General features: G+C 40.7%; 4 protein-coding genes, 1 long non-coding RNA gene and 9 other non-coding genes across 24 annotated transcripts; 10 read left to right on the plus strand and 4 right to left on the minus strand.

The window, feature by feature from the left end:
* Positions 1 to 430: 430 nt before the first annotated feature.
* On the minus strand, positions 431 to 14,364 carry MED17 (mediator complex subunit 17). 2 transcript variants are annotated; one of them, XM_064441361.1, is made up of 12 exons: positions 14,091 to 14,364; positions 13,571 to 13,737; positions 13,007 to 13,226; positions 11,069 to 11,205; positions 10,886 to 10,970; positions 8,969 to 9,121; positions 8,044 to 8,174; positions 6,801 to 6,985; positions 6,118 to 6,255; positions 5,020 to 5,137; positions 3,567 to 3,726; positions 431 to 1,099 (listed from the first exon to the last, which is right to left on the minus strand). In XM_064441361.1, exons 1-12 carry the CDS (start codon positions 14,320 to 14,322, stop codon positions 1,080 to 1,082), a joined length of 1,746 nt encoding a protein of 581 aa, XP_064297431.1. In that variant the 5' UTR covers positions 14,323 to 14,364; the 3' UTR covers positions 431 to 1,079. The 2 variants fall into 2 exon arrangements, with proteins under 2 accessions (XP_064297431.1, XP_064297430.1); XM_064441360.1 differs by having other exon boundaries at positions 431 to 1,669.
* A 1,620-nt stretch (positions 14,365 to 15,984) lies between these two features.
* C1H11orf54 (chromosome 1 C11orf54 homolog) lies at positions 15,985 to 27,833 on the minus strand. Of its 4 annotated transcripts, none has more exons than XM_064441371.1 (10): positions 27,751 to 27,833; positions 26,694 to 26,778; positions 24,917 to 25,040; positions 22,368 to 22,466; positions 21,494 to 21,567; positions 20,608 to 20,709; positions 19,487 to 19,663; positions 18,599 to 18,748; positions 17,888 to 18,004; positions 15,985 to 16,378 (listed from the first exon to the last, which is right to left on the minus strand). In XM_064441371.1, exons 3-10 carry the CDS (start codon positions 24,972 to 24,974, stop codon positions 16,205 to 16,207), a joined length of 951 nt encoding a protein of 316 aa, XP_064297441.1. In that variant the 5' UTR covers positions 24,975 to 25,040; positions 26,694 to 26,778; positions 27,751 to 27,833; the 3' UTR covers positions 15,985 to 16,204. The 4 variants fall into 4 exon arrangements, with proteins under 4 accessions (XP_064297441.1, XP_064297443.1, XP_064297444.1 ...); XM_064441373.1 differs by having other exon boundaries at positions 27,755 to 27,831; XM_064441374.1 differs by lacking the exon at positions 27,751 to 27,833 and adding an exon at positions 27,578 to 27,737.
* Positions 27,834 to 27,963: 130 nt separating this feature from the next.
* TAF1D (TATA-box binding protein associated factor, RNA polymerase I subunit D) lies at positions 27,964 to 38,256 on the plus strand. Of its 2 annotated transcripts, XM_064441369.1 has the most exons (9): positions 27,964 to 28,072; positions 28,483 to 28,555; positions 31,730 to 31,974; positions 32,085 to 32,520; positions 32,800 to 32,975; positions 34,529 to 34,586; positions 34,902 to 35,189; positions 36,796 to 36,847; positions 38,126 to 38,256. In XM_064441369.1, exons 3-7 carry the CDS (start codon positions 31,742 to 31,744, stop codon positions 35,055 to 35,057), a joined length of 1,059 nt encoding a protein of 352 aa, XP_064297439.1. In that variant the 5' UTR covers positions 27,964 to 28,072; positions 28,483 to 28,555; positions 31,730 to 31,741; the 3' UTR covers positions 35,058 to 35,189; positions 36,796 to 36,847; positions 38,126 to 38,256. The 2 variants fall into 2 exon arrangements, with proteins under 2 accessions (XP_064297439.1, XP_064297440.1); XM_064441370.1 differs by lacking the exon at positions 28,483 to 28,555 and having other exon boundaries at positions 27,967 to 28,072.
* On the plus strand, positions 36,589 to 36,660 carry LOC135311681 (small nucleolar RNA SNORD5). Its single transcript, XR_010371294.1, has one exon. It is a non-coding gene; the product is annotated as a small nucleolar RNA SNORD5 (small nucleolar RNA).
* Positions 37,879 to 38,006, plus strand: LOC135311676 (small nucleolar RNA SNORA40). The gene has a single exon (XR_010371289.1). It is a non-coding gene; the product is annotated as a small nucleolar RNA SNORA40 (small nucleolar RNA).
* A 95-nt stretch (positions 38,257 to 38,351) lies between the features above and the next one.
* Positions 38,352 to 38,490, plus strand: LOC135311668 (small nucleolar RNA SNORA8). The gene has a single exon (XR_010371281.1). It is a non-coding gene; the product is annotated as a small nucleolar RNA SNORA8 (small nucleolar RNA).
* A 106-nt stretch (positions 38,491 to 38,596) lies between these two features.
* LOC135311567 (uncharacterized) lies at positions 38,597 to 59,839 on the plus strand. 2 transcript variants are annotated; one of them, XR_010371221.1, is made up of 8 exons: positions 38,597 to 38,650; positions 39,521 to 39,558; positions 41,569 to 41,642; positions 42,372 to 42,426; positions 43,438 to 43,512; positions 44,320 to 44,393; positions 45,777 to 46,871; positions 59,425 to 59,839. It is a non-coding gene; the product is annotated as an uncharacterized LOC135311567 (long non-coding RNA). The 2 variants fall into 2 exon arrangements; XR_010371220.1 differs by having other exon boundaries at positions 42,372 to 43,512.
* Positions 38,884 to 39,015, plus strand: LOC135311670 (small nucleolar RNA SNORA1). Its single transcript, XR_010371283.1, has one exon. It is a non-coding gene; the product is annotated as a small nucleolar RNA SNORA1 (small nucleolar RNA).
* On the plus strand, positions 39,729 to 39,797 carry LOC135311666 (small nucleolar RNA Z40). Its single transcript, XR_010371279.1, has one exon. It is a non-coding gene; the product is annotated as a small nucleolar RNA Z40 (small nucleolar RNA).
* On the plus strand, positions 42,186 to 42,317 carry LOC135311672 (small nucleolar RNA SNORA18). The gene has a single exon (XR_010371285.1). It is a non-coding gene; the product is annotated as a small nucleolar RNA SNORA18 (small nucleolar RNA).
* On the plus strand, positions 43,187 to 43,325 carry LOC135311667 (small nucleolar RNA SNORA8). Its single transcript, XR_010371280.1, has one exon. It is a non-coding gene; the product is annotated as a small nucleolar RNA SNORA8 (small nucleolar RNA).
* Positions 44,437 to 44,566, plus strand: LOC135311669 (small nucleolar RNA SNORA25). The gene has a single exon (XR_010371282.1). It is a non-coding gene; the product is annotated as a small nucleolar RNA SNORA25 (small nucleolar RNA).
* Positions 46,880 to 92,073, minus strand: CEP295 (centrosomal protein 295). 5 transcript variants are annotated; one of them, XM_064441368.1, is made up of 29 exons: positions 91,967 to 92,073; positions 90,257 to 90,390; positions 88,709 to 88,909; positions 87,415 to 87,539; positions 86,461 to 86,554; positions 80,452 to 80,565; positions 78,900 to 79,040; positions 77,613 to 77,793; positions 75,676 to 75,843; positions 74,536 to 74,760; positions 73,139 to 73,245; positions 71,409 to 71,621; positions 70,444 to 70,541; positions 69,240 to 70,317; positions 67,763 to 67,934; positions 67,497 to 67,649; positions 65,887 to 66,108; positions 59,834 to 59,940; positions 58,186 to 58,324; positions 57,148 to 57,381; positions 55,630 to 55,784; positions 55,212 to 55,374; positions 52,279 to 52,916; positions 51,331 to 51,504; positions 50,122 to 50,239; positions 49,137 to 49,340; positions 48,480 to 48,588; positions 47,852 to 47,951; positions 46,880 to 47,286 (listed from the first exon to the last, which is right to left on the minus strand). In XM_064441368.1, the coding sequence occupies exons 2-29, from the start codon at positions 90,362 to 90,364 to the stop codon at positions 47,248 to 47,250; spliced, it is 5,580 nt and encodes a 1,859-aa protein (XP_064297438.1). In that variant the 5' UTR covers positions 90,365 to 90,390; positions 91,967 to 92,073; the 3' UTR covers positions 46,880 to 47,247. The 5 variants fall into 5 exon arrangements, with proteins under 5 accessions (XP_064297438.1, XP_064297436.1, XP_064297435.1 ...); XM_064441366.1 differs by having other exon boundaries at positions 90,257 to 90,387; positions 91,967 to 92,030; XM_064441365.1 differs by lacking the exon at positions 91,967 to 92,073 and adding an exon at positions 91,671 to 91,740.
* Positions 58,585 to 58,668, minus strand: LOC135311675 (small nucleolar RNA U2-19). Its single transcript, XR_010371288.1, has one exon. It is a non-coding gene; the product is annotated as a small nucleolar RNA U2-19 (small nucleolar RNA).
* Positions 92,074 to 114,536: the final 22,463 nt, after the last annotated feature.

Consider the following 114,536-nt stretch of genomic DNA (forward strand, 5'->3'; position numbering starts at 1 on the left):
ATCCTTTCTCTTCCATAGTTCAGTTGCACAGAAGCAAGTAGTTCAAGGAACTGAAATAAAATAATGAAATAAAATGTTCTACACTGGCAAACACCAACATAAGTACAATAGCTGCTCTGGATACACAGAGCAGCAGCTTACCACAAGCAGTTGCTTAACATGTATTTCCTACAACTACTCCTTATTGCTCAAGAATACAGCAACATAACAACTGTCACCATACAGGTATGATGTTCAATTCAAACATGTTCTATGTGCAAGAAGTTCTCATATATATACACACACACCCCTCATAACATACTATACAGATGTACGTCTGAACCAGGTCACAGACAGGTTTCAAAAACACCTTTCGCAATTAATCATTGAACAAAAGAAAAGCTTTGTGCAACACTTAGAAGCTTCAAGAAGGCTGCAATTAACAACCAAAAAAGAGGAAAACATTACTTTTTTATTTTAAAAGAACTCAAAAGAGGTGATCTTCAGGAAGATATGATTGCTTCCCTGGATGATAATCAGTGACAGTGTGTGTGTGTGGGAAATCTCAGCACAAGTGTGGAGAGAGAGAGTCTACTGCATGAGTTACCTGCTTCTATCCAGACATGAATTTACACAAGTCACCCACAAACTCAAATTGTCAGCATTTTGCAAGCAGAGTAACACCTTTTCCTCCACATGCTCACAAAAAACAAGGACAGAAAACACAAAGAAACTGACACCATGCAGGGTCATTTATAGGCATCAGAGAGGAAAGACATTTGCCACGAGCTGTGACTTAATGCTCTCAACTTAAACAAATCGCTAAGTAAATATCTCTCTTAAAAAGAAATGGGTCACCCAGAAGACACATCAATATACAGTTAACACAAAACCAACTCAAGAATGTCACGCAGTGAAGACTGTTCCTTGAATCTTAAGTTTTGTTTAGCCTTAATTCTTGACAAGGGAGCTCTGTCTTTCCTCTGTTGTCTCACTTCTAATCAACGTCCATTAGCTTCCACAACAATTGCCATCCCCTGTGGTGTAAGCCACTAAAAGGCTTATCGGTAGCACAATTCAATTCTAATAATTTTCATATTTCAGAAATACTTGCAAAGATCTGTTGAGAAAATACAGGGGCATGAAGGGAAAGGGAATGACTCTGAGCAGACACCTTTCATGCAGCAAAAGAGTACTGCATTCAATTTTATAAAAGAAAAATACATCAATTACTCAGCTATATTACTCTATGTAGAGAAATCTGCAACGATACACCTGCAAGGAACTTTTCCAAGAAGTTGTATTTTACATGTCATTGAAAAACATTTTATTACAAACAGGACAACGGATATATCTGTACAGGAAATAATTCAGTTTTGCTTTCTTATATTGCCTCATAGCTTCCATTTCCCTCTGCTGCACGGGCAGTCATAGTTCGCAGCACAGCGATGACTCAAAGGCCCCTCGGAGAGGCTGACAAATTATTAGCATGGAGTCAGGGCAGCCATGAGGAGTTCCATTTTATAGACAAAGTTACGCCCTTCCATTTTATTCCACTGCACTTCCTTGAACGGCCCCCGAAGGTGATTCCACTTGCTGTCTTGCAGTACATCGCCTTTGGGGAGATCCTTGCACTGACTCCGTGGAAACTGAACCATAACTTTGCTGCCACTTTCTGGACCATTACGTACTGTGATGAACAGAGATTTTTATGAGCATTTTTACACTGTAGGAATTCCTCTCATTAGATATCATTCCTCATGTATACTACACATTACTCCTACTCAATTCCAAACATGCTGAAAGCAAATAAGGGAAGTTACCTTTTTTTTTTAAGTTTTTGAATTTTCTCTCTCTCATCTCCCACTTCTCTATGATTTTGTTACTTTAGCACGGAATGTTCTTGGTTAGAGCAAATCAGAGAAACATTTGACAAAAAAACCCACACGTACACTTTACAAATGCATTTCTTTTCCCCTAATGATGACAGGAAAGGCAAAGGGTTTCCCCCCCCCCCCCCCCCCGATTCTTAACTTAGTTATGTTCCCTATTGTTCTGTTGAAAAACATGATCAAAAAGATACTGTTTCTAGTGGATTTATCTCAGACAGGAATGAAGTCACTCATTGATAGCTGCTGCTTTTAATCACAAAAATCTGCAAGATTGGTGGAGGGGTGGTGGTGTTCTGTTGGCTTGGATGGGTTTTTGTGTTTTGATGTTGGGGGGTGGCAGTGGTTTGTTTGTTTGCTTTTTTTAAATAAGCAGACAGATAAGTTATAAATAAGCAGAGATAAGTTAGCTTTCCCCTCACCTACCAAGCTAGCCTCCTACAAAGAGATGATTATCAGGGCTGACTGAACATAATTTCTTCTTCATAAATCAAGGCTGATTATTCTCCATTACCTTCTCCTTAATGTTTGGAAACTGTTTCTGGGACTGGGTTTTTTTTCCTCATCTTCCCAGTAATTGCAATGAGGCTGACCAGACTGTAGTTCCCCAGATTCTCCTTCTTGAATACAGGATGTGACATCTGCCTTCTCCCAGTCCTCAGGAACCCTTCCTGATCATCATGACCTTTCAAAGATGACCAAGGGTGGCCTTACAATGACATCAGCCAGCTCCCTCAGCACTCATGGATACATCCCACCAGGTCCTGTGAACTTGTGTATGTCCAGTCTGCTCAAAGGTTCTCCTACTCGATCCTCCTCTACTGAGGGTAAGCCTTCTTTGCTCCAATATTTCCCATGGATCTCAGGGTCCTGGGATTCCTGAAGGCCAGTCTAAGCAAAGGCGGCATTGAGTACCTTGGCCTTCTACATGCCCTGTGCCACCAGGTCCTCTCCCCATTTACCAGCAGGCCCACATTTTCCCTATTTTTCCTTTTGCTGCTAACATACCTGTTGAAGCTCTTCTTGTTGCCCTGTACATCCCTCACCACATTCAACTCCAGATGGGCTTTACCTTTCCTATCTCCATCAATACATGCTTGGACAGTCTCTATCCTCCTCCCAGGTCAACTGATCCTGCTTATAATCTTTTGCAGCTTCATTTTTATGTCATGAGTTTAGTCATGAGCTCCAAGTTCATCCACACAGACCTTCTGTGATCTTTGCACAACTTCCTGCACACAGGAATGACCATTCTTGAGCTTGACAGAGGTGATCCTTGAAAAAAAAATAATCAACCTCTTCTCTCCACCCCGTAGGATTCTTCCAAGAAGATCCCCAAAGAGACCAAACTCTGTTCTCATTAAGTCCAAAGCTGTGATCCTGTTGTTTGCCTTGTTCCCTTCTGCTCAGGATCTTGATGGTTTCTGTAATCTATTTTTTCTATGCTAATTCTAAAAAATATTTTCAGGCTTGTGTAAATTAAATCAGGTTTATATTAACTGGCTTACCAGGCAAAGTATTGATTCTATTTAGGTGTCAATTCCAAAAACAAAAGAGATAGTTTCTAGACTTTTATAGAATTACGTCAATTTATAGCAAAATATTCTAGAAACAATCTCAGAAAGAGACTTACAAAACCTGCAGAATTCACTTAAGAATGTTAAGATTTTCCATGTGTTTGCAATAGAAAAACACTACCTGAAATGGCATAGTCTCCATTTGGTGATGCTACAGTTATTGCTGATGCGTTGCCAATACTCTCCACCGGCCCCAGACCAACATGATTACTGAAACTCAGCACATGCCATCCCATAACTTTTGCAAGCTGCTGAACTGCATGTACTTGGTGCTGTGACATCTGAAAGATAACAACAGGTTTGTCTTCTCTTCAATATTTGCACATCACAGAAAGAATTGCTTACTGGTTTTACCAAGCATTTTTTCTTCTGCTGTACAGTAGTTACTTACAGAAGTGATTTTGTCTTCTAAGTTCTCTAGTTCCAGAGGAACTTTTTTTTTAACATATATGCTGTAAGTGCTAGTAGAGCTTTGTGGTGTTTGAATTTAGACTAGTTCCTTTGCAGACAGAGAATACCATTGTATTAAGCACGCTATGCGGTTAGATGAATTCTTCATAGGTATACAGGCCTATGCACTTAAGTATTGCTTTCAATTTACAAAAACCTTTATTTAGATTTCAAGAACTAATTTAAGTGAACCAATTTTTGAAATAATACTTTCTTTGAACGGAAATCAGACCTCTGCTGTAAAAATATATAAAATCTGTTGAGAGTATTATCATAGCAAACTCAGGAAAAAGAAAGTTGACATTCTCAGATACACGATTATCTCCATTAATACTCAAGTGTAAGCATTGAGCTTTAACAGCTTAGAAGTTTAAATGCTAATATTTTTCTGTATCAAGACTTAACACTTATAACAACAAAGTATCTAGCACTGTTCAGCAGTTCTTTGTGAACAAGTCTGAAAGCCTTGACCAAAGGATACGCTCAGCAGAATCTGTTTCAACTTGTTTTCTGTGTGGTGGAGTTTCATGTAACTGCAACAGGCCAACCACTGTTATTAAAGACCTGCATTTTGGCTATTTATAATGCATAGTAGAGAGACTGTCACTTCTCAATAAAACCAGCAGTTTGTTCTAAGCAATTAAGAAAACACAGTTCATTCAAGTATCAGCTGATTTAGTAATGGCTGATGCAAAGTGAACATTAGCAAGACAATGTTGAAACGGCAGTAATTGTGGGCTCATTAAGAGCTCTACTCTAGACACAACTTGGTTACAGTAAGTTTCATATATTGAATACCTTATTGTCTGCTATGGCTCTCACTGACTTGTTCTAAAGTAAGCAAAAATCTTAGTGCTCCCATAATGAGTAGCATAAAGAAATGTATTTTAAATGGGAGGGAAAAAATTGTTACTACTACTGACCTTAGTAAAAACTGGCATTTATTTTAGTAGCAGTTGCTAGTCACCATATACACATACTGAAAAATTCAGTCACCCACCTTCCTATTTTCACTATCTTTATTTGAAAGTTCTAACAATTTCTACATAGATTAAGGTGAGATTTTAAGTTCTTTTGTTTCCTAAACCCTACAAGAAAGGGAAGAATTATGTATATGAGTCTACCTGAGATAAAAGGAAATCCTGCAGTTCTTGCTCTTGATGGGACAACGTAATAACTCTTCCATCTCTATGCACAACTCTGATCTGTTCAACTCCGATGTTCAGCTGTAGTTGAATGGATCTTTGAAGACAAGATGCATATTATTCAAAATGCATTACAACACTTAAGAAAACAAGAAACTAAGAACACAGAATCCCTCCCATTCATTGACAAGAAGTCTAAGATGAGGATGGTGCAAAGCCTATGGAATACAACAGCAACTCCAAACAGTTCAGTTTCATCACTCACCACAACAGCTCCCTCTATACTGCAGGGGACACATTCTGTGGTGTGTTCCCAGACCTGGTCCACTGCTTGTTCAGGTCAAGGAACCTCCTGAGGTGCCTCACAGCTCCCAACCTGCCACTGTGCCCAAGTTTCCTTCCAGAGGTGCAGGGGAGAATGGAGTGTACCCAGGATCTGCTCTATCCTACAGCCAAAACTTGGGCAGCATATGTACTCTGGAACTGAGGCTGCAAATTGCAGCAATGACTGCAGTCTGCTCTGCACTGTGGACACAGCCAGAGAGGACTGCTCAAAATGGAAAAAACAACTGGTTCATCCACAGTCAATGCATCAGTTAATTCACTGCTGGTCAGCATGCAGACATTTATTTCTGGAACATGAAATCTCTTATTTTTATGCCAACGTGCATAAATAATAGCATGAATTACATGAGTTCCCATTTCAGTACCTATGCAACCAAGCTAGGACTAAGCACTGACTAGGACGCCATGACCAGACTGGAAGTTTAGGATCCAGCACATACAAAGATACTTGATATTCAGCTATCTCTATCCAAAGTAAATCCCCCCTTAAACAGCCACTTTCACCTTCAATTCCTTCTTTCAAATGAAACTGTGCTAGTTAATGACTTACTAAGTTTCTTCATTAAAGTGTAAAGTGGGTAAGGAGTTTTCTTAGGGTGGCTGGTCCCCATGTAACTCAAAAACAAACATTCCCACACAAATAATAGGCTCATACTTAAACACAACTCGGATACACTCTGCTATTGCTGCATGCTTCTACAACTAGAAAGATACATGCATTTTCATACTTACTTGCATATCTGTTCGTATCCTTGAGAAGTTATTAGAACTTTAACACTGGATTCATAAACATCATTTATATTGGACCAGTGGGCCTGAATCTGAGGGTCCTCAATACGACTAGCCAGACTGTCAATGGTTCGAGCAGTTCTAGAAGATAAAGACATATTCCACATGCAATAACCTAGACAGTTTATGCTAAAATCTTGTTTAAAGAAAATGAGTATGTTATTAGTTTGTGGGCGTTCTTTTGTGGCATGCACACACACACACACAAAAAAGGCAAATTTTAACAAAAACATATGGATCAAAGTTCTATTTCAGCACCATTCGGGTGCTAATGAAGCACGCTCGTTTACTCAGTAATTTCACAGCAGCATTAAAGCGGTACTGCTCAGCATCAGCTACTGTACAGAAAAGAACACTAAAAAATATTTATGCAGTTTAAGAAAAGTAGGAACAATTATCAGCAGCCCATGTCATAACTGTCACAGAGATCTCAAAGAAATATGATTTTTTTCTTAATAGCTGTGTGTTGTTTGTTCATATTTCTTCGTACGTTATCAGTTCTTAGTACTTAAAGACTATTTAGACAGCGAAGGAAGAAGTAGCTACTTTTAAGAACACTGAAAAAAGATCAATTGTATTCCACATAATGGTACATTTTATTGTAACAAGAATAGCTTGTGACCTACCTGCGTCTCAAAAAGATATGTTTTGCCTGCTTTATTATCTTTTCTAAAAGTCCTTCATTTGACTGTAAAGAACTGATATCATTTTTATCAAAAGCCTGGGGTCCTGCAAGTCTCATTCTCTTATGGCCAAAAGGCGCACTAGCTGGATGTGGCATCACTGCTGAGCTCAGCGTTTGCTTGTGACACTGCAACAAACAACAGATGTTATAAAAGGAAGTGACCAAATAACATATCTGCAAGAAATAAGTGTCTATACTACAATATGCTCCTTCACATCAGGTTTTTAAAGTGTGCGTACTTTTAAAAAGGGCAACTTTTTTACTCTAAAACTTGACAGCACTTTAAAGCCAGCTTTATAGTCATATTTCACCTCCCCTGTTTATGCAGGTCTTTCAAATGTTATGGAAAGTGATTTTAAAAAAAGGTACTAGCTAACAAAAATTTGGTAGTATGGCAGTAGCTCCTACTACTAAGTTTGCCCTGTATACATCTTCGGAGACCGACAGAATGGTCAAACAAAAATAAAGGAAGCATTTTAGAAATTTTAAAAAAATTGAGGTACAAGAAGATTTAGCAACCTATTTAAAGTCAAGAAAGGAAGTTCACAACAGAGCTGGGCACTGAGCCAAAGCTTCACGAAACCTAGTTCAGTGTTTAAAACACTGGACTATTCCACATGACTGTGTGACTTGCAGAGCCATGCTCTAAGGAGATGAGCACTCTCTGAAACGTGGTTTCACAACTGCTTAGACATCTAAAATTGTGCTCCTTTCCTGAACAGACACAACCTCAAACTTCTACCCTAGGTACTTCTGCTAGATTATATGAGAATATAACACACTGAAGCAGAGAAGTGGAGCTCAAAAGAAGTGAAATTATTATGGTAATTGATTTTCCTGTCTTCATCAGAGGATGGTCTGAACAGATGCTCACTTAAAGTACTTGTTCAAGCACTAATTAGACACAAAGAAAAAAGGGAGACTGATGAGCTGTACTGGAAAAACATTGCTTTCTGAAGTGAGCTGCCAGGCCCGAGGTTAAGTAAAGAACTACTAGCATTCTTTATTTAGTAAAGAACTCCCTAACTACACATATAGACTAAAATTGAACGGTAGATTGCCTTACTCAAATGGCTAGAAAGTGACTGACCTCTAGTGGCACTCTGTTGTTACAGCAGTCCTGCACACTAGAATTCTGAACAAAAGCCCAAAACCTTTTCAATACTTGACCATAAATGCATTACCTCTCTGATAAGTTGATGCAAATTATGTTCCAGAACATAGAGATGATCCTCTGGATTCTGTTTTTCAGAAGCAGACTTTTGTGATTTTTTGTCATTGGAGGAGTGACACAGAGAAATAGACAACTGCAAACCTATACAAAGCAGATAAAAAAATAAATGAGGACAGACAATTTTCAAGCAGGCTATTGAGAACTGCTTTTTTCTTCATGTTTTACAGTCAGTAGTTTTACAGAGAACAATCGAAGAATGATGTTGGAGAGCACAACACCAAAGGCAAGTAAAATTTGCTACTCACTGAACTGCTGACAGTCCAACTAATAAATCACTAGGTGCATTTCACGCCAATTTCTATAACTCCATCCTATACAAAAGAAAGAGTTTCCAGAACCCTATTCCTTCCCAAAAGGAGTGATTTACCATCATATACACTTTAAAAAAAATCCAGAAACATGTTCTTCATGTGATATAATCAATTGTGTATTCCTTGTAAGAGCCGAGGATTCATCAGCTGACTCAGCCATCTTCATGCTGTTTAATTATCCTAATTGAAAAATATTAGCTTCTGTTCTTCTGAAGACCCATTCACCCAAGTCTTAAGTTTCACCTCCATGCAATCCAGGAGCAATGACGTGCACAGCTCCGAACTGCAATATGCACATCGCATTACAGTTGACAGGTGTTACTGACAAAAACCCACAATCACAAAGAAAAATAAATCAAAATCCACACAATAAAATAGGAGTAAATCAGAAACTAAAGTGCATTAGTTGGGCTTTCCTAAAATTAGCAAGCAAAATTCAAATTCTGGGAAATTCTGTGTTTTAAAACCTTTGAAAAACAAGGCGATTACTTCCCCCTGCCCAAGAATTTCAGTTCATGTTTAAGCAAATAATCGTAGGTTAGGAAGTCTTAAAAAGTCTCCTACCTGGGAAAGGCTGGGAGATTATCTGATTTTTCACAACAATGTGAGGAATTTGTGATTTAATTTGAACAGCCTCTCGTGACAGCTGGGCAAAAATTTCTTTACATAAAAGAACATTCTGTGCAGTCTCCAACTTCGTCTGCCAGTGTGGAGAACCTGAAAAATGTAAGTCAACACTTAGAGAAGGAAAGAGTAAAAAGAAGCTACAAAGGCAGCTTCAGACACCAGATACTGTGCAGTAGCTATGAGTAATTACTAAGATAGGCAGTCTGTATCTTCTATCCAAACTGAGTACTTTCAGAATTTTATCTCAGTTAAGCAAGCAGTTTATGATAATACTAGTGCCTTTTACTTTGATTTTACATATACATATATTGTGAACTGCACCTCCCTTCTGGAACTGCCTATTACATTCCCCGGCGTTTTGTGAACTCTGCTTATGAAGCCCTGCTTAAGTTGCAATTTACTTTCAATATTTCTAGCTTTAATAAATTCACTCTACAACGAACCACGCACTAACACTAAATTCATTTATGTGCTTTGTGCTGGTTTTGTCTGGGATAGAGTTAATTTTCTTCACTGTAGCTGGTATAGTGTGTTTTGGATTTGGTGTAAGAATAGTGCTGACGGTACACTGATATTTTAGTTATTCTTAAGTAGCGGCTAAGTGTCCCTAAGTAGTGCCTATACTAGTCGAGAGCTTCCCATGCTGTGCCGGGTACACAAGAGGTACACAAGACTGGGTGCACAAGAAGCCCGGAAGGGAGGGGAGGTGACACAGCCGGGACAGCTGATCCCAACTGACCAAAGGGATATTCCATACCACATGATGTCATGCTCAGTATAAAAAGCTTGGAGGAGGAGGAAGGGGGGGACCTTTGGAGTGATAGCATTCGTCTTCCCAAGTAATCGCGATGCATGATGGAGCCCTGCTTTCCTGGAGATGGCTGAACACCTGCCTGCCCATGGGAAGGAGTGAATTCCTTGTTTTGTTTTGGTTGCGCACACAGCTTTTGCTTTTCCTTTTCATTATATTAATATTATTATTACTATTACTGTTTTGCTTTACCTATTAAACTGTCTTTATCTCAACCCTCGAATTTTCTCACTTTTACCCTTCTGATTCTCTCCCCCATCCCACCTGGGGGGAGTCAGCGAGAGGCTGTGTGGTGCTTGGTTGCTGACTGGGGCTAAACCACAACAGCTTCACAGGGTTTATAGGCCCAAAATTCTTGGAAGATTCTGGTCTGAGTAAGTACACAAGCTCCATGCTGTACCCTAAATACCATATGAAACACCTACTTAATACAACATCCTGTCTATGTTCAAGACAGCACAAGCGCCTGTGTCACAGATCACTGTGAAATCAAATCCTGCCACTTCCTTTTAATCCTAAAGAGTTATGGATGATTTTTAAATCCCAAAGGTTTACCCCTTCAGATACTGTCACATCTAAAATCAATCAAGCTACTATATGCCAGGAAAGCTGTTGGTAACTAATGCGCATGCTGCCAGCACACTTTCAGATTCAGAGAAAACTTATGAGCAACAGACACAAATGATGTATTTTGGGCAAAGTTAAGAGTGAACAGACATTTAGTCCGGTTGAGCCAATTTCTTGGTTTGCTTTTGGTTTTGTGCTCAAACTCTTAATGACTAACAAAATGTGCTCCGGAATACCTAAAATACAATCCTAGCAGTTTTATTTCAGAAATTGAGTAAATACATATGAAAAACTGACGGAGTACACTTTGAAAGCATCATCTTTCCAAAGCCCAAGCAGCACCTACACAGAAAATTTCAGTTTAAATATGAATATTCTTGTTCGCTCTTCTTTCAGGCTAGAATTTTCAAACAAACATCAGATGCAGACCGATTTCTTGAGAATGTGCTCAGAAAACAACATACAGCTAGCTATACCTGGTTTTGATTTTGGCATGGGTCTTTTAAAAAGATTGACTGTCCCAAGGTCACCGATGTCTGGGGCTTGTTTCTGAATAGAGACCTAGGCAAAAGAGAACATTATTTGATGTTTGTTCTTTGTTGCAAGCATGCGAATAACAACAAAACCCATGCTATATTACCAAAGTTTCTCTGGCAAACCTTTATGTAGGCTGATCCTTCTAAATCACTTGGAATTTGAACATCCAAAGGACAGTAATCCTCAGGTATCTTTTTATCCAAGTCAATGTCAGTGTTCTTGATCACCTCAAATGTGCCATGATGAAGAAAAAGGGAGCCTAAGAAAGGAAAGGCAAAGACACGCATACTATAAAGCATCTTCTGCAAATAACGAAGCTTCCTTTTGGAAGAATACTTATTTCTAGGTTTCCAAACCTCCACAGTTGTACTTGACTCGAATTTCTTAATGAATTCTTAAAAAAAACAGGTAAATTAGAAAGCTCATTTCAGCACAACAGCATCTCAGTCCTTCAGTGTTTGATGTGTAATATTTTACACTAAGTTAGCAAGTAGCATTTCACAGTTATGGGAGAAAGCCAACAGTGTTTCAAAATGGTGTCAGCAGAAGTAGGCAAGGAGAAAAAAAGGTATGTGTTAAAACAAGACAAAAAAAATTATCTGCCCAAGTTTTGCAAGCAAGTAGCTTAAGGTGCAACACCCCTACTGATTTACAGGAATGCTGCTGATGTTTGCCTTGCAGTCTTCAAACTACGACAGTGTTCAGTCTGTAAAGACCAGCCATGCAGCCAGTCATTTGGGTGGGACTGATAAAGGCAGATGCCCACATCTTTCCTAGTTGCATTCCTTTTACATCCAGTGCAAGGTTCATCTAGTTTAGGATAAATCATCTAAAAAGAGACATATCCTGGGCTATTGTGCTGGTTTTGGCTGGGATAGAGTTAATTTTCTTCACTGTAGCTGGTATGGGGCTCTGTTTTGGATTTGTGCTGGCAATAGTGGTGATAATGCGGAGATGTTTTAGTTGTTGCTAAGTAGCGCTTACACTAGTCAAGGACTTTTCCAGCTCCCCGTGCTCTGCCAGGGGCACAAGAAACTGGGAGGGGACACAGCCAGGACAGCTGATCCCAACTGACCAAAGGGATATTCCACACCATATGACAACATGCTCAGTGTATAAAGCTGGGGGAAGAAGGAAGGGGGGGGACGTTTGGAGTGATGGCATTTGTCTTCCCAAGTAACCATTATGTGTGATGGAGCCCTGCTTTCCTGGGGATGGCTGAGCACCTGCCTGCCCATGGGAAGGAGTGAATGAATTCCTTGTTTTGCTTTGCTTGCGTGTGCAGCTTTTGCTTTACCTATTAAACTGTCTTTATCTCAACCCCTGTGTTTTCTCACTTTTACTCTTCTGATTCTCTCCCCCAGACCATCAGGGGGGAGCAAGCAAGCAGCTGTGTGGGGTTTAGTTGCTGGCTGGGGTTAAACCATGACAGTCACATCTACAAAATTAATAAACCTAAATTTGACAATATTGACAACTGGAGCCCAACATAACCAGTTCAGATGCCTGCTTTGTATCTACATCGTACGTTTGGTGAGATTCCATATTCACTCCTTCACTCCATAACTGGCACTAGAACTCTAGGCTGGTTACCTTGCCTCACTGTGATCCATGAAAAAAATAGATATTCTCAGTATCATTTCTCACAAGCATAGGAATAATAGGTATAATAAATCTGTCTTCACTCAGAGAAAAATACAAGATGATCCTCAATCTTTTAAAAATGCTTTACAGACCAAATGTAGATAAAAACCAAAGATTTACAAGGTCTACCTGACAACTGATCAACTACACTGTCAGTACAGAATTGCTTCTGTAGAGGAATATTTACTATAACCCTACACAGTCAGCTTTTAAAACCACTTTTTAATCTGAGGATGGCAGGATATTTTCCCTGAAAATAAAACAAGTTTCCTCTTTTGATAATTGTCTCATAACTATAGTAATATTTTATCTGATATTGTTATTTAAAATATTCCATCTGCCTTTCCAGTTATAAAGAATTTTCTGTAAAATATAAATACCCATTCTTGAGAAGAACAGAAGACCCTACTGTTTACCTGCACTTCTGTAGCTCAGGTCACCAAGAATTTTGTCTCCCACTTTTCTCAGCTTCCAATGTTGTCTCAGTCTTAGCAGTTCAGAGTTGAAGTCTCTTTGTCGCTTATTCTCCTGGTTTTCTGCAACCGATTTGGATAATCTTTCTGCACCTTTCAACAGGATTTGAGCTGCTCCAGCTAATGACTTCTTTTTTGAAATCAGCTGTAGAAACTGAGGATTCTAGTAATAAATAAAGGAAAAAAACCCTTCTATATCTTCTCAAAAAATTATTATTAGTGGAGCTAATTGATAGCGACTAATAACTTAGTTTTGCTGGATATTCAGCAACTTATTTAGAGTAACTTTCATGACAATATTATATAGCTGCAAGTAGCATTGTGACTTGCAGGTTGGTTCAGCACAGAGGCCTTCGAGATCAGCCTTCCCCTGACCCACAAAGCACCGTACCAGCACATCACATGGAATGATTTACTAAATCTTGTATGTATCATACATGAAAAATTCCTGTGAAATAAAATCGTTCGTATCAAGCCATAAAACCCACACAACTAGGTACAAGATACCTGTTTTGGAGGAAGGGGATCCTGCACAACTGGATCTAGAGTCATGAACTTCTTATCCTTGACAATACTAAGAACATCATACAACACACACATCTCAGTCAAAGCACTTCTTAAGTTGTTCCTCACTGAATCCCAAGGCCAGAGGGACGGCTGAAACTTCACCAGCCCTAAAACGAAACCAAAGAAGGACAAACAAAAGCTTGTAAACAGGTACGGTGCAAGGCTTATTCTTAAACCACAGACAGGCCACAACGGCACGAAATACAGCATAACGGCGCGACGTCTGTATCTGTCTTTTCCCACTGTAGGGCTGTAACTTGCCAAGATTCGACCACGCTCGTCCTGTCCCGACCCGCGGCCACCCGCGGGAACCCCCGGGGAAGCACCCACGCGGGGAGGCACCGGGCACCGCCCCAGCTCGGCAGCCCTCCTCCGCCCGCCGCAGCCCGGCGACAAAGCTCGGGCGCCGGGCCCAGCCGCGGGCAGGCCGGCAGGGAACCGCGGGCCCGCCGCCCCTCACCTTCCTCATCCTCCGCCTCGCCGGGCTCGGCCCAGGCGCGGCCCGCCGAGCCCGGCTCGTCCTCCTCGGAGCCGGAGCCCTGGCTGAAGTCGATGCGCTGCGCCAGGCGCGCCAGGTTCTGGGACATGGAGAGCGGCTGGAGGTAGGTCTCGCTGCCATCCAGCCCCACCTCCTGCACTTGCTTCTCGCACGCCGACTCGATGCTGATGCGCACCACCGGCACGCCCGCCATCTTGCCGCGGCCCCCGGCCGCGCTTGACGGCCGTGCGCACCACCCCCGCGCCGACTACGGGAGCCGAGAAGGGCGGGGCCGGCGCTGGGCGGGGCCGGCTGCCTCGGGAGGGGTGGGGCCGTCTCGTCCCGCGAGCGCGGCCGCCGCGAGACGATGTCGTGCCTGTGGGGACGGCGGGAAGGGCGGGAAATCGGTGGTGGCTGCGGCCACTCTCCTTCTCCCTCCCTCATCTCGAGTACTGTGTGCAGTTGTAGACACCACAGTAGATTAAGGATATAAAGCTACTAGAAAGCGTCCAGAAAAAAGGCCACGAAGTTGTTGATTTAGTTGTTGGTTTAGAGAGGAAAAACCATATGAGGAACGGCTAAAAGTTACTTGGTTTGTTCAGCCTAGAGGAGACTGAGGGGAGACCTCATCGAGGTCTACAGCTTCCTCACAAGGGGAGGAGGAGGGGCAGACACGGATCTCTTCTCTCTGGTGACCAATGATAGGACCCAAGGGAATGGCAGAAAGATGTGCCAGGGGAGGTTTAGGTTGGATATTAGATAAAGGTTCTTCCCCCAGAGGGTGGTGGAGCACTGGAACAGGCTCCCCAGGGAGGTAGTCATGGCACCAAGCCTAATGCTATTCAAGCAGCACTTGGACATTGCCCTCAGAGACATGGTGTGAATTTGGGGTTGTCCTGTGCAGGGACAGGAACTGAACTTGAAGATGCTTGTGGGTCTCTTCCCACTCAGGACATTCTATGATTCCCATGTCGCAGGCAGGCCCCGGCCTGGTTTGCTCCTCAGAGTTGCCAACGTAGTGCTGAGCTGTTAGTTTTCTTTTACAGCATTGTTTTTGACCAGAATCACAAAAAGTTAGAAGTTGGAAGGGACCCCTGGAAATTACCTTGTCCAACCCCCCTGCTTGAGCAGGCACACCCAGAGCAGGGGGCACAGGAACATGTCCAGGTGGGTTTTGAATGTCTCCAGGGAAGGAGACTCCACAGCCTCCCTGGGCAGCCTGTGCCAGTGCTCTGTCACTCTCCAGGTAAAGAATTTTTTCCTTATATTCAGGTTGAACTTCCTCTGCTCCAACTTGTGCCCGTTGCCCCTTGTCCTGTCATTGGGCACCACTGAAAAAAGTCCAGCCCCAGCCTCTTGACACCCACCCTTTAGATATTTATAAGCATTGATAAGGTCCCCCCTCAGTCTTCTCCAGGCTAAACAAACCCAGGTCTCTCAGCCGTTCCTCATAAGAGAGGTGCTCCAGTCTCCTGATCATCTTGGTAGCTGTCCCCTGGACTCTCTCCAGTAGTTTCCTGTCTTTCTTGAACTGGGGGGCCCAGAATTGGACACAGCACTCCAAATGTGGTCTCACTAGGGCAGAGTAGAGGGGGAGGATAACCTCCCTCAACCTGCTGGCCACACTCCTTTTAATGCACCCCAGGATATTGTTGGCCTTCTTGGCCACAAGGGCACAGTGCTCGCTCAGGGTCACCTTGCCGTCCACCAGCACTCCCAGATCCTTCTCAGCAGAGCTGCTTTCCTCTTTCCTTCCAACTTCCTTTTAGAAGTTGGTCTAATTCCCTATTCTAAACATAAATTCACTTCTGTTTCCCCATCACCTGCTACAGCCACACAGGAAGCTCAACCAAATAGCAAAAAAGTACACAATTAGTAATACTGCAATGAAATTATCATTGGAATTCATTCATAACAATTTCAATGACATACACACTCTGAATTTCTTACTGTAACAAAATTAAGAAGTCGGCAGTTTACTGCTCTTGTATATATTCTTGACTCTGGTACGTGTGCATAATTAAAAGTGTTACAAAAATCAGCATTTGCATGTTAGAAAGATGTAGTTGCTGCGCCTTGACCAGAGCCTCCCCACCTCAGTCCCTCCCGATGAGGTGGGTCTCCTGGGGCCTGTCGATGCGGAAGAGCAGCTCAGCGGGCAGGAGGTACCCCAGGTACTGCACGCTGTCAGGGCTGGTGTCCTGATGGTAGTGCCCTCCTTCCCCGTGGTGGCTGAAACAGTGAGTGTGCTCCACACGCAGATCAAAGCCCTGCCACCAAAGAAAGGCCCGTGAACACGCGTTCATGTCAACTGTGGTTAAAAGTCCTGGGATAGTCTCCTTTACACTGTGTATTTCCATGCATCTCAGAGCCTACTCCAAGCATTAAGCAGTAAAAACTTGCAAGATGCTTGTGTAGTAAGACGAAACAAGAGGAGCTGTGCAAGGGTTTCCCGTCAAAGAGAAAAGAATTTGGAAACCCTGACAGCCCCCAACTTTTGGTGCCAATCTCCCAGAGATTTCCTTAGTTTTGGTGGGGTTTTTTTGTTGTTGTGTTTTTTTTTTTTCCCTTTCCTTCCATTGGGATTAAATAAAGCAGTCACACCAAGGCACCCCTACTGGAAATCAGAATCCCTTTGCACTGAATGCCACAGACTCATGCGATAAAGGGACAATCTCTACTCCAAATCTGAGCCAGCTTAGATGAAAATGAGAAGAACAGTGAGTAAAATAACAACTGGCATACTAAACTGTGAGATCACCCCCTGCCAGTTTTATATATCACAGAGAGTCATAGAATCATGGAACAGTTCAGGTTGGAAGGGACCTTTGAAGGCCATCTAGTCCAACCCCCTTGCCATGGGCAGGGGCATCTCCAACCAGATCAGGCTGCTCAGAGCCCCATCCAGCCTGGCCTTTGCACTTCCAATGATGGGGCATCCGCCTCCCCTACACAAGTTGCATTGGTTCTGAATGGAGCAGCTGTTGATGGCTGTTTACGAAGTACTCATCAGTTGATTCTGGGAAGATGAACGCAATTTAGCTGTAGGCCAAAGGCTGCCACACAATAACACAATAAAGTCACACCCCTGAACATATCCAAGCCTTCAGCATGTCACATTTAACTCTGCAAAAACTCTTTTTTAATATTACTTATGAATGGCGTTGTTATAAAATAGTCATTTTCATCTACCTTTTCCTGGTTACTTTTAAATGAATAGTCTTCTTAATGGTGAACATCGTAATGGCTTTTGAAACCAGGTTGTTTTTTATCCTGAATTGTTTGCTGTTGAATTTAGTGCTTGTGAAAGATGCCAGATAACTATCTACACAAGGTTTTGCAGACTTTAGTTTGCATTGGCAGTTATGAGACACATGCTTCACATATTTCAACACAGCATTAGGAGAGACAGTTCTTACGAAAGCAAACTACATGAACACACGGCTGAACAAGCTTCCACACTCTTGGTGTTTCTCCTGGTGTGGCCAGCAGTGAATGCAAACTATGCTGTTGGCTATGGGATGCAAACATTGTGCACTTGCAATTGGAACTTAACCATTAAGTTCAATCCACTACGAACAGCCACTAGGTTTCAGAATAGATTGACCTAGCCTCAATTCAAACCCGTGACAGAAATGAGTAGCTGCTATCACAGTACACCACCTCTGGAAGAGTTTAACACAATATATACAAACTCCTGTTCTTAAAAGGAAGATCACATCCAAGACAAAATTCATTGCAAGTCTTATTTTACGCTTAGAAATGAGAAAGAGACTCACTGGATCTCTGGAAACTATTACTGGCTGACAAATCAGCGGAGCCTTCATTTCAAAGAATTTGAGCCAGTTATTCACATCCTCATCTGTATTCAGAGGACAGGCAGAAAATTCTGGAGGCTACAGCAAAACAAAAAGCGTTATAAGTGAAAGGAAGACACTTATATCAAGATTATTTTTCTCTAGCAGCTTTCCTTCACTTTTCCCTTCCCTACTACTCTGTTCACATCCCTTCTTGCCTAAAAGAAGCCCACCAGTGCACACCACTGTGTTTCTGCCAGAAACAGAAGTGACCAGAATATTGCTTCTTCCATTGCACAGGCAGTGAGACAATGACTGAAGTGAGGATTCTCCTCCTGGTCCATTTTAGAAGCTCAGTATTAAAAAAAAAAAAAGTCTACTGCTTCTTATTAGCATCATCTCAGTTCATTTATTTCCTTTCAATTCATTTTACAATAGTTCTACGGTTCTTTAGCTGCCCACAGATTTCAAAAGAAAAGGTGACAGTATTAAGGTCAAGTAACACAGCATCACTAGTTTTGCAACCTCAGTTTTGTAATGTCAGCTCCTTACTTCAATACACTGCTTATCCTAACAGTTTATGAAGACATTTAAAAATACAAAACAAAGCCAAGGCAATAAGATGTTACATCCTGATTTATACTTCTGTTTCCAGAAGGACTAAGAAAGCTATATGAACTGAGAACAACTTACCATAACGTGAATCTTTGCTTTCCCCTTCTGAATGATAAATGTACCACCCATCCCAACTGGCTTTTCTCCATAGTGTTTCTCCAAAATTTGTCTCAGACAAGACACAAAGTTAAGTTCCCCAGTTCTTCCATTGGCTTTCACTTCAATGACCTAGAGAATAAAGCAGATTTGTCACTGCTGTCTCCTGCTGCTGCAGTCTGCAAAGGTCTGCGGAAGCCAGTCTGAAATTCTCCCAGGCTAATAACCCATAATTACTTTTTGAAAATGTGAGTTTCCCTGCAAGTGCTGCTTCACTTGCATCCTTCCAGCACCTGACCAACTCTTTCCTGACCTTCTGTTCAACCCTAGCTTTGCCTGTGAAGGGTGCTGGGCAGCAAGTCATTTCCTCATACATGAGACAATCATGTAAGCAACGCCTTTCTGTCCACCAGCTGGCCTCCACTTTGTTATAAAGAACTCTTGGAAACAGAGAAGACTGCTCAGTTTCCATGCAGCAGTCAGGTTTTTGACTGCTCTGCTAACACCTCTTTGCACTAGCTGCACTGGTGGAAGCACTTCTACAAACAACTAGACAAGTGTCCAGACCTGATTTACACAAGTCCATTGTACAATGTTTACCTTAAATCACTGCTACTTTGGACTGGGGTTGGATGGATGATTTATGGTGGAACAGTTTTAGTAAACTAATACTTATCCCTCAAAAATTCAAATGCCTCTCTGTCTCCACCAATTCGTCCTCTCGTTCACCGGCATCAGTTCCTTGTGTTTCTTTCATGGAACTACTACTTCACTATTATCACAGAAAACTGACAGGATAACACGGAAGCATGAGTTTCCCTTCAGCCACAAAGCTCTACAAGCAAAGTCACCTTTGATCAAAGTACATACCTTACCAGGTTGGCCCTCACTGGCATAAAGGTTGGCCAACAGCCCAAACTCACAGTCAGTATATTTACTGCTGTACTTCTCAAGCAGGCACCCTTTGTCTGCAGGATTTATCTGAGCAATGTAGCTCCCATTTACAGCAGGCGCTTTTTCACTCTTAGTTTGAACAATAGGGATAAGCTGAGAAAAAAACCACATCAGAGTAAGTCAAGTAGGTCAGTAAGAACATGTAAGAGTCAGTCAAATGAACAGAACTCACATAAGCGCAATTCAAGCTTTGGACCACGATCCCAAGAAATAATGCCCTTCGTCACACAGCTCTGTCTCTCAGGGTGAGGTCTGTACTGGTAAGAAGAATGTACTAATATTGTATGTAATTGAAAACTCCAGAAAACAGTTTTACTTTTTCTGGACAGTTAAATTTAATATTATGTGAAGATGAATGCCACTGTTGAAAAAAAAAGTCTAACTGTTGAGGGCTGAGGCCTGCATGCAAGTATTGGAATTCTAGGTAACACTTTCTCAGCGTAGTTACAGCTACCGTTATAGTGGCCCAAATTTAATGCTGAGATGGACTAGCTCATCTGCCAATAAATGCATCAAAAGGTGGCAAGACCAGAGGTTTACGCTTGAGAAGTCTCTGACTAACCAAAACTTTTACAGGCAGCAGTTTTTGCCTCCCACCTCTCCTGCAGGTGATCACTGTGTATGTAGCATCTTTAAAATTTATGATGGTAGAACAAAGCCATCCAAGAGGGCAAAAGACAGGGAGTATTTCAAAGGCATTTACCAGTAACTTTGACAAACATTTCTAAATCTTGTCATTAAACCCTCTGGTCAGGTCTTTGTCAATCAGTTTCAAAAAAACATGTTTCTTGCAAGCTTCAAAGCAATCATATGCTTCCTGGAGAATTACAAGTTAAAAATTAATCTTTATTATGTCAATGGTATGCACCTCAAGGGAGTGCCCTCATCTCAATTCTTTCCGATATGTTTTACGTGTTTTTGGCATGGATGGTGTTTATTAAATATTTTGCTGTAAATGAGAAATCCCAGCATGATACTGCTCTACTGTTATGAATCTTCCATGAATTCACTGAGAACCATCACACTTATTTACTGACCTCAGCATTTATTCCAAGAACCTTAGATGAAGCAGCTCCAGCTCCAAGAATGAAAGCTCCAGGCAGCTCTATGTCTTTTGCAACTGTATTAAGATCGTAAACCTGCAAAAGAAAAAAAGTCTTTGATTTTGGTGGGGTGCTCCAGTTTGGAATTATCATTCTGTTCACTGTGACCTCTGGATGCATTTAATTCACAAGATCCTTGTTAGTATTTTGGATACTTAGGTTGAACAGTTTCTGAACAACACATTTGGTAGTAACAAGTTGTGTTCATGTGCGTTTGTTATCTGAAAGGTAGAGTTGCCTGTATGTTTCCCTGCCATTTTACCCCAAAACCGAATTATTGTTCTTATTAAAATTTATATTTGTGTAAAATACAAAATAGAAGGGAGTATTATATAGAGACAGATGGGGTGAGGTGTCAGAAAGGAGGCATGATATTCCTGGAAAAGCAGAGTAATGTGAACGTAGTGTTTGCCTGAAAATGCAAATACAGCCATTTTTTACAAAGAAGGGTGGCTGCGACTTGAAATCACAGGCATGCAGCAAGCCATACATAAACGTGCAGACAACTCCTTTGTTCAGTGGTTCCTTCCATGGCTCCTGTCACAGATGGTATGTTTCCAAAACTATCTTATATTTGAGGGCAGGAAAAGATGGGCCATCAACTGCAATATCCTTTTTTTGCTACAATGTGTAAGATTTCCTGATGTAGTCTATGTTTAACACACGTCAGAACCAATCTCATAAAACACTAAAAAGTAAGTCTCTTTCACAAGTGGAATCTTATCGTACCTGTTAGTCCTTAGTTTTGTTTATATTTCAACAAGATATTGCCTTTCTTTGGACAAACATATTAAACCCCACAGCTACAGGAAGAACTCACTTTTTCTTTCTGTACAACAGGTATGAGGTAAGGAACACCTCCCACATCTGCTATTCTAGGCTTTCCGCAGATTCCTGGAAGAAAACAGCCAGGTAGCTTGGTAAAATATTTTTTCCTAGTAATGTTAAATGAGCATGCAGTCCAACCCATTAAAGAACTGGTTCCTCAAACTTCTAAAACCCTTTGAGAACACTGTTTTCCTAGCATGTTTATCTAAAGTGCTGCACTATTAAGAAGTTAAAGGACAGTAAGCCCTAAAATGATTCACAACAGTATTTAATGCTAGGCAGCCTGTTGTAAAATTAACATTCTCTAAATGCAAAAAATATTACAGTGGGGAACAACTGCCATTTGCCAGTTCTGCAGTAAGATGCCCTCACCACACAGTGCATACCCCCACGGGGACTCCACTTGAAAAATTTCAGCAATGCTGGATGCCCGAGTCTCAGGACAGTTCATCCCACTTATTGGGACATGTATTATAAGAAGGGATGAATCACCTCCTGGAAGTGTTTCTTTCACCACACTGACAACAAAGGGAACTCATCTGAGTAGCACAGTTGCTTCTCCATCTGGAAGTTAGCAACTGAATTTCAAAACCTTTTCAGTACACTAAGTAAAGCTTATTAAATAATTGAGTATTGCAATCATAGGTTAAGAAAATAATTATGACAAGTACTTGGTAATGACTTGTCCTCATTCATACATCAACTAGGAAGCAAATCCAGGAATAAAACGTAACTTTCCTCTCATGCATATTCTTTACCTGAAAACCAATTTAATCTCTCCCAACATCTTTGGAAGATCAAAACCGGGTAAAATCAGGTAGAAAGAACTGGAGAAGTCTAAGTGGAAGGCAGGAATGCAAGGTTACCTTTAGCAGGAAAGTTGAAGGGGTCCTGAGTCAGATCAGGACAGTCTACAACAGAGACTTGAGCATCAGCAAAGTTTTCTTTAAGCCCTTTCTGCAAAACTATAATAAAGAATAATGGCAAAGTTATTGACAATGAAAAACTACCAAGAGTTTGACAAGTTACTGACAAAAATAAACATATCTGTCTTGGTTTTATTTCAGGAAGATACATTAAAGGACTTATGCTTACCCTATGTAACTCCATTGATTTAAATGTTATGGTCTGTAGGCACTTGTCTCCTGAGTCAATGCTTTGGAGAAGAGCAAAAGCTCATTCAGATAATAGTTAGCTACCACATCAATTAATTTTAAGAATTTTTAAAACCTTTTAAATGAAATACAGTAACTGACTGCTCCTAGTAGCACTAGGAGCAGCACAATGTGAAATAACAAGGGTAAACTTAAACCACAGTCAGCAGCGGTTTTGCTTCACAAGAGCAGAAAATTATGATCACAGTCAAATATCATGCCAGAGCAAAGGAGGAAGTTTTAGCTGAAGTGACAATCAGTTCTCTAAATACTTTAACCAGACTGTTTGCTATAGTTTGATTTTAATCTCAAACTGTCTCTGCTGTCTGGAAACTTCTGCTGTCACTGGATATTGCCTGTCACATTTACATTCATGTGGAGATTTTCTGGCAAGTGCCATTGTCAGTACAAGACAGATAGCGAATGGTGCTGATGATAATGAACAGCCCCAAATCTAAACTTTTGGTTTCTCTTTGTATCAATGTTTTTAGGCTCAGAACCTGCAAAGTCGAAGAACAGGAAGGATTCTGACTTAGACAAGTGCACTGTTTGGAAACAACTTCAAACCTTAATTGAGTGTGGGATTGCCTTCATGTACACCTCTTCAAATACAGTGTTAAACAGTCCAAGGTCTTTCATGCCTGGAAGTCTGCTTTGACAGACGTCTCAAGCTAAGGAACAGAAAATCCAGCCTGTGATCTCAGATCAGGCAGTTCCTTATTTACTCAGGAGACTTTCCCATGCCTTTGTTTCCTCCAGTCAGGATTTCAGCCGTACCTTACTTCTCGGGAGCAGATTTAGCAAGCTGTTGACCACAAGGGTCAGTAGAAGGTACCTGGCAGGTTTCTAAATACATCTCAGGACCTTCCGCTAAGTGGAAAAGGACAGTAAAAGGGCACTCCTCAAATTATACTCAGGAGCTGAACAGCAACAAAATTCACAGCTTTCAGGAGATCCTCAGGACAGACAGGGGGAAAAAGATGAACGTTCTGCTTTGTGACTCAGTTTTTCTGCTACTGTTTTAAGCTGTTCTACTGCAAGTACATGATGTTCTCTGCAGAGCCCACAGGTCTATAGCAACCCCAGCCTCTTACCCCAGCCTGGCAGCTACTGGGTGAGAAAAGCACTGAGAACTACCCGGCGTACTGCTGGGACCACTTTCTCATGGCATGGAAATATCAAATTGACACAGATCTGGGAGAGCGGCAGACTGAACTCGAGGACCTCTCTGAAAGAAAAACAAACTTTAATATGTCTGCTGCAGGAGACAGACTGCTAGAAGGATAGGACCCCTTGTGACAGGACATGGGGGTAATGGTTTTAAACTAAAAGAGGGTAGATTTAGACTAGCTCTAAGGAAGGAATTTTTTACAATGATGGTGGTGAAACACTGGAACAGGTTGCATGGAGAGGTGGTAGATGCCCCAGCCCTGGAAATATTCAATGTCAAGTTGGACGGGGCTCTGAGCGGCATGATCTAGTTGAAGATGTCCCTACCCATGGCAGAGGGTTTGGACTAGATGACCTTTAAAGGTCCCTTCCAACCCAAACTATTCTATGATTCTGTGATTCTAAGGAATAATGCCTTTCTACTAGAGCAAGGAAAGAAGTTTATGAGCAGGTGGGTTGGATCAAATCACCTCCAGAGGTCCCTTCCAACCTGAACTATTCTGTTATTCTGAGGACTTTTTGTGAAGGCTTTGGAAAGAAACAAACTAAATAAAGTGTTTCCTGCAGGCTGGTTCTAAAGGCAATCACTGAAAGAGGAGCCAAGTAGGTTCAAGCAAGAGGACCTGCCATGCTAAACTGCATCTTGTCAGCTGTGTTTTGAGTAGTCCTGAAAAAGAAAGAAATACTGGAGGGTAGAGAAGAGATGATCCCATATCTATAAATCCAGGATTTTACGTGGGATACTACAGACCAAACGGTCTGTAATTATCAAACTGTGACAACCCATCAACAAATCTCCAAACACAGCAGCCAGTTTTAATGGGCTTGAGAGCCTGTTTGTGTTCTTAAATATCATTAAGGTTTGGGGGAGGCGTCATTGTTTGCTTTAAGGATATAACCGCATGTAGAAAAATAGTGCTTTTCTTTACAGCTCAGTGTGCTAAGAGCAGGAACATTCTGCATGTACTAGCAGTAGAAAGGTTTTGATAAGACCTTTAAGATAAGTTTGAAGGCTTATAGTTTGATAAGATAAGAAGATAACTTTGAAGTGCATTACAAGTTAGTAAAAAGTTACATGCTGCATGACTTACCCCCAGCAAGCTCCTCCAGACTTGGAACATGGAAAGCAAACCTTTCGACTTTGGCCATTTCCTAATTGGTGCTGATTTCTTCAGGTAAGAAGTTACAGTATACCCCACTGTAGGCGTGACTGATCTGTCACAAAGGATGACAGTTTAACGATTAAAACAGGCTGTTTTCAATACATTACTTACTTTTCAGTTTCACTCAAGAATACATAGACAATAGTAGAACTGTAGTTCTACTATAGGAAAGACTAGCAGCTTCAACATTAATGTTAATTTTCTTATGCACTTTGGAAGAAGATGCATTTGTCAGCTCTATAGCTGGCTCAGAGCATTACTTATGCTAGTCCTCAAGCTTAGAACTGGCTGTAGGCAAAACATCCTACGCTGAATCCAGTTCAAGGAACAGGGCAGGAGATTTATCTGTCCTTTGTAAGCCTGGAATCATAATTTGTTTTTGAAAGAAAACTGGGTTTTTTCTGAGCATATTAGCTGCCTCCTCAGCTCTTCCCTACCTTACTGTTTACTTTTCCAGCATTGGCTATGGTGGACTTTCAACCTCAGCTGTGACATGATCTCAAATTGATCCTGGGCATATGTTTCCCCTTCCAGAGGGGAACAAGCTAGCAGCAAGACAGAAAACAACAGCAGCAAGTTCTGTAGTATCAGGCTCTGTATGGATACAGAGCCTGGAACAAAAAGTTTTGTTTGAACATAAGTTTAAGAACCCCTTTACAAATCAACTATATTTCAGTCAGCCTTGCAACAGCAAAGTCAGTTACTAGGGCAAACCACTAGGCTCAGGGCAGAAACAGCTGATTATCCACTAACTATAAATCCACCACAGCAATCATTAACTCCTTGGGCACATGCTTGCTGCACACAGCAGAAAAAGAAAATGGGTCCAACTTATCCAGACCTCAGGCTTTGGAAGAAAAAGCCAAAAACCTAATTACAACTGCAGACATGACAGAGCTTTTGTTAGGAAGGACTATAATGAGAACTAGCTGTTTATGTATAGTTTTAGCTTATCTTTTTAAAAAAAATCCTAGCTTTTATGATTGTCAAAAATCCTAACTGGCCTCATACCATCAGCCTCTCATATCTGCATAAAGGAAAAAAACCTAGCTGAAAAAAGAAATAAAAAGAGTTGGGAGATCACAGCAGTCATCTAACTGAAGTCTTTGAGATCACAGTTCAGCCACCCCAAATTACTGCTCTAGCAAGCAGCAGAGAAAGACAGAAAGACAGCTACCTGTGTACAGTAATTCTCATCTTAGTTGGTCCTATCCATCTCCACAGATGACTGATTCCCTCCCTCCTCTGGCTGTGGAGGAGAAAGTAACAGCCTGATTTGGTGCCTCTGGTAGAAGCCTACTGTCAGATGGAGTGAATCATACCCCAAGACTAAGTATGCACTGAACACAAGAAGGGGAGTAATTAGTCAGAGAAAAAAAGTGAGAAGATGGCTTTGGCAACATTGTTTTAGATGATCCTCATCCTCTCGAGAGTCCAGAAGGAGGCTGTGCCAGCACTCAAGACACCAGTTGTAAAAGTCCTGAAACAGACTCAGAAGATAGGCTAGAACTGCTGTTGTGCAAAAGGCAGAGGCAAGACTTTTACACAGTTCAAATAAGTAGGCTCAAGTATAACACCTAGTCCATCACCTGCTGTTTAAAGAACAGTAGTCAGCTCCCCACAATCAAGAAAGGAAGGAAAGACTGTGGGAAAAGCTCAATGTACCATAGTAAACCTGATAAGATCGCTAGACAGTAGTCCTTACCAGAAAGGACGCAAAAGAGAAGTAGATCTGTGAGCCACCACAAGGAGAGCATTCACAGGGGAGGTTGGCGTGGGAGAGGAAGAACCTGAAAGGAGACAACAGACAATTAAGGTCCATCATGGAGTGGTAGAGTGACATTGAATTACTACAAGACTTTCAAAGAAAGAACACAAATGCTAAAGGGATGGAAAGATTAGATCTGGGATGGTACATCAAAAAATGAGAAGACAAGCATCTAAAAAGACTTTAGAAGTGTATCTTTTTGAAGTGGGAAGAAAACATCAGAGTTGACAAGGTCCAGGAGAACACAGATAAAATGGGAACCATGATATTAATGGGGGGGTGGTGGGGCTGTCTAGTATCAAAACTTTAAATTAAAATTAGTTTGGAGGATAGAAGCCAGAAAGGAGAGCTTATAGGCAGGCTAGAAATGAGTCAAGGTAGGGGGGGTGGTGGGGAAAGAAGTATCAGTGAAAAATTGAAGATGGCAGTCAGCGAGAGAAATTTAGTGAAGTTTAGAGGAGCAAAACAACTACTGATGCATCCACAGAAGCTGTATTCCTCAGCTGGGGCGATGCAGGGGGATCGCGCAGGTGGCAGAGGAAGGCTGCAGCACAGCACCGGCATCTGCCCGAGCGGCTGGGGTTTCGGGAAGGGATGGGTCCTGGCAGGGCAAGGGCCGGCGGGCCAGGCGGGACGGGGGGCCACCGGGAGAGGGTCCGGGCAGCCAAAGGCAAAGCGCTGGAGCGGAGAAACACTGAAGCTGGCACTGCATTTGGCACGGCTGCGAGAGGAAAAAGGGATTGTTCAGGCTGGAGCCGCCAGCTCTGGGGAGGCTGGGCGGCAGGGGGAACGAGGCAGGACAGCAGCAACGAGAGGCCGACCGGTGCGAGGAGCAGCTCCTGGGAGTCCCGCACCGGGCGGGGAGCGCGGGAACCGAGGCGAGCCGGGACCCTGCGGGCGCGGCGGACAGCCGGGAGCTGCCCTGCATGCGAAGGCGCCGGCGGGCGATCCCCGGCCCCGCATCCGGCCGCCACCAGCGCCGACCCGCACGTACCTACCCCGCCGTCCGGGCTGCGCGGCAGCACCGCCCGCCCCCGCCAGGGGCCGGCCCCCGGGCCGGGCGGGCGGGCGGGCGGACTGACTGACGGACGGACGGACGGACGGACTACCCGCCCTGCCGCCTCTCCCAACATGGCAGCTCAGCACCGACCGCCAGCCTCTCCCTCCCCCCATCAGCCCTCGCGCCTCTCGCGAGCGCCCGGCGCTATTTAAGCTCGCGGCGGCCATTTAGCGCCCTTTGCGGCGGCGGCGGCGTGTGGTGGTGGGCGTCGTCAGCATCTGCCGCCATCCGCCGTACTGGGCCGGCGGGAGCGAGGGTGAGGGCCCGGGCGAGTGGGGAAGAGCGGCGGCGGCGGCATCGGGTCGTGCCCGTTCGCTGAGCTCCTCCGCCAGGGAGCCGGTCTGCGGGGAAGGGCCGGGGCAGGCTGGCGGCCCGGACTGCCGCGGCGGGTGCTGTCCCCGGGAGCGGGCTGTGTGGCGGCCCTTGGCGGGAGCCTCCTCGGGAGCGGGGCTGGTGGGGCGTCCTTGCTCTGTGGTGACTTGGTGGGTGCCCACGTACAAAATGACTGCCGTGGCGCTGAGCTCGGCGATGGGGGGGGTGAGCGGTGTGCGCAGCGCCTTCAACGTGAGGTAAATGTTGGCAAAGTAATCGATGGCTCTTCCGGGAGGAGAGGAGTTCGTGTGAAGTAATCGGTCGGTCGCATGTTGGCTGTTTTTATTCCCTAAGGAAGCTGTGTGCCGTGCCAGCAGCTAAGAATTGAGCTGTGGTAGAGGCGGTGAATGATGCTGAGCTACTAACTGTAAGTACCGGCCACAACCTGTGTAGTTGGAGCGCTATCGTTGCGACTGTTCCTGGTTTGCTGTTAGGCTGTTCTGTGTCTGGGTGTTGTGTTTGTCAGGCTTTGGGTGAACCGATGTTCGTCTAGGGCGTAGGTGCAGGTTCCTGTCAAAAATCACCCTTCCTCACAATGAAGGGTGGATTAGGCACCTCTGCTGCTTCTTTAAGTGCCTTGGGGTGCGTTTAAGGTTTAGTGTATTTCTAAGCCTGCGTTTAGTGCAGTTTTGGAATTAAGTATTTTCATTTTGAAAAATGCAGTGGGTTAGGTTCTGCGTTGAACAGTTAGATAATGCAAAAATTCATTTAAATGTAGACTGCTTAAAAATCAATCACTGATCTATAGCTGCAGCAGATTTGTGATACATTTATCCTTTGTTGTGAGAATAGCTTCGAGGTCACTATTGCTGTATTAATATTGTGAACTGTCATCGCTGTTTATGTTCTATAGCCATTTGTTTTGGCCTCCTATTCTTATTTACTGGTAGTCTATATGTATCTACCATATTTTCAGACTTCTCATTTGGCTGTGCATACCTTTGTCTTCCCATGCTTTTGGGAAGCCACCTTCCTGAATCTGTTGTGCAGTAATCAGTACTCAGAAACCTGAAACTTACCTAGACAGTGGCAGGTTATCTGAGGATTCTAGATTAGTTCTGCTATAGTGTCTTCAGATGCTAAATGTTGTGTAGCTACATTTAAAATATCGATGGGTATGATGATGGGTTTGTGAAACTGTAAAGAGCACAGTAAAATCATAAAGATGCTGATCTACAGGGCTAGTAAATGACTAACAAGCAGGTAAAACAACTCGAGGCTGTTACATAGGAAGGACAGGTTCCTCTGCTGTGTGTTTCAATTCCTTTTACATAGACTCAGGCAGCTGAAGTGGTGGATTGGGTTGTCTTGCAGATTCAACTGAAAAACATTTTGTTTGTGGATCTAGTCTCTGTGTTGATTGATAACCAGTGAACAAAGGGTTGCTAGATTGTTAGGGGAGGAGGCTTTGGATATCATATTGAAGCAAGGGCCTGGAGTGCTGATGTCAGCTTTTCACAGCATCATTTTGGTGATCCAGATGGGACATGCCCTGCTCAGCTGCAGGACCCGCTGAGAAGAGGACTCTGTAGGGTACCTCCAGGATTTCCTGGAGGGACTGCTTACCTCACTTAAATCACTGCGGGAGCAGACAAGGACCATCTAAAGGAATAAAGGTGGTATTTAAATCTTTGTGGCTTTCTGTTCTGGAATCTGGGACTGGTCATTTTGAGGGTTCTCGTAAGTCGTAGGAGATGTCCTATGCGGAGCACGATATCCCAGGCTACTAGTGCCTGAGGGATACATCTGGTATTACAGCACTTACATAATTTATATAAAGTTTTGTACTTCTGGTTTTGTGCACGTTTGCTGTGGTGTGCTCTGGTGTTTAGTATGTTGGTACAGGCATGGGTTAAGCCTTGTACTTCTGCAATAATGTGCTTTCTGGTAGTGGTACTTATGTAGCCCACATAAGTTTTGTACTTCTGGTGTTAAGGATTTGCTGATATTGAACTCGGACATTAGCTTATGGGTATTGAATTTGCATATACCTGTCATGCAGTGTAAAACTGGGGAGCTTTCAGTAAACAGTTCCTTACAGGTACTGAGATATGCTCATGGAGGTTTGATTGCTGGAAATTGCCTTGGATTGGTAACTAAGTATGATTGAGCTGAGTTAACACTGGTGTGATTGGTGAGTGAGCGACTGGGACGCAGCATGACTGCAAAGTGAGTGTGGGAAACCTGGAAAACTGTATTTCACCATGGAAATGAATGTGAACCACTTTCTATTGTGAATTGTTTTATTTGTAACCAAAATTTACGGATAGTATTTGGATGGGATATTCAATGTGAAAAATTGTGAAATGGGGTCAGAGTAGGAAAAAGAAGGAAGTACAGAATCAATGAGGGGACATCAAAGTGGTGGTATTGTAAAGAAAAGCCCCCTAGGATGTATCCTAGCACATTGGAAAGATATAGGGGGACCACCAGGTGGGAATGTGAACAAGAAAACACTAACTAAATATTGTAACCAGTGGTGGCCCTTGTACAAACTGGAGGATGGTGAAAACTGGCTGGTTAATGGATCATTGAATTATAACACTGTATTGCAGCTGTTCTTTTTAAGGAAAGAAGGAAAGTGGGATGAGGTTATGTATGCAGATACGGTTTTTTTACTCTGTGAAATAATCTGGACTGGCAGAAGGAGTGCGGTATTAATGTAACACTACAAGACCCTCTAGTTTTATCCCTAGAGAGAGAACAAAGAAATGAGAGAAGGGGACAGGAGGGAAGGAAGGGATGTTGCTCAGCATGTAGTATTGGACAAAGATGTTGCGAGGGTGCGTGGTAACCTATCATAAGTTCCTGGAAAAATAATGAATATGTAAATAATTTCTTGGAAACTTAATGAATATGTGTATATATCTTGTATACAAGCTATGTAACTAACCTTGTTTGGCACGCACATTAGGAGGAGTGATCCCCTGTGTGTCCAGCACTGCAGTAAAGAATACCTGCTTAATAGTTGTTCAGACTATTGAGTCCTGATTTTGGCTTTTCACGGCATCAATATAGTTAGCAAAAGAACTGAGGGAAGATGGTGTTGCTCCTGGTGGTGACGGTGTCCTAGATTAATTTTAAAAAGTTGTAAACCACAGTGAAGTGCATATTTGTGTATGACTTAAAACTGCAGTATCTTTACAAGTATAAAGCGCTGTTGGCTACACGTGTGTGCCTATTTAAGCAAAAACTTATCCCTAGTAGGGAGAGATGTAAAACATTCAGAACTCATCTCTAAGTTTCTGAACAATCTGATGTAACTGAGGTTATACTTGCTTTGAGCAGGAGTTGGACCAAAAAGGGTTGTAGAAATCCCTTCTGACTGAAATTATGCTATGAATATCTTGAGACAAGCAGTTGCAACTTAACTGTTACTCTGAAGGTTAATACATGTGCCCATGGTTCATAGGAAAAAATAGTAAAAGTTTTCTCACAAATTGTTCTTGTAAGTTTATCCTGTTAGGTGGAGTGGTGGAAGGCTTGTTACCTCACTAGCACAGAATTTTCTTTAATTTCTTGGATTCTCATTGATTTTTAGGCAAACTGAAACATGACTGATACAGATGAATCCCAGGCTTCTGGCTCTGATTACCCTGATGCCCAAGCACTGGTGTGCAGTCGGCAGAGAGAACCATATAAAGTACACGCATGTGAAACAAATACACAAATAGAGTGTTCACGTTCAAGGTCAAAGAATGCTGCTCCTGAGGAGTCTTCAGATGAGCATATCAGTATATGTAAATCATCAGCTGAGGTTTTCCTGGACAGAAGTGATTCAGAAACGTGAGTTTTTATTTCTAGTTCATGTACAGAACCTGTGTGATACATCACACAATGATACATTCTTTTGAAAGTAAATATTGTTTCTTCTTTTGCAATCTCTTTGCTGCTAGTGGCAATGAATACCATCCTGAGCGCTCCACTGTACCTTCAAAGCAAAAAGAGAGTTCTCGGCCTTCAAGGCAACAAGCAGGATCTGTTGCAGGAGCGCCTGACGATGAAAGTTCAGATTCTTCTCTGTCTCCTCGAAGTCCAGTGAAATCATCGGACACTGAAAAGCAGAAGTCAAAATTCAATTTGAAAGCCATTTTCGCCTATCACTTCAGGGGAAAGAAGTTTAAGGCTGCTGCACACCGAAAATACAGGGGTGGCTCAGGGAAGAAAAAGAAAAAGTACGAGAGCACACAGATGCCTACGGGGAGGCCACCACTAACAGCCTCGCTACAGGAGCAGAAGAGGCGGCTTCTAGATAGAGGTTTTCAGTTCCCTTTTGTGGAAAAATATTATGGAAAGAAACACATTCCCTTAAAGATGGTTCTTGGCTATGAGGTGAGTCCTCTGTTTTGTGGAATAAATGTCTTGTTTTTGTGTTGGCCTAAAAATACTAAATTTAAACTGGGTATGTTGTGCTTCTACCTGATACGCTACAATGTAACAGATCTGGTTTTATTTTTGTTAGAATGCTTGGTATTGTCTGTTCAATGCCTTTAAGACAGAGATAAAATACATGTGTCAATTTGAAATTACAATTCAGTTGATAATAGAAATGCTTTATTTCTTTGCCTTACAATGATACTTTAAGATCTCACCTGATGCATTTTTCTTTAGCAAGCAGCTGCAAAGGGATATTTCCAGTACATTGAAGTGCTTAAATATGAAGAACATCTCAAAAAGGCTTTACAAGCCCTTCAAGCTAGTGAAGACTTAGAAAGAGAATGTCTGGCAGTACGGAAACACAAATATTTAGATGATGAAGGCCCCATTTCCCCTATCCCGGAGACTAAGTAAGTTCATCTTTATATTTTCAGGTGGTATAAAACTTGCTTTTTTGTTCCTGACTGAACCATGAGCTTGTGTGTATACAGCGAGATGCATGACACCCCACGCCAGCCCCCCAGCTCTTCGTTATCCCCAGCCTGTTCACTGGAGTGGGGAGGCCATCAACACTGCTTTAGTCGCAAATCCAAACCAGCACCATACAGGCTGCTATGAACAAAGCTGTCTCCATCCCAGCCAGACCAGTACAAGCTGCTGCTGTTAGAGTTGAATTCAGGAGTTGCTTGTGGTTTTGTGACAGTTGTAGGTATATCATGTTCAGTTCCTATGCTGTCCTTTTAGCCTATATGAAAGTTCTGTAATCTTAATGTGAATATCTGCGTATGAAAGCATTCTTTGGGAACAAGACACTCAGCCATTTGGGATTCTGTGACTGTAAATGTGACTTGGAACTTCTCATAGAGTGAGAAATATTTAAAGACTGATCACTGATTCAAGTGGTGATTTGTACTGTCATGGTAGAAATGCATAAAAAAACCCAGGGAGATTCCTGTAATTAGTTCCTATGTAGTTATCCCGAATAAAGTGGGGTGTTCTATGGCAAATACTAAAGGATATTTTTTAACTTCCTTTTTACTTTACGTATTGAAGTATCATCTTAGGTCTTTTTTTTTTATGGTCAAACAGTTAACTTGCAATAAAATGATCAGTAAATCAGCAAGACTACTTTGTGTTGTAAATATACTCAGCACCTTAAAACTAGAAAGACTAAAAGACAGTATAAAGGTACAAAGCTATCTTTCAGCTGCTGTTCACTTCAGTAATAACTTCAACTCACATAAATTAGCAGTTTAAGTATTGGGGTGAGCCTGTAAAAAGTAGCAATAATTAGTTTCCTCTCTTACAAATGAGCAGGAGAAACAAAGTTCTGCAGAATAAATGCAAGCCCACCTCATTCAGACACAGTTTTTTATATAAAATGAGTACTAGAAGATTTTTCTAGGCTTTGGAACCAGTCCTCCCAGTGCCACTTGTTGAAACCATAGCACTACAATGACTTCATCTCTGTCTGAGGAGCTCTTTCTATCTTGAAAGAAAAACAGGTAGATGATAGTGGAATTGAATTTCATACTTGTGTTTCATGGCAGTATGGAGATAATTTCACTTGTAGTATCAGGAAGACAGGTGTGTTTTCTTGTTAGCTGAGGCCTATCCGCTTATTTTCTTGGTTGTATTCTGTTTGTTTTCTAACCCGCTGACTTTCTAGCCTGTTTGCCAGCATGATCCTAAATATCTCAATGCTGCTATTGATGTCTACTGCTAAATCTTTGGTCTGCTGTTAAGCATTGCTTCTGTCCTGCCAGTGTTGCTAGTTAAGATGTAATGCTGTCAGCATCTATCGTTTGAGAACAACCTCATACAGAAGTAGTGTTATTTTATACCTACAAGCTGTATCACTTCCATACGCATTAAGTGAAACCAGGGTTGTGGTAGGAAAAGAGCTTACATGTTTTAGGCTACTGTAAAAATACAGAGCTTGATTTGAATTTTTGTATTTCAGTGATGATGATGACAGCTTGAATTCTGATAATCAAGAAGACTTTGATGCCAGAGTAGTGGTGAGTAAGTAGTCCCTAACTTTAGAAACTCTTTAACCTTGTTTCTCTCCTGAGGTTAAAGAATTAGTAGATAATGTTTTGAGTACTTAATTCTTGACCTTTGAGTGATTTGAGTGATACCTTTGAATCCTGATATATAATGCAGAAGGAAGTTGTTTTTAGTCTACGCTGTCCTCTGGAAATAATGCTGGAATGCATAGGAATTCAGGAATTCTCTGAAGAATTCTTAAATTTTGCAAAGTTACTACCAAAATCTTACCTTTTAGTTATCCTAAAACTAGACTTGTGAATATTTCTGTCTTCCATTTTTCTTAGGAGAACAGCTCTTTCATTATAAGCAGCAAAATTCCCAGTAAGAAAAAATCAAAGCCAGAAATGAAACGTGCTAAACCAATTGAAGTGATCGAGGTAGAGGAGGAAGAAGACTGTGCTGCTGAGAACTCTGGGCATCTGCAAGGTTCACCTCAGTGAAAAGAAAACTAACAAATGAGGTGGCAGTGGTCACTCTTCAGATGTCTTTTTTGTGGCCTACTCAGTTTAAAACACTGGTCTGAAGTCAACATTGAGCTATCAGCCAAGCAACCTAGTCACCTTTGGTTTAAGGTGAGTATTCTGGGCTTGTGTCCGAGGTGGTTACAAAACAAGTATGATCTGTCTAGTTAGTAAGCTTTTAAGTGTCTTCTGTGCTGTCCTGTATCGAGTGTTATAATATTGTTGATTCCATGGCTGATAATCTTGCTGAAATGCTGGCTTCTGTGACTTGACTTCTGTTAGACAATGGATTTTAGAATGTATGTAATTAAAAATAGGACAAGTTCCAAATATTGTAACCTAGCGTCAGCACAGTATAGAAAAGTGTATGCATTTGCCTACGTGCCTATATGCGCTCACGTTACAAAGGGCGATTTGGACCCTTTTTGCTTTCATAGTTTACTTTTTTGTGGGTGATACAAAAAAGTAATCCCTTAAGTATCTTAAGGAAGTGCAGGTTGTGCTTTGAAATACTTTGAGAGGTGAGTAAGGGTTGCAGACAGAATTAAAGCTTAACGCAAATCTTTGTGCCAACAGTAAAACTGAAAGTGGTTAGTCAACTTGGACAAAAGTCTGTTGTAAAATATGGTTAATGCATCTGAATGATGATAATATTCTCTGCTCCTGAATATAATACAATAATCTGAAGTTACAAGTTATCTTAAGAGTAACTGTAGCAGCATAGTGAATCTTAGGTTAAAAGATTCTTTTTCTGCTCTTGCCCTCCTGTGTCTAGAATGGGGCCTGATGTGAACGTGGCTAGCAGATGAAAGCTCTTTATGATGACAGTACTTAACAAGCATTGTACCAATTGCAAGAACCTTTCTCAAAGGTGTTTTAGACAGTTGGAAACATGACTAGTGAGTGTTTAGAAGTGGTTTGAATGTGGCTAACTCCTAGAGACAAGGCTGTCTTGGTAGCAGTAGAATTAAAAAAATGTTTGAAAAGTTTACCTGTGAATCAACAAGATGTAAATAACCTAAGAGTGATCTGCCTCACTCGCATGCTCTAATAACCAGATCTCTGTCAGCAACAAGCTAACAGCTGTTCAGCAGGTAGAAGTAGTCTGTGCTGAACAGGGATGTTGCCAGAAAAAGACTTAAGATCTACTGGTTTAATTTCCTTCAAAATGTAACTGACAATCTGAGATGTACAACAGGTGCTATGTATAGTGAGAGCAGGTCAAGTTGCATTCCTTGCATGCTTGAAATAAGGTCCCAAATCTTTGTAAAGGAAGTTTGGGGTTTCCCAAGTGCAACGTGGTAGCTCTAGGGAGTAAGACTATAAAAATTACTCTTCCATAGTTGAAGATCACATTTAATATTGGTCCAAAATTAATGGCTGAATGTAACTCTTGGGCATCTACCTGAGAAATACTGTATGGCTTGAGACACTCATCCTGGATCTAGGAGTGGGGTTCTGGCTTGGTAAGGTGTAGCGAGGTGGTATGTGGAGTCTCGCTCATTCTGCAGTTCGTGTGATGAATTTTTCTGTTCAACTGCTGAGTGACTCAGAAATGAACTAAATTTCAATTCTGATTAGAACTGAATAAATACACCTTAAAATCAAGCTTAGTACAATTGTTAAATTGATTGCTGAAACCTAGCTTTTGTCTTTAGGAATTTTCAGTTATTTGACTGTATCTGATATTTCTAATCACTTCACTTTTTTCTTCTAGTTTATGTTGCTTTTGGAAGACGAAATACTGCTCAGTTTTCTTGACGTGCAAGGTAAGCTGTTGCTTGGTTTGCAGTTCCTGTCTTCTTCAGGTAGTTTTTTTGCTTTGCTTCACAAAATGTTTTGGAAAAACAGTACTCCATAGTTTGAATATCAATATATTATAGTGTTTCACAGCTGTGCAACTTCTGTGTTGAAGCTTCCAAGGTATTGAGTTTGTGCAACATCTTATATCAGTTTGACCAAAATTAGAGCCTGTAGCCTTTGCCGGAACTAAAACTTTCGAGTTCTTGAATACGTGTGTATTAAATGCAGTTTTTATTAGAAGCTATATATAGAAATAGTTTGTTTTTACCTGGTATTGAATGCTGCAGGGCAACTTAATCTGTCTGATTTTGTTTGGACACTACCTGGGATCTTCTCTGCTGAAGATGTCGGAGAACTACTGTACACTTAGTCTCCTGGTGGTGCCCCACCCACTTTCCATATCGGGGTGTATGATACAGCTGCAGCTTCTGATTGCTTCCCTATGGTAAAACTTCATCTTAATGCATGTCCCATGCAAGAACAGGAGGCACAGCAAAAAGAAGCTGGTAGTCTTGCATGGATGTATTGCTAAAGCTCTGAAACTTCTTGCTGTAGGGTGTTACCAAGTTTGTGTGGCTTCAGGAGAGTCTAGGAAGTAGCATGGAAGAAAATGCTGTGTAAGATTACTGACAGGAAAACATCTTTAACATGGAAGCCCTGAGTTAAAGCTGGGCAAGTAATGAAATCTTACAAGAATGTACTTAAGTAAGAGGATAGGAACAGGGCATCTTACTTGGCCATCGCTGTAGTAAGGGCACTGGGCTAGCTAACATACCTGTTAGACACAGCACAAGTTGTTCTTAGGACAGCATACCTGATACTGACCTTCTCGGCACAGTTTACCTTAGTCCAAGCTATGCCTGTCTCTAAATATAGAAAAACGCAGTAGCGGAAAGTGACAGATATTAATGGTAAGTATATAGTAAACTGAGAATTGGCTTCAAATGCTGTTTCAAAAATAGTGGAAAAATGAAAGCTGATGCATTTGATCTGTTCCAGCACGTGTTCAGTTTTTGTCTGTTGCTGTAGACAAAAACCTGGAACCTAGTGCTTAGAAAAAACCCCTTCTTTTGCAACCCACAGCTGATGAACGTATTAGTTGTGTTACTTATATGAAGGGACAACATTTGCATGTATTCCAACGGGAATCAATTCAGATACCGGTGAATTCAGGATGTGAGCTTCATGTTCCAGATCTTCAGAAGTGCAGTTCAGTTATATCGATCTCTCTGTGGACTTTGCAGGTGAACACACCAGCTCTGCAGCAGTAAGCAGTTATAACTTTCTTGGAGCGCTTGAATTCTTACGTCTGTTTGCTGGCCTCCTGATGTACTAATCTGTTACCTCGGTGGACTTCCGTGGAATGCGTTAGTGAAAGAGGTAAACTTTGTTTCTTCTGCACTTGAGCATAAGAGTATTAGATTTCTTCAGGCAAGTACTATTTCCACAGCAAGTAATCAGACTGATTTGTGCACTGTACGGTATCTGCACCCAGCAGTATCTTCCTGATGGGATGTTCAAAAAGCAGTGCTACAGTATTTCAGCATCTGGCATCGTTGGTTTTCCTGCAGATGTGCTGGTTAAACTTGGTATTTCTGTTGAAACAAGTAGATTGAAGGTTTCTTCTTGGGAAGCTTGTCAAACACAATTTCAAAGAACTGTTGAACTGTTACATGATAAGTGTAATTAAATCAATGACCTTTTTCCAAAATATTTCTTTAAGGTGCATTCCTGTGATGTCTGGAACACTGGAAAGCCTCTACTTAAGGGTAGGTGTTGAGGAAATAGTTGCTTTTTCCTAGGTGGAGGTAGTTGGATGAGGATTGTAAGAGCTCAAGTCTTAGTTTTTTGGTTGCCTTTTTACAAAGAAGCAGTATTTTGTTTTAAAACACAGATCCAAGTGCCAGAAGGCAGCTAGTGATATGGGGTTTTACTTACAGTGAACTGGCTAGGCTTCAAAACAAGAAGCTGTTGTACAGACCTTGTGAAGAGATAATTGTTATGCCTCGTTGTTCAGCAAATAGACACGACTCACTGTGTGTCTGAATTGAAAAACGTGGCTAGAAGAGTAACAGGTTGTGCTTTCCTCACTGTAAAGTTAATTGCAGTGGTGACAATGAGACCTGTAACAGGTTTACTTGGTGGGACAATTATGCAAACGTGGTTCAAAATGCAGCTACTGTAAAATCCCAAGGATTGTTTTGACGTTTTTGCATTCTGCATCCTGCCTATTGAAGGAAGCAGAATTAGCAGGGAGTGGAAAATAAATGCAGTGCTGCATTCTTGTAGGTGGTTTATTAGAGCATATTTGTAAGCTGTCTTAAAGTGGTATCCCATATGTGTTTTCTTTTGATCACAGTATGAGCTGGTAGGTGACTCCCTTAGTTTTGTCTTCTGTGCCATAGTCCTCCAATTTCTTAAACCGCAGGTAGATTGTGTTGATAGTTGTGTTATAGACTGGGCCATGACTCTGACTTCTAAAGGAATGCCTTGTTCTGGTGTTAACATTCAGACCGCTTAACAGACTACAGTCTGCCTGCTTCGTATTCAGTATAAAAGTGCTTAAGTCTGCATAAATTACAACAATCCTGAAGAAACTTGGAAATATTGCTTATATGCCACAATTTACTTCTCTTTAGGAAGTCCACGTGGTAGTCCAGCCTGAACTAATGTCTTGGTAAGTTAGTGTGGTTGTTTTTTAACCCTTGCCTGTTGTGGGTTAGCTGACTTTCTTCAACTTGTTGAGCTGGTTATATTGCTGGTTTTTTCTTACTGAGAAGATGCAGTGTTGCTTTAGAAAACATAAGAGCTTATCTTCCCCTGAACTTGAGAATGCTGTGAGAAAACTGTTGTGATGATTGGCAAATGTTCAACTGCTCTGAAGAGAGTGAGTGAGAACAGCCTTTCTGAACTCAATGATTCTTCAAGCCTCTCAATGATTTTTTTTTTAATGCTCTTGGGAATCTGGAGAGGTCACAGTTGACTGGAAGGTGGCAAACGTTGTCCCAGTCTTCAAGAAGGGCAACAGGGATGACCCTGGTAACTACAGGCCTATCAATCTCACTTCTGTGCCCAGTAAAATTATAGAGAAGATTATTCTGGGAGTTATTGAAAAACAATGAAAGTCAATGCAGTCATTGGTCCCAGACAGCCCAGGTTCACGAGGGGAAAGTCCTGCCTAACAAACTTTAGTTCCTTCTATGACAAGGTCACCCACCCAGTTGACCAAGGGAAGCCAGTCAATGTGATCTTGTTAGATTTCAGTAAAGCTTTTGACACTGTCTCTGACAGTATCCTCCTGGACAAAATGCCCAGCACACAGCTGGATAAACACGCAATGCAGTGGGTGAGCAATTGGCTGATGGGTCGGGCTCAAAGGGCTATAGTAAATGGGGTTACATTGGGCTGGTGGCCCGTCACTAGTAGGGATCCATCTTAGGGCAGGTACTCTTTAATCTCTTTGTAAATGACTTGGATATAGGACTTGAAAGAATACTAATTAATTTTGCTGATGACACAAAATTGGGAGGAGCTGTTGACCCTCTCAAGGGCAGAGAGGCCCTGCAGAGGGGTCTGGACAGACTGGAGAGCTGGGCAATCACCAACCATATTAATTTGAACAGGAGCAAGTGCTGGATTTTGCACCTGGGGCACAGCAACCCTGGCTGTACAGCCAGAGTGGGGAACGAGAGGCTGGAGAGCCGCTCTGCAGAGAGGGACCTGGGGGTTCTGGTCGGCAGCAGGTTGAACATGAGCCAACAGTGTGCCCTGGCAGCCAAGAGGGCCAGCCGTGCCCTGGGGTGCATCAAGCCCTGCATTGCAGCTGGGCAAGGGAGGTGATTGTCCCGCTCTGTTCTGTGCTGCTGCAGCCTCACTTCAAGTGCCGTGTTGGGCGCCGCCCTACATTGAGGATATAAAGCTACTAGAGAGTGTCCAAAGGCCACGAAGCTGGTGAATGGTTTAGAGGGGAAACTGTATGAGGAACGGCTAAAGTCATTTGGTTTGTTCAGCCTGGAGAAGAGGAGACTGAGGGGAGACCTCATCGAGGTGTACATCTTCCTCACAAGGGGAGGAGGAGGGGCAGACGCTGATCTCTTCTCTCTGGTGACCAATGACAGGACTCAAGGGAATGGCAGGAAGATGTGCCAGGGGATGTTTAGGCTGGGCATTAGGAAAAGGTTCTTCCCCCAGAGGGTGGTGGAGCACTGGAACAGGCTCCCCAGGGAGGCATCACGGCACCGAGCCTGATGCTGTTCAAGAAGCACTTGGACATTGCCCTCAGAGACATGGTGTGAATTTGGGGTGTCCTGAGCAGGGACAGGAGTTGGACTTGATGATCCTTGTGGGTCCCTTCCAACTCAGGGCATTCTATGATTCGAACAAATCTATTACGTGAGTGTCCTTTTCATGTCACTTTATTCTGGGCATCTGAGTATTCAACACAGTGTTCTGTGTCTGTGAGCAAAGATCATGACTGTGACTTTCCTTTAAAAATAAGCTGGAAATTAAGAAGAGCTGTCAAATAGGATAATATTCAGATGTTTTAGTACTTTAAGTGTGATTCCAAATAGAGGCTATTGGGAATGCCTGTGGTGGTTAGAACTGCTTAAGCACCAAGTATTGCTGTAGATTCTCCTGGTTTGTATGCTCATACATGTCAGTTTATAACCTTATCTTGCCTTTCTAGGTGGTATTTAATTAGAGAAAATGAGAGAAGAAATGCAGGATGCCATTTCACATAAATCTGAAGCCCCATCTAGGGTTAGTATGACACCTGAGGTTCTGCAATTTCCTTAATGATTGAAGGGCTCTGGTTTTCAGTGGCTGGAGGTCTATCTCAGATCAACCTTACTGACTTTTGGAGGGTTTCAGGGACTTGTTTCAACACTGTGTTACTGTATTTTAATGTAGCATTCACTCTAAGTGAATAATTTATTTTGACTTTGATTTGTCCAAAGAACACTCATTGAAATTTCTCAGTCAAAAAGGAGATGATCAGTGTAACTGCTCAAGCTGATCGTTTTACTTCTACAAGTTAACACTGAGCAGGGAAGCTACAGGGAGGATTCTGTTTGAGTACAGCTTTGTAGTTAATTCCCGTTGTTTGCTTTTCAGGTGCCATTAACTTTTAATTTTAAAACTGTTGCTAATAAGGAGTTATCTTCCCCAAATGTTAGTGTTTCATTTACACTCTTCCTTCCCCCAAATGTCTTGAAACAACTGAAAAAGACAGTAGGATCTGTATGAGATACCCTTCCAGTCTACTTGATTTTTATCTGTTGTGTTGACTTATAGTACCAAAACGTTGAGGTCTATCCCGATAGGATCTTCTCTGTAGGTTCATGTCGTTGGAAACGCCTCACAGAATAAACTTGTGGTTTTGCTTTACCCATTGAGCTACCTGTTAGTTCTGTGGGATAAAACTGCAAGACAAATCTCTGCAGATGTAGCATCCAAGGACCGGTAAGAATGCATTGTGTTCTTCTTTAGGTACTGACTTATTCTTCTGAACAAATGAAAAAAATTATTGAAGTGGAAAATCTTGGTAAGAGTCAAAGGGGACAGTGTGTTCTGGGACTTCAGGTGTAACTAACATGTTGGATTGCATGGGCTGAACTTGCTTTCAGACAGCTTTTTGTTTAGGTACTTGATTTCTAACACTATTTCTTGTGGTTTGAGTTTTCTGGATGGCTTGAAGCAATCTAGCCCCTTTCTGATCACAAAGGAGTGATTCTTCATTTCTTGTTTTGGTGGCTACAGGTAAGAAGAGACAGCCCTGGTGTCTGTCTGAACTTGAAGTGACTTCATAAACAGGCTGCATTGTTGCTCTGTGTCAAGTAGATGCTTGATAGTTTCACACTGAGCAGCAATATTGGGTTTTATGTCTGTAAATTTCTGAGTGTAAAGAGTTATTCTGGGCAGCTTAGCCAGTTTACTACTACTATATACCACTAAAATTCCTGGCTTCTGTTCTATAGAATATAGAGTTTAAAGTAAAACAAGCAAAATATTCTAGAGGAAGTATAGATCCTTCACAGTAGGAATATATAAAAACTTACATATAAAATATATATAACATTTATTTGTAATAGAATTTTTTTATATTATATATTTTTATATAAGAATTCTGAAGCTGCTGTTCCTGTTAGGGGAAATTCAGAGTCTATTTTCCCTCTTAGTTGCATGGCAGCTTTTGTGAAATGAAGAGCATGTCAGCTTAGCTTATCGCTAGACACTAACTGGTGCATACAGAAAAACTTGAATGTTAAAAGGAGCAGTTGTGGGTGAGGACCTGCTGCAGTGCTGGCACTGTATGGTATCTGCACCCAACAGCATTCTCCTGCTGGGATGTTCAAGAAACAGTGCTACAGGAGTTCAGCATTTGGCATCGTTGGTTTTCATCCTGCTGTGTCTGTTAAACCTGGTATTTTTGCTGATACAGTCTTTGTCCTTTTCAAGGATTTGAGTGTGCTTGCTTTCTGTGTTCATGTTCCAGTGATGCTGGCCTCTGGAACCTGGCAAGTGCATTCGGGGCTTTTTGTTTTGTTTTAAACAGGTGCTTTAGGCTACAGAACAACATGACTTTTGCTGTGTCAGAAGGACTGGCTGTGGAAGATAACCTGTTTGGCAGGTAAGCACTGAGTTACTTGTCAGGTCAGATGGTTTCATGCTGCCTTACAGTTTGTGTGTTAACTTGGTGTGACTGTAGAACATTGAAACCTCAGTAAACTGTTGCAGAAGAGTGTAGACATGGCTGTCTAGTAGCAGAGCGCTGGGCAGTGATCACCCCAGATTTTGGCAGGTTGCTTATCTGCAAGTTATTCTTCTAGATGTCTATATACTTCAAATGGCTGTCAGAGTTGTGTAGCAGTTTGCAGTCCTGGTTTCTGCAGCAAGGACTGATACTGGTTGTGAGGGATTCCTCTGTACTTGGAGCTTTTAACAGATTTTAGGCTTGTTGGTACGCAACTTGGCTTACATATTGGCATGACTAACTAGTCCTTAACAAGAAAGTATGGGCAACTTGAATATTCATTTAAATCCCAGATTGAAGGTGGTGGTAACAGCAGTGAGAGGAGGTTACCTGGTCATGACCAAGGCCACTAGGATGTTGCTGTTTCTGGTGAGTTGTGGACATGACCATAAAGCAAGTCCATCAGACTCCTGAATTGCCACATGATGTGACATGAAGTCTGCTGGGCACAAAGCTTTAGCGTAGGTCAGAGACACAGTGCTCCTGTATCTTTGGGCTCCTCTAATGTTTTAAGCCACAGAGGAAGAAAAGTTCTAGTTAGAACCTTTGTAACTGGGACTCTAGAAGCTGTGATGTTGTGCACACAGAAGCAAAAACGGGAGACAAAAGGCTGCCCCATGTAATTTACATCCAACTTGTTGTAACTCTCATTTACACTAACCAGATCTGACTCTAACCCTGTAGTGTCTGCTGCCAAGTCACTGCATGTCAGAGGGGTGAGAAGCAGCACGTGAGTGGCCACCACAGTGAGTCTGAAGGTAAGAATTCTCAGCAAAAATGCTGGTACTAAAAAGAAATTCAAGGTCACTTCAAAGAGGGTTTGCATGGCTGAAAAACCAGCAGCTCTTAACGCGGTGACCACATAATGAAATCCTCTGCAGGATGCCGTGGACACTTAGTGTGTGCTATGGTCTATTTATGAGGAGACACGCCTGCTGTTGTGAGGCATCTTGGAGTGAAAAATGATGTTTACCTGCTGCCTTCAGGTTTCTGAGATGCTGATGTAGGGAAAAAGCTTCTGTTTCATTCTGAAACCAGCTGACTTTTGCAGCATATGAAGCTGCAGAAGGGCAGGTTGTTACAGTTGTGGCACGAGCAGTCTTGTAACCTCAGTAATGCTTCCTTTTCCTGTTGCAATATGATATATTCCTAGAGCTGCATGGAAGTCTTAGAGTGGATAAGCCTGGAACAATGAGGTGAGGGAGGAAAGAAGTGCAGGGTGGGCATGCTCTGGGCACAGTGAGTAGTTACAGGAAACATAAAACTATGCTCCATGGGGGGCTGGCATTAGAAGTGATGCTTGTGCCCCGTAACAGTTTAGTACAGGGTGTGTGCTTGTGTTCTGTGCATTACTGCTTTTATACCAGCACCATGTCCTGACATCAGATTGCTTCAGACTAGAGGGAGCTGCCTGGAGGAAAAGGATCTGGGGGTGTTGGTTGACAGCCAGCTGAACATGAGCCAGCAGTGTGCTCAAGAAGGCCAACACCATCCTGGCTTGTATCAGGAATAGTGTGGCCAGCAGGAGCGGGGCAGTGATCGTGCCCCTGTACTCAGCACTGGTGAGGCCACACCTCGAGTGCTGTGTTCAGTTTTGGGCCCCTCACTACAAGAAGGACATGGAGGTGCTGGAGCATGTCCAGAGAAGAGCAACAAAGTTGATGAAGGGTCTAGAGCATGTGTTTTATGAGGAGCAGCTGAGGGAACTGGGGTTGTTTAGTCTGGAGAAAAGATCTCCCCTCAGCCTCCCCATCACTCTCTACAACTACCTGAAAGGAGGTTGTAGTGAGGTGGGGGTCGGTCTCTTCTCCCAGGTCACCAGTGATAGGACGAGAGGAAATGGCCTCAAGCTGCACCAGGGGAAGTTTAGGTTGGATATTAGGAAAAACTTCTTCACTGAAAGGGTTGTCAAGTATTGGAACAGGCTGCCCAGGGAGTGTCTATCCTGGGAGATGTAGGGTAGATGTGGTGCTTGAGGATATGGTTTAGTGGTGGGCTGGGCAGTGCAGTGATAGGTTAGCTGTTGGACTTGATCTTAAGGGTCTCTTCCAACCTTAGTGATTCTATGAAGAGAATTCTAATGGCTTTTCTTGACTTGATTTCTAGTCAAAGTGCTAAAATGGATGCTTTTCCTCTCTTAGGTCCTGGTGATGTTGCTGTAATGCTGCTGTGAAGAACTACATACCTCTTCCAACTAGAGAACCCTAGCTGGCATGTTCGTTGCAGTAATTTAGAATTAAACATTCATTCTAACTTCCCTTACTGCTTTGTAACTTGAAATAGTGCATTCTCTTTGGAAACCGGGTCAGGATAGGGGGGAGGCTTTGCCTTATAACTGAAAGGGTAGATTCGTTCACTTTTCCCTCCTGGGAGACATAGTTCATCTGATGCTACCAAGCTGAGTGTGTCAAGTGGTAATTTGACTGGCAAAGGCTTTATCAGCTGTTCTCCCTCCCTTCCCTGTCACTGTACTCCACTCTACTCAACCTCTAGGGAGGTATTTATTCTGTGCAGAATGTCACAGCATTTAAATAAAACTGATCTCAAAGCTGCAGCCTGGGATTGTTTCCTGTTGCTATGCTGTAAGTGAACACAGGAGTAAGTGATGGTGGCCGGTCACCTGTGCCTTGTGAGTAGCAAAGTGTGGTCCTGGTTGCTTTTCTGACCATGTTGCAAGAAAGGAAAAAGACTCTTCCTGTAGCCCTTGCAGAACCTCTAGGGTGAAGGCCAGAGGTTACACATACTACACCTCAGCATCACAAAAAGCTTCTACCTCACTTAAAACTAGCCTGTCATTCTGTGGAGTTGTCTTATGCTCTTCACTTGAGGAGGCAACAGATGGCTTTAGCTACTGCAGTACATGCAACTGTACTGCACATGGAAAAGCCCAGTGAAAACTGTAGTTAATGCTGATTTTTAATGACCAATTAAGACTTTCCTGCATTTTGAACAGGACCAGATTTAATGAGATGGCCCTGCTATTCCACCTGCTGATACCCAAATTCAACTTTGATAGCACAAGTTGAGCTTTCACTTTGTCCTGATGGTGTAATGACTTAGCTCTGAATTGGGGCTCAGGAAACTTGGGAGAGAAGAACTACATTTGGAAATAGTAATAGTACAAGGCTTTTACTCTCTTCCTTGCTTCAGGTGCTTTAAGATGTCCCTTGTGACTGCAGGAACCCACACTTCCTCAAGTTGAAGTGCAAATAACAGATGATATTTTCAACTTTACAGTAAGAACTGATGTCTTGCATCCTGAGGCTTCAAGTCTTAAAATTTTATTTGCAAACGTTTTATACATGTATATTACAAAAGTTAGTATGATCTCCCTTTGCAACACTAGTGTGCATGAAAGGCTTTTCACAATGACAGTCTATCCAGTCTGAGCCAAACCACATTCAAGGCAGTGAAATCTGCTTCTCATGACCTCAGTAAAACAGGAGGGTACTACACTGATCTTGTTTACTTAGTTTTCCTACAGCTTCAAGCTGAAGATTCCTAATGGCTCCACAATTAACTTAGTGAAGTCTGCATTACTCAGTGCTCTCTTGGATTGTACCACCACAGTAATGTTCCTTGGTGCTTCAAGTCTTCTGCCAGTCACTGTGCTTACCAAGCCTTCTTGGCTCGTAGTTTTTCCAGCATTTTCTACAGATAAAACAAACCATGAGACTACAGTAGCACAGCTTAAGTGACTACCCTGAAAACAGCCTGGTTAGGTTGGCACAGCTGAGGTACTGCTGCCAAACTTTCTGTAAGAGAAATAAGTAAAACAATAAAAAGCAGCAATTTATTCCACCACAACTGGCAGGGGGAGAGGGACAACTCTACATGTTCAGCCCCCTATTCTAGAGCAGCTGCAGGCAAACCCAGACAGGATTCCTGCAACCTTCAGCTCAGGTGTGCTCAGCTAGCCAGAACCTTCAGTTAACCAGGAGTAGCCAAAGCAGCCAGAGCGACTGCCTTAGAATGGAAATGCAGCCAAGGTTGGACTAACAAACACCCTGACATTCTTTTTCCAAATAGCAGCTGGAGTCCCTGACAGCCTTCATGCTTAACCTAAAGTCACTTCAGCCCTAGGAGTTACTTCATATTAGCAGAGATACAGCATTGACAAGGAAATTCTGAGGTGGGGTGTGCCAACAGCAGCACTTAAAGTCCAGGCTGTTTTGAGGGCCTCTGTTTCAATTAGTGGAATTGTGAGAACTATTACCTTTTGAAACTCTTTAGCCTTTTCTCTGTTTTTAGCATAAGTTTCTTGCCTTGTTTTTTCTTCCTTTCTTATTTTTACTTCTGCAAGTTGATTATAAAGTCTGTCAAAACAGTAGAGAAAAAAATGATATCTTGTCAGGAAGGGAAGTGGCAAAGCAGAAATAAATTAACAGGCTTAAAGGTTTATATTGTCTCAATTGCTAGAAATTAAAAAAGAAAATTGACTCAGCTGTCTAGTAACCTAGAATCACTTCAGATTCCTCTTTGGCTGCCTTTATCTGCCAACCACCCATTCAGGGGCTGTACTTGCATGTTACCATTAATAAGCACCCAAGCACAGTTTTGGACTGTTTCAGGTTCAATCTAATTTCACACACTAGCTGGCACAGCTGCCGTCACCCCACGAACGGAGCAGACAGCCAGGCATGTTTCTTACTACCAGCCCTGCAGGGCCTTTCCCAGCAGGTTCCCAGTATCCAACACACCATCCTCTCCCGCAGAGGTTCAGCATTAAGCAGCCCACCCAGGGCCCAACAGGAAGATGACAAACTCTGCTCTGACCAGGAGCTTACACAGGGGAACTACTACTGGTTTCTCAATCTAAACTTCTGCTTATGTTCATGCAGTACCTTGAAGTACGCTGGTGCATTTCAGTTTCTCCAGACTTCCTGTCCTCTGGAGAAGACACTTTCACTTCTCCTACTTTCTTCAACTGATTGGCAACTGCACCTTTTTTTCCTTAAAAAACAAACAAAAAAACACCATACCATAAACCTCTAGTCCAGCTAACTCAAATGCATAACAGTTTTCCAAGATTTTTAAATGATGCTACAACAAAACCAAACAGGCTAGCAGAAGGGACACAATGGTGATGATGTCTTGTGTTGAGCACAAATCTTCACGGTCTCACTCGTGAGGCTGCTGCCTGTGCTTTAAGCCAGCCACACCTCTCAACAGCCAACTGCTAGCTCCCCGTTAGCAGACATCAGAGGTGCCTCGGTTCGCTTAATGTGGCTCCGCTTTGACAAACAACTATTACTTGCAAAAAGCCGGCCTGTGACTGTAAACAAGCAGGCAGCTTGTGAAAGAACAGAGAGGCCCCATAAGGGCCTTCACTGCACTGAGGAGGCAGCCAGCCAGCAGCTCCCTGCGTCCCTGAGACAACAAATTAAAGAACATCCCAGTCTGCAACAGCAAAGATGCAACAGCTGTGAAATCTATTCTTTGATATAAAACAGCAGCTAAAAGGATACCTAATGCTACATCTTGCACTCAGATAAACCTACTGGAAATAAGAAAGGATTCCTTTTGCCTGCTTAACTTCTCAGACTTTCCTCTTTGAAACTGTTCGGCTTCTGGCTTTTCATTTTTTCTCTCTTTATTTTTTATTTCTTCTACTCTCTTCAGAGATTTCTGGATGAAGTTCTTTTTGCTTTTTAAAAAAGATTCTTGCAAATTTCCTGGTGTGGAAGCAAACTCCAGCAGCATCACTGTGAAAGAGAATGAGAAGTCTGAACATTTCTCACTTACAGTAAGTGCTGTTGCTCATTGCCAAGTCATGCATTTCAACGTATTTCTCCTAAAGAGCTTGACTACTTTTGTAAGTTGTACTAGGAGAATGGCGTGAATGATGAGTAATCTTGCAAAGCAAGCAGCAATTCAGACCTATGGAATCGATAACTGAGCAGGTCTGCCATGACAAAAGCTGTGATAAATACTGCATCGAAAGCGTCTTGATGCCTCAAAACATATCAGAGACCTGAGAAGCCCCTAATACAGTTCAGTTCTGTCAATTCCTGTCTTTCATGTTATTGCTCTTTGTCTTGGACAAAAAACATTTCAATGTTAGTGTGTGGATCATCAGTATCATCAGAACAGGGGGAAAAAGACACTCTTTGGCTACAAATCTTGGGGACTAACAGGAAATAAACAGTGCAGCTGCATAACTATGTGACAACAAACCACAACACACCACAGAATTTTTCAGAATTAAATAGTTGCAACACAATAAACACAGTGCATTGTAGATGTAATGAACTTCCATGAAAGACAGCCTGGCATAGGGAGAGACAAGCCAACACTTCCTTGTCAATACGACATAATAAACCTGGGTCATGTGTACTACAGACCAAGCCCAAACAGCAAGATGCTCTTACCTAAGTAAAAGCAGCTCTATGTTTTCCAAAGAAGAGATGTATTTTATTGATGATTTTAATACTATAAAGACTTTCTCTATCTCAATGTCAGCATATTGAAGCTACACATAATTACCTGCAGTCTGATGTGATGAAAAGTGACTGTTGTTGGGACAATGGTCTTTGGAAGAATCGTTGGGCCTTGCAAACAATGAATAATCCGCATCTGGAGCTAGTGGTAAAAATTCCTTCTCCTGTTACAAAAGGAATCAGTGATTGGAAACGCTTAAAATATGCCACAAAGTTGAGTGAAGTGGTAGTAGCGTACCACTGGCATAGGCCCGATGCAAATAAAAAGACCTACTCTTTTGCCTTTAGAGCAGATGCAAGAAAAACATAGGGAATTGATCCTCATCGTATTAAAAAGCGGCTTTCTAAAAACATTTTAGAACTTCAAAAAAATCCATTAAGGACCCTTTGCCCACCAGATTTCAATATCTTGTTCTTAATTCAGGGCTGCATAACTTCATCTCAACTGATCTGTTTTTCTTTCCTCCTGTTCTCTCTAGTCCTCCCCCGTGGCTCTCCTACTGCTGCGTCCCCTTCCTCTGCTCTCAGCTGGACGGGAAGTACAGCCTCCAGCTGCCAGCCTTGCCTCACCCACATTTCAACTACTTTATACAGAGCCATCCTTAGGCACTTTTAGGAACTTTTCTAGATACCTCCCAGAACTAAAAAAGGGTTTCATCTTATCTATTAATCTAAGACGTACATTACTTGGTTCTACTTTATTGCTTCAGCACCCAAACTATTCTCTCACTACAAACCAGTCCCTCTATAATTTATGGCCTTGGCTTTACATAAGCAAACAGCAAAAAGCATACTGAAGTCAAGTTAAGTATGGCAGATGACAAGCTGATCCTATTTTCCCCATAAACTAAGAACCGTGGTGTGGGTCCGGTGTAGCTCCATCCACTAAGTATAGGATCCCCCCCCATTTATGCTGTAGCTTTTGTCCCACCCTCTCCCCTCATTCAAATCTTCAATTTAATGGGATACAATTTGGTCTTGCAGACACTGGCAAGATGGTTCTGTTTCTCAGCAGCAGAAGTCTTCCCAAACTACCTACACTGATATGGCAAAGTAGTGATGTTAAGGAATAGCCCAAATTTGAGTTCTATTAGATCTGTCCAGAATACATCAAAACAAGGCAATCCAAGCACTTGCCAAGCTCAGAGAACCCTGTTATCTCTTTCTGCAACAGTGGATTAACTGCTGCAGCGGGGCCTCTCCTTGTTACAATTAAAAGTTAAAATCAGAATTACACTAGATAATAAAGACTCACCTCAGTAAAAACATTAAATTCAGACTGATCCACACATGCTGGGTTATTGATTTTATCCTCCTTAATTTTCTCTTGGTTAGTATATTCACTGTCTGATTCTGCAATACTGATGTCATTTGAGCTTATCAGAGTGAGCTCAGGTTCTTCCATAATACCATGCCCTGACTCGGTCTCCTAGAAAATAAATGATACAAGATACCAGTGTAAAAAATAAAAACAAAAAAAAGAAAAAAAGAAATTCACTATATCCTACAATAGTAACAGCTGTTATCTTGTCAGAAAGAGGAGGCTCACTCAACATGTATAAGAAAGAAAAATCCACTCCTAAGCAGTAAATGAAATACAGAAAGAGCGCTTTGCCTGAGGTTTTGATGAATGCCAACCCTGGACCCCAATTCCAACGCAAAGTATTTTAACTACCAGTGTTAAAAAAACCCAAACAAGTAACCCAAAAGAACCAAACAGCAACAAAAACTCCACCTCTCCTCAAGTTTAAATTACTTAGTTCTAGGGCAAACTTTTTTTTTTAAGCTACATCAAAGCTATTTCCTTAAGTTTGCTTATGTTTTGGTTAATTTATTTAGCTCCTTCAGGCTTCTGAATGGGGATAGGGGCTGTTCAGGTCAGTAACCGTGCCATGCAGTACAGGTGCTTATGCCGTACCACCCGATGCTAAGAGAGGGAGATGCAAGAGAGACGCTATAGCATCTCCAACAATCATTTCAGCTACTGCTAATTATTTCAATTGCTGTGATTTGAAAGAAGTAGTAGGGCAGAAGTCCAGGAAACATGCAAGTCAAACTAGAATTGTAAAATCAACATTTGCCAAGCTATCAGATATTACAGGTCTGCAATGTGTGATTCTGTGAAAATAACTTGGTACAACAACAAAAAAAACAGCAAAAAAGCCTGCACAAATTACTGCTTTTGGAAATCTGTTTTACTCACCCAGAGTGGAATACGACAGCTTCTGGGCACAGAATTAGAATGTTTTTCATGTCTTTCCAGGAAAGAACCATTCTGTTGTACGACAATCTGTAAATGGCTGTTCGAGTCTTCCAAGTCGGTTTCTCTAGGAACCCTCGAAGATTTTTGTACTTCTGGAACGCCTTGATCTGGCTCCTTTATGTTTATATTGCACGGAGAATCCAGTTCCACAGCTTTATTTGCTTCATGTACATGAAGCGATTTTTCAGGAAGCTCCACATACTTCTTACCAAATGCCTCCACAGGCAGTTTTTCAGAAGACACACTCTCTTTTAAGGAGTGTTGAGGGAAAGTTTCATCCCCTGTAACTGGTGTGGTATTTAGCTGATAAAATGATTTTTGCTCTTCCAGTGGATTCAAACTTTCCTTTTGCAGATCTTCCATTGAACACTGAAGATTAATACTTCCCATATTCCTTGCCAGTTCTTCGTATTCTCTAGCAGATGAAACACAGTTCTCATTGCCCCATTTTTTAATTCCAGAGGCTTGTTCAGAAGATCTCTGTAACACAGCATTATGGTCCTCTGGCTGATCAGCATTCTGACAGTGATCGCTCAGAGTAGATTCTAATTGCAGTGGGTGAAAAGATTCTTCAGATCCTATTTAAAGAATTATTAAGAGTCAAAATTCTAGCTAACAACAGAATTTCAACTTTTAAAAGTCCCTCCATAATGAGACTTTTCAGTGATGTATAATAAGAAGTCTAGTAAATAGGAAGAATTATTTTGTTTAAAAAATCTGCTTAAGTTTCTTCAAACATAATACCATTAACATTACATAAAATGATTCCTTCACTGCTCACAAGACAACTTCAAGAAACCACACTTTTTGTTGCTCCTTAAAATATGTTTAGAGACAGACTTTGTGATGGTGCTGACAGAACTGCACTGAAAGTCAATGGATTTTACAATTTATACCCTATAAATATAAGTCGTTTGATCCCTTTTGGGCCTCCAACAAAGGCTCTAAAACAGGAAGAAAACAATCCAAAACACCACTGCTTGGGCAGAAAATTTTCCAAGTAGAATAAAACATCCAAATTGGAACAGTGGTTGCTCTTTCTACAAGTTACAACACCGCACCCTAAATTATCTTTCCCTCAGGATCTACACATACGAAGACTTTTTTTTATTTTTCCCCAGAGGAGGCTGGGAAAAGGGAAAGTTCAGGTATCAACATTTTAATTCCCAGGGAGGCATTTTGGCAGTGCCACATATGCCAAACAAACAAGAGGGTTGTTTACAAAAAAACTTTTTTTAAAAAAAAAAAGCCTCCGATTTTATCAAACTTAGGTCAGTTACATAAAATCCAGCATCATTCTATCAGTAGCTTTTCATCCACACAGAAATATATCACATAAACCTTTAAAGATTTCCTTCAAAGATTTTTTCACATTCTTGGACACATACAAAATACCTAGTTTTACATGCATAAAAATAGTGTCCTGATAAATAGCTGTTAACAGGGAGGGAAGAATTATACTGCAACATCAGCCGTTACTAGAAAATTCTCCAGATGAGGGACTTGGACATCACTCTACTTTGAACTGACAACCCAAAATAGTTTTTACTTGCTTAGCTGTTGCTTATATTTTTCCCTGCTTTTAAAGCACAAGAATAATTGGCTTGGGATTATAAAAACCACAAGAGAGGGGGAGATATTGCAGTTACATTCAAAGCATGGGGATTGTTTCTCTAACCAATTTAGAAGTAGAATGTTTTGAACTTAGAAGGGAGTTTCCTAAATCCTATTTGCTATGACCACAGGCAGGCTCAGACTGTAAGCTTCTTCTGGCAGTTTTTGTTACCTTTTTTTTTCGTACCAGCATCTGCCAGCTAAAGGGAAAGAAAAGTACGATAGACACAGAATAGTCGCTTGCTGCTTTAAAGATAAATAGCGAGTGCTTCCAAAAACTACATGTCTATATCTGCAAATAACAAACATAATTGACCAGGAACATTTAGATTATAAATACATCTATGACTTAAAATATTGTGCTGTTTCCTGTTACTGTTCAGCTTTCTGCTGGAGCACCTTAAAATGCTGAAACACCTGGTTCTTGGTCAATAAGAGCTTCAGAAATATTTAGATTACTTCTAGCTGCATTTGGAATTTCAGATTGGTCCTTTCCTTTAGAATACATGAAATATCAAGTTAAATACTTCTCCTGCTATGAGCTACAGTTAACTGAATACTGCTGTAGAACCTTAAACTTTTAATCTATTAAATTAATGACTGCATTGTAATCTAAAAATTTATTCCTTCCTCTCTCTTCCCCCCCTTTATTTTGTAGATAGATAAAGCAATGCTATAATCAGACCAAATATCACAGTGTGCAGTACATAATGACTATTGGTGTGACATGACAGTGGAAAAGGGAAATCCAGTGGTCTCTTGAAGGACCAGTTTCTTGAACCAACCAGTAAGAGCAGAGATTTCTAACACATATACCTCAAAAATTTTTAAATCAATTTATGGAACTTCCTTAATTTCCTCAAACTTACAAAATGATGGATATGCATGAACAGGTATTTGGAAAAGTATTTAAACCGACAGTTCCAGCCAGAGTTGATATTTCTTCTCTAACATCATAATTACTGCACAAGCAAGAAGTAACATAATATCCATGGCAGTGATGTGAACAGGCAGGTCTGCTTTTGTATTAAAGTTGTAACTGCTCAGGCAATAAAGAACTTCACAAAATTTAGGATTTCTACACATTAAAGGTGGTGGAGAAGACAGTGCGGGGGAGAGCAGCAGCAGAGTTAAGACATTTCAAAGATGGGCTGGTAAAGCAGTGTAGAGTTCCTTCCCAGTTTCAACACAGCAAATCCACCTTCAGGGTGGGCAGTAGGTTGACTTTGAAAGCATTGATCTGACTATACTGTACATACCTAGAGTAACATTTTCTTTAACAGGCTCTTCTTCTGATGTAAAGTTGTTTGGCCTGTTCGTTTCAAGACTAGAAGGCAGGCTGCTTCTTTGTATATTCAAACTGGAGCTTCCCCCTTCTAGAAACACAGGCGTGTCTTGACTTTTTGCTGTAAATTTTGGAGTCTAGTGGCAGGGGAATAAAAATAATCTCTGTTTAAGATTCATTTTCTCAGCAATATGAAAGATAAAAAGTTAAAGGTAATATTTGAATTTTGGATCACATTTCTGCTACAACCAGCAAAACCACTTCCAGTTCTAAGTATATAAAAGATTATTACTGTGTTTCTTCTAAACAGAAGACAGTATAGGAATTATACATTTACACCTTACAGAAATCTCACGCCAAAGTATTCCTCCATCAGAGTGTTTCTGTAATACCTTGCTAAATTCTCTACTGTCTTGTGAAATTCTGTACTGAGAACAGGACGATGAAGTATCAGAGTCAAGACTTGGTTCCAAAGGCTGAAAGAGCTGGTGATGGAAGTTTGGAAGATGTCTTTCCATTTCAGGAAAATCAAGTTCAGCTTCTAGAGCTATAAGAAAAGAGGTTATTTTAAAAGCAAACAAACAAAAATGCAAAAAACAGCCTCCCCTCAAAAAAAAAAACAACCCACAATGGACATATCACACCTTGCTTCTATATGCAGTAAATAAAGCATATAGACTTCTGCAGGTATAGAAATACTATCTTGTTAAAAACAAACCAAAAACCCCTTTACAACATCCAGTTCTTTCACTCTGATACAATGCAGGTATAAAAAGCAGCAAGAAAGTACTTCACTGAAGCAGTTGGGTTTTTTAAATGAAAAGCCGAAGTCCATAACATAAGCTCTCTTCAGCGCTGTGAGACAGCATCAGAAGCAGCGTGAGATTCCCAGCACAAAACACACACACAGTGGAGCAAGTCCAGTGAAGAGCCAGGGATGATTAAAGGAAGGATGAAGCACATGATGTTCAAAGAGAAGCTAAAAACCTGAGTTTGTTTAATCTTAAGAAAAGGCTTGGGGATGTGAGGGAAAGGAGCACAACATCTCTGCTGTCTACTGTACCCTAAGAGACAGTATAGAGAAGGTACAGTCAGCCTCCTTGGACATGCTCAGTAAAAGAAAAAGAGGTAATGGACACAAGACGGAACACAGGAAATTCTGGTTGGATATAGTTTTTTTAAAAAGGGAGAGAGAAGAAAAGAAAGTTGTTAAAAAGTTGCCCACAGGGGTGTGGGATCTCTGTCCTTGGAGATACTCCTGTAACTTGCCTGGACAAGGCCTTAAGCAACCTGGTCTAAGAGGGCTCTGCTATGAGCAGGAAGGAGAATTTGGATTACATAACTAGAAGTCCTTCCTGGTCTAATCTATGACTTTAGGTTTTCAAACATTCCAGGAGGAAGTGGTTTAAATTAAAATACCACATTATCTTAATGATAGCTAATAAAGATGTTCTTATTTTCATGAATCATTACGTTTTTCTAGAAGCACAGAACTCCACCCAGTCTGTTAATCAGTGTTTCATCAACTATGTGACCCTACACGAATAATAAAGTGTCATATGTTATTGTCTCTACCTTCCTGAAGAGAAAGCTGTGCATGAACAAGCGATAAATTTGCACACATAAACAGTCTAGCCATGGCAGTAGGAAGCTGTGCAGAACTACACTATGATCAGATAGATCAGATCAGACTATCTTCTTTTTCTTTTTTGCACTACACTGTGCTTTGTGGACGCGTACATAAAGCAAAGCATGAAGAACAAAGCATCGAAGTCCTCGCATGTAGAATCCGTACTGACTTCAAAATGCAACCTGAATATTAATAATACAGACTAACACATCACATTGAGTAAACTCCTCATTCTGTACAATGAGAGCGCAGCACAAAAATGTTTTAAAATGGCAAATACCTTGGAAACATGTATTGTCCTCTGAGTAAGCATTCAAGTCTCCAGTACATTTCCCCAAGATCTGCTTTATCTGACTTCCTTTATAAAGGTAGATCTCACCTTCAGGCAACTGAGTTTCAGATGCTACAGACAAATTCTCTTGCCTCTGCTGCAAGGTTAAGGGCAGCAAGGAGTTCCAAGGGCGGCTTGCTGTTTTTCTCAAAATTCGATCTTCTGCACTATCAGAAGACAAACCTGAAATAGTAAGCTATATGTTCACAGTTTTGCATATAAACCACTTTTGCAAGTCATCTGAAAAGGCACTGCTTAACATCCTGAAATATTTGCCAAGAGCTCTGGGGTTTTGTTTCTTTAATTGTCTCCAGTCAATGCTCCCACAAACCTTACCACAAATTTCCACAAATTCAAGTTGATAATACCTAATTAGGTAGTAGTCAGTACAGCTTAGCACTTTTTAGAGTATGTAGGCTTAGGAAATACTGAAACAACAAAATCAGAAAAGAATTAATACTGTTACTTTATGCTAGCTAGCATATTTTTACTTCCAATTGCCCATGTGTCAATCCTTTAATACGATCTTGAGTATCTTTATGACATCAACAATAGTTTTATTTATGCTTAAATAGAAATTGCCTTATACCAACACCAGAAATTTAACGGAATCAAGGAGACCAAAATAGTGTTCCTAAGTTAGCACACCAACCCCTCTGTCTATACACTTACAGAAGAATTGCACAAAGCTATCAGAAAAGGTCATTATAAGACACAGCTAGACTCACAGTTGCTTAATATCCTTTGCCAAAGCTGCTGTCGTACAAGGTTAAATTATTATAAAAGTAAAAACATCATGAGCACATAACAAAATATTCTAGTTACACACAACTTTGTAAGACATATTAATTATTCTTAAGTGATGTTTCCCATTACCCTATTGCAGAAGAATTTATGCCCAGTAAGTTAGACCCATTCTGTCATAAAATAAAAAAAGAATATACAATTTTCCTTTTACAAGAACAATAACAAAACCCAAACACTTACCAGTGTCAACAGGGCTTACATCCAATGTTTCACTAGTCAAAAAGCTTCCAGTGGAAATCGTTGAAGATAAGTCACAGGGTATTCCTTGCATGAAAGCCTCTGAACTGAAGTTTGTTGGTATTACTTTAGAAAGTACTTCCTAGAATGAAATAACACACCTTTTACCATGTATTTGGATGCCCATAATTAAAGCTTTAAAACCACACATCTTATTCTGAGCTCAGTTCAAGTGTAGAAGCCTTCATGTTTTGCACAGTCAGGCAAATACAGATTCATCATCGCTCAGTACAAAACATTCACCCCCAACATCCCAGACACAGCACTCCCCAACAGCCCCCTCCCGCAACACATGCGCACATGCACACACACACACACACACACACACATTAATATAAAGCCTCTCAGAACACCATACAAATCATGACACCTGGAAGATTATTTTATCTTCTGGTCATCAGATTTGGCTATTTCTCATCACAGATCCACTTCAGTAGAATTGTAGATCTCAGAGGAACATATATGCAGTACATGAAAAACTCAGGAGTTTTACACGTACTTGCAAGACTAAGCCTTTTGCATACAGGAGACTGACTTAAAAATTTAATTCTATAATTAAATGAAAAATACACAACGTATCCTAAAACACTGTCTTCCTTAATTCTGAGGTAAGCTCTACCAAGTCACAAAACAGGGAATGAAGGTTGTTGTACTTCTAATTTTTGAAGAATTAGATGTGAACATTTCTTTCCAAACTCTGAATTAAAATGTGCGCTAAAAGACAAAAATCTAAGAAACCCTTTCTCTACATTTTTCGTTATATACATTATACAAACGTATTTAGCATACACGTATTTAAAACTAATGTAATACCCACACATACACACATTATACCTAGCATTTTTAAAATACTGTTTTCATCTCCTGACAGAACTATGGGATCTTTGGGTGCAGGAAAAGCAGTGGCTGTCATTGGGGTTGATTTTGGCAAGGCTTTTGACACTGCCTCTCAACATTCTTGTACCCCAGTTTGGATGTCACAAACTGGATAGATGGATGACGAGATGGATAAAAAACCGGCTGGATAATGAGCCTCAGAGGACAGTGCTTAAAGGTTTACACTCTACCTGGAGGGGGGGGAACAAGCAGAGTATGACAGAGCTCTGTCCTTGGACCTGTCCTCTTTAACACCTTTGGCAATGACCCAGAGGAGATGAAACCATACTTTTGTCACATTTTCAGATAACACAAAGTTGGGAGGACGATACGATACACTAAATGGCAGGGCTGACATCCAGAAGGACCTCATGAGGCTGGCCCTACAGGAACGTTATGCAACTCAGCAAAGTCCAGTGCCTGGGAAGGAAGAACCCCAAACATCAGTCCAAGCTGGAGCCTGCCTGGGGAGCAGCCCTGTGAAAAAGGAGCCAGGAGTCTTAGCAGACAGCAAGCTGAGTGCAAGCCCACAGCGTGCCCTGGCAGTGAAGAGGGGCAACAGCATCCTGTGTGATTACCTCTCTTTATTTGGTGCTTGTTATACTGCTGCGTCTAGAATACCACACCCAGTCTCAGCCTCCCAATATGAGGTAGAAGGATTTCATCACAAAATAAAGAGTAAGTTATATTATATGGTTATTTTGATAGGACTAACCGTATTATCAAGTCTGAATGATCGTCCAGAATGCGTTGTAACTCCCTCTCCAATTTCAGCAGCAAGAACTGGCAAATCTTCAGCCACTTGGGAGTCCTGGGACTGGGCTGAACACAAATGTAATAGAAGCAATAAGGAATAGAAAGCAACTTTGAGCTCATAGTTTGCTTTTTTTGTTGTTGGGGTTTTTGTTTTTTGTTTTGTTTGTTTTGTTTTGTTTTAAACACCAGATGGCAGTAATGCTCTGCTGCTGCCACCCTCACTATCAGGGCACTGATTTTACCCATTCCTTACCACTTTCTTCTCACCTACAACATACTTTCTGCTCCACTGTACGCCCGATTTAATTGGCAGCCAGTGGTTCTCCTTGACCAGCCTTCTTAAGATGTCTAACTAGCATATCTGTTCTCTGAAGAGCATGCAGGAGGAGCTAGAAATCCGTGCTTTGGCTTTACAGAATGAAACATGGCTTTGCTAGTGTTACTGCAATCATTAAACAGGGGTGCGGGGAATCTCTTGCCCTCTACGGTTACAATGACTACAAAGAAAAGCAGACCTTTTAAACAGAGCAGAGAAAACAGAAACACCGAATTACTTATCTGTACCATTACTTCTACCACAGAACTGAATCACCTTTGCCATAATGCTCTTACTCATAAAGATCAGTATCTGTGCAAATGAAGTACCACAGCAGCACCAGAAAAATGCAATTCCCATATTCAGCGCTGACAAGCACCTTCAAAATTTGACAGCTCCTAAGATTGCAAATTAATTGCCACAAATAACTAGAAAATTATTACTGGAAATAAGAATACTTCAAAAAAGATGTGCTAAATATCAAACTGAAATTAAACAGTACAACTGAAGTAGGTGTGTTTTCTCCCAACTTGACAAGGGCTGCTAGACACATTTCAAATCCCAAGTATTTGCAAGGCTCTGTACTTTGGCAGTTCTTTTAACAGTTTGTACCTTGTATGAACTGAATCCCAGTTTGTTCCTGGAACGTTGAGTACAGTTGTTCCATTTTTCCTACTATACAAAAACAGGGGGGAGAGGTTTCCTCTGTGAGGCAACAACAGCGTATTATCTACATGATGGCATATTTGTGTATCTCAATCAATATGAAGCCTTTTGAAACCCATTTCAGGGAGAAGGGGGGGAAAAATAAATCTAAGGTTTCCTATAGCCTCTATCATCCAGTACTCCAAGGAGGAAGTACAAGACATGAAATGAAATTAATCTAAAATGTAATTATTTGTATTAAAAGTTAATATAGTAAATGAATTAAGAATAGGTTATTACATTAGATGCTAACTGAGTGATCTCAAAATAAAGGGTAAATAAATTCTCAAATAGCTTCTTTTCCTCTGACACTCACAAATTCTCCAGAAACTTCTACCAGGCTTGATCCTGATAATTTATGACATTTTGATCAGTAATGAAACAGAGCTGTTGGCAGTAGAGCTTGCAAACATGAAGAGTGGAAGAATGGTAAAGACATGTAGTAGCATGGTAAAAATCACCTCAACCTCCTGCAAAGCTGGGTCTGTTAAACAACACTGTTCTGACATAGATAAAATTAATAAATCTAAAAGCACAGAACACTGACTTCTGATCCCTTTTCTACAAATACATGACAAAGTTCTTCAGATTCACAGGAAAGATAACTTTCAAGGTTTGAGCAGAACAAGGTGCCAACAAGCTCCTTGGTTGGATGTGGCAGTTGTGTGACTGAGTCTAGATACACTGCAGAATTCTGCACTTCTTTGGAGCAGAACACAGGAGACAGAGGATCCTGAAAATGAACAAGGCCTTGAAAAAGATTCCTTTAATCAGCGTGAAAACTGCAATCATCTCATCTCTCAGTATTTAAATATCTCCACAGGAGAAAGAACGCTCAGTACAAAAGATTTCTAAACTCAAAGAAAGTAATAACAAGAAGCAGTGGCTACAAAGGGCTGTCAGACATTCAGAAACCGGAAAGAGACCATTTATTTTATAATTTGATCAAAATATGCTAGAACAACTACCAAAGAATTCCCTATTACCTGACATCTTTACATCAAGATTAGATATTTTTCTGAAAGAAATTATTTTATTTTCTACAGGATGTCAGCATGACAAATAGTAATTTAGGATACATGAGATGAGATTCAAGCAGTTAATACTCTCTTGTATTTAAATTGTATGGAAAGCTGTGCTACAAGTGTTTCATTACTATACTGTAATAACCTGCATTGTTCTTGTGATATTAATGTAGGAGCAGAACAGTAGCAATTTCATGCTATAAACCAAATTATTTAATTAAAAATACAACATGCTCATATCTCATGATATTATATTAATATCCTTAAAATAAAAAAAACCCAACCTTTATTTGGTGACTCAAAGGAGAGCTTTTTATTCTCTCCTCCCTGCAAAATAATAGTGCAGGGTTCTTGTTCCTCACAGCTGCCTGACATCAACATGGGACTTTCATGTTTTAACCTCCTAGCCACCACACTGTGACAAACTCTGTATATAAAAATTGAAGCTGTAATATCCAGAATGCATTCCCCCCCCAACAGAAATTGCAGTCAAATAGCAGCAATTATTTTAGGGTGCAATTTGAAAACAAAAGACTGAACGACAAACTACTCAGTGAAGGCAATATAAAAACAAGGATTAGTCCAATCCAACCATGTAGACAAACAAAAAAAAAGTTGTACTCCATGCTAGTTTGGCTAAGTTGGTGATGGATAGGACAATCTGTCACGATAGTCAATTATGGACAATATTTGGTATTACTAAAAATAAGCTGAAATCTTAGATTAGCTTGGATCACACAAAAATAATCATACTTGGACTAACATCTCTGTATAAGGTAGAAATACATGAAGATAATCACTCCTGGAACACTGCTCAAGGGCACCGTTAAAGATGAAGATGAATGAAGAGAGGCAAGTCTGTATATATAATGAAGGAAAACTGTGGAAGAGATGTATGTATCAAGACTAGTCACTACTTTCAGACCGACTTCCTAGGGAAATTAAGTTTATGCCAAACTGTCTGTCTCATCTGTAGGGTTACTCTGCAATTCCATATTAACAATTTACATTCTATTTTAACCAAATTGGTTAAAATTGGTTAAAAGTCCATTTTAGCCAAATTGGTCTGGGAAGAAGAAATATTGAGCATCCAAAGTTCCTAACTCACCTTGCCATACATCAGTGGGATGGTAAGAGAGAGAGCAATCTGAATCTTAGACTCACTGGTGGCACCTACTGCAACATCACTTTAACAGTTACCTGTCCTCTCTGCCTGCCAACCAGCTGACCAATTTGTGTAGCACTTGTAACCACCCGGTACTGAGCACAGAGGTTCATCCTCCCTTAACCAGAAGCAGACCTTAAGACCCGTTTTATATTCAGGCATGTCTGTTTCCAAATTTAGAGTGGGTCAGTTATTTTTCTTCTTGTAATAACTGGAAGTGAAATACAGCTAATTATAGGAATAAAAAAAAATATTGCCTGTTACCCAAGTACTAGTCCCATATCAAAGGAAACTCACCTTTGCTGATAAAGTGCCCAAGTAGATGTACTAAGTTTATCTTTTTAAGAACCTTTTACCTTTTTATCTTTAATGCTGTATTTTGAAAAAGCATGTGAGCAGTAATTCGTGCACATCTAGTGGTTCTGCAATCACGAAAGGAGTACAACTCACATGTTGTAAAGCTTTACATTATTTGATCAAAGGTACAGACCACCAAGAACATAACTTCAAAAAATAAGGTTAAAGATCACACATAAAAAGCACTCATTTGCTCTCACCTTTAGAGACACAATTACATCCTGAAAACATGGGAAAAATGCAAACATGTTCTGGTTAGAATCGAGTAGCAACCCCCTCCCCCCCAAATTAAGAAAAATTATTTAAAAAAAAAAAATCAAAGCTACTATCATAGGTAACAAAATGCACCATAAATTTCCCCTTCAGAAACTATATTTAACACAGACTGGAGATTTTCTTGCTGAAGATACCACACTAGTTACTGAAAGTACCACAGAGAGCTTCACAGCCCTCAAATTACAAAGATACCATTGACAGTTTTGGTTGTTTAACTGCTCAAGAGGACAATCCTCTTAAATACATAATCACAGGAAGTTTTGTTTTGGTTTTTAATAAATATAGATATTCACATGAAGTTTCCTAATCCTCTTACATAAGCCATTGCACTGTTCATATATAATATTCACTAATGTAAAAAAGACATTACACTAAGATATTTCTTATTAATTTGGTAATGGCTTATCTAGAAATGCTTCTACGACTCAGACAAATACAAGCCTTTTCTTCAAATATTTTCTTTAAATATTGTTAAAAAAAGACAAAACTCTTCAGTGATAATTTAAGTTTAAATATACCTATATTTCAAAAAGAGTACTCTGAGAACTAAAAGAAGCAGTTGAAAGAAAATGAGCTTATACATATTTATTCAAAACAACTTTGATTCCTTGCAAATTCTGGTTGAACTGAAAAGGATGTCTCAACACAAACTAAATGATAAGTTATCTTAAGATTTGGGGCAGTGATGAAATTCCTAGCCATGTAGTATTCACCTCCGGGTTTTGCTATATTGCTTGTAAAGATCTACAGATATGGTAGCAAAGTTGCTGAAAACTCTTTTGCAGCTCTAATATATTTATTTTAGATGGGTACTGAAACCCGTACTGGACCATGAGATGCTGCCATCTTGTACTAGGCTTCAAACTGCTTTAGTCAATGTTTTGCAAACTTTGTGTAACAGTGCCGGCAAGTCAGACATAGCATTTCTCAATTATAGCAATTACAAACTGCATGTCAAGCTGCAGGAAATTTGGAGAGAAGCAAGTGCATTGCAAATGAAAGTCTTTGAGTTAACATTATTCCAAGACTAGAGAAACAAACTAAATTCCTACAGGCAGGGAAAAAAAAAGTAGGAATTAAAAAACCTTCACGTCAACTTGTTAGTCCAATCTCTTGAAAAACCTCTTAGTAACATACTTTATTTACCTCAGACTAGTCACTTTTGTCCTTTTATAAAGCCAGTCAAGCTACCCATAACAGGCTTAGTAGGTTTCAACAACCCTGTAACAAAATTATTCTGAACATTCACAAACCGCTTTATAACAAATCACTTTTCTTTTTGATAACCAAAAACTTGGTTTAATTTATAGACTCAGACAAACTTTGTCACGTATGGACACAGTCTGTGCTTAAAGGCGTGATCTCACATAAAAGCTTTTCACAGATGAACAGAAAACATCAGAATTAAAGTAATCCTTACATTATTGCACTATTTTTATTTCTGTCACAACCAACAGCTGATTTTTTCAAAGTTGTTTTTTTGAGCTAAGGGTAACACTCAGCCTCCTATTTTTTGTCTCAACTGTATTTTTAAGCAATTTCTTATATACACTGATCTTGCAGTGGACATCTCCATTAGCATGTTAACACTCCAGAGTTCTCTTTAAGTATTAATCTCCTTGGTGTCAATATAAGGAATCGCTGGGTACTGAACAAGGCACACCACCCGTCTGCTCAAAACACGTTCCCCCTGTGAAGCTGCAAACCTGAACACCCCGCCGTCTGGGAAGAAGATACCTCCCTCAGGAGGAAGACAGACTGCAGCTTCCTATAGCAGCAGTTTGCTCCCTGTGCATGCATGGGATTCTGCTGGTAAGGGCAGGGCAATCAGGTAATGCAAAAGAAGTTTCTTTACAGACAGTTCTACAAGGTACAGATAGAAAGCGCATGCCTTGGATGAGAAACTGTTGATTCGCAATGAAGTTTATTGCAGTCTGGTCTTCTGTTACTAGAATGATAATGGACCACAAAAAAAAAAACCATAAAAACTCAGTCATTCTGAGGCACATGCTTATTGAAACACCCTTTTTTACACTTAAAATTAACATTATTTAAATAGCACTGCATCTTCATTAACAGGTCAGGTCATAGGCTACAATAAATAGCAGTAAAATTAGCAGTGCTAAACAGTATTCACGTAATTCCTTGAAGGAAGAGGATTTCCCCACCTGAATCATATGAATTTTCAGCAGTAGTCATCAGCACCTCCTGTAATAATCTGCTTGACTGTTTACTTTGCCTTGGACTTCCATTAGAAGTCTGTTCCTCGTAGGTTGTTATGCTTGAAGGAAACCTGCCTTCTTCATGAAGAGCATGACTGTAACGTTTCACAAATGCAAACTCCCCAGTGGTCGAAATGGGAGATTCTCCACCAACAGAATCTGTTTTATCTGAATTTAAAACATTTGTAATCGGCTTAGGTATAGAAATAGTGTTTTGCACTTCATGAAAAACATTGAAACGCCCGTTCTATTCTACAGAAATAACCTGCTGAATTCATACAGTGCTCCATTTTAACAAAGTTAGCTACCTCAGGTCAGTAAAAAACTTTGTATTACACAGTGTATGGATTTTAGAGGTTGAAAGACTGTACAGGTCATAGTTCTCAAAAAATAGTTCCTAACTCAACTGAAATATTTCTTCCAAAATAATCCAAACAAATTTTTCCACATAGCAAATTCACCAGAACCTTCAGTAATTTTTCCAAATCCAGAGGCAATTTAACTTCTCTGCTCTGGCTTAAAGGTTTCTTTTCTCCCCAGCCCACTCCACACAACAGCCCTTTTTGGCCACCCAATCCAATAAAAGAATCAAGTTCAACTTTTTACTACCTACCATGACCAATGGTTAGATAATACAGGAATAAATCACCTGTGGATCATAATGGGATTACAGAGCAAATGAGCATTCCTTACTCTAGAATTCCACTGGATAATAATAAGACTTTTTTGGTATGTATTTTGGGTTTTAATCTTTTTTTTTTTTTTTTAAATTAAGATGTGTATCACTAGATCAAGTACTTTTGAGGATATATTCTTCTACCAAAACCTTCACCAACAAAATTTGTTGTCTAAGCAAGACACCAAATTGGTCCAACAAGAATTATTCTGCATAAACTGATGCTGGCTAGCATTAATTACTTTAAAAAATGAACCATATCAGCTGTTTCATTATTTCATTATGTTGCCCAAGATAAATGCCAAGATGAATCAAGATGAACCTCTGAAAATTCTACAAAGTTTTTTACAACTGAAAAAAACTAAAAAGATGGTCTAAAAATTTCTGTTGATACTAACTCCTCACTTAAAAGATTTCACACTCACTTTCTTCGTACACTCAAAAGCTAAACTGTTAAATGCCTTCCATCAGCTCTGATGGTTCTTTTTACAATCATTGTACAGTTGTCTATTAACACAGACTCTGCCCAAAAAAAAAATCAAGAGGGAACTTAAGTCATGGAATTATGGTGAATTTTCTTGTCTTCATGAATTTTTGTTTTGATTATGTTTTTCTAGACAGACCTTGGCAGGATAAGCTCTTCTTAACTATAACTCACTTTGCTAGCATTGGTTTTTCCTGGTTTTTCCTCTTTTACCTTAAAAATAGGCAACAGTATCAGCCATTATTTAATATGAAATAATCTCAAAGGCTCTTCAGAAATTATTAATTTCATCCAATCTGTATTTCTCAGGAACAGCCACACTTATTATATACACATATAAAATATTATGTTTTATGTGCATATATATATATACACACACACATATATCTATTTTACCTGCAAAAGAAATGCTGCAACTCTTCGGTGTATCTACCTCTGGTATAACACTAAGTTCATGTTGTTCCAAATCAAGCCCTAACTTTACTTTTGCCACAGGTGGTTTAGAAGATCTCCATTTCTGTTCTCTACATAGAGCTCTCTCAGACTGTTCTGTAAAACAAAGTTTTGCATGTTAATATCTCAGATTAACTTCTGGAGATGGAAGAGAACTCCATCTCAGCAGCAAAAGGTTAAAAATAATGAAAAATACTATCCAGCCTTACCAGTTTGCTCAGCTGGACCAATGCACTGTGAAATCGTTTTACTTCCATGAAATTTACTCCTGACACACTTCTCTTGCTGGTGGTTTTCTGAGACTTGGAAAAAGTCAGTCCTATTAATCCAGTCAGGCTTCTGTGCCTCTGTCATCTCTTCATTTGTGCAGATATCTCTCACCTTGGGGGAGGGGTGGTGGTCAAATCAACTGTGTATATGATTATATTTATATTCATTTATCAAACCAGCATTTTCTTGTGTGTGTATTCCACGCAGGACAATACTGAGCACTTTGAGAAAGTAGTTCAAGTATGAAAGTGTCCTGGTTTTGGCTGGAATAGCGTTAATTTTCTTCCTAGTATCTGGTAAAGTGCTGTGTTTTGGATTTAGGGTGAGAATAGTGTTGATAACACACAGATGTTTTTGTTGTTGATAGGTAGTGCTCACTCTAGTCAAGAGCTTTTCAGCTTCCCATGCTCTGCCGGGCGCACAAGAAGTCAGGAGGGGAAGCGGCAGCCCAGACAGCTGATCCAAACTGGCCAAGGGGATATTCCATACCATATGACGTCATGCTCAGTATATAAACTGGGGGAGTTGGCTGGGGGGCAGCAACCACTGCGCAGGGACTGGCGTCTTGTGGGCCACCTGCACAGACTGGCTTAGCTTACAGAAATATTTGGACATACAGGTATTTTATTTAGTTCTACAAACCTAATGTGCTAAAACATAATTATTTACATTTTCAAGGCCTTTGTTAGATGAGACTAGAATACTCAGCAGTTTTCAAAGGAACAATTCCTGAAAAGTCTGGATTTAGTTTTTCAGCTCCTGAATTCAGGCATTTTAGCTGTTTGGAGACTGCAAAAGCAAGAGATGAGGACTCTAGGCAACAGTTATTTTTCTAAGATGGCTTCCTTTTAAAAAAAAAAAACAAACCCACATGAAAAAATCCAAACATAGGGGGGAAGGAGCTTCTTTAGAAACTAAAAAATAAACTTGGATTTTTCTTCTGTAACCCAGAAACAAGCGAAGTTACAAGACAAGAGTGCAGCTGACAAACCAATTTCTTAACTTGAACACACAAAAAGACAAACTTCAAGAAACAACCTATTCAAAAGTGCTTATTACATCGTTCGAGGTACTGCTTAAGTATTTTTAATAAAGAACTGTTCTACACATACAGCTGCATTTCTAGAGCTGAAGAAAGCCATACCTGCAGATGTTTCAGCTATTTCAATAGGCATTATGTTCAGAGACCATGCACAGAAGTTCATACTATTTCTGCTAGACTGAACAAAACGGAGCTCTCGGGGCTTAGAGGAAAGAACTACTGATTACAAATCACAAGTCCCAATTAAAATTTTCATTATGGTAAATCACCTAAAACTACCAACACTCCATGGGATACTTTGCTAATTGGTAGCATTCACTCAAGTTTGATCACCTACTAGTTGACTCACCATGCGAAGCATACATAAAGCTTACCTGCTTGTTCAGAAATCCTTTCAAAGCCTCTTGCTGTCTCTGCATCTGTTCCTTCAATTTATCCTGCTTCTGTAAAAGTAATTGTTCTTGTATTTTCTGTCTAGAAAGAAGAGCTGCTCTTTGTGCATCTATCTGCTCTTGCAATTCTTTCAAATACTTTTGCTGAGCTTGGATGCTTTCTGATGAGGCCAACACTCTGTCCCTTAAATTCAGTATACTAGAATAATGTAACGAAGATGCATCTCCTGTTTTTGATATCAAGAATTCCTCAACACTCTGGGCTTTAGATTCTTCATGAGATAAAGTCGTGTGTTCAGAAAGATTGAGTGGTTGACAAAGGCTTGTTTGGATGATGCCCTCTGGAGATCCCTGCAGATACACCGAAGAATCAGGTGAGGCTGCTTGAACTATATGAGATGCCTTTGTTGCTGGCACAAGGGGCATCTTAAGTGGAGGCTCTTCATCTTCTGTCTCTGTTTGATGGCTAGACATCTTCTGAGAGGACTCTTTGAAGTGTACTGTTTCTGAAGGCTCAGAGGAAACTTCTGCAGGCAAAACAAATCTAACATGTTGTACACGTGCTTCCGGTTGCATTCTTACTGGAGTGACATCTTTCATGACTAACCCTGATGGCAACTGGAACTGAGACGGTTCTCTGAGATTATTGGAGGTTTCCAACATTCCCACTTGTTCCTGAGAGGCACAGCCACATGGCAAGCAAAACTCTCCATGCTTCAATTCCGATGCTTCTAAGAACTGCACATGTCTGCCAGGACACACGCTGTGTATTTGCTCTTCATGTTTCTGTGAAGATGGCTTTTCCAACATACGCAATGTTCCTGAAAACACAGGTAGCGACCACACAATCTCTTGTGCATGAACTTGTTCAGATGATGGGTATTGTGTTGGTTGCACTCCTTGCCTCTGTAGAGGTGGTTTTGAGACAGGCTTTAAATTAATTGATTTTGTCTCCGCAGAGCTCAGAGGTATTATAGAAGTAGACAAGTGTCTTTGCTTCAATTTATTCTGATACTCCTGCAGACACTTTCCAGCTTCTGCAATGGTCTGTTTGTGCAGCCTGAGCAGAACGAAAACATGAATCTTTCCAGAGTGGTGCAAAGATAAACATAAATTTCAATAATCAAAGCAATTCAAATTATTTTGAAACAGGCAACTCAAACCTCCATTTCGTAAAGGAATTCACCTATTTTGCTGTAGAAGACGTTGTTGATAATTACGAATCATCTGTAAATGGCTGTCTTCTCTAGGACTTCTGGATTCTGATACTGTAGTATTTCCACTCTAAACAAAATAGAATCATTTTAGATGCACATATACGAATAACTCACAGAAAACTATTAAAGCAACAACCTTAAGCGGTACGTTCTTTCTCCTAAGTTTACAGAAGCCACTCTATACCACTGTTCAAAGTCTGTGAGATTTCAGCCTCAGGCAATGAAGCTAAAGCAGCTTCTGGAACAGATGGCCTACCGCTACAGTCTCTCTTGGCAAGTTGAGCATACACTGTCAAAGTCAATGGTGCTTACAGCAGCTTAGCTCAAAGAGGTAAATGCACCCAGTAGCAAACTCGGGGAGCAATGATCCACCAGAGCTGCACTTTCAAGGCAATCCGATTCTCAGAAGAGTATAGGTTGTGCAAATGAGTCAAGATAAAAAAAAGAGATTACTTTCCTTCAACATCCTCAATAAATTCCTCTCCTTTAAGTCACTGTTTAAGATTTAGACAGACAAAAACGTAGAGCTGGGTGTTTTTGTCTTTTTTTTCCTCCCAAGATTTTTTCTTCTTGAAAAAGGTTACATGTACACGCATAGTCATTAGATGACTAATCAGATTCTACTAACAGGTATGTAAGTTATTTTATGTTATATTAAACAAGTATTTTGTCTTTGCATAGTCATTGGACATGCCATCCCTGGGACTATGCAAAGACAAACCAATATTCAAAGTCCAGTGATATCATGTGAAATACAAGCTTCTACATTAGACAAAAAGAAGCTTTTAGGTGTACAAACTTCTGATTCATAGCCTAAGAAATAAGAATTGATTGATTGTCTTGATTGATATAATTTTAAATTGGCAAATGGTGCTCTTGATTTTTATAATAAGGATAATTTAAAAATTACACATAGTTTTCTACAATTCTTCACCTCATGTTCCACTTTATTCTCCTGATCTGTAGCAGGAACACTGTGGCTTTGTACCAGCTGACCTTGCTCTTCCTCCTTTTTTTTTTTCTTAGCCTCTTCCACACAGGTTTGCATTTGGATCTTCAGAAAATCAGCCTCCAAACGTGCTCTCTCTTCTTCAATTTGTTTAAGCAAGGCCAGCTGTTCCTGTTTCTGTTGCTCTATTTGCTCATTCTATTGAGAAGAAAAACAAGGGTGAACCTCCACAACTGAATGACAAAGAAATCAAAGACCCCTCACACATACCACCACACACAAAACTTTGTTGCAACTTACAGCAGAAATTTTATTGCTTGTGACGGGCATTTCTGAATTGCAAGTGGGCTTTTAAAACAGTCCCGAAGCTTAGAAGAATAATTTTATTTTACTGGCTAGATATTTCTAATAGTCCCTGAATACATTTACTATTGCATTATTATCTGTTCTCAAATTAATAGAATGGATAAAATCACATTCTAACCATTCAAGATACATTATCATTTTCCAGAGACTGCAAAAGAAGTCCTTTTCTTAAATTGAATTCAGAAATCTACTTTGCATTTTATAGAGCTTTTCATCAAGAGTTCAACACATTTAAATGTTAATTCAAGCCTTACAAAACTTCTGAAATAGCTAATGTATAACCATTTTAAGAGCACTCCATAAATCTCTGAAGCGGCTTGTTTATCTTTATTCTCTTTCCATGTACCTATCAGCTACAAATCACTTAGATCCATGTGTACCAACAGCATATATACTTTTAGAATGGAGCAAAGAACAATCTCAAAATACTGGCAAAGATGAAGTGGACAGCAGCCTTTAATGAGACAGTCTGAACAGGGATGTCAGGAAGAGCAACCTGAGAACAGGTAATGTGGACATAGCAATATACACCTGGGCAGGTGCAAAGTGGGACAAAATGAGTGTTAAACTAACCACACCTTCAGAGCATCTGCTAGGGTTTTTTTTCCCTAAAAAAAAAAAAACCCACCAAATTTATTTTGTCAAACTTTGTTTCCTGAATTCTGAACTTTAACTCTACAATTTAAGGCTGCACTAAGGCCCAAATTTAAACTTTTTTTTTTTTTTAAATAAACCATCACATAATAACTGGTAGGTCTGTAAGGATACAACAAAAATTAAAACATAATTAAATGTATACACAATACATATAATGAAGTAATATACAAATGTATATTTTCTAATATAATAGATGTAGCATTCCCATAAACACAGAAGTCTTTCTGCGTTTGTTTCCTAGTTAATTTAAGACACCACCCCCAAAACCCAAACAAGATACTCAAGGTTTGTAAACTGTTCCTGTCACTCTAAACACAATCCCACAGACCTTGCTGTGTTATTACACAGCATTAGTAAAGTTTTCAGAGTTGTGTATTGTTGACTACATTCCCCTAAAGCAAAGGTGTTAATCTACAATTGGGATTCTCATTTAATCATAGGGCAGCATCCCTTGCCTACAGCACTTTTTAGGTTTTAAGAAACTGTTTTTCTACTCTACTCTAAATTCCAGCTAGAGCTTAATAATTTTTAAAAAGTTAATACACAGAGGCTAACTATAGCAAATGTTACAGCAGAAGTGTTACAAGCATGTTAAAAGGATCTATAGCTGCTGTACAACCTGAAGCATTTTAAAGCCCTCTGTAAATCATTTATACACCATAAATGAGATAGGCGTAAGTACACACACTTACCCACTTTTGTCTCTCCTCTTCCATTCTAATTTTAGCTGCTTGTTCTTGAGGATGGATTAGAACTGAATTTTCAGCTGCAGCTGTGTTTTCCAACACTTCCACAGAGTCTAAAATATACATGTTATTTAACTGTAATCACAGTCAGAAAGGGCCTTGGATCTTCCTTTCTATCTTGCTTTACAGTTTTGCAATCTCTCTAAACAAAACCCATAAGCTGCTCTTGAAAAGATTACCATCTCCGTCCCACTACTCTGCCTGTCTCCATAAAAATGGAAAAATCAGTTTTTTGTATTATTTAAACATTTAACGACCCTTTATCATGTGTCTTTCTTGAATATACAGTAATGGCTCAGCTCCAACAGGATTGAAAATTGCTTCTACCCAGATTACTTGGTAGCCTAATAGCAAGATCATCCTAAGGAATAAAACGTCACACATTAACCTCTCAGAACAAAAAGTATATAAAACTTGCACTCTGTGGGCCAATGATGTAACATTTGGCTACTGCACAAAAAGCAAGTCTTCATCAAGTACTATCAGCTTCAAATAGCATCACTTTTTCCCCAGAGGCACGTCTTCACTCATGATGCACTCTCCAATGCCTAGGAATTACACTGGTGTAATCATGTACATGACTGAACTATAGCACTTAATCTCATTTGCAAAAAACAAGTACCCTATGAAAGCAAAAAAAAAAAAACCCCGAAAACCAACTCCAAACCCACCACAACTTAACCACTTTAACAGAGTTCAGAAATCCCACTTAACATACAAGTTTACCAACTTCAGCACTAGCATAACCAAAAGAGCGCAAAGGATAGAAAGAGAAAGTAACACCAAAATAATTGGGCTACCAAACAAAAAGGAATGTCTAATTGCTATAAATTCCAGTTTTACAAAGAGGCTTTTCAGAATGGTGCCTAGAAGCAGAAAAGAAAAAAAATACATGATTTCAGACACATCAGCTCATGCTTGTGTTATGCATTTCTAGCTGTGAATCTCTGAAGCAATCTGGCTTTTCCCGTTCAACGGGTACAGAACATCAATGTGCAATTTTGCACTGTGAATTCTACTCCTGGAGGCAAACACCTATTAAAGCACAGAAACACCAAGTGTGACAACAGTTTGGGTGAGATTTAAAAGATATAAAGGTATTTTGGACAACTCTCCTCCACAAGATCTTAACGGGCAAGTTGGACATAGGAGCAAAAACCTCTCCTGTTTGTGGTTTCAAGAAATCCGCAATGCATGGCAGGCAAAGACAGGAGAACGGTACTTTCTGGCAACAGACAAACCACCACCCACTGAAAATTCATTGAACAGTTCTGTTACAGTTCACCCTTACAAGTCTTTTTGCTCCTACGCAACAAATGTTGATGCAAGTATGAATTACATACCTTTGGCTTCACACAAGGTATTTTTCTGTTGCTCGTAGTTAAGTTCTAAATCACATAATGGTCTCTCTTCGCTAGTAATTGTGCCTGATTCAATAGTCTCAATTTCACTTTGACTCTCTTTCTCAGTTTTTGATGTCCACTCCTGTTTTTGGCTTCTAATCTTGTTCAGCAATTTTTTTAAGGCAAGTTTTGACTGAGGTTGGTGAGGTTTTGCTTCTTCACAATCTATAAAGAATATATTCTGTTAAGAGTTTTGGGTAATGCATTTCTTCACATCATAAAACCAGAAAAAACTCTTTTTTTTTTTTATTGCTTACACAGTTGGAAAAATAGCTCAGGTATGTTATCAAGTTTTAAAAGCTTAACAATAATAAGCAGTAATCTGTCTCTGCATGCCATAAAAGCAGGGCTAAGCTAGTTGTAGTGTTTCACAGTCCGACTACTCCTAGACTGTACTATTGCAAAAATAAGCAGTCCTATGCCCCCACCTGCCTGCTTCATATTAGCATTGGCAACACAACACATCACAGACAAAAACCAGATTGTGTCAGCAAAGGGATGTGGCAGAAATGCTTGGCCAAGCAGCAGAGTTCGCTAACACACTCCTGGGTTCACATCACGTTATCCAGTACATGCCACAAGCGAAGAGTATGCACACACCCAACTGTTGCAGCCTACTCACAATGTGAAGCAACTCAATCACAAACCTGAACATAAAGGGCATCCAATAAATAGACTTTCATACAATGTCAAGCTTTAACTTCGAAATATTTAAAAACACAAAATGAAAAATATTTAAGTTCACATACCAGCATCATCCCATAATTTACACTAATTATACAGGAATTATGGCTACTAACAACAGAGCTCTTACAACAATCAAAAATTATTCTCAGTATACTAATGAACTGAAGTATATTAGAAAAAGAAGTCATATTTTCTTTTTAAATTCATAATCATTAGAGTATTATCATCCATGATAACCCTCATAAACCACTTGATACTGAAATACTTCACAGGCATTAAGGAATTCTGGTACTTAAGACATCTTAGTACTAAAGTTAATTTATTTGGTATATTAAACTAAATCTCTTCTACATTAAAAAAGTTTAAATTAAATGTAAAGTTTAAAAGCTTTACTTTCTGATTCATTGGGGACGTCCTCTTCTATCATCTGTCCCGACTCTTGTTGAATATCACAAGGAGATTCTTGCTCCAAAGAGATATCAAGATCATTATCCTGACATGTATCAGAAGGGGCTGGCAAAGGTTGTGGCTCAAACTGCAAAATCAGGTCTCCTTTAATTTCTAATTAAAAGAACACAACCACATAAAACAACAATTGGAATAAAAAGCAAACAAGATTGCAAGACTACACTCATCAACTAAGAAGTTCAAGTATCAATAGCTTGGTTTGCAATGGATTTAATGCAGCTGGTTTTTTTCCAAAATAAAAGACTCAAATTCTACAGCATTTTCCACTAGAATAAGACATGCCTTTCAAAATAAAAGTTGATGTGATAAGAGGCTCATCTTTACACAAAAAGCAGCACTCAGGAACAATTATACACAGGAGGATCCTAGTAACCTCATCAGGGAAAAGGCACATGCTGACCTGGCTGCTCTAAGGGCTGTCACAAGAGAGTGATTTACCACATGGTCCAGGTGTGAAATCCCAGAAGACAAGTCAACAGTTCTCCCAGGATCACCTTACGGACAGAGGGGCTTTACTGCCTACAAGGGGTGTGCGACACATGGGAAGGTCATCTTGGGATTATACACTTATTTCAGATATTTAGGGGAGGAACTAAAAGGCAGGGAAAGGAAAGGCCCAAGTTAGTCTGGGGAAAAGTATAAGAATAAGGGGATAAAAGGGGCCAGTCAGCACACTTGTCTGGTGATGCGCTGTGCTGAGTCTGTCCTGTCTTCTAAATTCCGTTTCTAGCTGTTTTCCTGGGTGAGGAACCCTCTGTTTTGTATGCACATGGGTGCATGGAGATATATGAGGGCCAGAAATTGGAGTGGAGATTAGAAGTCACAGGGGCACTCATGTCTCGAGTGCTGCCACCAACTGCAGAGACCAGAATGAGGGCATGTTATGTGGGTATGAGCATCAGCATGAAGTGGCTAGCAAATTGCAAGCCAGACTAGCCAGCAAGAACAGGAAGAGGCTTAAGACCTAGGTATCAGTCAGCTCTAAGACTGGGCTGGATACAGGAGAGGCCAGGGGTCTGCAAGTTGGCTACTAGAGAGATCGGGAGACCTATACCAGCTACAGGGGAGACCACAGGGCCTCAGGATCAACTAAGAAACCTGCCAGCACACGTGCGTGCATCTCAGAAACCACCGGGAGACAAGAGGATCCAGGGTCAGCTACTGGGTGTACTGAGTATTTAAGGTCAGTTACTGCAGGGATCCATAGCACGCACACATCTGTGTACATTCACGTAACCAACTGGGCCTGTGTGGCAACAACCAGGGTGGAGCTGCAGGCCTTGGGGGTTCACATGCCCAGGAGCCAACAAATTGGGAGATGAGGGATCGAGAGCTGGCTGCTAGGCAGTCAGTGTCTAAAGCCACTTACTGAGTGATCCATAGCACATGTTTGAGCTACCAGTGCATATGTGGACATGCAAAGTAACTGGAAGGCTACAGGGTCCAGGATGAACTACTGGATAGACTGGGTGTCTGGACCTGTTACTGGGGGACCCACAGTGTGATGGGTGGAGACCTGGGATGCCTGGGGCAGCTACTGGGTAGACTTCAGTGTCTAAAACCAACCTGGAGGGATCCATACTGTATATACAGACATATATCCCACTAACAGGCCTTCATCCTGATCAGCCAGAGCACTGAACGGGATGAGGCCATTTGTGCTGTTTGTGTTTAACTGAGTGATGTGTTTTCTGTGTTGGCCTGTGTGGCCAGCTGTGTCTATGCAGACGGAAAGCCTGTTTGTGTGCGTGCCTACCGTGAATACACACACAGCCTTGCCACTAGCTGGACCTGGGAACAGGCAGCTGCAGCAGCCTCTCTACTGGGCTACCAGATTTGGCAACCTCCAGCAAATTACTTACTGCCTTCACTGTACATATCTTCAAATGCAAACTCCAGTTCTCTCTGCCATTCTTCTTTTATTTCCATGCGTTTGTATGCAGGCACAAAAATCTGAGGTGGCATCTGTGCTACAATCTGTCTTCTGCGCATCCGATCCATATACTGCATTTGCTCAAGTTCTTTCAGTAGCCTCTCCCTATCCTTCAAGAATAAAAAAGGGATAACAAACATTTAGTGTTCACATTCAGACAGCCACATGTCAGGACAGACAAAATACTTCCATTTGGTTACCATGAAGTTTGTTTCATCATTAATGTTTAAATTTAATTTTGGCCTAGGGAGAAGGTACTTCCTCAGGAAAAGGCTCTATCTGACCTTTAAACACAAGAGTCATCAACACTACCTAGAAGATCTAATGTTAAATAAAGGATCAGACTGTCACAAGTAGGCCAACTTCCCTCAGCAGAATTAAATCTTCCATTTCATAAGGTAAATGAGTACTTCCTTTGGGAAGTCACTTTTGTCAGCATGTACTTCAGCAATTGCTACTTTTTAAGACGTGAACTAAATACACTTGGCACATCACAACTATATATGAAAGCTACTTTTAAAAAGCTTTATTTGAAGTTTGGTTGGGGTCTTTTCCTGTTTACTTAATGAGCATCAGTAATATTTCCACAGTTCCCCATTTTATTTAGGTTACTTATTCAGGGGCAATCATCTCAAATGAAAAACAGGAAGCTTTTACTATTTCTAGTCTCCAAAAATACTGGTGAAGATAACAGACAATAAAACACATTTCAGAGCATACATCCAGGTACAAAGACCTTTCTCAATAGTTCAGTTTTTACTTCTTAAAGGAAACAATTGCAGTATTTCCAGAATTATACAGTAACAGAACCTCAGTCTGTTAAGTAAAAACTTTGAAGTTTTCCAAAAATAAAAAGAGATTGTTGCCTTCTTTAAATTTTTTCCCTTGAAGCACAGAATAATCAACTCCAACTAACATCACTGATTCAAGATAAACTGTTTTGTTATTACCAATTGGTTAATAGCTGGTCAAACATGAAGATAACAAAAATTACAGGATGTTCTTCTAAAAGTTGGTCTTAATCTCTGTGCTTTCATTCTACCTCCTTCCAGTCAGCCAAAATAAAAGTTTGATGGTTTTCAAGCGCGTTCTGAAAACTCCGTTTACTCCACCAATTTTCCTCCTGTAACTATAATTCCTTTACTAATCAGCTGTGTACAACTTACTCAACACTGGTCATTTTGACTTTAAAAACAGGCAGAACTACTTTGCCTACCTGAGCCAAATGGACCTTCCTCAACGCATGACTTCCTCTGAGATGTGCCTTTTCAAGCTGCTCTCTTCTCTCCCTCTCTGCCTCTCTGTGTAGTTCCTCCAAACGCTTCCCTTCTTCTTCAGCAGCTAACCGAGCATCTGGCTGGCAGTCAATCAATAGTTTAGTCCATGAAGTTCTTTGTGGTAGTTTAAAGCATATGTAACAATAAATAAATGAATAAATCTGTAGCAAAAGCACTTAAAAAGAAAACATACACTGCCATATGAATACCCTTGAAGGTTCATAATTTTTGGTTGCAAGCAGGACCAAACTAGTTTTTTACCTTCGGGGAAAAAAAACAAAAGACAACCCCCACGTATTTACATATTCCGTAAGTGTAGGTGTCAAAGTGTTTAGTTTCAAACTCTACCAGGAACAATCATTTGTATGATTTGTTATAACAGAGTGGTTATTTTTCCTTACAATACAAGGTAAAATGAATAATACAGCTGATATTTCAGATTGACTACTTCTACCCTCATGGTTTTGTTTTGAACAAGGAGTGGGGTACGTGTAATAAATCCAGAAGGTTTTCATTCTCATTTGCAAAACCAGAAACAATCTGCAATTTTTAAATAAGAAAAATCTTACTGACACATGAAAATTTAAAAAAAAATAATCATTGTACAGAAGTAAGGCTACAAAGATTAACATTCTGGAATTTTCCATTACAAAGCTGAGCAAGCTACAGCATACCTCTTATTGCTTAGGCCTAGTCCTTCAAATGTTAAGAAAACCTAAAACTTCATGAATGAAAACTTCATTAATGCACTGAAGAAAACATTCACAAAAACAAATTTATTGAGAGTGCTTTTCTAGTCTAAAAGAGGCTGATTCAGAACAAGAGCTTAGACTGGGGTCTCACATGACTAATAAACAAAACTGCTGTTTAGTTAACTTTTCAATAGCATTACCTTAATTCAAAAACCAGCTCTAAAAGCTAAGCTCTTGCTCCATCTCTCACTTTTCCAAGTCCTCCTCTCTTCAGATCTGACTGTGACCTTTGTCTGAGTGTATGGTAAACTTCTCCATTTGGCAAAAATCTATTCATTGTTGTTTTTCCCAAAATTAGAGTTTTGCCATTTTGGCAAGTTGAAACCATCGACTGCACAAGCAGATGAACACAAATATGAGGTAATGACTGGGAAAACATAGCTAAAAGAGGGGAAGAGAAAAAAGTAGGGCAACTGCAACTATTTATTTAACATAAGGCACAAAGCAGAAGATTTGGGTGTCCTAATGTTATGCCAGTCTTGTGAACTCACCTCCTTACAGAGGTCTGTTCATGTGGGAAAGACTGTCGGGTGTGATCCCACAAGTGACTGAGCACATAACGGGCCTTGTAAGTTTCCCCATCTAAGATTCTGATTAGTAAGTTCTGTGATGGCTGCTTTATACAAGTTCATATTTTTAAAAATGTTCTAGAAAACTGAACTGGTGATATCCGGATGCTGTACGCAATTCAAAGATAGATATATGGAAGCATGTATCACAAATACTTGGAGTTTATCACCTGCTCTCCATCCACTTCTCTGTCCACGTAAGGTTCAGAAATATGGTAACGTGTAACAGAAAAGTTGTCAGCTCCGTAGGGCTTCACTGCAGGAGTCTTCTTCACTTCAAAATTCTAGGAAGAAAAGCACAAGTACAGCTGTATCAGAGAACAGGAACTTTAGTGAAGCAACTAAACAGCATATAAGTGATCTGTACACTTAAATTAGTATTAAAAGAAAACCACCCCCTAAATTCTCTCCTGAAAATACTGCTGTTTAAAACTTTATATACATTTAGTAATTAATAAATCGCATCAGCACAAGGCAGATCTAGAGGGCTTAACAACTGAGAGCATCTAACAGCCTAAGGCAGACTCCTCCATACAAATTGACATTCATCAGAGAGCTCTACCTTCACGTTTCAAAAGCATTACCTTAATTTAAAAGCACTTGAGTTTAATGTACTAATACAAATCCCACTTACAACAGCTGTCACATTCACCTCAAAGCAGGGAAACCACAGATCCACAGTATAATCATACCTAACAGCACAATAACACTTCTCAAGTACAGACTTCCTTTACAAAACTCAGAACCCATTATGTCCAATTTATTAGCTGACCAGAGAAAAGACCGCTTTCCATAACTTCACTGAAAAGTGTCTATTCATATAACAAAGAGGATTTTTTTGACAAGTTTTGGGTACACTACCACATTTCAACCCTTGTCTGAAAGAGTTTGAACACCAAGCAACCAGCCCCTCCCTCTTCTTTGGCTCAGCCTGATGTTCTCAGTAGTGAGGCAGACAGGTTAGGTAACGCAGCATTCAGAAGTACAAAGGCAGGTACTACAAACATCTGCTCCATTCATTTTCCCTCAGCTTCCTCTTTCCTAGACTTTCCTTAAAAAAGGATTTTTATCCACATTAACTAAACCAGCAAGTTTCATAGTCCGAGTGGTTTAAAACTAACATGACCGTAAACAAATGCACATTCACAAACAGCAGTATTAAGTCTTGGGAATATCTTAAATTTATCTCAACGTAAGATGAGGCATACAAAATTTCTGTATTTATTATCTCTTGCTATTTTATAAAGACTGTAGAAAGTCTTTAAATTAAAATCCTATGATTTGCAACTAGTTTTAGCCTTACCAACAGAATTTCAGTAGCCCATTTTATAGTTCTTAAGCAAATGCATGTTATTGTAGTAGGAAGAAGGAAAAAGAGATGTACAAATAAAAGGCTGCCATCAAGATTTTCACTTTTATTTGTACGTGATAATGCTGTTTTAAAATTACCAACTTTCTTAATCAATAAATCATAGTAATTGTAACAGCATTAACCAAAATGCTTGTAAATACTGACTATAGCTCTGAAAACAGAGAAGTCCCACGCCTAAATCTCATTAGCCAGATCACTGACTGCTTGACCTATACTGTGTTACTTTCAGAATCTATAAATAAACCTCAGTCTTCTGAATTACTTAGGAAAATGTAACACTAACAGATCAGCAATTAACAATTACATTTAATCAATCAAATCTCCAGAGTTTTATTCAAAAGCTGGGAAGATGTGAGAATTATGCAATTTTCCAATTAATGTCAAAAGCAATTTAGGTTGGAAAAAAGTAATACTTGTAACATTAAACCACTGCAGTTAAGAATCAATCCATACTTCCATCAAGAGGTTTACAATTCCTCCCTCCCCCCACTTTTGTTTTTTTCTTTAAAAAAAAAAAAAGTAAATAATTCTACACTCAAATCTGGCAAAACTGGAGCAGCAATGTATCATGAAATTAAAAAAAACCCAAAAAACCCAAAATAACCAAACAAAAAACCCCAAACAACTCTACAAATGTTATGAATACTCAAGCAAGTCTAGTAACATTTTTAGGTTGTATTTTCATTACATAAAATCTTACAGATCATATAAAAAAAATAAGTTCACAAGAACTCTGTGACACTTGTCAATAGAATGGTGTTTACAGTTTAACTTCAATTAAGTAACTTAACAGTTGGGCTAACTAAATAAGGCATCAATTCCTAAAAGCCATCCTTCTGAGAATTAAACTTGATTGTGACAATACATCTAGAGTAAAAAACAATTCTTTTGCAATAAGTAACAATAGGATCATCTTCAGAAAATGTTTCTTATATTCTAAGCAATCCTGCAGTGAACACTGCCCTAGCTCCATTTTATGAAATTTTATTCAACTGTTATTGCAACAGAGCATCAGATTATGATTATAGTTATGCTTAATAACCTTATTATGTAAATTGTTCAAGAAAATAAGCATGCTTATGCAGATGACCTTGTAATTTGCTGTAATTCACAGGATTTAAAGTCAAGCAATTCAAATCCAGTGCCTTTTGAGTAATGCATTTGCAAGACAAAGCCCCAGATTTCCCCCGCCCTGAAACTGACAGTTAACATCTTTTGTCTTCTCCCTCTATACAGAACTAGGAATAAACCACAGCTCTAATCATCTCTGATCTTTCAATTACTTAGCATTTACCCCATGCAGTACACAGCACCCAGTCATTCTCCAAGAAAATAACTTAATTTTTCACCCTGTGCCATCCCAGCAACGTCAGCCTATGACTAAAGGATTAAAATCCATACAGATATGAAAACTAGGAAAAAGGCTCAAAGTCAGCTAGACTTCACATGTATCAAACTGACACACTGTGCTATAGTTAAACAATGCAATGCAATCTCTTTCCTCGACAAAAATCCAATACGTCTACTGAACTGTTGATTCAATTTGCCATTACAAGAGCATGGACTTCTTTAAAGAAACAAAACCCACATATTGTAGAAAATCCAGATGTTTGCAAACTCTACTAAAAACAGCTACAATCATGTTTGCTGAAAAGGTGAGTAAAGGACATTTGTTCATGGGTGGAAATGCATTAGATTGTAGAGTTTCAGGAAAAGAAGTTACAATCCTGCAATACTTAAACAGGGTACTGACCCAGACCTGTCATCCAAAACAACTGTAAATGCAATTGCACCAGAAGTTGTACCTGGGGGAGCCTGAACAAAGTCTTCTTACCTGTCCTGGTGAAAAGACTAAAAACTAAGAAGGAAAATCTGCATTTGTAAACTGGAAAGAGGGATGCATTACTGAGGCTGTTTAGATGAAAAGTGTTATACAGTACTGCATCTTCTTAGCTGTTACACCATTTACAAATACGCACGTTAACTGTGGCTGACTTTCGGTCACCAATTAGAAACTTTTTTTTTTTTAATAGAAAGCAACATAATGCTGCAGCATCTCATGCTTTTCCAGCAATGCCAAACTGAGCAACACAAGCATCTGAAAACCAGGAAATTAAGAGTCAAAAGTTTTAACTGATACAGCCTTCATCTGCTCCACAGCAGATACACCAGGAACATGTCACATTGAACAACGTAGAGCAGAACAGCAGTGTTTGAATTTACCTGAACTGTACCACACAGTACCTTCTTTCATCTGTTTTAAATTCCAGTATTGCATATACTTCACCAGAAATAACCCCAAACTTTACTACTCCCTTACAACGCTTGCTTTAATTCTCACTCATATCCAACTACCACAATAAGAAAACCAAAGAGAACCAAACACCGACCCACCACTGGTGAAGGAAGAGTTAGTACATGAATTACTACAGGAGCTTGGCACCCACAAATCGACGGGCCCTGACACCATCCACCCAAGGGTGCTGAGAGAGCTGGCTGACATCATTGCAAGGCCACTCTCCATAATCTTTGAGAAGTCACAGAGAACGGGGGATGTCCCAGAGGACTGGAGGAAGGCAAATGGTACCCCTATCTACAAGAAGGCCTCTAGGGAGGATCCAGGCAACTATAGGCCCATCAGCCTTACTTCAGTCCCTGGGAAAGTTATGGAACAAATCCTCCTGGGGGCCATCACAAGTCAAATGAAGCACGTGATTGGGAAAAGCCAACATGGCTTCATTAAGGGCAGATCGTGCTTGACAAACCTGGTGGCCTTCTACGACAAAGTGACTTGCCTGGTTGACCTGGGGCAGGCAGTGGACATTGTCTACGTGGACTTCTCCAAGGCCTTTGATACAGTCCCCCATAGTCTCCTCCTGGAGAAATTGATGTATTGTGGCCTAGACAAGTGGTCTGTGCAGCGGGTGGGGAACTGGCTGCCAGGCCGCACCCAAAGGGTGGTGGTAAATAGCTCTTTCTCAAACTGGCAACCTGTCACAAGTGGAGTCCCCCAGGGATCGATATTGGGCCAAATGTTATTCAATATCTTTATAAGTGATCTGGATAACGGCATCAAGTGTAGCCTGATGAAGGCTGCTGATGACACCAAGTTGAGTGGGGAAGTAGACACTCCAGAAAGGAGAGCTGCTCTGCAGGGAGATCTGGATAGGCTGGAAGAGTGGGCCAGCAAGAACCTTATCAATTTCAACAAGGAAAAGTGTAAGGTCATCCACCTGGGAAAACATAATCCAGGAGTGCAGCACAGGTTGGGATCCATCTGGCTGGAGAGCAGCTCTGTGGAAAGGGACCTGGGAGTCCTGGTGGACAGGAAGCTCAACATGAGCGAATATGTGCTGCTGCGGCCAAGAAGGCCAACAGGATGCTGGGTTGCATCAAAAAGGGCATCACCAGCAGAGAGAAAGAAGTCATTACCCTGCTCTACTCAGCGCTTGTCAGGCCACACCTGGAGTACTGTGTACAGTTCTGGTCCCCTCTATACAAAAAGGATGTGGACAGGCTGGAAGGGGTCCAGAGAAGGGCCTCCAAGATGATCAAAGGATTGGGAAGCTGCCATATGAGGATAGGCTGGGAGAACTGGGTTTGTTCAGCCTTGAGAAAAGGAGGCTCAGAGGGGATCTCATCACCATGTACCAGTACTTAAGGGGCAGCTACAACGAAGATGGAGACTCCCTTTTTGCAAAGAGTCACATGGAGAGGACAAGGGGGAATGGACACAAGTTGCTCTTGGGGAGATTCCGATTGGATGCGAGAGGGAAATTATTCACACTGAGCACAGTCAACCACTGAAATAATCTCCCCAGGGAAGTGGTTGACTCAGCCACGTTGGACACCTTCAAGAGTCATCTGGACAGGGTGCCGGGCCATCTTGTTTAGACTCTGCTCTTCCCAGAAAGGTTGGACTAGATGATCCCTGAGGTCCCTTCCAACCTGTGATTCTGCGAACTACCACAATAAGAAAACCCTTGGGCAGCCAGCGAAGATACCTACAGAGAAGTAGGTACTAAGGGATATAAATGAAAATATATAGGCACTCCTAATCATTCTGAACTGGGAAGGTCAAACCTTACCCACTTTCTTCAGATTCATCAGTACCAAACCCCTATCCTCCAACACACTAACCTACACATAATATGCTGGATGTAGCTGGGAAAAGCTCCGATAACTTCACTAGCTCCGAGGACTAGTATACTCCTGTTGAATTTACTAAAAGTTAACTCCAAAGAAAAAATGCATGTTCTTCCTGCAGTTCAGATCTGCAATTCTACAGTAACTTCTATGCCTGTGCACAATCTCTCTGAAATCCAAGAAACATGAAGGAGGTACAAAGTTGCCCCCTAAAAGGAATACAGCATAGAATTAAAAATATGGTTTTTAAAGGTAGAACTATCTTTATTACAGAACTAAACAAAACGCTACTAGTGGATCGTTATTACAGAAGGCTGAGGTAGTGTGCACCTGCTGAGAAAGATCATTGTAGAGTTTAATACCACTGTGGCTATTAAATGAAAATGAGATCGTGACAAAGATTAAAAAACACATGAACCACAAAAACAAGATCTCAGATGACAAGAAAATAAATCCACACATAACAGAGATCACAAATAAACAAATACCAAAGCTTAGTACTAAGAGTCTGCTAATACATAATTTTAATTTTGCTGAACAACTCTCCTTGTATGTAAACAGCAATTCAGCTATCCTGTTGTGAGAAGTCAGACCTATAAGTAAATCATTACATTATAAGGTACCCTGAAGCTGTGATCACTATCGCATCATGGATATATACCTCAAGAGGACGTGGTGGAGGAGGTGGCAGGCTTGCAACTTTGGCTGCTCTTTGTCTTTCCACTTCCAGAGCATGTTTACGTGCGTTTGTTCGTCTTGGGGAAAAGAAAAAAAAAACAATACACAACAAAACAAAACAGGAAAAAAAAACACAAAAGAGAAGGAAAATTATTCAAGCAACAATTACAGCACTGTACAAAATAAAAGGCAAACCTAAAATTAAACATATTCAGATGTACCTGAATTGAACGGGTAGGAGATAGGGATGGGCAAGCACACTGAAACTCAACAGAACTTACACTGGAAGGCAACACTGGAAAATTAATTTCTTGAAGTAATGTAAAAATATGAATATACACATTTTTCTAAAGAACAAAGCAAAATACCTGCTTTTCACTGAAGTTTTCAGAAAACACTGCATCACGTCAACATATTCTAATTGCTCAAGTGTGGAAAAAAATAAGTATTTAACCAATAGGTCTCAGCTCTACTCAGGCACAAGTACTCCCCAAGAGTACACAGCTCACTTTTCATGCCAGCTCAAGCTTAATCCAATCTGCTTTAAAAAAAACCACTGAGAAGGAAGACCACAACAAATGCAATAGGTCCTTTTTTCAAGTGGGTGACTCTCCATCAGGAACTGGCCTGAGAACATTTCATTTCATACGTCACTGAAGAGCTGTCAACCAGCAATCCAAACTGAAAATAGCAATATAGAAATGAAAGGCACCCCACTCACTGAGAGCCTACAAGGCCAGCTCATACACTTGACATTTTTGTCTTGGTTTTAAAACTACAATTCTTATCAAAGTCCACAAGCTTTGTCCACAAGCATTAATTCTCTAACCCATAAAATTTCAAGATTAAAAAACTCCATGCAAGAAGCATCAATATTTTTACCTTTCACCTTGTGACACTGTAAAATGCATTTTATGCTTAATGAAACTAGGCATACCGGGCTTGCTCATGAAGTAATTTTTCTTTTTGGTACTTCTGCTCCTTCAGGGCCTTTCTATGTCTCTTCTCTGCTCTTTGTTTCCTTTCCTCTGCTTGCTTTGCCAGAGCTTCTAAGTCAGGCTCCTTAACAATAAAATATTGCAAGCACTTAATACAGGATTTTATTTACTTCTCATACTATCAGTGTGATATTTCAAATTAACTTTTCCTTCTCTGCTATCTTCTTTATTCTCTTTTTCTCTACCACCAGCAGCAGCAAATTTGCCACACTCCTCAGCCAATGTAACCAAATATTGATGTGGAAACCTTAGCTTCTCTCTGCATCTTTGATAAAGAGGGTAATATAAATATACTTACACATTTCAGCAAATGCTGACTAAACTGTACAGAGAAAGCATGTTACTGCGTTTCAGTCATTAATTACAACAGTCATGTATCAAGACCAACATTTCTTTATGATTAGTTCTCTGTTCCTATGGCATCAGTACCACAGTTTTCCACAAACTCATCCACCCTAGCACCGGAAAGGACTTTACAAAGAAGTTGATTTAGTGACACTGAGATATGGAAAAGTATAATGCCGTCTGACGTGGGTTAAAAAGCCTGACCAATTCAGGTCAGCTAGTCTGCAAAATTCATGCAAGAAATTTGTGGCACTGCCGATTTCTATAAACCTGGTTCAGAGTCATATCTCTGGAAAATTTCTACCCAACAACCTCAATGATCTCTCAGAAGAGAGCCTACACAAGTTATAGGATTTTTAAGAAAGTGAAAATAGTTTATAGGTGCAGAGTAAGAAGTGACACCAGTTTGCAGTCTAGGCGATGGCCTTTGAAGCCCTTACCAAAACTTTCCATGTCACTTGAGCACTGAAAAAAAAAAAGTTAAGTGTATTTTCTTAACCACAGAACAGATACTGTTACACAATAGAGGAAAAAAAGTTACTATATTACCGGCACACTGGAGACAAATGATTCACCATGTGCAATTTAGTTAAGTACAATCATACACTATCATGTATGTGTACAATCTAACATAAACAAAATAACTTTAAGAGTTTGCGCAGCAAAAGCCTTGGCAGATGGGCCTGCTAGACCATTTAATCTTGGTCTTGTGGAAAGATATCTGCAAAAAAGTACATAAACATTCTTAAAAAGTTTCCATTCTTAAAAAACTGTCAGTTTAGGTATTAGGACTGCAAGATCAAGAACGTGAAAAAACCAAATCACAGTCTTGGTACTTCTAGAACATCAGGAATTTCCCTGACAACAATGTTAAGCTGTTCTACTTACGTTCTCCTTGGCTTGTCGGTGACCCTCACCAATCGCTCTTAAGCTTGATAAATACAGTTTTTCTAAGGCTTTCATCTTTTGATCCTGTGCTTTCTGCCATTCAGCTCTCAGTGCCTCCTCTAACTGATGTAGTTGTTCTTCTCTCCTCTGCTTTACTTTCTGTCTTATCTGCAAGGCGATATACTTCTGTTGCTCTCTAACCTGTAGAAATAGCATTTATGTTTTGTCAGCAACTTAAAAAAAGCACAACATTTTTTCAAAATATCTTTCCACAACATACTCTACCCTCATTTCAGCTTTCTATTTCATCTACTGTTCCATCAGCATTCTGTTCAGAAAACACTTCAAAGTTACTGTTACATTTTTCCAAAAATAATTATTTAAACAATTAAATTTAATCTTAGTTAAATGTTTCAGTTGAAGTCCAAAGACCAACACACAACAGATAAACAGAATGGAAATACTGCTTGGAATATCCTTCCCTCCAAAAATACAACAGAATAATTTATTAAAGACCCCTATTACAATGCAACATGGTTTAAAGAAAATCAGCAACTACACTGATAAATTAAAGTCCGTTTACTAAGTTTTTGTTTTCCACTTTGTCAGTAAAGCTCTCTTTGTTAAAGAGAAAAACATATCAAGAAAAAAGCCCAAGAGGCACGAAAGATTAGTATATCTTCAAGTTGTGTATTATTTGAAGATGTGAAAGACCTGAACAGCTAATGTAGGACAAAGCAGAGGAAGGCTAAGAATAGAGTAAGAGGAGAAATGGAGAAATAGTCCTGCATTCTAACGTAAGAACAGAAATGGAAGAAAGATGAGATGATCAACAGATGTCCTGAAGAACACAAAGGTACTCAGACATTCTGAAAGGAGCAGTATGTAAAGCATTTAGAGCTATGGAGGTGGTGAGGCCCTGGAACAGCTTGCCCCAGAGAAGTTTTGGATGCCCCATCCCTGCAAGTGTTCAAGGCCAGGCTGGATGGGGCTTTGAGCAACCTGGTCTAGTGGACGGTGTCCCTGCTCATGGCAGGGGTGTTGGAACTAGATGATCTTTAATGCCCCTTCCAACCCAAACCATTCTATGATTCTATGACATATTGTAGCAATTCAGTTCATCTAGTGGAAGGCTGTGAAGTTCTGTATTAGCAGTAGTTGTCTTATTTCTTCTGCCTGATCACTGTGAAAATACCTGGAACACTGTAAGAGGTTTGAATCCTTACACAAGTGACACATCAGCAGAAGAGAGACAACAGCATGCTCACAGCTAAATAAAAATGGTGGATACCACGAAGCTGGCAGGGAAGCAGAGGTTCTGGAACAGAGGCCAAAGTGAATCTAACAACAGAGGAGGTATCACAAGCAAAATATGTACTTAGTAGTAGACAAAAAGGAAAATCATTCACAAACTACACACAAACCTAATATACAATATTATTATGACCCTGAAATTTAGTTTACATGAAATAAATATTTCAGTTAATTTTCCTAAATTATGTTTACATCATTAAATGAAATACACAATGTGCAAAAATACAGACATACTTGCTGTAGCCTCAGTTTTCTTCTTCTTTCATATTCTTCTTTCAGAAGCATGGTTTCTTCATTAGGACTAAGCCTCAGTTTCCCAACTTTTGCAACTTCCCTTTTCATCTTTGGAAATGCTGAATAATCAACTTCTATGAGAACAACATGAAAAACAGAAATTGTGCACAAACTATATAGGTAAACAAGCTATTAAAACAGGTATTGCCATAATCTTACAAATCTATCATGGTATCTAGGAGCCTGAGCTACAACTGTTCACGGCTGTTCCAACTGTACTCAACGACACTGGCACTGCCTTTATCACAGTCACAAAATGTACTGAACTACTATGTTATGTAGCAAACTCTGCAACAGTATTACATTAACATTCTACTCTGTGGACCAGAGAAGTGCATCTGCAAAGTGAACAGTGAACACCATTCGGGTCCTGGGAAGACAGATAAAAAAAACCACTGGAAACCACATCACACATTAAAGCAGGCTGGTCACTTAAGTGATTTGCATTGAAATATTCTCATAACAATTATAAGATAGTGAGTTTGTTAATTTTTTGATTGCTGTCCAGTCTTCTGCCTTGAAGACTGTGAAACTCTGACACCAGTCTGCATGCCAAGCATTTCACTAGAACACTGAAATTGCTCACTGACAATTTTTTGTTCGAGTTCTCTTAACCAGCATTTTCAAATGGTGTTTCCCTGTAGATTTTACCGTGGAACCAGGATCTGCTGGTTCTGCAGATTGATAATTGTGAGGAAAATGGGGAACAATTTCATCTGCACAACCATAAATGACTTTTTCAGCCTGATATGCAGCCTAGTCCAAAACTGCCTCCCAAATCTTTATTTGGGCTTTAAACAGGTGTACCCCTGAAAATACTCTCTCAAACCAAAGACTTTCAAAAGTCACTGTTTGGTTCTAAAACTTAAAAGCTTGTTACTAGTGAACAATCCATAATGCACTAACAGTTTAATGAACGTGTTACATCTGGAAAAATTTCTTTTCAGTATCATAAATAAAAAAAAAAATTAGAGAACTCTAAAGAAATCAGATGAGATGTAAAAATGAAATAATTACGCATAAGTTACTTCTGATACAGGGTTATTAAGCTAATGGATCCCAAGTTCATTGCAGGATAAATAGGGACAGAATCTCGTGGTTCCCGCTAGCCTTCCCTTATCCAGCTCATCAATACACATAATTAAGTACATTCCCCTCCCGCAAGAAAGGAAAATTTAGAGGATGAACAATGCAAAGTCTAGATCTAACACTTAAGGGATAAGAGCAAAAGCAGATGAGACAAATGCCGCCGTAAAGTAGCCGACGCGGGCACAGCCTCCGCCGCAGGACAAAGCGATCAGCAAATACACGACAGTTAAACCCCAGCCAGCCTTCCCCGGGAACGCTGCGCTACCGGGCTTCCCGCAGGCAGTGCCAACCCTCCGCCCCCGCCCAGGGCAGCCAGCAACGGGCGCCCCTCGGAGCCGGCGAGAGGCAGCGGGCTTGGAAGTAACAAGGGCGCGCGGCCCGAGCTGAGGAGGGAGGAGAAAGAGAAGCGGGCCCCATCCGGCCCCGGGAGAGAGCCACGCCGCCGCGGCCCCGCGCGGGACGGGGAAGAGGAAGGGGACGGGGAAAAGGAAGGGGACGGGGAAAAGGAAGGGGACGGGGAAAAGAAGGGAGCGACCCCCGGGCGAGGCCGCCCACACGCACCCGCCGCTCCCCGGCCGCGGCCGCCGCCAACGGCTGCCTCCACCGCCGCGTCACCTTCGACACTCACCCCGAACGGCCAATGGCTGAAGGCGCGGCGGGAAACGGAGCGCCACAGCGCGAAACCGAGCACCCTCTGCGCATGCGGAGCGCTCCGCCCACCGCTCACCGCCACACACCCCGGCACTCCGTGCTGAAGGCAACACGCATGCGCCACCGGCCGGCCTTCCCCGCCTCCCGGTGTGCCTGAGCCCCGCCCCCGCCATCTGGTGACCAATGGGAGCTGGGGAAAGCGTTGACTGGCCGGTGAGGCCGAACGCGGCGAGTATAAAAGCGTCGCAGGGGTGCAAAGATCTGTGGGTGGTTTTTCGCCTTGTAGCGGGGCTCTCGGTTTCAGTCAGGCCGTTCGCCGAGGAATGGCTTAGACGGGGTTAGTGATTCCCCCGCTTACTCAGGCGATCTCAGCGTGTATTTGAAGGGGTTTGTGACTGTGATTTTCTCATGGCATTACATCAACAGGCCTTGGTCAGGGTTTCCAAGTGCTAAACCTCATGTGAGTGGCATATCAGCACTAGAAATGGTGATACCTAGATTCTAGTGAAACTAGAAGTGGTGAGGGAGCAGAAGGAAGCTCGGCATTGCTAGTTCCATCTCTCTAGTTTTACCTCTGTGTAACTTTAATGTTCAACACTTGTGTAGTAGAGTCACCATCCCTGCAGGTGTTCAAAAAATGTGTAGATGTGGCACTTTGGGATGTGGTTTAGGAGGCATGGTGGTGTTGGGTTGATGGTTGGACTTAATGATCCTAGAGGTCTTTTCTCATCCTTAATGATTCTATGATTCTTTCTGGATGCACTGTGTGAGTAGGGGTAACTAGCCTGTGACAGTGCCCTGGACTGGCAGTGCTGCTCCACCTGTTTCCTAGGCTTGCATATGGCTGGCTGAGTTGCTTCTGCGATGTGCAGATGTGTGCTGCCACCTCAGCTCCATAACTAGCGCTCATCTTTCTTTTATAAACCTCTTTTTTTACTAATGTCTGCTCTGATGGGATACTTGATGCTTCTTTGCTTTCATCCTCATGTTTTAGTTTTCTTTCTAAAAGGCACCCTTTATTGTATGTGTGAGACTTACAGCAGTTGGGATTTGAAAAGGACATCATCTGATGTCCTTTATGAGGAATATAAAACTGAGCTTGTTATTATTCACGTTGGAACAATTCTGCTGCACGTATGGTTGAAGCAAGAGAGACTGTTCTATACCATTTCCTTGCATTGAGTATAGTCCCAGGGTCTGAACTGCTGCTGCAAAAATGGAAGAAATACTTGTGACTTTTAACAGATCAGGCACAAAGGAGATAATTGGTTGTCACATGCTGAAACATGACTGCAAAATATAGCTACTTTCTATGGCAGTTTTTTCTATAAAAAGGAAAAAACAATTTTGTACTAGGACCTAACTGTCATAGTAACCACCATATAATGCCCTACAGGAGTGAAACTAGGAGGGCTGAGATTACTTGGTAAAACTTAGCAGTTTGGTGCATGCAGGTGCATGCTGCACGGGAAATACACTAAGAAAACTCAGGATGGCAAAACAAAAGGCATGAGCATAAGAAAAAGAGGTAACACAATGCTGAATGCGCTTTCTTCCCTGTCTTCTGTATTTTACTACTAAACTGCTTCCTTATTCAGACTTCTGTGCTATGGGATCAGTTAGGGAGATAATTTGCTTTCTGTCGAGTGCTTGCAACTTGCTGCAAACTGCTGACTATAATAGCTGGTACCAAGTTAATACCTGATTGTACATTAAAGACACCCAGATGTTTCACAGTATGCATATTGAATAAATTAAATGTGAGCAGTGTGCTTCCAAATGTGCTTTCCAGTCTCCTTATTGGATTTTTTTGTCCTTCAGCATTTTCATTATGGCAGTGCTCTCCACAATAACATCTATTCTAAATAGCTTTATCCTGCAGGTCAACAGGTAAAAAAAAATTGAAGACAGTCCATTAAGAGAGTAATTGAGATTATAGATTTTTAGAATCCTCTACTTAGAAAATGTGAAAGAGGTCAAATATATGCTCCTCAATTATACTGTTGGAAAAAAGGGATATTATGAAACCTATACGTGCTGGGTAAGAATTTTGTTTCAAGGGTGTTTTCTAGTCAGTGTGTTCCAGAATTATTTCTGCTACCACTTAACGTACATACGTACACTGGATAACAGGGATTTAGCAAACAGTCCTTTTAATACTATAATGTGTTCTTCTTTTTACTCCACCTGTTAGAATCGCAGTGTTACAAGCCTGCTTTAATTCTTTCACCTCATGAAGTAGGTGGTGTTCCTTTTATAAAAGGTGAATGGTGATGCAGCAATATCAGTGCATCTAGGCAGGCACGTATAAAGCTGGAGATAATGGCTCCCCTGTGCTTCAGTTACTGTTCACATTTCTCCTGGGGTAAAAGAATGATGCTTGGAGGAGTTATCTACAAATTCCCAAGATGGGGGGAAATCTGAATTTATTTTCAGGAACTGAATGCTTTCTATACATAAAAAATGTCTTCACTGTGAGTCTGCATGAAATGCTGATTTAAAAGGAATCATTTTTGTTTCATGTGTTTGAAGAGGGGTTGTATGACCATGAAGCCCGCTGCTGAGGCAGCCTGCAGTGCGCAGTCAGGAGCTCAAATCACAGTAGAGGCCTTCTGCTGTCCCAGGCAATGGCTTCTCGGAGTAGGACTGTCCATACTTCCCCGTCACAGAGGATGTTTATTCCATCAGCAGATGAACCACTGCGAGAGATGGTGGCACAGGCATGTTGCCTTGGTGTGCTCTGTGGGATTGTTATCTGGATATAAGATTAGTGGGACTGGAGTTACCTTCGTGTGCCCTGAGAGAATAGATTCCGTGTCCTGTAGGCAAGTTGAGTAGACCAGCATATGCAACCCATACCTCCTACTGCCACACAGGAGCACTTGCTCCTTTCTTCATTAGAAATTCTTAACTGGCCACTTCCTTCTCTCACTCTCACAGGGGAAGGATGACCTTGCAGGCTTTTCTGCATCTTCAGCAGGGAAGCACTGGTTTTATAGGTTTTCTGAGATCCGGTAATGGAACAGTGCAACCACCTGACAGCTCACCCTTGCGCAGGACTTGGCACCCTGCAAGAATTAAGTATTCTTCTTGAAAACCTCTGAAGGAAAAGCTTTAAAGAAGATGTCGTATTCAGACACTAAACCCCCTGCCCCGAGGCCTCTAACAACTCATTAGACAGTAATGCAGTTTTATGTTTCTTGTCTCCTTGCTGATTACTGAAGTATCTGAATGAAATGAGAACTTCTCTCAGTTTGAATTGGCCTTTCTCTGCATTCACTATTCCTCAATGTCACATCTCACATTATCATATAGTCTTAAATGTTTCCCAATGGTTCATTTTGTTTTGATCTGTGATTACTTCTCCCATGCTGTTTTATCTCTTCTAGCACCTGACACCAGACGTCTAATTATCATGACTACCAGGAACTAACAGGGTGTGATTTTACAAAGGTTTGTAATCCTCCGGCTCATACAGTCTCAAGCCTGCAAAGTACTTCTATTACATAGTTTGCATTGAGTGCATTTTTTACGTGTAAGTTTTGCAAACATAGACGGAGTTTCCTAACACGGAAAAAGGGCTGATCTCTATTTTTGAGACTGACTAATCTACTCTGGTCAGCCTGTACAAGTACAGCCTGTAATAGTCTCTGCCTGAGACTGATTTGGACATAAATTTTCTTGACAGATGTAGAAGGGTAGCCTTCGTTTTTATACTCCGTGTCACGTAATAGAAGGCTGCAAAGTTACGCTTTCTAGTACCAAAGCAATGGTATACAGAGCTGTGTCTGTATAAATTCTCATCTTGCAGATTCTATTCATAAAAAAGATGCTACAGTTAAAAAAAAAAGAAGTAAAATATGAGTCAGAAAAAGCTAAGTAGCTGGCAAAAGGCTAATTACATGTAATTAAATAAAATACAATGTACATCCTAAAATTATTGTCATGGAAAGACAAAGAAATGGCTGTAAATTCAGATCTGGTTTTAGATATAAATGGTGTTGTCTTACAGAAGAAAGAAAATGCATGCTTTCTTGTGACATTGGGCCAGAAGCTCTTATTAGGAAACCAACAGCAACCTTAAGCAATGCCCATTCTCTGTTGTGAATGTCCCTGGGACATCCTTAGCCCAGCTCAATAGTTTGGGTCTCTGGAAAACAACCAGCCTTGGGATGGTAAGAGCAGCATCAAGCGCTTAAGAACTTATTATTCATGTACAAACAATGGTGCTGCGTAAGGTCATTTTAAAATTGTCTCCCAAACTCTCAAAAAATTGAACTCTCCCAAAGCTTGAAGCCAGCAGAACTGACCTGGATTCACATTTTTACAGGCAAAAAGGGGTCCTGTGTAGCTAGACTGCTGCACGGCCTCAGAACCGGCCTGCCTAATTACTCAGTGATGACGGCATACGCAGAATTCTACTACACAAACTAGTGTGTGCGTATTCATTTACTAAAATTCTCATGATCCACGTTCAGCATTCTAAAATATATTGAACCATACATAGAATTTTCTCCAGGTGTTATAATATGCAAAGTACCTGTGTGCACAAATAGGCCAATTATGCTCAGTCCAGTGAGTTTACAGCTGGTCTTTGCCAGCTTTTCTCAACTGCTGTGCCATATCGTTTGGCTAACCTTCCTCTGTTTCTTCTTGTAATATCTACTTTTATTCAATTTCAGAAAATATACTAAAAATTACTTGCTTTATTGCAGGTAGTTTCAAGCAGAAAGTAGAACAGTGCTGGATTTTCTGGTATTTCCTTTGAATAACTGATTCTACTCCAGCAAGATCTCTTAAATGGCTTAAAATTTTACCTTGTAGAAAAAGACCTCCTTATGTGATCAAAAACGCTTTTTTAGTTTAGTCCTACATTAGTAGTAAGCACTGTATCTTCAGCATGTAGTACACATGAAACTGGGAGAAAACTTTTTTTTTAAAAAATTTAAAATTATTACTTTTTCTCCAACATAAATTGGCTTGTTTTATGTTGTTTGCCTCCTTTTGATTGCTTATGTTTATTATGTTGTGTACAGGAGGTGTCAGAGTTTTCACAAGCTTCAGTTTCCCTCAGATGTGCATCCAAATGCTGTGCTGTAAGCAAGAAAATTAATGTAAGAACATCTTGAAGACTAGCTTAAGGCATTAAGTCTGCAAATTGCCAGAAAACAGGTTAAAGGTTCTGGATGTAACCATAAAGAACAAGTGAATGGTCAGGTCCTGCCAACTTAATGATTGATTCAATCAGAATCCCTTTTGATGTCTTAATAGCCATTTATACATAAAGCAACTAAAAATGCATGCTAGATACTCCCTTGCCTTACTGCTGTCTTCTGCCGCCTCTGACAACTTCTACAGTGGGTGACATACAGGATAAGATATAGCATGCAGGTCTCCTCTCAGGCAAGTGTATGTCGTTATCCTTGGGGTATCTGTTATAATACCTTAATATTGTTTATGAAATAACAGCAAAACGTCCACAGTGTAAAAGAGTGGATCCTGATTTGATGAAGACCTTCACAGTCTAAATCAAACGGACTATATGATCAGACAGACCTGTGATATACCAGATTACACTTCTACCACAAATGAGCTTTGATGTTTTCTTTAGTAGAAAGAAACTGATTATATAGACAGAGTCATTAAAAGGCTTTATGGAGGAAATATGTTTCAAAGAGAACCTTAGAAAAGGAACAGATGGTGAAGTAAAATTTACAAGGAGTGAGGATGAATTTGCACCGAGAGGAGAAATTTGGAAAAAGCTGCAGAGTGAACAAACTTGTGTTTAGAAGAAAGCAGTGAACGTGTGGCAGTGATATACTGGTACTTATTGTTCCCATTTTACTCTTTTTAACAAAAACCAATTTCTCTACAGACATGGAGACATTTTCTGTCAAAATTTTGCTAAACATTACAGAAACCAAGGAGGGATGAAAGAACGAAGTGTCTTTAGTGAGTGCACAGTGGTAAATTTAGAATCAAGTCTGAGAGAAGAAAAGGTGGAAGGGAAGTTGATTAATGACATAGATGCTCGTTTGGTAAACTGGAGTCTGAGCTTCAGTTTTCTGCAGCACCACAGGTTTTTGTGCATGTGATCTTGGCTTAGTCTCTTTGAGGTTGATCTGATAAATAAGTCCCAGAATCCTGATCCTGAAAAGTCTTGCTAAGCTACTGAAGCCTGGGAGAAGTTAGCATTTTTTAATCCTAAAGATCCCTGAGCTTCTAGATTTGCTGGCCTTTACATGCTCAAGCTGTTCTAATATTGACAGGACTGAATGGCTCAAATTCTAAAGCTGAACAAGATTCAGGAATTACATTTTTTTTTATACAGGTCAACATCTAGTGTACTTAAAGTACATGCAACACAACTGCACAGGTTCTGCATAAAACACGCTACTATTTTCTTTTGTGATTGGAGGGAAGAGGCAATTGGACCCCAGACCTCCTGTTTTCCATGTTTTTGTCTGAAGAGCCTGTTCAGAGTCATCTGCTCACTGTCTCCATGGCCAAATTAATAGTGAATTGTGTTTTGCACAGTGGCATGGCCTCATGGGAAGAGGCAGATGATCCCATTCTCCTAGAAAGAGCTACGCTTGGTGGTTAGAACAGCTCTGTGGGAGTTGACTTGGACTTGTATGAGAAAACACTAAATCTTTCCCACTCCCTCCACAAGTGCTGTGACCACCAGACTGCTGTTTAGTCAGTGCAGCTCCTACTACCTGCCCCTGTTGGGGAAAAAAGAGCTGGCTTTGCCCAGCTTTTATTTTGAAAATGTGGGTTCCTATATTTAGTACAGGTTTTAGGCTAAAGACATATTTTCTGAAAAGCATATCCCTACGGGTCTGAGAGATGGAATGAAAAATATATTCCTTTTCTCAGTATTTCCTATAAGGTAGTGCTAGATAGCTGCACCTTTGACTTTAAGTGGTTCCCTATTGGTGTGCTCACTTCCTTAGATCAGACTTCAAGGTTCCAGTAACGCCTGGGTGACGTACCTGGCAGCATGAGCCTACATCAGCCTTAAAATCGGAGGTGGTTATTGAGTCTGGCCCTTTGTTTCAGATATTAAAGTAATACTGAAATCAGTAAAGGGACAGCAGCGGTAGCGGCGAGAGACATGGAAAGCAGTATCATTGCCCCAGTAATGTCCTTGGTAAAGCAAAAACGTTTTTTTTTCCCACTGGCCCAATAAAATTGCCTCAATCTGCTTCCTTGGGTAATCAGTGCTCATCTGGAATTTTATCACTGTCCTTTTTAGAGGATAATTTAATTGTTTTACATTTATAGAGGCAAGGTAATAACCCTAGATTTACATAGAGCTAATTTCTTTCTTTGTGTGAGTGGGTTCTGCAGGATGTGAGCAATTAAGCTTCTGTGGGAGGATACAGGAAACATGATTAATGGATCAAAGAGACACCATCTAAGGCAAATGGGTATAATACCAAGGGAGATGATGCTCCATTTCATGATAGTTATGCAAATATGCCAAATGTTGGAGAATTCAATTAATATTTGACAAATGGATTTTCTGTGATGCAGAGTAAACACATACTGGGGAAAAAAATAAAGCTCTTTTGCACATTATCTGTTAGCTTCCTCTCACGCAGGCTGGGTTGGCTGGTCAGGCATCTCCTTCCACTGCAGGTGGCAAAGAAAAGCTAGGCACAAATCAGTGCCAGACAGTGATATTGTTTGGAAGAAAAAGATTGACCAAGGTTAAATTCTATGTGCACAAGGCCAATCAGTGCTTGTCAGTGTGCTTAGGTCTATTGCTCAGTTCTCTGCTAAAAGTTAAATTTTATTCCATGTAACTGAAGAGTGGTTTGAGACTGAAGGAGACAAAATTAGACGATGTTTATGTTCTTGATTTTCTTTTTCACTTCTCTTTTCATATCTGTAAAAGCAACATTATTAGAAAAAAAACAACAATCAGGTAAGAACAGAATGCCTGAGCTAGCGGAAGGCGCTGGGCTGGCGCTCAAAAAACCTGCACCTCAGTTACCCAAGTATCAAATGAGGTTAATACTAATGATATGTAAAGGCAGTGACTCATTCAGATACTGTAGTGATGTGAGACACACAAATACTTACATTTACTGAAAACATAAGTTTCATGTTTGTTTGCTTGCTTCCATACTGGATATGGTACTTTAATCTCTATTCTGAATACTCTGTTCCCTTACTAAAGATTTAACATGAAGTTTTGTTCAGAGAAATCCTGATTCAGAGAAGGAAGGCATTTGAGAAGCATACTGAAACATATTGAAGTGTTTCTGACCATAGAGACTGGGCACTGAGCTAGCGAGATGTGGCAAGAGTTACGGAGGTGAAGTTGAAAGTACCAAACTCAGGTTTGTCCTTTAGTTGCAACTGTGCCGTAGCTGGGTGTCAGGGCTATGCCTGTACGCACACGCAGAGCTCTTAAATCATTAATTCCCTGGGTGGTCTAGGAGCTCCTCAGCTAGTCCTTTGCATCGATGATGTAGATTGATGTGAAACAATGGACCGACTTGAGACAAAGCAACTGACTGGAGTTCCAGCCACCTTCACAATTAAAAATTTGACTTTCACAAAAGCTCTCCAGGTAGGAATTTTGGACAGTTCTAGAGATTTCCCCAGACAGCTCCTGCTGTCCTTAACTGATATTCTTAAGTGTGTTGATTAAAATTCTGGGTGCAGGATCTGGTTGAGAAACTCCCTTACATGGTTCTTCCTGCAGAATTGACCAAACTTTGTAAGGACATTTATATATAGGCAATAGAAACTGTTACTACAATCCCCTCCCTCACTGGCTGCAATGCAGGGCTTGATGCACCCCAGGGCACGGTTGGCCCTCTTGGCTGCCAGGGCACACTGTTGGCTCATGTTCCACTTGCCATCAACCAGAACCCCCAGGTCCCTCTCTGCAGAGCGGCTCTCCAGCCTCTTGTTCCTCACTCTGGCTGTACAGCCGGGGTTGCTGTGCCCCAGGTGTAAATCCGGCACTTGCCCTTGTTAAACTTCATATGGTTGGTGGTTGCCCAGCTCTCCAGTCTGTCCAGATCCCTCTGCAGGGCCTCTCTGCCTTGAGAGTGTCAACAGCTCCTCCGAATTTTGTGTCATCAGCAAAGTATTCCTTCCAGTCCTGCATCCAAGTCATAACAAAGACATTAAAGAGTACTGGCACTAAGATGGATCCCTGTGGAACCCCACTAGTGACGGGCCACCAGCCCAATGTAACCCCATTTACTATAACCCTTTGAGCCCGACCCATCAGCCAGTTGCTCTTGGAGATGGCATGCTCCTACTTGACTTCAAATGCTTGACTCAATGCTTCAAATGAGACTTCTGTTTATTGCTCTTTTCTGCGTAAGTTGATGCCTACTGTGTGAAAACAGAAGTCCACCATGATGCAACCAGGAATGAGTAGGTGAGCTCTAAACTTTTTAATATATATATCACACAGGACCATATTTTTTTCAGCGTAAAGTAGGACAGCCAAGTTACCTTATTTAAAAGTGACATTACTGTTGCTTCTTCAGTGCTGTTGCTTAGTGGTCAAAGCAGTTACCCAGGGCAGTGGAAATTTGGGGTTGAACCTTAGCCTGCAAATGCCCTGTCTCAGGCTAAGAAGGTCTCTTTGGGGCATACCATATGCCAGCTGGGCTGCTGTGCATCCAGGAATGAGACTGGAAAGAAAGCAGAGAGGGCAGTGCCAGGCTCTGGAGGCATGGAGAGATAGATGAGGGTCCTGGAAGTCAGGCAAAGATTGAATTCTTGTCTGCTGTGCTCTGAACTATCAATACCTTTTAAGTTAGGTGATCATGAGATGAAAATTCAAAGCTAATGAGGAGGTTGAGACCCCAGTTTAGGCTTGTCTGTCAGCCATTAAATTCCTCTAGAAAGGATGAGCCCTGCTTGGTTAGGTCACTACCGTGAGGGAAGGGTCTGTGCTGTGTATCCTGAGCAGGTAGAAGCTCCAAAGTCCAGGAAAAGGGAAGTGCGCAGACACGTGTTTTCCTCAGGGTTTTATACTGGCTGTCCACCAAGCTCTTGTGTGGCATTCTGGGCTACCCTGGGAAGCGTCTAATTCTTTCCTTTAAGAATATGGACCTTACACATGTAATTTCAGTCCTTTGATTCACCCTGCTGAGACCAGACTTTGTGATGCCTGTATGAAGTGCATAAATAGGCACTCTGGATCTTATCCCCACATCATTTAAGTGTGCATTTTCCCTTTGCTTTCAACGGTAGGGGCAGATATGAGCCCTGCTTTCTACTTGCAAGGCATGTGTTCGTTCATTCTGATTCACTATGGTCAAGTTACAAGATCTTAAGAAAATCCTCATCTCTTCTGCTAAACCGTCTATTTAAATCAGAGATAATAAATTTAAATAAACATCGATATTTTCCTGATTTTATGATTTAACAAGCAATTTTGCTGCGATCTTTGAGTTATTGCCTCTAATAGATGACTTCCCTGTTGTCAAGGCTGATTCTATCTCAAAATGTATTAATCTAACCCACATGTACACTTTAGTTAAATGTATCTTGGCAGACATCCACCACTGGAATCGGTGCTGAACACTGCAGACTATTTTTCTAATTGGACATAACCTTCAGAGTTTTATCATATGATTCTTTGCTATACAGTGTGTCCAATTAGATTTAATGAGCTGATTTTCAGGACAAGTTGGCCAAACCAGTGCTATTGCTAATTTGTAGATGCTACAGAAAAAGTTTCTTGATTGATTTCTTTCCTAAATTAAGACTTTCTAGGAATATTGTTGCTCTTATATTTTTAGCACATGAATATACAAAAGCCTAGTTTTCAAAATAAAATGTTTTCCCAGTGTGTGATTTCCAATGATTGTTGTCATATCTTTGTTTTTACTTGCAGATGTTTTGGCAACAATGATAAGTCTAGCATATTTTTATATCATGCTAATAAAATCAAGATAAGTAGAATGATGACTGAGGAACCAGTAGCAATGTAGCTATCACAGTATGAACTGAACAAGCCAGCTTGAAATCCTATTTAAATACTTGGCAGCTGGTGCCCAGGCTACTCTAGCTACATTGTCAGCTCAAGAGTTCAGTGTAAAAACATTCTTGATTAATACAGAACTGATTTAACAATGCTTTTCTCTGGAAAAACTATCTCTTGGGACACAATCATGCTGGCTATGACAGAAGGAAACTTCAGCCATTACTGTCTGAATTCACTAGACCTTGCAAGCAACGCAAACCTGAGCTGGACCATTCTGGAAAGCTGTGTACTACAGACCTAATTCAAGATATCATAGTTGAACCCCTGGAAAGATCAGAGTATGGAAAACAACATGGAGGAAGGACTTCATTTGGCCTCCTTGTCACTGCAGCACTAGCAGAGGGGATAACAAAGCAGAACAGCAGGCTGTTAGTTGAAGATGCAATGCAAAATCAATGCAAAATCAACGAAATAGAGGGATCTAGTGCACCCTCAGCAAGTCTGCAGATGACACTAAGCTGAGTGGTGCAGTTGACATGCCAGAAGGATGGGATGTTATCCAGAGAGACCTAGACAAGCTGGAGAGGTGGGCCTGTGAGAACCTCATGAGGTTCAACAAGGCCAAGTGCAAGGTCCTGCACCTGGGTCAGTGCAACCCCCAACATCAATACAGGCTGGGGAATGAAGGAATTGAGAGCAGCCCTGCTGAGAAGGACTTGGGGGTACTGGTGGATGAAAAGCTGGACATGAGCCAACAGTGTGCACTTGCAGCCCAGACGGCCAACCGTATCCTGGGCTGCATGACAAGAAGCATGGCCAGCAGGTTGAGGGAGATGATTCTGCCCCTCTGCTCTGCTGTGGTGAGACCCCACCTGCAGTGCTGCGTCCAGCGCTGGAGCCCTCAGCACAGGAAGGACATGGAACTGTTGGAAGGACATGGAACTGTTGGAGCGGGTCCAGAGGAGGCCACAAAAATGACCTGAGGGCTGGAGCACCTCTCCTATGAAGAAGAGCTGAGAAAGTTGGGGTTGTTCTGTTTGGTGAAGAAAAGGCTGCAGGGAGACCTTATTGTAACCTTTCAGTACTCAAAGGAGGACTATAGGAAAGATGGGGACGATCTTTTTAGTGAGGCCTGTTGTGACAGGACAAGGGTTAATGGTTTTAAACTAAAGGAGGATAGATTTAGGCTAGATATAAGGATGAAATTTTTTACAATGAGGGTGGTGAGACACTGGCACAGGTTGCCTGAAGAGGTGGTAGATGCCCCATCCCTGGAAATATTCAAGGCCAGATTGGATGGGGCTCTGAGCAACCTGATAGAGTTGAAGATGTCCCTGCTCAGGGCAGGGGGTTGAACTAGATAATGTCTAAAAGTCCCTTCTAACCCAAAGCATTTTACCATTCTATGATTCTATGAAAATGTCAGTGTCAATATGTGGTTTAGAAAAGTGGTATTTGAAGAAAAAAGGAGATCCAAAGACTTGAGACAGTCATTCACAAGGAAGGGTTCTCTTACAAGCTAATGCTATTTTATGTGGTACCTTTCTGTCTTCTACATTTCATATAGTGTCAGTGGACAGATGATGGGAGCTGGTAGGCCAAGGTTCTCCTTCCAATTGCAAGAGCAGGGATGGGAGCAGCTCCGTGGAATGGCTGCTGCTGGAAACAGCAGCCCCACTTCCACCCTTTTCTTCCCTGCGCTTGGCTGCATGGCTTCCTCCCACCTCATTCACTCACTGATTCATTTAGGCAAGGCATTTGTCTTAGTGGGATCGCTTTCCACAGCTGCAAAATGGGAATAATACAATAATTTTTTAAAAATGCATTGAGAGCTTCCGGCATGAACAGGAGTGGAAATTATTGTAATTGCAGTTTTACTTGCCCCTACTTGCTTTGTGACAGTGTCCTACGCCATGATCACTTCATAAATTGCTGGATCTGGGTTATTAAGAATTAAACAGTTACGTTCCTGTTTGCATTGCATAGACATATACCAAGGCTTTCATGCCTGGTATCCTTGTTACTCCTTACAAAGACGTTTCTCATTTATATACAGAAGTAACAAGACAGACAGATGTTAAAAGGATTGACTGAAAGCTGCAGATCACTTCTGGCAATAATTATCTGTCCACCATTTCATCTGTGTATATTTTATTCTCTCTCGGTGTATATATAATAACAAATTACTTAGCAGAATCAAAGCTGCTTATTTTAAACTTACAGTGCTCTGTTTTGACCTGTATACAAACAAGCAGCATAGGACATATGCACATTTTACACTTAGTAATCTCTTGGTGTTAATTTATTTACATGCACCTGGTGGCTTTCCTAATAGAATAGCCAGTCTTCCTTCCCTAATGAAAGTAGTCATGGGAAAATTGCTTGAGGTGCTATAATGAAAGCCAATATATTATTTGTCTTTAGCAGAGTGGGTTAAGCATGAGTACCTTATGTGTTAACTGTTTCTTTCACCTGCACAGTACAAATTTTGCACTAACAATGACAGTGTATTAGCATTTTACACAGTGAAGAGTCAACATTGACCGAATATCCTTGCCATATCCTCCGAGAGAGGAAAATGTCATTAACCTCTTTTACAGATGAGGAAACAACATCAGATTAGCATTGTAACTCCATTGGCTTCTGTGGAGTTATTCCAGATTTACACCAGTAGAAATAAAACTAACATTAGTCCTCAAAAGAATAAGTCATTTGCTCATGGTTATCTAGTCACAAAGCTGCACACTCAGGAGTAGAAACTGAAGACATCCATGTTTCCTTTGCTGTTATAATAAGACTTTCTACTGAAATAGCATCTTTAAACCTTTAGCTAGGATAATTTAGAAAAAACACACCACCACAGAATCTTTCGTTGTTCTCCCACTTGTGTCTAGAAATAACTGCCCTGTGTCTAGAAAGGTCTGCATCCTATGGAAATGAATGAACAAGAATAAATTATTTTTGATGAACTTCTACTTGCCCAGAAATGTGACTGTTTTTCTGGGTAAATTTAATAGCAGCAAAGAATAATGGCCTTCCAAAGATTGCCAATGAGCAAAGAATGTAAGTTAAAAGCCTTTTTATATGCAAATACTTCATTATGTTTGGGGGTTTTCTTCCTTTTTTTTTTCCCCTCTCATTTTTTTGAAAGCAAAAGCACAATGGGACATCAGTTATTTCAATTTACATATGAATAACAGAATTCACTTTCCACTTACAGTTATGCCAGAGTCCTGGTGGTACCTGTCAGCATTTGAGGTGCGGAGTGAAGTGGGAGTCTGCTGACTTCTCCAGACAGAGTGCTCTACAGAAATTAGGGGTCTACACTATTTCTGCAAAAACAGAAATTCTTTTTGCAAGATACGCGTTCATTCCCAAGTAAGCAGTGGCAACAGAATTATTTCTGAAGCAGTATGACTTGAAAACACAACTATCATGTCTCCTAGTTAAATGATTTCTAATGTATCTGTTATAAAAACTCTTACCTGTCAGTTATAATATACTCACTGCAAGTCTGGGAACTGGAGCTGAAATTCAACCACACACAGAGGTTCAGGACCACGCTTCATGTCTAAGACCAACCCAAAACAGGGTTAAGTCCTGCTCATTAATCTCCTTGCTCTGAGTGGCCCTTTATGGGTTGAATGGGCGCTGACTACACTGGCCAGGGGCCCCTTACCATGGCTGGGTGGTATCCTAAGAATTCAAAATCCTTCTTGAAATCAGGGTAGATGTTAACTGCAACTAAATCTTGAGTATTCCAGGTGAAATAATGTCAGGTCTGCAGACTGAAAAACTGCTTTCTGGGTCAGAAATCAATACGGAGGCCAAATTTCATGAATCAGTTCAGTGATATCACTGACACTACACAGATGCAAATTCATATGGGATCTGGTCTGCTGAAATTAAACTAATATTCCAATGGGGTTTGATATTCTTCTGAAAAAATGAAAATATTTAAATATTTTAAATCTGAAAATCTAAATAAGAAATAAAACATTTATTTCTTCCAAAATTGTTTTTTTCACATTAAACTCCTTCCAAAGGTAAGTGTACAAGATCAATTATGTAAAAGGCTTTGCAAGACCAACTTTGAGCCAGAAAATTAAATCGATTCAGATTTTAGCAGAACTCTGGAGATTGCAGTCCATTTCCAAAAATTTGCAAGGATGAGAATCAGAGGTTGAGAAAACCCTGGTAACCTCAAAAATCAAAGGCAGCATTTTAAAAAGTATGGAACTGATTATTTATAATAGTGTGTAAGTAGCCATCACTGTTAAGTTGCCAAAATATTCACTAATAATTAATATTCAAACCCTTGATTTGCAAAGGGGATTTGGAAAATACTTTATCACTGTTTCATTATTTCCATTATCCAAAAGTGCCGCTTTTCTTTCTTTGTCAGAGATGCCTAATACAGCTTATCAGCATGTGGGATTTTTATCTGTCTCACGTGGCAGCACTTGAATGCATGAGAGATGCTGGCAAGTCTAATAGATTTTTTTGTGGAAAACTTTTCCTTTGTAAACAGTAATAACAACCTTCCCATACAATAAATTAGAAAGCCTATGGATTTCCAGGTTCTTGAACTGTATTACCAAATAGTCATGAAGGTGAACTCTATTGCAATGGCTGATGTTTGCTTATTTAAGGTAAGGAATATTCACCTTTATTTTTAATTAATTGCACTAGTGAAACACAATGGGGTTTAGATGCTAAAAGCTGAGGTACAGATAATTACATACATTCTCTCCAGAGAAAATCTATGATTTACACATGGATCTGTAGTCTTACGTGGGGAGGATTTGTGTCCCCATCCCACTCTGTCCCTTCTCTGCCTTCTCCCACACACAGGTCGCAGAGCCACAGGGTGAGAGATGCTATTCTTTTTCAGGGTCGGTATATCACCAGCTCTGCAACATGCATAACTTACCCCGGGGTTACATTCACCCACACACAAAGTACTCAGCCTCCTGGTGAGCCTGCTTCTTAGCAGAGGCTTGTCATAACGTAAAGTGGCAAGTCAGTCTGGGATGTGACAGGATGGGGCTAGTGCTTAACCAAGAGCATGTATGGGCTTTTGATTCCTTCAGAGCTGCACTCTCTTAGTTGTCCCTGTGGCTTTCAAAAGCATGGACCAGGAAGAGAGGAAAATGCATGCTGCCAAGGTGAGTTTACTCACAGGACTTACCTTTCAAAGTCCTTACAAAACACAATGTAAAGTGCTGTAAAATGGTGGTTTGAGCGAGTACTGCAGCAGTCGCCAACTGAACGTGCACAGCTTTATCACTGCAAATGTGGTCCTAATCTCCTATACCTCCACATTTATGCAAAATTTATTTTGACAACAAAAGATTGCTAGGAGTCTGAGACACTTCTAGGACAAAGTAATGCTCCCAGGTCAGAAACAAGAATTTTCACATGTGCCCTCTCTTCAGAGAGTTTTGTGGCTGCTGTGCCACAAACCTTTGTGCCTCTGCCACAGGCCTTTTTGGGGGGGACTAGAACAAACCAAACAAGGACTGCTCCAACTGCTTCTGTAGGCAATGGGACCAACCCCAGCCGACTTCAGTCAGATTGGTTCAGGCCCTTAATCTCCCTCAACGTATTTCCATTCGAACAAGCAGCGGCCATTGATATTACCAGAGAAAAGGAGGGTGACGTGAATCCATTTCCAAACAAAAGAGATTTATGGGCCAGTTGGAATTACAGCACATTTATTTTCTTTAAAGTTAATGAGCAGCATGATCCAATAATAATTATATCTTATGCTTTTCATAAAGCTCTCAAGGCATTTCATAATCAATTAACAGCTCAAGCACGTCATCATTACAGAACATTTTGCAATAATCCATTAGGAATTAATGTAGAGTGAGCTTTCCATCATCGCTAAACAAACCGCTACACAGCTAGGATCCACGCCAAGCAGACAGGCTTTGAATTTTATAATGAAGATAATGCATTCCCTGCAAGTGTATCACCAGGACTTGCTTGTTCACCTCCTCCCCCCACCTGCAAATTTTTTTGTGTTTAGCCATTTCTCTCTACTCTGGTGAGATTAATAAAATCCAGTGTTTCTGTGCTGCATTACCTTTAATTCAGATATTTATGACAAGATGGATCAGAGAAAATGCAATATGGAGTAGTTATATTCCTGGATTGAAAATCAGTCCCTAGAGTGACTCCATGTGTTTCTGAAGTCTTTCTTAACAGCTCTGTGAGTAAGACTCCCAAGTAAACTTTTGCTGCCTCTTCTTATATCCTGCTACTCTCCTATTTTTTCCAGTTAATAGTTCTGGACATATCCCTACTGCCTCAGATCAAACACAGCAAAGAGGGAGAGACCACCTATGTAGGTTTTTCCAAGCTGTTGTCAGACCTAGCAATTAAGTGCCTGCCTCTCACCGGTATTTTAGGGCAGCAGTACACAGTCAGGCTCCTTGTATACCAGAGAGAACGTCTGGATCTGAAATTTAAGCTTGCACCTCAAGAGCTCCCTCGCCTGGCAATTGCAGGCTATTCCCTCTCCACCTGAGGCATTTGTGGCTTTCAACACTCATCTTCTGCCCAGCAACAGTTCGTCCCTTCCTATCTGCAGCAACAGTCTAATGTAAGCATCTTGCCCTGAGATCAGCAGCAGGAACTTACAGTGTGATTTACAAGGGAAAAAGCCCTCTTCTTCTAAGATTAAAACTCCTTAGATGTCTGACACCCGGCTCCCACATTGACAGCATCACACAGGATGTAACTTTTAAGCCATTTAAGCGAGACATGTTTTTGTTTTACAAAGACAGCACACAGTCTATTATTAATCTTTTGCATGAGAGGCATGGCAGTTTGCCCACTGTTACGCCAGACAATATGGTTTGATTGCTTCTGCCTCCTGTCAAGTCTCCGCCTGGAGATGTGTAATATGAAATGAAGTGCAGCAAAACAGATAAGGATGTGCTGAGGTAGTTAAAACAATACTGGGGTAATTAAGGGTTGGTATCTATACTAGAAACAAAATAAGCCCACTGTTTGGATGGCTTTGATTAATACTGCAGGACTGTAGGGCTACTGATGACACATACTCTGTACCGAGTGGAAGGAGAAAAATAATCTTAAAATAGGGAAGTTTGACACTAACTGGTGCACACTAGGAATATTTAATTTATTTAAAGGATTTTAGGAAAGATTCTCCTCCAAGCAGAAACTGGAATATGAAATGGTTCTTGCAGCAGCTATAGCAGCAAGTTATATAGCGAGAGGCCACACTGATCTTTTTGGTAACATGCACTGCATCATTATTATGCACTTAGACCTATGGCAAATGTAGCAATAACGAAGGAGACCGAATGCCAGTGGCAGAAAAAAACTAGCAGCAACTGACTACATAAAACATGAGAATTCCTTCTGTGCCTGCCACATTTTTTGAAAAAGCCAAGAGTTCCTTCTTTCCCTGCACCAAAAAATGAAGTACTGCCTAGAAGAGCAGTGCTGAACCATGGATTGCTCGTATTAATGCTGTATCATGCAGCTTCAAAAAACAACCTGCTTTGCTCCAGGAATCCAAGCAATGGAGTCAAGCTTACTGCTAGGCATCTGACCCAGAACTCCTGTTCTTTTGCATCTCATTTAGAGATTACAGTTGCCCTTGGTACCCCTGTAACCTTACAAGGACCGGTCCCCTCCTGCGTCCAGCTGCACTTCTTTGACTATCAAAGACAGTCATTAATTCCTAAGCCTTTAATTCTATATTTATAAAGTAATCCCTCTTCTTTGGAGAAGAAATACAATCTGTGTGCAACTGTCAAGTTACTCCCCTAGCTGTGCAGTGTACGTGGTGTATGTGGGAAAAGGGGAAAGGGTGGAAGCACAGATTCCCATTGGCCTCAGATGGGATACATGACCAATAGAGCAAACAACCTCTCCTTCAAAAAGATCAAGGAACAATGAGTGAAATCATTCCCTCCAAGATGTATTGCCTCTCTTTGTTCATCATCTTTCTTTTTGATGAGGGAGATATTCATGCAGTGTAGCCTCGCTCAAACTGAGAATATTCTTACTTTATTTCCCAAAGTGAATGTATCAATTGAACCAACTCGTCAAGTGGAAATAGCTGTGCGTGAGCCAACCCCAGCTTTCTGTGTTGTCAAGTGAATGATGCACGTTGCTGACAAGCTCGACAAAACAGGCTATTTCACAGTTGTGAGCTGCAGAGTGATTGAGCCGATGTAGATTTCCAGCAGTACACTCTCCTAAAGAACTACTGCTTCGCATTCCCCTCATGGCACAGCAAGCGTTAGGGATGCTCTACCCTCATTCCTTCTGTATGAAAAAAAAAACAACACTGCAGCGATTATTTCTAAATAACGATTAACACCAGAGGAAAGCATACTAATATCAGCAGTGGCCTTGGGACTAGTGTCCTGCTAGGAGGCTGCTTAGATTAGGTTCAAGGCTAAGCTCTGCCAGGCCTGCTGGATGCTCCTGAGAAGTGTTTTACCTGACAGCTTGCTGATAAGGATCTGAGGTTGAATGCAGCCCAGGACACAAGTGCCCCAGTTGCTTCTTTTGCCTTAAAGGTTTGAGCTTGTTTTCCTGTGAAAGTGCCATAATGTCCAAGTCATAGAGCACTCTGAATATCTCTCTTGGCCACCTTTGCTGAAGCTGTTCGAATAATTAATATTCACAGGGACCTGAGAGAGTACAGCTTGTAACTTGGTGATTAAGGTAGGCATCTGGAGAGGGGATGGGGTTTCTCATCTATTCTCCAGGAAGTATAGGAGGTTTAATTTACTAAGTACGTGATTGAAAATTTAAGATGAATGCTAGGCAGGCAATGCCCAATGACACAGACTTCAATTTGGTCATAACACTACTTAGAGACAAGCTGCTGCAGTGAAGGAGCATCTTTACCACTCGCTTCTCCAATGTGGATCGCAATTGGATTCTGGTGCCTCCTGAAGTGACTTCAAACTGTGATCAGTGCAACACTCCAGAGTATCCCACATTTTTGTAGTATCAGATGCAACCGCACTGGTGTAGTGCAGTGGAGAAAATTCCTCTGATTACAACGAAAGGAGAAGAACCAGGCAGCTACATGCTCCTTGCATGCACAGAGGGCTGTTCAGTCATTTAAATCAGCTCCCATTACATTGCTGGGCAACAAAGTCAGGATATGGCAAGATTCAGTAGGTCTCCAAGATGAAGAGAAACCTATTTCCAGTTGTTATTTGTTTGGTTGGTTTTTTATTTTTGTAATGATCTTGACAATAACACTTAGCAAAAATGATTGATTCAATCTTCAGAAATGAGTAGAAGATTCCCATTGATTTCAGAGAGTGACAGAAATTACTCACTCCAAAATATCAGTCTTTGCCTTTGAGAATCAGTAATAAACTAGACCAGTCACACTTCTTAATCTAAACAGTTTTCTTTGGAAAGTGTCCTTTCTACAGCAGTGGGGGCTTTATGTGAAACTATCAATTTCAAAACAGTTTCTGTTAGGAAATAGTGAAAATCTTCCTCTTTCAGTATTCTCCAAATGAGGAACGTTGATTTTAAAATTCAGTGCTGTTTGCCATTTAGTGAAAAAGCTCCTATAAAAGAAGTTTAAATTGAAACAAAATGTTTGAAACAGATTAAGGTAAAACATGGGAACTTATCTAATATTAAGTTCTTGTAACAATTTAACAGAGAAAATTCTCATCCCACTCATCTCCCTGCCCCTCAAAAAAAGGCAAAGAAGCTTTTGTCCCACTCGGAGTAAGAAAAACTTCCGTCGCACTGGGAATAAGAAGAGCTTATTTCAAGATTTTCACAGACTGAAAAAAACATTTCCCAGCCAACTCTACCAAATAGACTACTGTGTCTCAGAGCTGTAAATACAGTTTGCAGATCTTGCATCTGGTTTTTGTTTACAATGATGGTAAGATATCTCTATAGGTAAGTCAGGTTTTCCATGACAACAGTGTGTACTTCTACATTTCTAGCTAGTGGTGGTTCTTGAAAACACAAGAATAAGAGAATACAGAAAAAGAACCTTACTGAAAAAACAGCAAGAATCTAAAGAGGCAGAATTAGGTAATGCATAGAGTAGCTGAGCTTGTTCAAGTAGGTAATTGTATTAGTATTGACTCAGTGTAACCATCTCTCTTTCATAAACGAATGCTTTGCATGACTGGTTTTCTGTGAGTATAAATGCATTGGATTTTTTCTTGTTATTGAATTTTATAGAAAAAAACCCACAACTACACAGATGGAGGTGAAGAGAGCTAATCCCTAGTATTTTATATGAGAGGAAGCATGAAACATACATAGCAGTGAATCCAAATGTAACTACAGATTATTCAAACTGCTAGGGTGTGTAATCGTGCTTACCTACACTGGAAAAATATCCAAAACCAGAACTCCAAATCTGAAGCCATCAGGAATGTACTATTTCAAACATCCCTGCCCCTGACTGTGAGGTTCCATGTGGGTCCAGTTTCAAAACAGAATTTCATGCCCACCTTACCTGGGTGAGATGTCTCCTGCAGTCCCTGCTTATGCTGAGTAGCACCTACTCATGCAAGTTATTAGACTGAAGGAGAAGTGGGTAAGAGTATCTCCCCTCTTCACTTCTCACAATGCTGCAAAAAAAGTCCAATATATATCTTTACATTACAAATTTAAAACCTTGGGGAAAGAAAAGAAGGGTTATGAACTTGGCCTCTGGGATCCACAGGACTGAATCGGTAAGAACGTCCACAGATATAATATTAGATATTATATCCACAGATACAATCTGGAGAAAGACTTTGGAATTGAGCCCAGAAAGAACTGCTGATATGAGTTCCTTATGCTTCTCCTAAAATCTCAAAGTCTGATATTAATAAATAAAAAGGTTTTTGGGCTGGAATTAAAATTGCATAGTTTTATGAAGGACAGGTCGTTACTGCCTAGTTCAATTTGTATGACAATATAACCCTCAGACTCTGCCAAAGCTTTCAAGAAATGTGGTAGCTGGAAGGTCTTTATGGTCAAGTCAGAAACTTCTTTTCAGTAGAAGGTAAACAGGAATGAAACATTTTCTTTTTATCATGTTATGTATGAAAATGTCTTACAGTGACATCATTAGTGGTATCACTGGAACCAGCTGATGTACAGCCAGAATCTACTCCACTCCTCCACCCAACTGTAAGCAAAAATTCCCCAACCCCTCCCTTCTGACATAAGCACGTACGACCACCTTACAGACTGATCTCTCTTCCTAGGCCCAAAGCTGGCTTGCGAGTGAGACGTCCCAGCCAGCCAGTCTGAAATGTGCACCCTCTCTAGCCACCAGTCCACGCAATCCAGCATCTCACTTTTGATGGTTCTGATGGAGGAAAAGATAAATAAAAGTACATCTCTCCACTTCTGCCCAGGCGAGTGAGGGGGCAAGGAAAAGAAAACTTCGTAATCACTTCAGGAAATCATCTGAAGTCCTAAGAGATGAGATTTAATTACGGACACTGGCCTAATAGAGAACTGCAAGTGCTTTGA

This window comes from Phalacrocorax carbo, chromosome 1, assembly GCF_963921805.1.
Source record: "Phalacrocorax carbo chromosome 1, bPhaCar2.1, whole genome shotgun sequence".
Lineage (NCBI taxonomy): Eukaryota > Metazoa > Chordata > Aves > Suliformes > Phalacrocoracidae > Phalacrocorax > Phalacrocorax carbo.

What these genes read in the sequence shown, in the direction of transcription:
- MED17 (XM_064441360.1), bottom strand. Translation starts at nt 14,322, where the DNA reads ATGGCGGGCGTGCCGGTGGTGCGCATCAGCATCGAGTCGGCGTGCGAG. An exon ending in CCTGAGCTACAGAAGTGCAG is followed by an intron (nt 11,206 to 13,006) that starts GTAAACAGTAGG and finishes TTCCTTTCTTAG; the next exon opens with GCTCCCTTTTTCTTCATCAT. An exon ending in AATCTCCCAGCCTTTCCCAG is followed by an intron (nt 8,175 to 8,968) that starts GTAGGAGACTTT and finishes TGCTTTGTATAG; the next exon opens with GTTTGCAGTTGTCTATTTCT.
- C1H11orf54 (XM_064441375.1), bottom strand. Translation starts at nt 24,974, where the DNA reads ATGGCCAAAGTCGAAAGGTTTGCTTTCCATGTTCCAAGTCTGGAGGAG. An exon ending in AAGCAAAGATTCACGTTATG is followed by an intron (nt 18,005 to 18,598) that starts GTAAGTTGTTCT and finishes GTTTTGCTGTAG; the next exon opens with CCTCCAGAATTTTCTGCCTG. An exon ending in TAATAGTTTCCAGAGATCCA is followed by an intron (nt 16,379 to 17,887) that starts GTGAGTCTCTTT and finishes CTTTGGTGGCAG; the next exon opens with GGCTTTGATCTGCGTGTGGA.
- TAF1D (XM_064441369.1), top strand. Translation starts at nt 31,742, where the DNA reads ATGACTGATACAGATGAATCCCAGGCTTCTGGCTCTGATTACCCTGAT. An exon ending in GACAGAAGTGATTCAGAAAC is followed by an intron (nt 31,975 to 32,084) that starts GTGAGTTTTTAT and finishes CTTTGCTGCTAG; the next exon opens with TGGCAATGAATACCATCCTG. An exon ending in AGATGGTTCTTGGCTATGAG is followed by an intron (nt 32,521 to 32,799) that starts GTGAGTCCTCTG and finishes ATTTTTCTTTAG; the next exon opens with CAAGCAGCTGCAAAGGGATA.
- CEP295 (XM_064441364.1), bottom strand. An exon ending in TGAAAATTCATATGATTCAG is followed by an intron (nt 59,941 to 65,886) that starts GTGGGGAAATCC and finishes ATTTGTGTTCAG; the next exon opens with CCCAGTCCCAGGACTCCCAA. An exon ending in GGAATCCTTTCTTATTTCCA is followed by an intron (nt 48,589 to 49,136) that starts GTAGGTTTATCT and finishes TTGTTTTTTAAG; the next exon opens with GAAAAAAAGGTGCAGTTGCC.